Consider the following 144,179-nt stretch of genomic DNA (forward strand, 5'->3'; position numbering starts at 1 on the left):
CTGCATGGCTACATCTGATTGGTGAAAGAGTTAAGGGTAACTCCACTGGCAGCATGATCCATTATTATCTAATGTGTGAAATTAATTATGTAGAAAAAGTAACAAGTCAAATATAGCGGAGTAAAAATAACATTTCTTCTTCACAAATGTACTCAAGTAAAAGTAAAAAGTATGGTGCAATAAAGGTACTTTTAGAAGTACATTTTTTTCAAAAATCAAATCAAATCAAATCAAATCACTTTTATTGTCACATCACATGTGCAGGTACATTGGTACAGCACATGTGAGTGAAATTCTTGTGTGCGAGCTTCACAAGCAACAGAGTTGTGCAAAATACAATAATGTAAACAAGCAAAATACAAGAATGGCTACATCTGAAACTAATAAATATATGTACAATATATAATAGTATATGCATTTCTGGATGTGTATACTAAATATTTTTCTACGTGTGTGTGTGTGTGTACACATATTTTACAAATTAAATAGAGTAAACAATAAATAAAATATATAAAATAAAATATACAGAGTTGAATATGTGCAAAACAGTGGCATTACTGTACAGTATGGAGTGCATAATGTTAAAGTTCCAGTAGTGAAGCTGAGGTGTCTATGACGTGTTCAGCAGTCTGATGGCCTGATGGAAGAAGCTGTCTCTCAGTCTGCTGGTACGGGACCGGATGCTGCAGAACCTCCTTCCTGATGGGAGTAGTCTGAACAGTTTATGGCTGGGGTGACTGGAGTCCTTGATGATCCTCCCCGCTTTCCTCAGGCACCGCTTCCTGTAGATGTCTTGGAGGGAGGGAAGCTCACCTCCAATTATCCGTTCAGAGCACCGCACTACTCGCTGGAGAGCTTTGCAGTTGTAGGCGGTGCTGTTGCCATACCAGGTGGTGATGCATCCAGTGAGGATGCTCTCAATGGCACAGTGATAGAAGGTCCTGAGGATGCGGGGGCTCATGCCGAATCTTTTCAATCTCCTGAGAAAGAAGAGGCGCTGTTGCGCCTTCTTCACTGTTTTGTTTGTGTGTACTGACCGCGTAAGATCCTCAGCCAGGTGTACGCCAAGGAACCGGAAGCTGCTCACTCTCTCCACAGCAGCGCCGTTGATGGTGATGGGGGTGTGTACTTCTCTGCACCTCCGGAAGTCCACTATCAACTCCTTTGTCTTTGCGACGTTGAGGGTGAGATGGTTGTCTTGACACCAGTGGGTCAGGGCGCTGACCTCCTCCCTGTAAGCTGTCTCATCACTGTTGGTGATAAGACCCACCACTGTAGTGTCGTCCGCAAACTTCACAATGATGTTGGAGTTGTTAGTGGCTGTGCAGTCGTAGGTGTAGAGTGAGTATAGGAGAGGGCTCAGTACACACCCCTGTGGAGCACCAGTGTTCAGTGTGACGGGGGATGAGGTGATGCTGCCCAGTCTGACCACTTGGCGTCTGTCAGACAGGAAGCTAAGGATCCAGCTGCAGAGGGAGCTACTCAGTCCTAGATCCTGCAGTTTCCAGTCCAGCTTCGAGGGAACGATGGTATTGAATGCTGAGCTGTAATCTACAAACAGCATCCTCACATAGGTGTCTCTCTTCTCCAGGTGTGACAGGGCAGTGTGTAGTGTCAGGGCTATGGCATCATCAGTGGACCTGTTGTGGCGGTATGCAAACTGTAGAGGGTCCAGTGAGTCGGGTAGTGCAGAGCAGATGAAGTCCCTGACCAGCTTCTCGAAGCATTTGCTTACGATGGGGGTCAGGGCTACAGGTCGCCAGTCGTTCAATGAGGAGATGGTGGAGGATTTGGGTACAGGGACGATGGTGGCCATTTTGAAGCAGGCTGGGACTACAGACAGAGAGAGGGAAAGGTTGAAGATGTGCGTGAACACTCCAGCCAGCTGAGCCGCGCATGACCTGAGGACGCGGCCGGGAATCCCGTCCGGACCAGTAGCTTTGCGTGCGTTCACCTTCCTGAAGCACTTCCGCACATCCTCCTCAGACACAGTGTGCGCACTGACGTCATCCGCGGTGCGCACACTGTCCGGTCTCATGGTGTTCGCTGTGTCGAATCTAGCGTAGAATACGTTTAGATCCTCACACAGACAGGCCGTGGTCTGCGGTGTGCTGGTTTTCCCTCTAAAGTCTGTGATCGTGTTTAGTCCCTGCCACATACTCCGAGGGTTGTCAAACTGTTGCTCCACCCTGTCCCTGTACTCACGTTTGGCTGCTTTGATCGTCTTCCGGAGTTGGTAATGTGCGTGTTTGTAGTCCGATGTGTTCGCGGAGGCAAAGGCGGTGCTCCGTGCCGCGCGAACATCTCCGTTAATCCAGGGTTTTTGATTTGGGAAGGATTTAACTGTTCTGGATGGGACGACATCTTCCACGCATTTCCTGATAAATCCGCAGACTGAGTCTGTGTATTCATCAATGTCCCTAGCAGCCACGTGAAACATTTCCCAGTCCGCGTGATCAAAACAGTCCCGCAGCGCAGACTCCGATTGGTCCGTCCAACAGTGCACCGCCCTCCGGGTTGGAGCTTCCTGTTTCAGCTTCTGCCTGTAGGCGGGCAGGAGCAGGATGGAGCGGTGATCTGATTGGCCGAATGGGGCGCGGGGGAGGGCTTTGTACGCATCCCGGAAAGAGGTGTAGCAGTGGTCGAGTAGCCGATCTCCACGAGTGTTAAAGTGGATGTGTTGGTGGAGTTTGGGTGAGACTTTCTTCAGGTTTCCCTTATTAAAGTCTCCGGCTGTGATAAACGCTGCCTCTGGGTGTGCGGTTTCCTCGCTGCTGATCGCGCTGTACAGTTCCCTGAGTGCACGGTCAGTGTCGGCTTGTGGGGGAATGTAAACAGCCGTAATAATCACTGCTGTAAATTCCCTCGGTAGCCAGAATGGCCGGCACTTAATCATCAGGTACTCCAGGTCCGGTGAGCAGAAGGATTTGACCGGGTGCACGTTCGCATAATCACACCAGCTGTTGTTGATCATGAAACACACACCACCGCCTCTGCTTTTCCCAGTAAGATCCTGTGACCTGTCCGCGCGATGCACGGAGAACCCCGGTAGTTGTATTGCGGAGTCCGGTACCTTGTCCGATAGCCAGGTTTCTGTGAGGCAGATCACGCATTAACATTACATTAACGTACAGCGTTAATGTAACTCATTACTACCGACCTCTGAAGAGGAGTGGTCAGAATCCCTGCTGCACTACACTGCCTAAAGAATTGAAAGGAAGTGATTTACAGCAATAGTACAACAATTTCACTGCCAGTAGTGCAGGAGCAGAAAATAGATGAGTTTTTGTGTCAGCTACTGGCCGAACCACATTCTGCTTGTCCCCAGCCTCCATCAATAGTTCTGCTGGAAGTGGGAGTTGAAGATCTTAGAGAGTGGGGCCTCTGTCAGACATTCCCATTACACCATCATAATATGTTTAGGTTTGCCAGGTCTGTCAGGTGTCATTCCCACCACCTGATTCAACTCACCATCAGGTGGTGATCAGCTGACAGCTCAGCTCAGCTCTTCAATCAAGCGTGCAGAACATATTGCCACAGATCTGATGACATGATTACAAAATTGAGTGGGTGCATGGGTTCTCTCCGGGTACTCTGGCTTCCTCTCACATAGATATGAAGTTAATGGGATTAGGTTAATTGGTGACTCTAAATTGCCTATAGGTAGGAATGTGATTGTGAATGGTTGTCTGCGTCTATGTGTTAGCCCTGCAACAGTATGGCGACCTATCCAGGGTGTACCCTGCCTCTTGCCCTAAGACAGCTGGAATAGGCTCCAGCCCCCCTGTGATGCTGAAAACGATAAGCAGAAGAGAATGGATGAATGCTTTTTTTTAAGTGCTCAAATTGTTTGTGAGATTAAGGGGAGAGGCAGGGAGTTTGTAGTCTTTTTCAAAATGCCAACCATAAAATAGTCTTTGGAGCATAAATAGTTAAATATTTTCCTCTCATTACTTTCAGGGAGAAACTGGCTGAATAACCTGAGGCCAATGTTGGATGACAGATTCTGTATCAACAATGGAGGTAAAATATATGCAACTCAAATATTGTTCTTTGGAGATACTGTGTTTGCAATAATATGTTTTCATTTTTTTTCTCTTTTTATCATCATTTGTAAAAAAGGAAAACAGTGATGAAGATTTAGTTGTTGAGCTATACTGTGAGGAAGTAAATGACCCTCCATCTGCACCATGTTCTACCTGCTGGGATGACTGTCAGCAGATTATTACAGGAGGTAAAAGTCAGCTTTATACTTTTTACTGCTACAGCAGAAAAACACAATATGATGTGAAGTCTGTACGTAAGCACATTATTAATATTATCAATATTACTATCATTATGCCCACAGTTACTTGTCATCATGTGAAGACAAAAGTGTTTTACATCAGCAGTGAGTTAGTGTCTCAGCATTTGGACAGTCCTGTTGGTGACAGTGAGAACTACACAGTGATTACATGCAGAGAGGAAGAAACTGAGCAAGAGTCGACAGACATGGACAGCTCAGAGCCCGACTACCTGAAACCAGAAGAAGAAAAGTCCAGCCAGACTCCTGAAGACATGAAGGATGAAATCGAAAGTCAGTCCTTAGTTACCTCAACACACACAGGTAAACGTTAACACCAATTACAAAAATGATGGCATACTGGTTAAGTTGAAAATAAAAACAGAATGTAATAACTTTTAAATCTCACATCCTCAGTGAAACACCTGCAAACCTTATTGAAAAAACTGGGCTTGAAGCAGAACTACACAAAGAAGCTATCACTCAGGAGAATACTTGGGATTAATAAGAAGACCACCACTGATGAATCTGCGAAGTGCAAATCAGACCTTCCATGGTATTTTCTAAAGAAACTAATGATGTTTAATGTCACTGCTAGGAATGTGAAATGTACATCAGAGTGTGATTCAACCAGTGATGATACATCAGGAACTAAAAAGTTAAATCTTAAAAATATGGTCAGCAGTCCAAACACAGATAACATGGTGAACCCGCTCGACATAATCACTGCTCTCTTTCTGTGTTCTGATGGTTTTCTACAGCAGGAAATGGCACTAAAAATGTCCATGTGTCAGTTCTCTGTCCCTCTGCTGCTTCCTAATTGTGACACAGGACAGTGCACACTCATGCTGTGGGCCATGAGAGACATTGTTAAAAAGTACAGACCTCAGTCTCTTTCACAGTCAAAGGGCTTCATTGAAGAAAGAATCGTTCTCTCTGAACTTCCAATGGTCTCTTTTGTCAGACTGGGTGAGTGCTCCTTGTCCAAGTCAGAGATTCTCAATAAGCTTCTGAGCAATTCTCAGCAGTACCACGACACCTTTGTTCACCACAACATGGAGTGTGGTGACAGTCCAAGAAGAATTTCCAACGGACTGACTGAAATTACTTGGTATCTTCCTTGTGGAAACACAAACATTGACATTTTCAGTCAGCCAGTGGCTGTAGCTAACCTTCGTGGGGACATTGCTTCATTTGAAACACAATACTCCTTTTTGTGTCAGACATCTGCAGCAGTTTTTGTCTTCTTTGACCATTTGGATTCTGAGTCTGAGTCTGTGATCAATCTGCTTAAAAGCCAAAACCACAAAGCACAGATCTTCTTGGTCGGCAACTATGAGAGCAAGCGCTTCAATTTAGATGCTTTGGAAAAAGTAGCAACTGAGTTGGATCTAACTGAAAACAACATCATTATTAAGACAAAGCAAAAAAATGATGCAGACTTTGTAAAAGATTTAAGGAAAACAGTCAGTAATGTGGTTGAGAAATCAGAGCTGAAGATGAAAATAGAGGAGATGGTGGATGTTGCTCATGAACTGGGAATCCTGGTTGATGAAGACTCTCCAGAGTGCCAGACTGCAAAGAAAAATGCAAAAACCATCACTGAAGAAATTCAAGACATCCATAAATACAAAGAAGATGAGCTTCCCCGACAAGGACAAATATGGAAAACACTGACCTTGTTAGAGAAGGAAGAGTTTCGACTTCGAAATGTTGGGTCTAAAAATGTAGAAGATTACAAAAGTGATCTTCAGAAACAGAAATATGAACTGCGGCAAAAGCAGAACTCTTATGAGATGTCGACAGCTATGACAAACTTCATCACAGGGATATCAAGGTCAGGAACAGAGAGGTTTTATTTCCTGAAATGGATGCGAATGAACCTCGATAATGTGTCTCGTATAAAACTGTCTGAACTCCGAGAGAAATATAAAGAAAAATGCAAGAAATCTGAGAACAAAGAGGAGATCAAAGAAATTGACAGACAAATTTCTATCAGCTCACTGGGGATTGAACACTTCTTCCGTGAAATGGGTCAGATCTATGAAGCTTCACTGTCCCTTCCAAAAACAGACCCATCACGTCAACAATTGCAGCATCTGCCCAAACTGTGTGCAGAGTTGTTGCTTGATGGATTTCCTCTTGAGCTTGTAGATGGAGATGCATCCAACATCCCCCTCAGATGGGTGAGTGATGTTCTATCTCAGCTCAGTGACCTGGTGTCTCCAAAGAAAAAAGGAAATAAGAGAAAGATACGAGTAGTCACAGTTCTTGGAGTTCAGAGCACAGGAAAGTCCACTCTCCTTAACACCATGTTTGGAGTGCAGTTTGCAGTCAGCAGTGGTCGATGTACTCGAGGTGCCTTTATGTTGCTCATCAAAATCAATGAAGACATGAAAAACGTCCTAAAATGTGACTTCTTGGTGATCATTGACACTGAGGGCTTAAAGTCACCAGAACTTGCACAACTGGACAACAGCTATGAACACGACAATGAGCTTGCAACACTTGTTGTTGGGCTAAGTGATGTCACCATAGTCAACATTGCAATGGAGAATTTAATTGAAATGAAAGACATCCTACAAATAGTTGTGCACGCTTTTCTCAGGATGAAGGAGGTGGGCAAAAAGCCTAAATGTCAGTTTGTTCACCAGAATGTGTCGGATGTTTCAGCCCATGATAAGAACTTACGAGACAGGAAACTGCTCCTGGATCAGTTAAATGAGATGACTCAGGCAGCAGCCAAAATGGAAAAGAAAGAGGGGAACAAGAGCTTCACTGATGTGATGGAGTACAGTCCAGACACTGGGAACTGGTACATTCCTGGACTGTGGAATGGAAACCCACCAATGGCACCAGTCAGTGCAGGATACAGTGAGGCTGTATATGAGCTCAAGAAAAACATCATCCAACTACTGGGAAACTGTGAGTCATCTTCTAATAATATCATGGAGTTTAAAGAGTGGGTGAAAAGCCTGTGGAATGCAGTAAAGCATGAAAACTTCATCTTCAGCTTCAGAAACAGCCTCGTAGCTGATGCATACATGAAGCTCTGCACAGAGTTCAACAAATGGGAGTGGGAGTTCAGAAAAGAAATGTACACCTGGGTAAGAGATGCAGAAACAAAAATGTACAATTTTGGTACCATTGCAGCAAAATCTGAAACATCTGACATGAGAGAATTTCTCGAATTTTTGAAAAGTGAAGCCTCCACAGTGCTGTCTGCATGGGAGACAAAGATTCTGAACAATCTGACACAATATTTCAAGCAAACAGAGGGTCATGTGTATCTGGTTGAAGGATACAAAGAGGAATTCTCAAACAGTGCAAAGGTCCTTCGTCGTGAAATAGAAAATGCTGTAATGTATCAGCTTGAAGCAGCAGCAGAAAACAGACAGGGAATGATAAAAATTGATAAAATCAAAGACAATCATACAACTGAGATTCAAAAAGCAGTGTGTGCATTAATTGAAAGATGTCGAAAGAAAAAAGTCCAAATGACAGACACTGAGTTGGACAAAAAGTTTGAAAACATGTGGAGGGAAACATTACAAAAACTTTCTCTCTCTGAACAAAAAACCTCAAATGTCACAGACAACGTGTCCCGCTGTCTCAGAGAAAATCTGAAACACAGGGGGAGCCGTGCAAACGAGTTATTAATTGAAAAGAGTCTGCAAGATTGTGGAAAACAGTCTTTCAAAATTACAGCTGAAGGATGGTTCAAGAAATTTAAAACAGGATTGATACAGTTCTTCACCGGTCAGAATCACATAATGGCTGCTCAAGAGCTTGCTGACAGCATCATAGATATCTGCACAGACTTTGTGACTGAACAAGTGAGAAGAAAAAACAATTACCATGACACTTACATCCAGGAGATCCTCCACATGATTGATGAGAAGCTGCAAAACAATAAAGATGTCAAGATAAACACTGAGTTTGAAGTTTCTCTAAAACAGCACATCTGTGGATTTGCAGCCAGAAGGTTTCAGAAAATGCACAAAGATTTCATAGAAGAAAACGATCCGTACAGATGTCTGATTAAAAACAAGGAAAAGTTTTGTGATGATTTCAAAGATGTGTTTCATGAACGAGACCAGTGTCAGAAGAAGGCAGAAGAATTCACAAATCGATGTTTGAAGCCTGCTGTTGAAGACTTCATTAATCGCTCCCTGGGTCTTAATATCATTGATGAAATGAGGAAACTCGAGCAGTTCAGCACAAGAATGTCTTTACAGTATTCAGTTTTACTGGATTTGCTTTACAAGGAGGATTTTCAAAACTTTCTGAGCTATATTTGTTCATATGAGAAGTATGTAAAGACATGGATACTCAAACAAATAAAGAAGCACTTCTCAAATGAGTCGACAGTTTTTGAGTTTGAGGACCGACATCTGCAGTCATGTATTGACAGCATAAATTCTGCCATCAACAAGGCCAAAACCAGAGAGCGTGATGACTTGAAAGCTTTCGTTGAAGATATTTGGAAAGAACTTGGTGATAAACTGGTCATTTCCCAGGATGCTCTTGGTGCTTTCATGATACTGAACAATGCGGACAAGGAACAGTTTGCTGACTGTCTCACGGCATCTGTGAGTGACATGACAGAAACTCTCAGAAACAAGTTTAAAAAATCTACCTTTGAAATTAAACTACAACATCTCCATGTGAATCCTCAGAATGAGCTTTTCAACAAATTGATTGGTTGTGGCCAACAGTGTCCATTCTGCAAAGCTCCCTGTGATGCAGGAGGAAAAGCCCATACTGAGCACTTTGTTTCACTGCATAGACCAAAGGGTCTGGGCAGATACAGCTGGGAGCGGTCAGAAAAACTTGTCACTGAAACATGCTCAACCGACATAATCAGTAAAAAAAGATTTCGTTGCAGTGATACAAACAATGAATGGCATCCTTATAAGGATTACAAGAAAATCTATGAAGACTGGAATATTCAACCAGATGTGAGCCTTGAAGCTTCAGACTACTGGAAATATGTAATGAAAGAATACAACAGCAGCTTTGCCAAAAAATATGAAGTAGAACCTGCCGACATTCCAGAAGCTTGGTATGACATCGACAAAGGTCAGGCAGAAAAAAGTGTCAAAGAATCATTTTACAGGAAGTAACTACTTGTAATCATCTTCATTTCGTTAGAAAAATAATCCTCATAAGAATTACAAGGAAATTTTCAGCCAGACATTCCAAAATCTTGGCGTAACATCAACAAAGATGAGTCTCAGAGAAGCATTTCACATCAAATAACTACATGTAATCCTTCTCATTTTATTCTGGTGTACAGAAGAACATATCACTGATATTTTGTTTGTGATACTAAAGAAAACTCTTCAATATTTTAGGAGGCAACATAAAGATCCTGTTAGTAAACAGTGCATTCATTCTCTTTCGCTTATCCAATTCTGGGTAATGTAGGTGGAGATACAACTTATCCCAGCTGCCATAGAGTGAGAGGCGGGGTACACCCTGGACAGATCGCGAGTCTGTCGTAGGGCTAACTTAGAGAGACAGACAACCATTTACACTCACATTCACACCTATGGTCAATTTAGAATCATCAGTTAACATAACCCCACTAACTGCATGACTTTGGACTGTGGGAGGAAGGCGGAGTACCAGGACAGATTCCATGCAAACTCCAGACAAAAAGGCCCCGTTTAGATGTAAAGTAAAATAATAAAATTACTGATCACCTTCACATAAGTTTGTATTTAGCATATTTAATGAAAAAATAATCAAATCTCAAAAATGTAAAGAATTTTGTGTGTGTTTTTTTGGTAAACCATATATATACCATATAAGGTTCGAATCCACTGAATGCCTACCCTGAAGTACCCCTGAGCAAGGTACCGTCCCTACACACTGCTCCCCGGGCGCCTGATTAGTGGCTGCCCACTGCTTCACTGAGTGAATGGGTTAAATGCAGAGAGAGTAATTTACCCATGGGGATCAATAAAGTATACATTATTATTATTATTATTATTATTATTAAACCAAATAGATATGATATGTGAACTTTTATTGATTCATTTTCTTTCTTGTCAAATACTCACATTTTTTGTTATGGATGAATAGTTTTCTTTCTTCCTCTTTTTTTTATATAGGAAAGTAATTAAGAAATACACAGACTCAGTATACAATTTGTTTCTGTGAGAAATCTGGTGTCAAATATTTACATGTTCAATGTATTAAAAGATCATCTGAGTAAAAGTTGTTTTGTGTCAAGTCAATTGAGTATGAGAATTTCAAATTTGCTTTTCCTTCTTTGACATGCCTGATTTTACATGTACTTTTTAAGTGACTTATACTATCATTCATTTTCTATCTGGTGTGATTTATGAATCAAATTATTTTAATTCCCTAATTCCAGTGGCTAGGGTCAAACTTTTAAGGTTGCTCAGCTCCCAATCACATTATCATGGTTACAGTCCCACTAATGCGATATGCTGCTTACAAACAAATTCAACCCTTTTCACCTTTGTAAACCTTAATTCAGTTGGATAAACAGTAGAAATGTTGTTAAAAGCAACCCAATTAGTTGGATGAGTTATTGTCTAGACCTAGTGTCTAAGAATAATCACAGATTTGGTTTATGGTTATCAAAGTTATCAATTATGTTGATCAATAAATTAAAGAACTATTTGTTGTAAAGGCGATAAGAAGAGTAACATGTACAATATTGTTTCAGTCTCTTAACCACATAGATGTAAGCCACCCCCCCCCCCCCAAAAAAAAAGAAAAAAAAAATTCAATACATGCATAAAAATTACATTCCCACTCCAAATACCTGGACAAAAAGCAAACTGATCAAAGAGCTGTTTGTAAATTACAGTTTTTAAATTGATACAAATCCTCCTTTTATTGTGCAGGCTCAACACAGTATCGGGTACACCAGTTCCAAAAGTGCAGAAATTAATGTCAGTGTGGTGGCAGTCATTCTTTTTAAACAATGTTTACATTGCAGTGAATCCTGTTAAATGCTTCCACTCGTATCAATGCATATATTCTATGGACTTCTTTAAGCTTTTTTAAAGACGTTACCTCTGTGTGAGTGCATTGTCATAAACACGTCATGACATTAGCATGATGACACCACAAACACTGGACATTGAAATCTGTTTTCATTCTAACCCATTCTGTCCCGTATAGACAAGTTGGGAAAATATAACAGTAGAAGACTAATTACTATTGCTACTGTTCTTTACTTCTTTTTAGGGATGCTATGATGAACTTTAGGGGTGCTTGAGTGCCCCAACAAAGGAGTTTAAACTTGCCAATGCAGTTTGTAAATGATCAAGTAATCAAAAGTTATTTCTTACGTCTTCTAACTACAAATCAAGAATGTCAAAAATACTAAAGAATCTAATCTGGCCCTCTGGATGACTTTATAAGTATGAAAATTGTAATTTTTGTGTTGGTTATAACATTACTACATGGCAGTATAAAGATATTCTGAAACATAGTGAAAGTTTTTGTGGAGAACAAGGGAACAACACGATTGTTACAACAACTGTACATGTGAAAGTTTTCTGAATTAATACAGTCACCAAATGTGGAAACATCTTGTTATTACACAAATGTTTCTTGATGTCTCATTCTTTTTATGATCTCTTTCATAAATCATTACAAATGAGGAAAATTATTTCAAAAAACATCATTCTTATTTTCCAGCAATTGTGAATGTTTGGAATATTTGCATGTCTTTTTTCTTAAAGAAACACAAGGTTTTGCCATATTGGCCATATCAGTTATTATGCAGTCATTTAACCAGTCTGGATTGCTTGAGACCAAACTTGGCTATGTGTGGCCCATGACCCTAGTCTAAATGAATATCCATGTTTAGTGGACTGCTTCTATGCTGGCTGTCACTGATGCGCCAACTTTGGGAGCAAAAGTAACTGCAACATATCTTGATCCTAGCGATTCTAGGATCAGAGCTTTTGGGGGTGCTGAGCACTCAGAGAGCTGCCCAGCCAGGCAAGATAAACTTTACTCGTCACAATGAGACTTCTTCCCTGTCTCTGTCAGTCCCTGCATCCCTAAATGTCTCCAGTTGTTCCAAGTTCCCTCTGACTGTCTCCTTGGTGCATTTAGACCCCTGTTCCTGCCTGTCCTCATCGTCTGTTGTCTTCGTCTCCATTATCAGTCATCATAATTTTACCATCTCTGTGCAAGTCTGCAAATTTCTTTATAAAATCGTAAGATTCTTAAATTCATCAAGTCTCTCTGTGCCTGGGTCCTCATCACAAAACAGGACACCACTGTTTTGTACATTTTAACATAATTTAATCCCCACATTTGTGAAAGAAAAGCAAAACACTGTTTTGAAAAGTCTGTAACAAAACCATCAAATCTGATCAATGTTATTTAAATGCTGCAAAAGAAGAATGGATTGGAACAAAAAAAAAAAAAATACACATCCTAACCTTAATTACTAGGGGAGAATAATGAATGATGCTCATAGTGAGTAAGAAGTAACCTGAGTGCATTCTTTGGACAGAGATTAACTTTTAATGTGTATGTATAATACAATACAGATATATAAAAATACACTCCAAAAATAGAGTCCTTGAAATGTACAAATGTACAAAATATTGATTAAAAAAAATTATAAAAATGGAGGCAACTTTGCCTATGGTACAATGTATGAAAAGATCTTTATTGACGATACTACCATGGCTCTGCAGATTTTTTTCTTTTATTTTAACCTGTGTCGCCTCACCTTGAAGTTGGCAAATCACTTTTGCTGGTCAACTCTCTGAAGCGGTTAAACAGTCTGTTTTGCCTGTCACTGTTCCCTGTCTGTTCTTACCTGGTTCTTCCTGAACTTGTACTTTCTCCTCACGTTCCCCTCTTTCCTCTCTCCCTCTTTGGACTGACAATCATACACAAATAGATTGTATTCAATTAGATGAAAAAAAATTACATTAATATGAAAAAAAAAATACTATTAAGATCACTAATAAAAAAGTCCTTTCTCAGGGTGTTTTCACCACAAGGCAAATAACCAAACCACATGTAAATCTAATAAAAGATATAAATATTGAAACACTGATCCAATATTATCCTTTATTGACGGATCATTTCTTCTTACACTTTTACCTGAATGTGGCTCCTGGGTTTAATATCGGCACAAATGACAATAACCAGATTCTCTCATTCCATTTCAAACAGGACAGTGGTAACAACACTAAGCTACGGACAATTTTAGGTTTTAGATTTTAAATAGGCTGTATAACTTTCAATGGGAGCAACAGGACGGTCAAATGTCGCTGAAGTTACTACAGAGTAGGACGGATTGTAGGGTAGCAAACATCATTGGAAAACATGTTTTCAACACTGCAGGTTACCTGGTGTAATGTTTTTCAGCTAAAAAGAAACATGGTCTGACTCCTCCCTAACTATACGAAGAGTAACTGAAGGTTAAATGCAGCTAATGTGTCCTGTTTTAAGCCAGGCACTCACACCTCTGCTCCGCTGCGTCTTAGCCACCATTGCTCTGGCAGAAAGGGTGCTGGAGCCAGAGTAGGGGAGAGGCGAGCTGGAACAAACCATTTTGGTGGTGGTGGTGGTGGTTCTCTATACTTTTATTGTTAAAATGTTATGTCTCAACTTATGTACTGTATGCTTTTTATATTTTAGTAGTGTGTCACACAAACAGCAAATATTATCAAAAACAGCAAGAAATCTTTGGGGGTACTTTGATTCAGCAGCGATTTACAGCAGGGGCTAAAATCGCCCCTGCTGTATATATTGTTTTTTTGTTTTTTTACCTTTATGCTTTGTGTGAACAACTAAAGTAGGTAAGTAAGTACGTAAAGTTATTATTATATTATTATTATTATATTATCAGTGTTGGGAAGGTTACTTTTAAAATGTATTCCACTACAGATTACAGAATACATGTCCTAAAATGTATTCTGTAACGTTTTCCGTTACGTTACTCAATGAGAGTGAGAGAGGCTTACTGGGCTTAAGCCCGGGTTGGTTTTTCAGAAGCCCGGGGTCTTTTGGAGTGTAATTTTTTCATAGTTAGATGCCTGGCTGACAACTGTATAAAACAAAAAGTACACACAATATTTGAAGCATTTAGTGCACACTGTGCGAATTTACAACTGTGCGTAAATCCCCCCTAATATTGGTATGATCCGAGCTCAGGCACTAAGCAGCGCAGGGGCAGCTGCTGCCTACGAGTGAGCTGTTGGAGAAACTGAGCCAGGCAGACAGAGGAGAACTGAAGTTTGACCAGGTACCAAAGCAAATCATTCGTACTGTACAAATAATGTAAATATGACGGTGTATCACGAAAGATTGATATCAAACTGATCACTTGACCCATATTACGTTACTTGCTCTTCAAGTGAATCAACAAATGGCAAAATGAAAAGCCGAACAACAACAACGCTGTTTCTTTAGAGAGTCTTAGCTTACATGTGTGTTTATTTCATATTTTCAGTTGTTTCCCTCCACGGCTAAATAAATCGGTTTCAGTAATGCACTGATATACAAGAATGGACATAAGGGGCTTCTTTCAAAGAAAAAACTCTGGTAGTATTTTATATATTATGCTTTGTATGTTGTTCAGTATATTTCTATGCAAAACAAGAGGAACTTCAACACACAGCAGTATATTCACAGTTTAAACCAGATATTTACATACACTTTATGGAAAACACAAGAACATTTTTTTTACTGTAGAACATCAATTTAGAGTAAACTTGTTTTGTTTTGGATAAATAAATATTGAAATATCTTTTGAATTAGTTAAATGTCAGAATAAAGAGAGACAGAGCTTTTTTTTTTTATCACTTTCATCAAATTTAGGAGTACATATACACTAAGTTTATTGTTAATTAATAAGAAAACTCCAGACGATTCCATTCTGAGCTGAAGAAGCTTCTGATAGGTTAGTAGAGTCCATGTGAGTAAACTGGTGGCACAGCTGTGGATGCATATAAGGCAAAACACAGAGCCTGTTTCTGTGACATGGGAAAATCAAGAGATGTCAACCAAAACACCAGGAAAAGAATTGTGGAGCTCCATAAATGTGGCTCAAGTTTGAATACAATTTGGTGCCATTTACAATTAAGAAATACAGACAATTTCTCTCTTTACTCTTAAAGTTAACAAATGTTTTTTTATATTTATCAATCTAAAAAAATAAACATTTAGTCTGATTTGATGTTACAATTAAAAAAGTGTTTTGATCTGAAGAGTTTTTAAATATCTGGTTTCAACTGTATATTTGATGATTGTCAGCACAAAGAGGGAGAGAGAGGAACAAGAGCAGGTGAGACACACATGTTAGTCAAATGGTTGTTTACCAAAAGTATCACCGTATCATAGGTCCTCATGTATCTCGTACCTAGTGTTTCTTTTTAGGTTTGTTATTTTTCAAATTCTACATTTATTAAGTTATGCAGGCTTGTTTGCACAACAAGGCTAAATAATTATATAAACTTTTCTCAATCTAAATAGTGGACTTTGGTAGAATTAAATAAATAAGTGTAGTGCAGGGCCCTATTTCAGGAAGCCGGTTTAGTGCAAACTCTGAGTAAGTATACCCTGAGTTAACGAAAACTCTGGGTTTTCAGTTTCACAAAGCGAGTTTAGATTAATTCTGAGTGAGTTACTATGACGACACACTCCGTGAAGCTAACCTGCCCCCTAGCAGGTTTACTTCAACTAACCCTGACTTTCTCCGCCTCTGTGTCGGAAACCTGACTGTAGGAAGTGTCAGACATGGCGTGTTCCTTCCTTGAAGAGCCAGTAGATGTTGAAGCCCAAATTCTCCACAGAGCTCTCCGCCGGGAGAGAGTGATCAGAGCGCGTTTGGACATTTTATCATTTCCTGATGATTTTCTGTGTGAACGTCACCGTTTTTCAGCACAATCTATAATTTATTTGAATAACATCCTCAGGCCTAATATTGCTCATGTGACACATCGTGGACATTCTCTCAGTTCTGTACATATTATTTGTATTGCACTTCGTTTTTTTGCAAATGGGAGCTTTCTGTATAATATTGGTGACGCTGAGCACGTTTCCAAGGCTACCGTCTGTCGGGCAGTCAGGAATGTTACAGTTGCACTGAAACGTCTCCTGCACTCGTTCGTGGTCATAGACCCACAAGATTTATCAAAGAGGGATTCCACAAAATTGCAGGTATCAGGATGAACGAAACTTAATACATGATGTGGTGATACTTGAACTACTACTTAAATTTTACATTTATTTCCAGGGTTCCCAGGCGTGATTGGCTGTACAGATGGCACTCACATTCCAATCATTGCTCCTTCAGTAAATGAAGGAGACTATGTGAACAGGAAGTCTTTCCACAGCATTAATGTACAGGTACATAGTTCCCTGTAGCATTTCAAACTAACAAATTATTTCATTATAGTAATGGATGCTAATTTGTGTTCTCTGCACTGAGAAGATCATATGTGATGCTGCCAACATTGTCACAAATGTGGAAGCCAAGTGGCCAGGCTCTGTTCATGACTCACGAATTTTTTTGTGAATGTACACTGAGCACCATATTTGGACATGGTGAGTTGAAAATACTTTAAAATATATAAAGACCAATTGCTTCAGGGACATTTGAACTGAAGTGTATCCTTCTGTCTTAGGAGAGTTCACTGGCTACTTGCTTGGTGATAGGGGGTATCCATGTTTACCCTATTTGCTTACCCCTTACCCTGACCCTGAACCGGGCCCACAGCAGCGATATAATCTGGCTCATTGCAGGACAAGAGCCAGAGTTGAAATGACTATTGGAATGCTCAAAGCCCGGTTCCAGTGCCTTCAAAGACTCAGGGTCACCCCAGAAAGGGCATGTGACATTATTGTGGCATGTGTGATTCTTCACAACATTGCCACAATTAGAGGAGAACACTGTCCTTCTGAACCAAACATCAGCAGTGATCCAAACCATGAACATCCTGACCCTCCCACAGACATACAAGATGGAAGAGCAGTCAAAGACACCATATGTCACAATCATTTCTTTTGACCCATCACCTCAACATGTTGAAAGAAGAATAAACAGATTTTTTGTTCAACTGGCTTTATTGGTCGCCTGTATTTCCTGTACACAAAGTATTAATAAGTATATTATTATGTTGTTCAAACACTGAAATAATTCGTCCATCTCTGACCACTTCACCCACCCTTAACTGATGTTCCAGCAGTAAAATCTCAATCTTGGTCTTTTGGATCTGCTGCTTGAAGTGTTCCATTTCCAAGTCACATTTTTTTATTTTCTTGATCAAATAGGTCTTGTACAGCTGCTTTACAGGGAGCTATTAAAACACAGAAAATAGCATTGACATTCATAGTACATGCCTACTTAGGTTGGTTGTAAATCAGTGCTGAACATCTTACTGAGGAAAGGTTTGTTGGAGAAGTGGCTGGACCCTCTTCCTCTTCATTTCCATCATCACTCTGTTAGAGACATAGAAAGTCCATGGTTTTATTATAGTACCACATTTTATTCAATTGTTATATTTTCCATTAAAAGATGTAAACCTCATAAAGTGTCTCTGTTGCTTCCTCCTCTGTAACAGTTGTCAATGTTTCTTCATTATTTTCCTGCAGTAAAGAAATAAACAACATTGCTGTTCTACTGTAAACTCATATAATCTGTGGAGTATTACTCACAACTGCATGTTGGTCTGGCTCAACAGGAGGCTGCACCAGATGCAGTACACCATCACCATCAACTGATAGAATATGAGGTTTATACAGGTCACTTATAACTTACAAGGGACCAAATGGCAATTAACAAACATATAGCACTCAGTTTACACTTCATTGTCATTATGCTCTCAAAGACAACCAAGACTGAGGGAAGGCAAAATCAGTAGGAAAATAACTTCACTACAAAATAATTCATTATGGTGAAGAGTTTATCAAATGAATGAGCAGCACTGCAAAGGTGACTGTGAAGAAAGGATGTATGCACATCATGTATTATTTTGAATTTACCTCTTATGTAGGCACTTGTGTCTTGCGGGGTTATTGACTCAGAGGATGTCCCCGCAGAGATGCCTTCGGCCACAGGGCGCCCACTGTTTTGGCTGAGGGCAACTGCTCAGCCTCTGTGAGTGGTGGTGGTGGTGGAGGACCCCCACCTGTTTTTCGGGCCTCCGCTTTTTTTCTGTTGGCTATAACGGGTCACATTTAAGCATACAGAGTAAGCAAATATGTACTTGTAATGCTCAGATAATTTCAATAAGTGCTTACAGAAAGAAAATTAATGTAGCCTCTAACTGCAATTGATTTACATGGGACAAACAGACCAAGCACTGTGGCTCATAATACAATTGTACCTTACCTGTTTGGACTATATTTTTATATTTCATTTTTACTTGCTGCCAGGAACGTTTGGGGCCTGTTGGGTTGCACCTGCGCTCACATCACAAAATGAAATGTATAAAATATAAAATAAAATATAATAAAATAACGTGTTAAATGGGTGGAAATCCCTAGATCAATGTTTAAATTAACACTCACGCATTGACTCTATGTTTTGCCATGCATGCTCCCTTTGTTTTGCAGCTGAGGCTGTGTTACTTTTTTTCCGTAAAATTTGCATGTTATCGGCATATGCTGCCATCAGAATTTCAGCCTCAAGTGCTGTAAAATACATTGACCGCGCCTTCTTTCCCTCCATCTCCATGGTGACTCGCTTAATCTGTGCTCCACTAATCAGGGCTTTATGTATCCTCGTGCGCGCACTTAACTTGGGGTTAAAGCAACTCCGCGTTGACTGAACTAATTGTTATCAGCCTTTCTGAAACCGAATATTCCGAGTTGGACAGTTCGGGGTTACTCAACCCTGAGTATCGTTTTTCACTCTGAGTTTTCTAAACTGGCTTCCTGAAATAGGGCCCAGGTCTATGATGACGAGGAACAGGACACCGTGGAACACAGGGTAACGCAGCCTGACACAGGGTAACGCAGCCTGACACAGGGTAACGCAGACAAACTGGCAACAGGCAGGAGAACACACAGGGCTTAAATACACACACCAGTAATCAGGGGATGAGAGACAGGAGGGGAACACAGCTGGGAGGAATCAGAGCTGACGGGACAGGGGAAATGTAAACTGAACACACTCACATCAGGCAGAGACCTTCACAATAAAACAGGAAACTCAGACACGGGGAACCAAACAAGACACAGAACTAAACAGACAGCTTCACAAACAGACAGGGTGACACCATAGACAGACAGAGACGTAGACTCAAAGGCAGACCGAATATAACACATAGAACTCAAACAAGAATAATCATCATCATCATCATAAACTAGAAAATGATAATAAACTAAAAGCGCTGGGTCACCGACCCAGGACCATGACAAATATAAAGGACCGAGCTTGGAGGAAGACATGTGAAGAGATCGGGCAACCTGGTAAGTTCATTCATTTCTCTTTTGAAAGTTTTCACTGACCCGGGGAAGCCGCACAAAAGCTAGCAAGCCACCGCTATTTTCCCACTGATGTACAAATACCGTTCTGCTCTTATGGATGTTGTCATATAGGAATATATTTTATTGTTTATTAATAAACAGCACACAGTGGTCCCGCCGTTCATCTGTCACTACCTCACTTTTTTGCAGTATTTTATTGCACAGTACAACTGTCAACAATGCACACTGCATTCTGCAGCCTGATTGACAGATCTCCTCCGTGTCGTGTCTCCTGCGCTTGCCAAATTTGTCATGTTTGGTTTTGATAACCATCACGTCCAATAGAAAAAACAGCACAAAAACACCCATAACTATGAGCCTCATTCGGAAATAAGACACCTGCACCGCGAGGGAAAAAGGCGCACGAAAGTGGCAGGCAGACAAAGACAAAACGCTGCATAATAATACTTTTGCGTTTTGCAATCTACAATGGTTTGCGCTTTGAGAATCAACTTGTGAGAACTGTGACTAATGTTCATGTGTGTGTGAAAAAAAAGTGTATAAAGTGCGTGGCAAGGGGCTAGTTATTCTGAGAACCCCTGCTGCAGTAAATGAGGGACTACTGTATATACTTTCTCTATGACTATTGTTTTCAACCTGTTAACATTTAATGTTGTCTTGACAGAGTCAACAGATTTTGCATCAGAGCATCCCCCGTTGCTTCTCCTGCTGCTGCACCCTCAGGTATGTACAGCAAGCACTGATAGCTTTTTACTCGGTTGGATTCCCTTGTGATTCCCTTTGCTAAATATCTACAACCAATCTGATTACATCAGTTTTTTTTTCAGTGTTGACCCAGCATTTTCAGTTCTTTTATTCCTTTGTATTATGGTTTGTATTCTGATCCTTTTGTCATGCTTTGTTTATTAGTATTATTCTATGTTTCAGTTATTCTTTGTGAGGGATTAGTTCTTAAGTTGTGTCTCTCGTTAAGTGTAAGTTCAGTTCAGTGTCAAGTCTGTGTCTGTTTCTTGTTTCCCGTTTTATTGTGAAAGGTTGTGCCTCATCTCAGTGGTCGTATCCAAATTCATGGGCTGCATCCTCCTGAGGACCCGGCCTTCGCGGTCTACGTGGGCCGGGTCCTCAGAAGATCGGGTAGGCCGGAAGTAAACGGCCGTGAAATTGGACGGTCTAGCCTTCTGATTAGCGTCACCGCTGTCTCGGTGGAGTTTAATAAACTCAGCCGTCTGCTCCTTGCTACGGTGGCTGGGAAGTGCAAATTGCAACAAATTAAAAAACCGCAACAAATTACAAAAAGCCCACAACAAATTACAAAAAGCCCACAACAAATTACAAAAACCCCACAACAAAATACAAAAACCCCACAACAAAATACAAAAAGCCCACAACAAATTACAAAAAGCCCACAACAAAATACAAAAAGCCCACAACAAATTACAAAAAGCCCACAACAAATTACAAAAAGCCCACAACAAAATACAAAAAGCCCACAACAAATTACAAAAACCCACAACAAATTAAAATAAACCCGCAACAAATTAAAAATCCTTGACGGAAAGGGATTGTCTGAAATACCGGAAGTGACACAACGATTAGGCTTACTCCATATTTGTAGCTCAGAAAAGTGATTCGGGATGTAAACAAACGTCGAGAAACGCACTCCTCACAGCGCTTCCTCATTACCCTGACCGTGCTCGCTGCACTAAAAATAGATGGAAAATGTTTTGTCCGTTTTGTGGCGTTAGCTTCTGCCTCTTCACCCCTTTTTGTGCTTCCTGTGGACGGTCTCTGGAGCTTTTGCGGGACACAGACCAGGCCGAAGGATCAGACTCCCCAGGGACATCAAAACATACAAAAAATTCTGAACAAAGTAATTTTGATATATTACTCACTTTTTTTCTCTTCAGTCTATACTATTTCAGTTAAATAGCACGTTTATTTACCATTTTGGCTTTTGTTTCTTTTTATGTTTCCTTATACTGTATTCTCGTCTACGTTTAGTAATGGAGAGTGCTTATAACCCCGTTTTGATGTTAAACGTTTTTCATTCAACCAGAACAAACATGTCCGTCATACAAGCAGTTCATGGAGTACAAAAAATCAAAATCCAAAGAGCGTCAAGCCTTCAACTGTGGAGCAAAATTAAAACTCAAGCAACAGAGTAAACCTGTCAAGGTAAGCCATCACAGGTAAATTTATAAACGAGGATTTGGCAATTATTCTTAAAGTGATCTTGCTTTTATTATTTGTTTCTAGATCAATATAGGAATAATGGTGAAACAACAAACGGACTTAAAACCGCTAAGAGGGAAAACACTGCCCTTATTTATTAGCCCCGAAATTACAGCCCCTGACCTCCTGAAGCAGGCTGTAGAAAAAATGATAACATTCAACAAGGACTTGGTGGAGGGACCATATGTCCTTTTGTATCCCGACAGCACAGAGGTGATAAATGTGCCTGGGACAGAAAGGCCATTCCGACTGGCAGACTACAAAGATGAAATAGGAAAGAACTACAACAGGATTTCTCTTTTCATTTGCCCAGAGAGCCACTTCAAACAAGGTTTGTTAATTTTATATTTTGATGTATTTACATATACAACAACTAATAATGTGTTTATTTTCTCAGCTCTGATTGCAGAGGATGGTACCTCAGACTCAGACCCTGAGATTGTGATTACATCAAGAAGCACAGCTGAGTTCAACCAGGCAGACACATTGGTGTGTACCTTTTCCCCCCTCCACCATGCCAGAGGCCTGTGAGTGGCCCAGGCTGAGTGCTCTATTTTTTTCTCTATAATGATCATAATTCTGTAACATCCATGGGTGGATTATTTTCATTGTGTGATTGTATGTTCTTTAAAAAAATTATTATTATTATTTTGATGAACTAAATGCAATACGAAGTTGTTGAAAGCTTTGAAAAGTGCATATTTTTCATCTTAGGTTTTCAAACCACAAGACCAGAGTACCCCTAATGGTAAACATGCAGAGAAGGAGTAAGTTATTTCAGAGCTTGTTCTGCTATATATTAGAGTTGGGCAATACAATATGTCACAATATTTCTTTGTTTTATTTCAGGGAATATTGATATACATCACAATATAAACAGCTAGATTTGTACATATTAAATGTGCCGTTGCTCATAAGTAAGATGTGAAATCCTCAGAAGCTTGTTTTGATTTAAATATTTATTTCCTGTCATACGTTCAGACAGACAGATGTATTACCATATTACATTCCTTTCAGATAACTAAAAAAAGGTACATGTTAAAAACTAGATAAAAAGTCAGGGATAAAGATTTCCAGTTTCAAAAGACAACAAACACCATATCACTCAATTGCTTGGTCAATTACATTTAAAAACCAAAAAGAATGATTCTAAAAATAAATCTTAGTTTACAGTAAGTTTTACAGGAGAACAGACATAAAATTGACAGTTTTTGTCAATATCATATGAATAAGCTAAGAAATTGTCACGGCTGGCGGGGTGAGCCGTGTGGTGTGGGGGAAAAGGAGGACCCAAAATGCGGCAGTGACTGATGATTCGAGTGTTTATTTACAAGTGGTGGAGTGGCAAAAACAGGCAGTGAGGCATGACAAAACAACTGCAGAAACCTAAACTGGGAGAACTAAATGACAAACCTGTGACCATGCAAAAGGGGTGCGGGGCAGAGAGACAGGAACGGAACACCATAGAACGCAGACGAGCCGACAACGAACACAGACCGACACCCACTATATACACACACACATACACAAGGTAATCGGGTAATCGCACACAGGAGGGAAGAACAGCTGATCTGAATACACATGATGACTGGAGGACACAAGCTGAACACAATAACAGACACAGACCGTCAGAATAGAACAGGAAATCCAGAACACGAGCCTTCAAAGTAAAGCAGGAAACACACAGACTGATTTACAACACAACACGGGGACATGAACATAGCACCAAGGACAGACACAGGTAGGGCTGAATATACACCAAACTTCAGGTTCAACCCTAAACTAATACAAAATCAGAATAAACACAAAACGCTGGGTCAACGACCCAGGACCATGACAGAAATAAAAGCAAATTCTCCTAATCTCTCCTTGTATATTTATTTTAATGGTTTGTTTAGATGTAAATGGTGCCCAAACATCTCCACGGGTGGTGTTGCTACTTCACTGTGCTGCAGGTAACAAGTCACCCTAACTGGACATGATGCTGTTCCCATAGCAATTGGTTGCTGCACAACTTGATAAGGATTGACTATTCTTATGTCAATGAAAAAAAAGAGGGATTAGAGGAATAAGCAGCATGTAAAATGGATGGATAGCTCTATTGCAATAGTCTCATATTTCCATTGAGAAAAAAGTATAGTGCAATACATATTGTTGTTATTTTATTGCCCCGCCCTAATACAAATATTTATTGGTTTCATAGCATTTTTATAATGTTGGTATCATAAAAAATATTAAACTGTATGAGCTTCTTATCTGGACATTTTAATTCCAATTCTGTTTCAGACATGCTCCAGGACCTTCATCTACCATACAGCCATGTCAGGTATTTGGGCAATTTATGTCAGCATGAGGTTTTTTGCTATTGTTGAAATAATACAATGCTATGTATGTTTATGTACAGTATGCAATCTTTGTTGTTCTTGTTTTTCAGATTGTAATATCTGATACAGAGGATCTTGATCACCAAAACGAAACAAATCCAGTCATGAGTCCCTATAGGTAAATAAAATTGTGTCTTATACGTAATTTTAAACCTGTAACTACAGTACACGTTTGGGTTTGTGAAATGGGTAAAGATAGTTATAGGGTCAACACAAGTTTTTCTAATGTTGGAATTATAATTTCTCAACAGTAAATATGCAGACCTGTGTGCCCCCTGCATTGAGGACGAGGATGAAGAGCTGGTTGAAGTTGCTTCACTGATGGATTCCAAAACACTGTAAAATATCAAATAATACTTCAAATAACAACGCTAAATTGTATAGTCTTGCATTCTGTCTTTCATTTTTGTGATTACAGGGAAGACGTTAACATTACTCTACCTGACATCATTGCAAACTTATCCAGTGCTATTCATCATGGAAGTGTCAGCAGATTCAACATCTCAAGAGCAAATGTCTGGGATGGAGCAGTCAGGGGTTTCAGGCGGTTGTCATACTCTGAAACCAATGACATGTTGGTTAAATTTACTGATGATGCTGGCATTCTAGAAGAAGGACTTGATGCAGGTGGCCCAAAACGAGAGTTTTTGAGTCTGCTAATGAAACACATGAAAGATCGTCCCATTTTTGATGGACCAGAAGGACATCGATTCCTCGTCTACAATGCAAAGGGTATGCAATGATCAGATCTTTGATAAACTTAATTTAAAAACATTTTTGGGACTTGTAAATCAATTTGTTTTTAATTATTATCAGAAGCAACTCATTTTTTTTTTGGATTATTTCAACACAGCATTAGTATGTCTATCTGGTCGATTGATCTGACATCGATCGGCTCTGATCGATTGATAGAGAGAGGTGTGTGTGTGTGAGAGAGTTTATCATTTACTGTATTCATTCACAGCTGTAAGAGAGGATGACTACTACCTAGCAGGAAAGATGATAGCTGTGTCAGTTGTGCATGGTGGTCCAGGGCCCCATTTCCTGTCAGAAGAGCTGGTACATTATCTTGCAGGCCAGACTTCAGTAAAAGCAACAGTTGCCTCAGTCACAGATGACGACATAGGGAAAGCTTTACAAGAGGTGAGGACAGCGCAGGATTTGAATGCAGGATAGAACTATAGTTTCTTCATCTGTATGAAATTAAAATCTTCTTTCTTTGTGTAGGGAAAAAAACAGGAATGAAAATCAGACACGTAAGCTTACATTGTGTATGTCCATTTTTATGGGTTTTTCAGATCGACAGTGCTGGTTCAGTGGATGTCCTGCGTGACTGTGTCATAAAACACAGTACTATGCTACAGGTGGCTGGTTGTCTAAGGCATGTTTCCACAGTTGAGGAAAAGAAAGACATTGTGTCTGACTATCTCCGGTGGTATATAATTGCTCGAAACTCATCTGTAATTGACAGGTAAGACTATTATAGAAGAGACTATGCACAACACCGTCATAACAATAATTCTATAATTTCCAACTGAAATGTTTTACATTCTCCAAGGTTTCCAAAGTTCAAAGTGTGTCCATAGTTTATGCATGTATTATGAACTGGTAAATGACACAAAGTTCTCCTCATTCTTTAGATTTAAAGAGGGTCTTTCAGCACTTAATTTCCTGAGTGCGCTCCAGCAACACCCTACTTTGCTTTCCCCGGTCCTGTGTCACATGGAAAAGAAACTCACAGCTCTTGAACTTGAGAGACTTTTCAAACCTGACTTCAGCCCATCTGGAAGTAACAGGAGACATCTGGAAAGTCAAACTGTGGGCTACTGGTCAGACTATCTGCTGGACTGTGAAGGTTTATACCAGTATTTCTTTTAGTACTCATTACAAGACAATGTGTTGAATTCACATATACATATATAATTTTTTAATTTTTTTTTTATTCTTTGCAGAATCACAAACTGCTGTGTCGGTGGGCGATGTTCTGATGTTTGCAACTGGGCTAACATCACTGCCACCTTCTGGATTAGATCCACTACCAAGCCTACAGTTCCTGGATGACTCTTTATTCCCGATGGCAAATACATGCTTAAACTTATTGAAACTACCCATGACAACCTCATATTCTGTGTTTAAATCCAACATGGATTTTGGAATTCAAAACTCCCCAGGATTTGGATGTTTCTAGGATGTCTGGCCTTGTATTTCAAACCTGCTGTTGATTTGTTTCTCAAGTTTTTAAGTCAAGATTTTTTTTAAATATGTTATGAATAGGAGAAGGTGGGACATACTAGTAGTACCGCACAAATCCATTTTGGTTTACCAGGTGTAATTTTATTAGATAACCCAGTCACTTACAGCTGCTTCTTCTTGGCATTACATTGTAAATTCTGTAGGTTTTTTTGATACAGGACTTATCCAGAAATCAGTTATGTATTTGAGCGTTTTTTTTTTATTCTAAAATGTAGGTACATATGTTCAAAGGAGATTGAAAATACAATGGCTTGACTTGATTTGTTCAAAGGTTTGACAGTGCCGCTAAAAGTAAAGGCATTTAAAAGTGCACCGTGTTCTACTCTTAAAAGTTGTAATAAACCCACAATACAGTGCAAGATTTGATTTTATTATTTATCGAAATGTTCAGGACTGTATCTCAACTTCCATCAGCTAAACAAGCATCACAATTTGCAAGACATTGCAGTAAGAATGTGCTTTTACAAACACTAACTTAAACTTTTGGCATCTTCAGCCAACTCATGTAGCCTAGTCCAAAAATACAGCATATGCTATAGGTTTTGGTAAAAAACCAAAAAAAAAAAAAGTTGGTTTTTTTTGGGTTTTTTTTTTAGAAATTTGCAATTTCTAATAACTTCATGTAGAGTTCAGTGGCAGACTCCCAGCAGACTGGCTTTTGAAAATGATTTTGCTCCATTACAAAATCCAGATACTCCTGTATGTTTGAGTCCCCACATACAACTACTGACAACCTAGACTCAGGAAAAGTGTCCAGTTCAGATTGTTGAATCAGGAATCCACAGTCCCTGGAGCCGTATCTGTGGTCAATGGAAGACAATTGCATTAATATAGGTTTACACAAAGTAATTATTTGATCATTATTATTCATTACCTGTGGGGTAGGTAGTACAGTTCATTTGGCACGCCTCCTGGACATGAAGCTGTTCTTGAAGGACGAATCCGATGAGTGTTCCACAACTTCACACATTCATCAAGATCCTTCTGAACAATGTCAGTGAAGCAAAATCTCAAAAGTTAAAAAAAAAATTGTTTAGAAATAGTTTAGTTAGTTTACATGGCATCGTTTCACAACATGTCATCGCATGGCACTTTACAGTTCATTTTAACTGAATCATATATAGACTCCAGTCAGTTTAAATGTTTTCTATTGAAAGGGATTGCATACAGGCAAAAATCGAAAACATTTGAGTAATGTGCAAAAGTTCATTTATTTTAGTAATTCAAATTAAATGTGAAATTACCAATATTGACTCATTACATACAAAGTGAGGCATTTCAAGTATTTGTTATAATGTTAATAATTAAGACGTAGAACTTATGAAAAACATGTTCTATTTGTTTGGGTCCTTTTTGCATAAATTACTGCCTCCATGCAGCGTGGTATGGATGCTATCAGTCTGTGGATCTGTTGAGGTGTTATGGAAGACCAGGATGCTTCAGTAGCAGCCTTGCGGTCTTAGCCACTACACTATGTGACACCCCTTTCATCCACACTTACATTGGACAAAACTTTCTATTAATGTGCTTTGATAGTCTCTGGGAACAGCCAACGTCTTTTAAGGTGTTCTTTATGGAGGGTGTCAATTATGTGTTTTTTTCCCCACAGCTGTCAGGACAGCAGTCATGTCCATCCTGTGAGTCGTCCTAAATTAGAAAGACCATTTAGAGGCTCAGGAACCCTTTGCAGATGATTTGAATTAATTAGCTCATAGTAGAGTGGCACTTTAAGTCTAAAATATTTAACCTTTTCACAATATTCTGGTTTTGATGTTGGGTTTTCTTAAGTTCAAAATCATAATCATCATAATTACTAAATGGGCTAAAAATGTCTAGTTTGGCAAATAATGAGTATTTAATATCGGTTTTACTTTTTAAGTTGAATTACTGAAATAATAATAATAATAATAATAATAATAATAATAATAATAATGGATTGCATTTATATAGCACTTTGAGGCCCTCAAAGCACTTTACAATTCCAGTATTCATTCACTCTCACATTCATACACTGGTGGAGGCAGCCACAGCTGCCCTGGGGCAGACTGACTATAAATCAACTTTTGCACAACATTCCAATTTGTTACACCTTTAAATATCAGGCAAACTTAAATGTTATATTTACCTTCCTTTTCGATATATGGACCACCAGGACTCAATTCGCTGGTTATTCGTTGATGAACCAAACATGTGACTGGACTCTCCGCTGAAGTGGTCATCATGATGGTGACGTAGTGCGCACTGAACTGCAGCCATAATGCCGTTTTCTGTCCCACAGTCAGTTCTCAGTCTCATCGGTACAACACCAAGGCTCCCAACACATGACAAGTAATAGTAAGCTATGACCACTGGATTATTATTGGTTGGTCCACATTCTAGCCACAAAACCTTGCGTGAAAATCCATCAATGCACCCTGAAATGGCCAAACCGAATGGTTTGAGCTTGTCATAACCATCAGCATGCCACATGTAGTTGGGTCCCAGCGAATGATAGGTTCTCCTAATGAATCTTCTGCGTGTTCTCATCTGGCATGCATGAGGATTAAGCTCCCGGAGTATTTTCATCACATCATCCCTCTTCACTTTAAGATGATGCTTTTGTTTAAGTACCTGCCACATTGTTCGATACCCAAACAATCGCCCAGGTCCTTGAAGCTCCGCTCTGATTGCGTTAATGATTGTTGTTCTGGAGTGAAAATGTTTTCTTCGGTAAAGTCCAGCATTATTGAGTTTACTTTTAAGACTTCTTAAACTCATCTTTACACCATGCAAAGTTAACATCATGTCCATGATAACACTATATGAGTGACCTTCGTTGAAATATTTAATGCAGCACTGTAGCTTGTCTGATCCTTCGGCCTGGTCTGTGTCCCGCAAAAGCTCCAGAGACCGTCCACAGGAAGCACAAAAAGGGGTGAAGAGGCAGAAGCTAACGCCACAAAACGGACAAAACATTTTCCATCTATTTTTAGTGCAGCGAGCACGGTCAGGGTAATGAGGAAGCGCTGTGAGGAGTGCGTTTCTCGACGTTTGTTTACATCCCGAATCACTTTTCTGAGCTACAAATATGGAGTAAGCCTAATCGTTGTGTCACTTCCGGTATTTCAGACAATCCCTTTCCGTCAAGGATTTTTAATTTGTTGTGGGCTTTTTGTATTTTGTTGTGGGCTTTTTGTATTTTGTTGTGGGCTTTTTGTAATTTGTTGCGGTTTTTAATTTGTTGCGATTTGCACTTCCCAGCCACCGTACCTTGCTGTCTAAAATATAACAGGACACTGGAGTAAACTCTCGGCCATCTCACACTTCTGTTTAATCAGTTTTCTGTTTGACTTTTAGTCAGCTGTGTAAAAACCAAGGAGGAACCCACCCGGGGGATTAATAACGTTTTATTTTATCTAATCTAATAACTTCAATCTCAGCCAAACCGATTTACTCACGAACAAACAAAACACTGAAAAAAGCCCAACAATAACCTTTTTAGGTTGTCTAAGTGACTTATATATTACGTTTGTCACGGCCGGGCGGGTTACACACAGTAATTCGGCGTGCCCGTGTGGCGTGCTGGCTAGACCCAAGCGCGGCGAAGGCTAGCGGTGGGTTTGGAGCAGACACGCAGTTATTCTAGTAACGATCAGTGCACGAAGCGTGGCTTCGGAACGGTCGTTACCGACAGAGAGCGAGCGGAGCCGGGAAGAGAAAAAGGATTGAAGGGATAATCACTCACGGTTGCTGAATCAGGCGGAGACTGACGTCGGCAGAGTTTCGGAGCTCCTGACACGAAGAGAATGATGTCTGAGCGGCGAACAGGTGGGTGGCGTCTCTCTTTTAACCCCGGCCCCGTGATCAGCTGATCACAGCTGATCACCGGCTGACAACGTTTAACCCGAGCAGCGAAAGTCCGCGGTGATCTGAAAATGATGTGCCGGGAGTAGTGCCATTCTCGGCCGCATCAGTAACCCTCGAGCTCCCGGCTAGCGATCGAGCTGGTGGGTAGCAGACGTCTCCGAAAACGTCGAAGCACTTTAGCAAAGATGCGATATCTTGATAAACCGAGCAGATATTTGATGTTTACACAGTTACTTTCTCGCCTGAAAATATGTTAAAAGTTTATTTTGTGACCCAGAAAGATTAATAAGAGTAATTTTAAAACTTAGTAGCGGCCGCCATTAGCCGGAAACTGGAGCTTGGCTGGGCCGCGCTATGAATTCTGGGATATGGTGGGCCACGAAGGACACACCCGACCCATCCTTCAAATTCGGAAAAAGGAGCACGCATTTGTCGGCTGCATTCGGAGGGGTCTACGAATTTGGACAGCCTTCGGCGCGTCGCTGTGACGTAATCGGTCTACAAATGCGGCCTCAGGAGAATGCAGCCCATGAATTTGGACACGACAAGTGTGTCTAGCTTTGCTCCCCGTGTCTCTAGTCCAAACCCTCCCAGCTGTGTCTCCCTCCTGTTTTCCATTCCCTGATTACTCCCCTGTGTATATAAGCCCTGTGATTTCCTGTGTTCCCTGTCGTGTCGTACCCTCAACTAGCTGCGTGTTCTGCTTCCGTGGGTCTGGTGTTTAGTCACCTGCTCCAGTTTAGTATTTGTTTTCCAGTGTTTCAGTCCTCAGTTCCTCTGTTCAGACTTTTGTTCTTTTGGTGAGTTTAGTTAGTACGAGGTTTTCCCCAGCAATAAAGCTGCGCTTTAAGTTTCACTTCCGTGTCTGAGTTCTGCATTTTGGGTCCACCACTCCTGCTTGCCTGCCTGCCTGCCTGCCACACAGCCAACCATGACACTCGAGGCCAGAAACAATGTTCTTATTTTTCTCCTCTTTCTCCCTGAGGCTCTTCCACTTTAAGCAGGGTCCTTTTTATTCCTGTCTCTCAGTAAATACTTATATTTTATATATTTATGTTTAATGTTTTTCTGTTTGTAAATTTTAATATTATTTGAAAGAAAGTTTTATAATTACTGTCTCAGTTCTACTACACAGCAAATGTTGGCACACGACTTGACACATGTAGAATTTATTTCATATTATACTAATGACAAAATATACTAATACAGTGGGATGCAAAAGTTTGGGCAACCTTGTTAATAGACATTATTTTCCTGTATAAATCGTTGGTTGTTACAATAAAAAATGTCAGTTAAATATATCATATAGGAGACACACACAGTGATATTTGAGAAGTGTCAAGAAGTTTACTGGATTTACAGAAAGTGTGCATAAATTTTGGCACCACAAAAAAAGAAATGAAATAAATATTTAGTGTATATCAATGTGTGTGTCTCCTATATGATATATGGGGTGCCTTTGTCTGGACGTGCTTCCCATCCAGAGCTGCACAGCACAGAGGAAAGTTCCAGCGCTCCTGGAATCCCTCTGTGATGGACCGCCAGTCTCCAGGTGAAGGCACAGCCATGAAGTCGTCCACTAGACAGTCCCAGATGGCCGTCGCTACCTGGGGGGTGATCTGACACACCGTGGACACACCGACTCTGAAACTGAACGCGATGGTCCTGAAGGAGTCCCCGGTGGCAAGGAACCTGGAGAAAATTGTTCAAAATTAGTATTATGTGTACTGCAGTTACAAAATACATTATTCAAATTCCAAAATACTTTTGTGATGTCAGATTTAAATCAAAAAACATAATTTTGAAATTATAAGGATCATTACATGATATATGTTAGATATAATATTAAACAGTTGTGTTTTGTTTGAACTTTAACATATAATTTGATTGGTAGCAACTTTTACCCATACCCTCCTGACTACCAGGAAAAAAAATGTTGTCCAATCAAAAAACTTTTAATCCCTCAATGTTTGTAAGGTAATTAGAAGACTGAAATAATTTTTTGGGGAAAAAAAGTTTACATTTTTTAGATATCACATGTCCACTGCAGAGGACATTGGAAGGCCAAACATGTAAAAATGAACTTTGATGGCAAACATTTGCTTCAACTCTTCACCAAGGAGAAGTTTGAACTCAAGGAACTGTAGTGGTTTCTTCCCCCAAAACTGCAAGTCACTGCTATACTGAAGCCACGAGTTGGTGATTGCCAGTTTAAAAAGTAGAAAACTGCACATACTGTCAATTTCTGAGTGTGAGGGACCATCCTGTAGAAACTCAACATTCAGCAACAAGGTCCATGTCACCTATATTGGTAGTGTACTCAGCAATTGCCAGTGGACTTGGCACATGGACAAACCTTTTGTTTTTCTTAGACCATCTTGTGCGTCTGTCCTGAGGTTGATTGCCATAGGCAGAGGATGCCATGACAACTGTCCAACCACTTAATGACAGCAAGTTCAGGTCTGAGTACCATCCCTGATGCTCCCCCTTCTTTCTTCTTCAAGGGCTTATTCCCTATGATCTTCTTCATCAGACAACTCAAGATCTGAGTTTCCCTCATCAAACTGCAATAAATTTCTTTCTGCTTCTAAAAAGGACTCCTTTTCTGGTCATTTAAAAAAACAGAACAAAATGGAGGAAATGACTAGAAATGTCCACTATGGAGGTCATTTTTTAAACACTTCAATACTATACTAAAATGAAGTTAGAATTAAGCATACTATGTTTTAATGTGTTATTAAGAGACTTATTTAAAATATGTTAACAACATTTATAGCTAAACATTGCTCAATAAGAAGTTTTATGCACTTACTTTTCTTCTTCCCATAAAATGTGCTTGCAGCGATGGCCGCCATGTTCCTTAATGAAAAAACTAAAGTTCCCAAAGCTCCACCCCTTAGGGGAAGCCCTAAATGTCCTCTGTAGATACCAAAAGGAGGCAATTCTGTAGTATGCAGTGCATGGGAGATATTCAGGTTTAGAAAGGTGCTCTACAGAGGACAAATTTGCATTGCTGGTAGTCAGGAGGCTACAGTGAGCCAATCACTCATAATTCCTAGACATGTCAATCAGGTAGGAATGAAGTAAGACATTAATAAAAATAAAGAGTTGTATGTTGACATGTGGTCTTATCACAGGTTAATTTTTGAAAAATTAACCTGTGATAAGACAGCTTATCAAGATAGAATATGCTATATAGAACCATATAACTAAAGATGAACCAAACTGTTCACAGTTTTATCTAACTCTCAGTTTTAAGAAAGGCTGGTTATAGAGTCTGACAGCTGCAGGGATTATATACAAATATTCCATATACCAGAATTAAACCAGGTCTAAAAAAAAAAAAAAAAAGGAGTGAGTATCAATACAAAGATTAACCCACAGTTTGATATCAGCAAACACTGAGAGCATACACTGATATGACACCACAGCCATGCTATCATTGCAAACACTGATAACAGCATAAATTGAATCAGGACTTGATGAGACCTTTTGAGTATCACTAGAAATATTATAAACAGTCGTCTCCATACCACAGTTTGCGTTCAGTAAACACCAACGGCATTCATTGATAGCATAGCACATCCATGTTAGCAGTCTATAAATGACAGTTTGGCATATATTAGCACAGGTATCAATAAAGGACAACCGTATTAAACACTTTTACTAACCGCAGGCAGATGGACAGGCGCTCTGCAGGTGGGATTGAGCGCCTTTAGTTGGTGTCTAGGCGGGCGATGCTTGGACCAACGCGGGACAGCAGGTCCTCAAACTGGGCGAAGAAAAGACGGTGGTATTGCTGAAAGCGGCCGTCATCCAGGCGCAGCTCCTGGAGCAAATGGTGAAACTCACCAAACTGCTCACGCCTTTCGGTGGACCTGATGGACCCAGGTACGGCGAGGACGTCCTTAACGCCACTGCTCTGCTCTCCACAGTAAATAGAGAAGGGAGACTCTCTTCAAGCGCTAGCTCGACAGCTGCCATCTTGCAAAGATGCCGTCTGGCACAACTTCCTCCCACATTCCTCCCACATTTCCGGTTCACGCGCGTCAGATTGATTTGTGTTGGACACGCGTCGAGGTGCGAATGTGCACACGTCAAATTAGGGGTGTCTATCAGCAGAGTGAAGCTGACCCCCCACCCACTTGAAACGTAAAGGCAAATAGGCGGAGCGGTTAGTGCTACGTTTGTGCAGATTTGTGAAGGTAAAATTAGCGTTTGTGCTGCTACGGTTTTTGAGATATTAAACATTATTTTATAGGTCATTCAAAGGTCACCATCCCCCCAGACTGCTCCAAAACAAACCAAAATGGTCTACTTTTTTAGTGCTACGTTTGTGCAGATTTGTGCAGGTAAAATTAGCGTTTATGCTGCTATGATTTGAGATATCCTGTTATGGTTTACTGCTGAAAAATATCTTTTTCAAATGACCTTTCACTTTGTGTGTTCACTTGTTCAATAAAGTTCTGTTAAAAAAACCCTCTCAGCTAAATTTGTAATGAGTGTATTTTTTTTTAACTTCAATTTCTTTACTTCAATCACTTTTTGTTCATAAAACCACGATGCAAATGCTTGAGTATTTATTTTTTTTTAGAGTGGATTAAAAAAAACTTTATTGAAAACTACATTTGAACATTTTACACTCCCATGAACACTTTTTGAGAAACGAACAAGCTAGCAGTCTTTTGCATCAAATACACTTTTTCTGGCAGAAAAAACTATTATTTGGCATTACTGTGTCTGAAGGATTCTTAGAACAGCGTTCATCTGATTTCTGAACAAGGTAAGCTTACATTTAAAATACTGAGGTTTTAGTTACTGAGTTAATAAGTTTTGAGTTTTACATGATACAGTCACAAAACAAAACAAACAGGTACACTGTTTACTACCATATCCAGAGCTGTCTTCACCAAATCCAAGCTTTCCAGCTGTAAGACAGAAACCTTCAGCAAAAGCATGAAAAAAGATTACTTAAGATCTATAAACTATAATTAAACTGCTCTTAAACGTTCTTTAATGCACCATGTGTGGTGTGAGAGTTCAGCAGTCAAATACTTTTGTACGTAATTAGTAGTAAGACTAATTCATTCAGATGGTATTTTCTTATTAGGTCAGGGCTAAAACTGAACATAGTTATAATGTAAAAGTAATGCTGTTATGCAACACTGTATTGTAAAAGGAATAAGTACAATTTTTACTTTAGCATTTGTCATGTCTGAAAATATTTTGCTTTACAGTATATGCAATTTTTAGTTAAGGTAGGTTAAGGTATTAAAGTTTGGCATTTGTTGTTGATTACAAAGGTTCCATTTAAAGTTGGTGAAAATATTTTTTTAAATTCCAGTATTTTCTTAATGTCATATTGTTTCTAAGCATACCTGTTATTCATCCATCAAATTGATTCAAGCTGCTTAAAGGATTCAGTCCGTTTTGAAGACAGTTATTGATTACTGAGATCATAAATAAACACTGTACAGTTCAGTGCAGTGCTGTGATTATTCAGGCATCCTTTTGTAATGCCAAATTGTCATGTTCTCAGATATAGTATTAATCTTAACACCTGAAAAAATGTCTTGTTACTGCCAGAAATTATGCATTTTTATTTGTATGCATGTATGTTCTCAACCATTAACACTTGTTTTTATTTCTATACCATAGATGACACTGAAGGAATATGTGATACCACAATAGCCAGTGTTCATGGTCTTTACAGTAAGTCACTGATGTATACTGATGCATAGCAAGACTGTATGAGATCTATAAGTTTGTTTTAAAAGTTGAGTCATTCTTGTTACAGGGCAGCTTATACGGTTATGAGATTTAGCCATGTTATTGGCATTGGCAAGAACAGGTTTCTTGTAAACTTTTTCCAATAAAATGTTACTGTACACAGTACATTTGTATTGTTGTTTTGAATATGTTCATCAAGCTCCTTATCTATTTGAACATGCCAGAATTCAAGAGACTGCCACACATGAGCTCAGTAACATGGAAGAATAGCATTTATTTTTAATTTCAAACATTTCATAAAGATACACAAATATAAATGTAAATCATGTTGCATTTAATGGGACAATAACTTGGTTACACTTGCAGGAACTGTTTTGTTGCATTGTTGCTGGGATACTAAAAATAAAAGTCAAAATATTTTTGGCATGTTTCTTATAATTTTAGGATTCATATTATGAAGGAGCCTTGTTTACAACAGCTAACACTGAATCAGTATAGCAATGATTCATGGTCATTTTACATGAAAACCAGCTAAAATATCTTACAACTAACAGAAGTGAAATACAATAATAATTAGGTGATGGATCTTCATATGGGTAAATGATTATAATAGCTTTGCTTTAATATAATTGCACTAAAAGCTCCCCAAAAGGCATAACGACTTTAAATATTAATAATGATACGTTTATAGAAACATGCATTCTGCCATTGAAAAGGCCAAAACCAGAGAGCGTGATGACTTCAAGGCTTTTGTTGAAGACATTTGTAAAGAACTTGGTGATAAACTGGTCATTTCCCAGGATGCTCTTGGTGCTTTCATGATACTGAACAATGCTGACAAGGAACAGTTTGCTGGCTGTCTCACAACATCTGTGAGTGACTTAGAAAAAGCTCTTAGAAATGAGTCTAAAGTTTCTACCTTTGAAATGAAACTGCAACATCTCTGTGTAGAGCCTCAGGATGAGCTTTTTAGCCAGCTGATTGGTTGTGGCAAACAGTGTCCATTCTGCAAAGCTCCCTGTGATGCAGGAGGAAAAGCCCATACTGAGCACTTTGTTTCACTGCACAGGCCACAGGGTCTGGGTACATACAGATACTTGGCAACAGGTATACTTCTCACTGAGTTATGCTCGTCCAATGTGAAAAGTGACATAACATTTAGCTGCAGTGAAACAAAACATGAACCACACCCTTATAAGGATTACAAGGACATTTTTAAAGACTGGAAAATTCAACCAGACGAGAGCCTGGAGGCATCAGACTACTGGAGATATGTTATGAGAAAATACAACAGTAGATTTGCCAAAGAATATCAAGCAGTACCTGCTGTCATTCCAGAAGCTTGGAAAAAAATAAAGAAAGAACAGGCAGAAAAAAGTCTCAAAGAATCATTTTACATCAAGTAACTTTCCAATTCAGGGTTGTGGGGATGACTAGAACCTCACAGGAGAAAATAGCACAGATATAGTATTTGTAGTGTGTGTGTGTGTGTGTGTGTGTGTGTGTGTGTGTGTGTGTTGGGGGTTCATTGATGGCACTATAGTAGATACTGGGAAAATGCATGTAAACATTGAATAATAATTTTCTTTAAATTATTAAATAGATGTGATATGTGATATATACATATATGTTTATTGATTGATTAAATTTTTTTGTCAGATATTCACAATTTTGTTTCGAATGACTTAAATAGAAAAGGAAATTTAAAAAAAAGACTCAATATATAATTTTTACTTCTGTGAGGATTATGGTTCAACTATTTAATTGTTTCGTGTTTAGATCATGTTAGTATAAACATTTTCTTTAATCCTTTGAGTAAGTGACTTTGTTTTGCAGAATTTAGAATGAGCTTTTCTTTTACTGACATATCTGATCTTACACAAACTTTTTAAAGGACTTACGGGATTCATTTTCTATCTGATGAGCGCAACAAATTGAGTTATGTCTATTTGTCACAGTTTTTGAGTCTTTGCCATTGTAAAGTGTTAAGTAACGAGACACATGATCTCAGTCATGTGTATGTGTTGTTTTGATTTGTATGAGTTTTAATGTGTTGGCGTTAAATAAACTAAATCCATCCCCAAATATATGACAACGAAGCTTCCAATGTGTGTGTCCACATACATCTGGACTAGTAAACACTGGTCACAGTTCAGGTCAGAACCTTCTGTTACACACCGGCCCAAGCATCTCTTTAGAGAGATGCTGGATCTAGGTCTCCACCCGGGATAGGGCATCGGCCACAATATTATCGGCCCCTCGGAGATGATGGATGTCAATGTTAAAATCCTGCAGTAACAAAGACCAACGCATGAGACGCTGGTTGTTATTCATCATGCGAGAAAGGAAAACCAAGGGGTTGTGGTCCGTATACACAACGGTTGGGGCGGGGCTGGAACTGACATACACCTCAAAATGTTGGAGGGCCAAGAGTAACGCTAAAGTTTCCTTCTCGATGGTACTATAATTCATCTGATGTTTATTGAATTTTCTCGAGAAGTAACACACTGGGTGATCAATACCCTGGTCATCCTCCTGCAGAAGTACAGCACCCGCACCATGCGCACTGGCATCCACCTCTAACTTGAACACACGAGTGAAGTCAGGGGCACCTAACACTGGGGCACTGCATAACAGGGCTTTGGCTGAGTCAAAGGCATCCTGACAATCAGAGTTCCACAAAAACAGGCGCGACGGACTTGTCAGCGCTGTCAGGGCAATAACCACGGTGGCGAAATTTTTGCAGAACCCTCGATAGTAGCCACACATTCCCAAAAAACGGCGAAGCTGACGCCGCGTAGTTGGTACAGGGAAATCCAAAACGGCCTGGACTTTGGCCATGAGAGGGCGTACCTGCCCCTGTCCCACCTGCTTCCCCAGGTAGGTAACCACAGCTTTGCCAAACTCGCATTTGGCAAGATTGACTGTCAAACAGGCACCCTTCAACCGGGCAAAAACCTCCCGTAGCGTCTCCATGTGCTCTAACCAGGTCAGCGAGTAAACCACAATATCATCTAAGTAGACCTCGCATCCGTGAACACCCAGTAGCACCGTGTTCATCAGTCTTTGAAACGTGGCGGGAGCATTTCTCAACCCAAACGGCATCACCGTGTATTGCAGGAAACGGTCTGGTGTCACAAAAGCTGAAATTTCCACCACCCGTTGTGACAGGGGCACCTGCCAAAAACCTTTCAAAAGATCTAGCTTGGTGACAAATTTGGCTGAACCCACCCTATCAACACAGTCATCCATACGGGGGAGCGGAAAAGAGTCTGGTTTAGTGATGGCATTTACTTTGCGATAATCATTACAAAAACGTGGGGTTTGATCAGATTTAGGCACCAAGAGGGTAGGAGAGCTCCATGGACTGAAGCTGGGCACCGCAAAACCATTCTCCAACAGGTATTCCACCTCCTTTTTCATGATCGCCCGCTTTCCGGGATTGACCCGATAGGCGTGCTGCTTAATGGGCCGGTGGTCGCCAACATCGATATCATGCTCAAGCATAGTGGTTTGAGTCGGCTTGTCACTAAAGAGCACAACATGACCACAGATCAGATTGTAAATGTCCTGCCTGTGGGGCTCATCCAAATAAAGCAAATGAGCCTCAAGGTCCTCCAAGATCTTAGAATTCTCCAAGCTGGGTCCCTGGTGTTCACGCAACCCATCCACCTCCGGTTGGTAGGAGGGTGAACCCACCGTCACCATAGGTGAAACCAAGTTAGTCTGACTCTGGTTCCGGTCCACATATTTCTTGAGCATATTAACATGACAAACCCGGGACTTCTTCCGCCTATCCGGGGTTTTAATCAGGTAATCTGTGTCACTAACTTGGCGCTCGATCTCATAAGGACCACTAAAACGAGCTTGAAGACATGAACCCACAACGGGTAGGAAAACTAAAACACGCCCACCAGGCAAAAAGGTGCGCTTGAGGGTCTTCCTATCATACCTCTCTTTCATCTTCTCCTGAGCACCGGAAAGCGACCTGCGCGCTAACTCACATGCAGCGTGCAGCCTCTCCCTAAACAAACTTACATAATCAAGCACATTGTGCACGGGCCGCGGCTGGTCGGGCTGCGCGAGCCACCCCTCCTGGAGCAGACGTAGGGGTCCACGCACGGTGTGCCCAAAAACCAACTCCGCCGGGCTAAAACCCAGGGACTCTTGTGTGGTCTCTCGAATGGCAAACAGCAATAACGGCAGGCCCACATCCCATTCGGAATCAGTTTCAAAGCAGTACTTCCGCAACATGGCCTTCAGGGTCTGATGGAATCGCTCCAATGCCCCCTGCGTTTTTGGGTGATAAGCACTAGACACCCGGTGCTTAACCGACAACTCAGTCATCACCTGAGCAAAAACCCCCGACAGGAAATTTGAGCCCTGATCGGTCTGAATGTACTTCGGTAACCCAAATGTAGAAAAGAACTGCACTAAGGCTTTCACCACGGCCTTAGCCCTAAGCGATCGCAGGGGAATAGCTTCTGGAAACCGTGTGGCCGCACACATTATGGTAAGTACATACTGGTAACCTGCCTTAGTTTTCGGTAACGGCCCTACACAGTCCACAATAACATGCTCGAAGGGCTCCCTTATTGCAGGAATTGGATGTAACGGGGCGGGTGGAATGACCTGATTGGGCTTACCCGACACCTGGCACACATGACAGGACTGACAATAACACGCCACATCAGACTTAAGCCCCGGCCAAAAAAAATAACGAAGCACTCGGCCATATGTTTTTTTAATCCCCTTGTGGCCTGACAGATGATGCTCATGGGCCAGACTCAAAACCTGGGGTCGGTACTCCGTCGGCACCACCACCTGAGTGACCACCTCACCCCCCAACCCACCCACCGGAGCCCAATTGCATAACAGAACCCCGTGGTCAACTTCATAAGATGCAGGACCAGGCAACGCCCCTGGCTGCAGGGCAGCAGCTCGACAGGCAGACAACGTATCATCAGCCTGTTGAGCCGCAATGAGCTGCTCCCTGTTTACCGCCAGGCACAAATCCTCCGACACCACACTAAAAACCTTCGCCGTCTCACCATCTACCCCCGGAACAGAACTATCATGCGGCTCAGAGCCGTCCGGAAACATTTCGGATATGTCCACCACACCACCCAAGCGACGAGCTTGAGCACGAGTAACCACACATGCCGGAAAAACTGTGGAGTCGCCCAGCTCCAACGGGAATTGGCATAACCGATCCGAAGTAGGACACTCAGTAACTTCCGGAGTAGCCAGAAACACTTTTCCCCTGGCCAAGTCATTTCCCAAAATAAGATCAATGCCTTCAAATGGCAGCTGATCTTGAACCCCCACCCGCACAGCGCCCGATACGAAGGACGAGGTCAAAGTAACCGTATGGAGTGGCATGCGTAAAATACTCATCTTGATTCCCCACACCAGCAAATCAGAACCACAGTACGACTGCTGAGAAAAAGGCACGACTCCCCGCCGCGCCACAGAATGCTTCGCCCCCGTACCCCTCAAGATGGTGATCGGAACCCGGTCCCCCGCATCACCAGACAACGATAAAAACCCCGTCGAAACAAATGGTCGAAACACCTCATCTATCCCCCGCGGAACGAACCCAACCGGCATTAAGCTAGGGCGGGGTACCGCAGAACAACACTGCACGGCCCCCCCCAAAATGTTGGTCCGCGTCACCTCCTTCGCCCTCAGCACGGGACAAGAAGCAACGAGATGACCGAACTCATGACAAACATCGGCGGTCCCCAGCGGCCACCGTAGGGCTACGCCGCGAGAGCGGGGGAGAACGCCCCCCCCCCCACCTCAGGCAAAACTCTAGAACCCCGACGTAACGGAGGGGAAAAACCCCTCTTGTGCGTCAAAGCAAACTCATCTGCCAGAACCGCCGCTTTCGCGAGGGAAACGACCTTTTGTTCGTTCAAATAAACAACCACCCGCTCTGGCAGAAACCAGAGCCAGAACCAACCACACAAACAACCCCCAAAAACACAAAAAACAACCCCACACACCCACACGAACCCCACCACACACAAACGACCCCGAAATCCCTCAAACGGACGAGCCCCCATTTATGTTACACACCGGCCCAAGGCCGGGGTGCAACACAACAAAAAGATAAACCCTATACATAATAACGACAAAATAAATCACACCGCGGCAGATTGACGAGGATTAGTTAATTTATTGACTGAACAGGTAGCGAGCTTCAGGGTGGGCAATGCCAAAACAACAAACAGAACACACTAGAAAGAAAAACAGAGCTAACTTACCTCCCACGATTCAAAACAAAACACAATTCTCTAACCTGTCTCCCTACCCGAAACAGGAGAAAAGAGGGGAATAAAAGAAAACGGCTTCCCACCCCTACAGCTACCAGGCCCAGGTACAACCCTTTCTCAACATTTATATTGCAGCCCCGTGCAGTCACACGCCACGACGGTCCCCAGACACACAGCTCACGGGAAACCAGGAAGTCTTCTCGCCGGTCCAGTCCAACCCCTTTTGTAGCTGGCCTCGTTCCTTCCTCCACCAATGGGCGGCCTCCACCTGGAAACTTGCATAACAAGCATCACTGAATACAAATACAAACAATAACAACACCGTACCGCAACAAATGACCCGGGTCATAACACCTTCCCTTACAGACTGATCGACACTAAAACTGAATGGTAAAATACCCCCAGCAACAAATTCCTGTACTATAGAGGGCCAGATGTGACAAAATGAAATAATTAAATATGCCATTAATTAATTATATAAATGTTTCAATAATTAATTAAATGCTAATTTATTTCATTTAAAACATTGAATAAATCATTTACTTGTTTTCAATTTTATTTATTAAATTCATTATGTAGTTAATTCATTATTGAGACATTTATGAATTATTTAATTATGTATTTATTTAATTCATTTTGGAACTTCAGCACTAACTGGCTCTCTTTCCTCATTCAAATGCTGCAGCATGGTGTATGTGCCATTCCACCTCCTACAGGAGCTTTAGATGTGGTCTGCCCATCTGCTGCTGCATTTGGCAGAGCTTCTTTGCTGTTGTGCTAGACCAGAAATAGCTTACTATCTTCTGAGCCTTACCTCTGAGCTCCTCAAGTCCAGGTGTGTTATCAATTGATTTTCCGACAATTAGCTTCAAAGTATGTGCAATGGACTTTGTGTGGCACACTTTCAATATTTTCCAACATGAAATCATGTTTGGTGCTGCATCTGTGACAAAGCATCTGACCTTATTTTGGATGCCCCACTCCTCCATCAAAGCCTTCTTCACCTCAGCAATATTTTCTGCTGTATGTGTCTTAGGAAAATGTCCCACTCCTAGCAACACTGTGGACAGTGTATCCTGTTCATTAACAAAATGACAGGTCACAGCCAAGAACCCATCCATATGAATGGATGTCCACATGTCACTGGTGAGACTAACAGCTGTAGCCTTCTCCAGTTCTCTCTTCGCCTTCTTCTTTTCCTCCCTGAACTTTTCCACCACCATTTCCTTTAGAGCTTTTCTGGTGGCTGTTGTGTAGGCTGTGTCCAAGACACCAACAAAGTCTCTGAAAGCAGCATCCGCAATTATGGAAAAAGGGTTGCAAGTCCTTCACAATCATGTTCACCAAAGCAGCATCGACCAGTTGCTGTCTGGTCTGAGTGGGCTCTATGTTCATGCTCCCTTCAATAGAAGAAAACTTTTGAATAGGAGTATAAAAATGTGCTTAAGTGTCTTGTGCAAGTTGATTAGTCTTTTATGCCGTTATTCCCTGCTAGTTCTTTTTTTTTTATTATTCATGTTTTGGATGGACAGAAACATATAAGCATATACAACAGGAGTAATAATATTGTTAGTTCTCTGTCCATTTCTCAGTATCAACAAACAAATAAGAGCTAACAATAGCTAAAGAAAACCAAAAGAAAAAATGTCTTCCTGACATTTCCAGCAGGTGTCAGTGTCAGCAAGCTTCAACCTGACTAGCTTACTGGGAGTCCAGTAATTTCTGTGAAGCAACTTGTATTGGATAAACTGAGATTGTGCTTCACGTGAACAAACATACCATGATGAAACCAGCTTCTTTCCCTTGGATCCAGATTAAATTCCGCAAATGATTTCATGCCAGTCTGTCCAAATAAATCCACCACCTGGTTGATACCTGCCCTAGCCCAAGCCTCCCACCTGAATGGTTTCCGGCGGAGCTCATGGGCACGTCACTGCAACTCCCCCTGGCTTCTGCTCCACGGCTGCTGAGTGACCCCTCATCTGGGACTCTCCTCAGCTCTTTCTGGGACAGTGGCGCGGCTGCCCCTCTGTTGGTCTTCCTTGGTTTCCTGTGTTCTGGGGGCCTCTGGATGTCTGGAGCCTGGCTCTCCTCCATACATGCTTCATGCCCTGGAGGACGGGGCTGTGGCCCCCCCACACCCTCTAGCAGATCATTGCATGAAGGAACCTTTTAAAAACAAGCGCGCTTATGCTCACAGGTGTACACACGGGTGATCACACACACAAACTACACCCTTTTTGGCTCCTACCACAAAGCACACTGTGTTCTGTTGATCTTACGTGCTGCACAATAATGTTTAATAGTTAGTATTTACTGTTATATTCCCATATATCATCATGATGTTGTTTATTCTATTGCTCTCATTTTCTTTGCTTGTTTTCTTTTTTCTTTCTCAACAGGTGATGCAGGTGATCGATATATGTATTTTTTTTCTCTGCTTATTCTGTTGGTTTTTGTTTTTTGCCCTTTATCCCCGTCCCTCTTCTCAGCTGTTTTTCTTTCCCTCTTTCTTCAATAAAAGGTGAATCAAATAGACCATTACGTCAAGGCTGGGATGGTCCATTTGGTAAAGTAAATCTGTTGGGCATCTTTCTTCACCTTTAGATAATAATTCTAATGGCAAAAGAGCCAAACGGGACAGGCAAAAAAAAAAAAAAACCCCAAACAAACAAACAAACAAACAAAAAAACACTCCACAAATCCTGTGAATGATTCATTTCCTCATAAACCATCCAGTCTTTGAGTGATGATGTATGAACCCTGCTTCTGGGTCCAAACTACTCTGCGTTTATTGAGGCTGTTGTGTTTTTAACATATTTTAATTAGAAGTGTGAATTTAAAGCATTTAAAAAAGTGCATTTAAGCTCAACTTTTGTCAATGCACAATTTACTGGCATACTGACTGCAGGATTGATCGGAGGCAAATTTCATTTCAAAAGACTACCCAAAGGAGGACTTGATAAAAGCGTGGTTTTATGCAAACAAAAATCTGCATACCACCGAAGCACTTCAACCTTATGCTACCATCTAAATGCAAAAGATGTTGCAGCGAGCACAGAAACTGTGGGAGCTGTTAGAGCTAGCAGTCCGAGTACCAACAAAAGGTGTCGGCAGCCCAAACTTGATGAAATGACTGGCTTCAGGACCACAATTAGTAAGTCAACATCAGACAAACTGACAAATGGACTGCAGAGCACTATCAGTGGTAGAAGAAGAAGGTTATTAGAAATGTGATAGTCAGGTGATTCATCTTTCCAACTGCCATGTCGAAAGACTATTTCAAGTAAAATTCAACAGCTTTATGACACTAAAAAGCAAGCCAAATTGGATGCATTACAGAAAATCCTGCTAATATGGAGGAACAAACAAACAGGAGCAAACAAGACTGGAGCAACAGAAAGATCCACTCATACAGAATGTTTCCACTCGGTGAAATTCAACGATGAATATAGTTTCTTGCCTACTAAAGAATCAAGAGGCTTTTTTTTTGCTGCTTTAGATAAACAGAAGCACAAACTAGTCATTTTTACTCCATCAGAGCTGATAAAACTCCAAAAGCTGGTGACTGTAGTTGAGCCATGCAGGTAAATAAAACAATTTTTTAACATGTTGTTACTGTTTCTTCAAAAAGCTCTATAGTTGACGGTTATTGTGGAGATTAATAATTACTTTCTTGAACTGTCTACTACAGGTTTGTGACTGAGCTTCTTGGAGGTGAGACATATGTCTCATCTTCAGTGGTTTTTGTTATATCTTCACTCCGGGTTACCAGTATAACAATGATACTCGGACCACGACATAACTTGAGGTTTTTATTATAACGGCATGCTTAACATGGAGCTAGCCCGAGCAACAGCCTAAAGCATCTATTCCCATAATGCATCTGGGCATGCCCGCTACGGATCCTGTTATAACCCAAAATACACAACAGTTTTACCTCCTTTCTGCCACCTGCATCACACCATGGAGGTCAAATAATCATTTTACATCAAGTAACTTTCCAATTCAGGGTTTGGGGATGACTGGAACCTTACATGAGAAAATATTACAGATATTGTTTTGTGGAGGTCAAAGGTCAGAGCTATTCTTAGTACACAGAGACGTAACCAGTTTGGCTTTCAATAAAACAAAAAAAAAAGTGCTGATTACCTTCAACGTGTTTGTGGGTGGGGGTGGGGCGGATAGACACTGGAAGATGCATGTAAACATTGAATTATTATTTACTTTAATTATTGACTTTTATTGATTGATTGATTTTTTCTATATATTCACATTTTCTTTGAATGGGTTAAATAGAAAAGGAAATTAAAAATGTCTCTTGGATAATATTTTTTTTTTTGTTTCTGTGGGGATTATGATGTCAAATATTTAATTGTTTTGTGTTTTAGATCATCTTACTATAAATACCTTCTTTATTCCTTTGACTATGTGATTTTGTTTCGCAGAATTTAGAATGAGCTTTACTTTTATTGACATATCTGATCTTACACAGTTTTTAAAGGACTTATAGGATTCATTTTCCATCTGGTGAGATCCACAAATTGAGTCAATTACATTTAGGCACTTAGTTCTAATCCTAAATGACCTCAGTTATGTCTGCTCGTCACAGTTTTTTGAGTTTTGAGTCTTTGCCATTGTAAAGTGTTAAGTGACATGTGACAGTGATGTGTATGTGTTGTTTTAATTTGTCTTAATATAGATGACAATGAATCTTCAAATGTGTGTCCACATACATCTCTTTCCCACACAGACAGATCAACACTAAAACTGAATGGTAAAATACCCCAACAACCAATTCATGACCTATCCGATTGTTAAGTGATGACGTGACGAATCCTACTTCCGTGCCTAAAGTAGTCTGCGTATAATATGGCTTTTGTGTTGTTAACATGTTTAATGTTTTGTATTTTCTTCTATTTAATCTCAAAAAGCTCCTAAAACAGTCAGTGATCACTGTTTACCTCCCTCGGCTTTTATTACCGCTAATCATTTATTTAAGCTCAGTTTTTAAAACCTTAGGATGTAACTACAGCCCAGCCCATGCAGCAGTATATGAATGACTAACCTTGTATTGTGGATGGATTATCTCAGTTGTTGTCCTGGCTGAAGTTTGGTCCTTTTACAGCATCCTGCCATGCGATTACATTTGTTCCTGACCACCGAGAACACTCACGTTAACTTTTATCAAGTGGAAAAAAAGTTAGCTTGTTTATATTATGCTAACATAGCTGTGTCGCTAGCAGTCACGTAGCACATCATTATATACCAGCTAGCCAAACTTCAGTAACCCTACAAACGTCACTGCTGTTTAGTTTTCTGTCTTCATTTATGTTGGAAGTGATAGCAGAGCTGTACGTTTTCATTTGTTTCCAAAACCCCGCAGTCAGGACATGCTATATTGTATTTAGATAGACTAGCGAGCTAACTCCCTGCTAACTTCTAACTCCGTTAAATGTCATAAATTCCATTTTCATGGATGCCTGGATGTTAAACTCAATTGTTACACCTGGTAGAGCAGAACGCTGATCATTTTATTAAAGATGAAAGACTTTAGACAGTTTTTCAACTCTCAGTAATGCCATAGTGATCGTTTGATATATGGACCTGCAGCGGAGTTTAGGTCCAGACACGGCTAGTGACGTCAGACTGAACCACCAGGATGGAGGGTCAGAAATGACAAATTTGAATAATTAAATACGCAATTAAATAATAACTAAATGTTTCATTAATTAATTAAAGTTGGAATTAGATATATATTTCATTACATATTATTTAATTTAAAGCATTTAATAAATTATTGATTGATTGATTTCCAAGTTTAATTAATTACACATTTAATTAATGAAACACATTTATTTAATTAATTATTGATACATTTAATTAATTATCTAATGATGTATTTATTTAATTTATTTTGGCACTGTCTAATGTTATCTGTCAGCCTCATCCATCAAACCCAGGGGGCGGGGTCAATGCTGGCATTACAGCTTGTCTAACATCTTTTTTTTTGTTTTATTTTACCCCAATTAATAAATGGAAGATGTCAAGTAAACATAATGCTATTCAAAAATATTTATGTTTACTATGAACCACCAGTAGCTATAAGTAGAAAAATGTTCACGCCCCCCACACACCCATATTTTGCTCCATTGCGGTTTATTTCACACCTCAAACATTTGGTAAACAATTAAGCAAATACAAGTAATCTGCAATAAATTATTGGTAGTAATAAAATAAACTACTAACTCTTTTACGCTACGTCCACACCTACACGGGTATGTTTGAAAACGCAGCATTTGGGCCTTTTATCCACAGGTAAACGGCCGAAAACGGAGATTCTTTCAAAACTCCTTTTTTGCGTTTACGTGTGGACGAAGAATACAGAGTTCGTCACGCAACGTCAAAGGTATGTGCCTTTTTTCACGTCATGCTGTGCGCCACGTTATTGTTTATATGAGATGAATTGCAGAATGGCAGATAGAGACAAAATACTGTTAATCTGACTACCTGCAGGTTTTACACGCAGTTACTGTCCCTTCATTTAGAAAGGCAGAGCACGGTGTGATTATTTTATGTGTAGTTGTTTTTTTTCCTGTGTAATAATATTCAACATTGCTATCAATACATTTTTCAAAAAATGCCTCTCTGTGCAAAATGGGTTCAAAAACATAAACAACTGTTGGATGCTGTTTGTCTGTGATTTGAACCGGGGAAACAAATCACGGCAGGATCAGCCTGATATTATTTGTATCCCACAGTAAGTTTACTGCATAAAGGGCTAACGCAGAGAAAACCTATTCTGCAGGGGAGACCTACCTTGGCACTTGTGCAGGTGAAGCCAAAGGGAAGATATGCTTCACCATATTTTCTAGTTTTTGGCTTGGAAGGAAGTTGGTTTGGAAACATATTTGGTGATGCTTCGTCTCCTGCTTTGCGTTTGTGTGGGCGCCCCATCAAAAACCTGTCCATTATGCTAGCAGTGTCCAAGTGTATGGGTTCATTGAGTGCAGCACGGATAAGATCTTAGAAAGGCTTACGGCTGCTGTGAATACTCAGAATAAGATCTCTGGGTGCAGACTGGATTACATCTCGGAAGGGCTGGCTCGGAATAACATCTCTGGGCGCAAATTGGATGACATCTCGGGGAGGCACACTGTCGTGAGTTCTCAGAATCGGCTCTTTGGGCACAAGAATGACAACATCACAGAACGCAAGTATGGCGAAGCTCGCGGCTCTCCAACGGGAGATTGAGAGACCAGTGTTGGACTGTAGAACTGCTTGGAAATTCATATGAGCTGTTCGCACTAAAGTAAAAAGCACCATCACTTGTGCGGATACCCTTTCGGCGCCAGCTGCAAGGCTGGAGCTGAACAACAACACCCTGATAATGGACTGTGTTTAGACTGCTCTTCCCATTCTATGCAAGGCCACCTGGGTTGGCTGGAAGACTGTTTACTTAGCCTAGCAGGGCGAAAGACACTGTCTCAGCTGAACTCTGGACACATACACACACACGCACACAGACATATATACATATGCAGACATACACTCATCCCCCCCCCCCGACCCCCAAAATGCCCTTATTCCCTTCCGATGCTGACGGTGGATCAAGGAGACCAGCGCACAGGCTGCAGGCCCGGATGCACTGTCTAAATTGGCTGTCTCTCACCCTTTACCCACCCCTGTTGCTTGTCATGTGTTTCTTTTGTATATTAAGAGTTTTTTTCATGTGCTATGTGCAGAGGTGTTTTTTTTTTCTGTTCTCAAACTGATCTCCCTGTTGGAGCTCAGTCTGAGGGGAGTTATTTTTTTCTCCTTATCTTTCCTCATGTGGTGCATTTTCCATTGTTATACCTCTCCGACCTGTCTTCCTCATGTGATGTTTTGTGTAATGTATGTATGTTCGGAGGGTAAGATGGCGCCGCCATTGCGTGCAATAGGTCGGCAGCCTTATGAAATTTCCCCTTGTGGGACTAATAAAGGTATATCAAATCAAATCAAATCAAGCGTTCTTTTTTTTTTCATACCGCGCCCCCCTTGCAATGACTCTGCGCCCTCCCTAAGGGGCGGGCCCCACACTTTGGGAACCTCTGAGCTATAGCAACATTAACTCACATGTAGAAAGGAGATATTTAAAATCTAAACAGCAATGTTTTAGCTGTAATTTAAGCGTAGTGAGCAAATTAATACTGCTAAATTGCTATTTTTAATTGTGCAGCTGTAAATTTAGCCACCGTAAAGTAAGTATTGAAAATAAAGTACAAAGCAGTAAATAGTGGTTACGTGAATGTAAAATATAAATCATCAGATCTATGAACCATACTTTTTTTTAATTTTTTTTGCCTGTCCCATTTGATACTTTAGCAATCAGAATTGTTGTCTGAAGGCCAGGAAAGATGCCCACAGATTAATTTTTTCAAGTGGAGAAAATATGGCAATGCCATATTGGTCCACTTGATTGATCTATATTATTAATGTTTATTTATTTTGTTTTATCTTAAGGTATTACAAATTGGACCGTCAATTAAACAGAAAGAAAGAAAGAAAGGGAGAAAGAAAAACAGGGAGGAAGGTGGGACAGTGAGAGTAGACTGAGAAAATTGGATCACCTGTTAAAAGAACAAAAAAGAAAACAAACAACAAGAGAATGCAGAGATCAAAGCAACAACCTAGATACATGTAAGTAACAGTAAATACTGAATATTGAATTTTATTGAGCAAGACCGACAGCAGATGATATGCTTTAAGGTAGCAGCCAAGGTAGATATTTTGTGTCTGTGAGCACCTGTATGTACACTTGTGTGCGTGAGCCACTTGAGTTCAAAAGGTTTATCCATGTAATGATCTGCTAGAGGGTGTGGGGAGCTATAGCCCTGCTCCCCAGAGGATGAAGTAGACATGGAGGAGACCCAGGCCCGGACATCGACAGGCCTCCCAGAGCGTGAAAGCCCAAGGAAGACCATCGGAGAGGCAACTGCGCCACTTTCCCGGGAAGAGTTGAGGAGAGCCCCAGCTGAGGAGCAGCCACGGTGCAGAAACCACAAGGGGCTGTGGTGACAAGCCCGCAGGCCCTGTCAGCAGCCAGTCGTCCCAGAGCGGACTGAGCCCTGGTCCCAAAGGCCTGAGATCCGAGGGACCCCATCTGGCCATGGGCGCCAGGGCTGCCGCCGGGAGTGAGCTGGGTACATACCTGTGTGCCCAACCCGAACGCCGAGAACCACCAACGCACTAACGACTGAGGGCATCAGCCACCGGCAGGAAGTGTGGTGGGTGGAGACAGGCCTCCACACCTGGGGGGCCTGAGAGGCGGAGATGGAGACTCGACCTGACATATAGACAAACACAAACTGGCACACACAGACACAAGCATACATTCCCACCCTCATGCACACAAATACAAATACTCAGCACTCACCCAACCTAGAGACAGAACAGATATGAACACTATACACCCATTCACACATCCCAAACATACTCTATACTCCCACAGGGGGGCAATCAACCCCAGTCCCACGAGATGCTACACATGGGGTGGAGGGAAGCAGACCACCCTTGGCCTGACAGCCGCAGAGAGGCCCAGCATCCCACACCCCAGCCAGACTGCCAACTCCACCCAGTCCCCTGCCCCGATGGTGTACAGAGAACGGGGGTGTGAAGACCACATCCTCACTCCGCCTGCTCATATGTCATGTTGCTGCATGCTGTTCTAAAGTGCATTTAAACCATGGGAGGGGCATGGTGTTTCCTGCCAGAAAGCAGCGCGGCCCCTCCCAAAAACCCTCAATGTCTACATGCATTTAAAATTGAGAGGTGGACACCGGTCCCAGAGGTTAAATTGGATATACAAACCGTACTCTCGATGCCGTATATCATGCCCACTCCCAAAGCCCTATAGAGATTGAAAATGTGATGTCATTCAGGGGTAAAACTGCAAAGGATTCTGGGAACCCATGGCAAGAGGTACTAGCGCACCCAGGCTTTCAATTGAAATCAGTTACACAGCGATAAAAAGAAACACAACAAATGGCAAGAAGCTGTTGTATTATTAACTGCAATAGCCGGTCGCCTGACAGCCACGGGAAGCCGACGGGTAAAGAGAATTGTTGTTATCGGATTACGTCGTTGAAGAGAAATTGTTCGAGCCATGTTTCCGAAGTAACAAAGAGGCGACGGATGGCCTGAATTGCAGCCATTCAAAGACCAAATATAACTTCCCAGTCTGCTCCAAGCATTCCCACAAAGGTCAGTGTTTTGTAGTAGTTAATACATCATTCTTCATAACATAATTGGTGATATAGGTTACAAGCAAGTCTGGCGCTGAACAGAAATTGTCGCGCTATTCTCCTTTATTTATTGTGCATAAATAGTGAATTATCCTGACAGAATATTGCGTTTCGCTTCTGTTATTACCATGGTACATTGACAAAAACATACTTTTATTCACAGGATAAAAGAGGTTTTTTGTATCACTAATTGCCCAGTACGATTACAGCATACAATATTATTGTCACTGCTACATTTCTGTAATGCTACCAGAAATTATTTCCACTACTAACGAATTAATGTTAACGAATCTGTATTTATGAAGACGATTTGTGAGGTAAACTTATCTTTGTTTGTACGATGGTCTTTAGTTCTGCACGGTGCATTTCAAGGTCCTGTACCCATTCGTCGGTAAACTGTACCGGGCTTGTGTATGTGTATGTACTCACTCCAAGAACCGTATAATTATAAATATTAGCGTGGTGAAAGTTGGGCAGCACGCTGTTGTGTTTACATACACTGCTAAGATGGTGAAGGGTTGCTTACAAGGGGGACTGAATATGAACATATACTCAGTTACCAGTAGGGGGCTCTGTGACTAAGAATGATGGAAGGAGAGAAGAAGTGAAGTGTATGGTGAGATGTAAAATGGCGAACTACTGCTGAATATATACGTTCCATTACAAACCAAGCCGTCTCCGTTCTTCTGTCGAAACACCACAAATTGGCGACGAGGATGAGTGCATCAGTTCCGAGTCCACCGTCTTTCCTTCCACATGTGGGTGAGCCGCCACTGACCGAAGTCGTCAGTCAGTGAAGTGAGAGAAGTAGTGGTTCCAGAATTGGCAGTACTGTGCGTGCAAGATGCTAAAATGATGGCAGCTATTCAAGATAAGCTTACCTGCACTGTCGACATTGAAACTGTACAAGGTGGCTCTAAGACAGTAGAGCTGATAGTAGACACTGGAGCTTCTGTGTCTATTCTGCCAGAAACTATCTACAGACAGTATTTTGCAGACTGTTCACTGGTGCGACCTAAAGTCAAACTAGTTACTTATGCTAAAGATGAGTTGGCTGTGATGTGTTGTCTGTGTTACAGGCCTTCGATGGGGTCTGTTTTAAAACTGTTTTTTTAACAGAAAAGCAGAGACAGGAGACATCAGTTGCGTTCGGTCTGCAGGCTCTTCCTCGTCTCATTTATTAACAGAATTTAACAACGTCCTTTTCTTTTCATTTAGACACACAGATTTCTCTTTTAACAACACAAACATTCAATTAGGTCCATAGCTCAAACCCTTTTGGTTACCTTGCACTCTCGCAAGAATAAACTTACAAAATAATCATTGTATATGAACGTCCTTATTTACAATAAATCTGTAATCAATTTTGCTGCATTTCAGCATCAAAAACATTTCTGTGCAGCACCACTAACACTGTAATTAACCCGCTTATGTCACCTTTATACTTTTCTTATACTTTAACAGATTCAAACAATATATTACATTTGTAACCAATAAACAAAAATATTCTTCCATTGCTCACAAACAGTTCACAATCATCCACAAACAGTATACATCAGACTATTTACATTTGACACATAAGAACTGGGTAGGTCCTAATCAACTGTAACTTCCAATAATGCCAGGATAAAAGAAGTGTCTAAGAGCTCCATTTGTCACAAAATAAAACGGGTAATAAGACCAGCTGCCTATTTAGACTACGAGTGAAATGGCGGCTGCCATTACAAATGGCGGTATAGTTAGCTTTCTCTCAATCGGTGAAAACACACTCTCTCACAACATTTGCGGTCTTTAAACTAAGACAGAAAAAGGTTTCTTGCCTTTAAATGTACATTGCAGTGAACAAACTTGAACCACTAACCTGTTTTTTTAACAGAAAAGCAGAGACAGGAGACATCAGTTGCGTTCGGTCTGCAGGCTCTTCCTCGTCTGAGGCAGAGACGCGTTGCAACGGCCTATCGCACTCACCACTATCTCCCCCTTGTGGCAATGCCACGCAATTACATTGTCCATAACGCTAAATGAAAAGTGCAATACCACCATAAAATCAGGTCTTTTACATCAAAAACAATCCACAAAAAAATTACAATTGTGACCATACACTTGTGGGCGTCACACACCCCCCAACAAAAAGAAAATGGCTCCTGACATTTAACCTCTTACCCTCTAAAACTCATTATACTCATTATTCAAACAGCTCAAATCACATCCCCTTCCCACATACCCACATTCCTTGTATACTACTAACATGTATAGATTGGACAGTTATAATACAGAGGGAAGGTGCCTGGGTGTGCACAGTGAGATGTTGGAATGCGATATGGCACTAGGGGGAAGTAAGGTAACAGGGGATATGGTGGCATGGTGTAGTGTGTTGTGTTTGGTGACTCGTGCACTTCAGCACAACTGACTGATGGATGCACCCGGAGAGAGGGCTGGCCAAGGGTGTCATATGTGAAATGTGTAACAGGCCGTCGTTCTCTAGTAGACCTTCTTAGAACTGATTCATTAGTCGGCGGGGTCCCGTTAGGTGTATACTGTGCCCTTTCTGAAAGCGGCAGTCCAACTTCTCCTTCGTCAACTGTGAAAGGCACTTCAGTGACTCCTGATTCCCGTACCCTCTCATGTTCCTCCTCTCCCATGTCATTGTCAAGTTCAGTGCTTTGGTGTCCACCATCCTGTTCCATTCCTGGTTCCCTCAATTCATCAGTTGCTTCTGTTGGTTGAGGTGCTCCACAGTTGACCACTCTGCTGAACTCAGCTGTTCCTCTTGAGGGTCCAACAGTATGGTTACAGGTATGTAGAGCATCCTCTTTGTTCCCACTCCTCAAATCATACCTCAACTCATAATACATTGAACTCTCATCCTCCTCGGAGCTTGTGTCAGAGTGGGGTTGAAACTCGGTCTCTCCTTGAGCTGGTTTTGGTTTCTTTTTCTTGACAGCGGATGGCCCGTCCCCCTTATTTACAGCAGGCAAGTCCACAGGAAGCTCATTGACAAGATGCAATAGATTGCGATGCAGAACACGCACTTTCTTCCCCTTTGCCTCTGAGGTCACTCTGTACACTGGGCTGTCATTGATCTGTTCCTTCACCACATAGATGGTGTTCTCCCAGTAGGACCTTAACTTGCCAGGACCACCCCTCTCAGTCAGGTTCCGCACTAGTACTCTGTCTCCAGGTTGGAGTACCACTCCTTTCAAGTGCTGGTCATAGTGTTTCTTTCCACGATCACTTGACTTTTGGCTGTTTCCAGATGCAATCCTGTAAGCCTCAGTCATTCGTTCTTTCCATTTCTCAGCATAACCTCTTGCAGTTTGTGGCTCTCCATCAGTAACCAACTTGAACAGGAGGTCTACTGGCATTCGTGGATGTCGACCAAAAAGCAGAAAGAATGGTGAGTAACCCGTTGCTTCATGGCGCGTGCAATTGTACGCATGAACCATCTGTGGGAGATACTCTATCCATCTTTCTTTTTTTTCTTCACCCAGGGTCCTCAGCATCTGCAAGATGGTACGATTAAAGCGTTCAGCTGGGTTGCCCTGAGGATGGTACAGAGTTGTTCGAGAGTGCCCCACATTGCTCAACTGTTGTAGAGTCCGGAAAAGCTCGTTCTCGAACTCCCGCCTCTGATCATGGTGCAGCCTTAAAGGGTAGCCAAATCTGGGGATATAATCACTGAAAATCCTTTCAGCTGCAGTTTTGCCACTCTTGTTGCGGGTTGGATAGGCCTGGGCATACCTAGTAAAGTGGTCTACCACAACTAGGATATACTGATATCCGCCCCTGCTTGGCTCTAAGTGGAGGTAATCGACTGAAACCAATTCCATTGGTGAGCTTGTGGTAATGCTGGACATGGGAGCTCGGACATGTGTCACAGGTTTCTTCTGTTTGATGCACGGACACTGCCGGGTGACATAGGCTTCGATGTCTTGCCTCATGTATGGCCAGTAGAACCGTTGCCTCGCCAGGCTAAGAACTCTTTCTACCCCGACATGCCCCATGTCATCATGCAGATGTTTCAGGACCAGGGATTTGAAGCTAGCTGGTAAGACTAGTTGGCGCTTTTCTGCAGTCTTACGATACAGAACTCCGTCTTCTAAGCTCAGCTTTGTCCACTCATGCATCATTTTCCTTGCCGGACCTCTCACATTCCGTCTCATGTCATCTGTCAGCTTTTGATCTGAGTCTTTCATTTTCATGATCTCACCTATCGCAGGATCTGCTCTTTGAGCCCTTTGTAGTTCATCCAAATTGATGGGCGTGACCATTTCTTGGATTACTGGTTCAAGCTGGTCACCTTGCGCTAAAACCAGAGCAGCGATCCATGCGACATCTCCATGCTTGCCTGCTCCACATCCCTCCCAAGTAGCGGCAACAGCTTCTTTGGAGAGCTCTTTTGTACATTCAGTGACGTATCTGTCAATGTCAAGGGGACTCCTCGACAGGGTGTCTGCGTCAACATTTACTTTGCCAGGTCTGTACCTTGTATCAAACCTGAAATCTGATAGCTCTCCCACCCATCTGAACCCAACCGCATTCAACTTGGCGGTACTCATGACATAAGTTAAGGGATTGTTGTCTGTGTAGATGGTAAAATACGGGGCATAGAACAAGTAATCCCTGAACTTCTCGCAGACAGCCCACTTGAGGGCGAGAAACTCAAGCTTGCCCGAGTGGAGTCTGTAATTCTTTTCAGCCGGTGTCAGTGTCCGGGAGCCGTATCCAATCACTCTTAGCTTCCCACTCTGATGTTGGTAGAGAACGGCCCCAAGTCCTTTATCAGATGCGTCTGTATGAAGGACGAAGGGAAGCTCAAAATCCGGGTAGGCAAGTACAGGGGGGTTTACCAACATATCAATCAACTTACACAGGGCACCCTGGTGCTTCTCTGCCCACTCAACTGGTGTTTTGGATGGTAACTGTGCGCCTTTCCCCTTCTGTCCTGTAACCTTCCCCAGAGGATGCTCCTCTTTGGTTTTCTTGGGTTGCAAAAGCTCATAGATGGGTTTTGCTATTCTCGAGAAATCCTGGATATATGAGCGATAGTAGCTCAGGAACCCAGCGATCCTCCTCACATCTCCCACTGTGGCAGGTGTCTCCTTTTTCAGGGCGTACACTGCCTCGAGATCTCTTGGATCAATGCGTACTCCTTCAGCTGACACTAAGCGCCCAACATACCTCACTTCTCTTTTAAATAGGTCACATTTTGTCGGCCGGAGTTTGACCCCGTAGTTCTGCAGGGCTCTCAAGACTTTCCTCAGCCCTTCCACATGTTCCTCAAAAGTCTTGGCGTAGCACAAGATGTCATCCAAGTATGGGATGCAGCATTCATCCTGAAGGGGAGCCAGCATTTCTTCCATACTGCGTTGGAATGCAGCAGGTGCGTTGGTAAGACCGAAGGGAATTCGCACCCATTCATAAAGGCCCCAGGGGGTGATGAATGCAGTCAGATGGCGGGATCCTTCTGCTATAAAGCCCTGGTGATAGGCTTTTCCCTGGTCCAAAATGGAGAACCAGTTGTACCCTCCCAAGGTGTCAATGAGGTCCTGGATTCTTGGTAATGGGTGGCGATCAGGTACTGTGCGCTGGTTCAGGAGACGGTAGTCGATACAGAGCCTTAGGGAGCCATCCTTTTTCCGCACACAAACTATTGGCGCAGAGTAAGGGGATCTAGACTTTACAATCCATCCTCTTGCTAAGAGGTCCTCAATATACTCTTTAACCTCCTTATAGAGGGGTTTTGGAATTGAGGTGTACGATTTCTGAATTGGGGTTGTGTCTTTGAGTGTTATTGTCATTTCCAAGCTGGGAATGCACCCCATGTCATTCTCATCACGTGCAAAAGCCCCTGACTCTTCCCTTAACATTTTCTTGGCCACAGATTGTTGGTCTTCAGTCAGGTGGCTAACATCAACAGGTGGATCCCATTCCTGTGTTGCTTGATCTTCACCGCACTGCTGGGGTATTTGACATACATCAGAGTCGACATCTTGAGTCACTTTGGGCTCATTGAGGTTTGGTAAGTCAGTTTGTACGACTCCTGCTATTGGTTCAATGGTTCCAAGGGCTGCTCTGCCGGTGAGGGTCACATCATGCTTAGTGTGGTTGCCAATAGGTACTTTGACATATGGGACTCTGGCATCACAAACTGTGAGGAGGCTGTTGCCAACATCAAGCTGTTGCAGTTGTGGGTTGCTCTCAGTTGGTTCAAAGAGCACGAGGGGGTTGGACATGTCAACTGTAGAGGAGACTTTACACTTAACATACTTAACTTGACCAGCTGGGATTACTACATCATGCAGGCCCACTTTTAGGACACTCTGGCTGACCACGTTATCACTGGTAAGCTTGGTCTGGATGAAGTTGACCAGTGCCGTCGCTGTGTCATCCTGGAGGTTCATCGCGCTGCACAGGAGGCTCACAATGGTGGGTATGAGGTTTGTACTAGCATTTGGCCCCAGTATCAGCTGTTCAATTACATTGAAACCAATCAGGGGGCAGTCCATGGGCACACTGCTTACTAAAAAGGGGACTTGTACAGTCAAGTTTGGGTCACTATTCTCTGGGAGACTCACCATCACGCCCACCCAGCCGTCGTAGGGTAATGGCTGGCCATTAACACCAAGCACACTAAGAGCCTTATCTCCAATAAGTTCTGTCAGTGGCCGGAGTTTGTGGTCAGAGAGGTAGGTTTTTGCCCACTGGCGATCAATGAGACTCACTTGTGCACCTGTGTCCAATAAACAGTCCACTGCAAAGCTATGAATGTAACACTTGATTTTACATTTTTTTCCAACAAGCTGTGCCACTCTCTCACTTGCCCCTGTGTCTGCATTTTTCGTTGGAAGGGTCGCCCAACTACTGACATGAGCAAACTCTTCTGAGCACATACCTCGTGATTTTGGGTCTGGCTGTCCACTGGTTCTGGGCGTGTGTGTATCAGCAGGAGGCCAACTAGAGCTTCTGGGTTGGCTTCGTTTGAGACATCCCACTGCCCTGTGACCTGTCTCCCCACAGATAAAACAATGAGTGCATGAAGTAGCCCCACTTTCAATACACTTGGGACAGCCATACTGTTTTGCAGTTTGTCTGGGCTTCTGCTTTGGGTGTGCACACTGACAAGTGGGTTCATGAGCCTGACTGGCTGTGAGAGACTCAACCACTTTGGTCAGGGTTTCCACCTTCGCAGCCAGCTCTTCTATGACTTTATTCTTACTCTTAGATTTACAGTCAGTCATTTCAGTGTCTTTAGCAGGTTCAAGTTGAGCAGTATGAGCATGTGTTACCTTTTGTCGAGTGGAATATCCCAGTCTTCGCTGTTGCTCACTCTCTTCGCTTGACACTTTGTTCACTTGCCTTATCAAGGCTTCATCTGACACACTGTAGTCTGATAGTAGTGGCTTGAGTTCATTACGAATGTCACTATATTTTGGTAGAAGACCTTGATGAATGGTGCTTAGAAATATATTTTGGATCGTACGTGTCTCATACGCAACGTCCATGTTATCCTGCCTGGATGCAAACATGACTTTCTACTTCAGTCCAATCATCCTGTAGAGGAACTGTTGTGGAGTTTCATGGTCATGTTGCTTAGTGCTCAACAATTCCTGAAATAACTCACTCCCACTCTTCTCACTCAGGTGTGAACGTAGTAAGCTTTTGAGTTCAATGAGGGTCAAGTCATCTTTACTGATCAACATGTCCTTAAACTGTCCAGGCTTGATAATATGGAGCACACCTTGAATGATCTCTCCCTCTGTGTGCTTCACCTTGAGCCCCTCCTCAATCTGCTTACACAGTCCATGGTAGCTAATGTCAGATGCAATGTCCCCAACCTGACCACCATGTACTTTAAACTCTCTGCGTTGCAAAAATGTCAGGTCTCTTAGGGAAACCATGTGATCAGGCTTAGATTGTCGCATGTCTGTGGTGGAGCGGCTGGTTGTCACGCTCTCAGCTCGAGGCTGGAGTGACTGTGTAATAGTGGGGGTGGGTGTGTCTTGTGTTGCAGATGTCACTTGTAAATCTGCTAACTATTTACCAAGTGCCTCGTAGTTAGCCTTTAGCATTTCATACTCTGTTATTTGTGGATTAACAGAGTCAAGAGGCAATATAGCTGAGGTAAGTACATCACTCTGTTCAGGGTGCTTAAGTGTTGTGAGAGTAACAACATTTTCCTCTGAGACTACAGGGTGAGATACTTCAGCAGTACGACTATCAATGAGATGAATAATAGCATCTTTCAACAACAGTAGGTGTGAAAACCCCTGATCCTCTAAGTCAAGCAATGTCTTACAGCGTAGATAAGCACAAACATAATCAAAACAACTTTCCTCATCACCACGTCTTACACTTGCGGGGTCCACATCAGGTACTGGTGTGATGTTTGTAGCAATCTGGAAGAGCTCCTCTGCTGTCAGTGCATAAAGACTCTTTCTGATCTGCCAAGCCAGTTCTTTTCTTTCACTGTCCTCCATTCTGTGTCTTTTGGCTAGCAACTCCTCACAGTGCAGTCAGCTCAAACATGCAGCCCGTCACCTCTCCAGCAGGGGTTCCCCTCCTCGACACAGGTCCCGCTGCTGCCTCAGTTGCACGTCTGCTGTTCCAACACGCCTGCCCTGTGATGGCTGTCTCTGGTTCGTTGATTAAAGGATCAGCAGTCACCCACGTAGCATGCTGATCCCCGTACGGGCCACCAAAATTATGTTACAGGCCTTCGATGGGGTCTGTTTTAAAACTGTTTTTTTAACAGAAAAGCAGAGACAGGAGACATCAGTTGCGTTCGGTCTGCAGGCTCTTCCTCGTCTCATTTATTAACAGAATTTAACAACGTCCTTTTCTTTTCATTTAGACACACAGATTTCTCTTTTAACAACACAAACATTCAATTAGGTCCATAGCTCAAACCCTTTTGGTTACCTTGCACTCTCGCAAGAATAAACTTACAAAATAATCATTGTATATGAACGTCCTTATTTACAATAAATCTGTAATCAATTTTGCTGCATTTCAGCATCAAAAACATTTCTGTGCAGCACCACTAACACTGTAATTAACCCGCTTATGTCACCTATATACTTTTCTTATACTTTAACAGATTCAAACAATATATTACATTTGTAACCAATAAACAAAAATATTCTTCCATTGCTCACAAACAGTTCACAATCATCCACAAACAGTATACATCAGACTATTTACATTTGACACATAAGAACTGGGTAGGTCCTAATCAACTGTAACTTCCAATAATGCCAGGATAAAAGAAGTGTCTAAGAGCTCCATTTGTCACAAAATAAAACGGGTAATAAGACCAGCTGCCTATTTAGACTACGAGTGAAATGGCGGCTGCCATTACAAATGGCGGTATAGTTAGCTTTCTCTCAATCGGTGAAAACACACTCTCTCACAACATTTGCGGTCTTTAAACTAAGACAGAAAAAGGTTTCTTGCCTTTAAATGTACATTGCAGTGAACAAACTTGAACCACTAACCTGTTTTTTTAACAGAAAAGCAGAGACAGGAGACATCAGTTGCGTTCGGTCTGCAGGCTCTTCCTCGTCTGAGGCAGAGACGCGTTGCAACGGCCTATCGCACTCACCACTATCTCCCCCTTGTGGCAATGCTACGCAATTACATTGTCCATAACGCTAAATGAAAAGTGCAATACCACCATAAAATCAGGTCTTTTACATCAAAAACAATCCACAAAAAAATTACAATTGTGACCATACACTTGTGGGCGTCACATCTGCCTGCATCAGTTGCACTGCATGCACAGAATGAAAAAGTTCCTGCTTCCTTCTACATTGTCAAAGCTGGTTCCCCGCTATTAGGCCTCGACCTCATTAGAGCACTGAACGTCTGCATCGTCGGAGGCAAAGTGGACCGCATTCAGGATGAAACTGCAGATGATCCAGATTCGTCTAACCAGAAGTCTGCTGTGTACAATGTTGATCCTATTCCACCAGCTCAACTTGGATGTGTTAAAGGGTTCATCCATAAAGTACAGGTAAACAACAATGTGCGGCCTGTACGCCAAAAGCTGAGACGCCTGCCATTAAGTGTACGTACAGAGGTGTCAGCAGAACTCTCTCGCTTACTCAAAGCTGGCATAATTGAAAGGATCGATGCAGCTGAGTGGGTGAGTCCTTTGGTCGTGGCCAGAAAGCGAAAAAAGGAGTTGAGACTGTGTGTTGACCTTCGTGAACCCAATAAGAGCATTATTGCTGACTGCCATCCTCTTCCTCATATGGAGGATCTGTTTTCTGACTTGGCAGGTGCCACTCACTACAGCCAGATTGACCTCAGCTCAGCATACCACCAATTACCTTTGCATCCGGAGAGCCGCAAGCTGACTGCTTTCATCACTCATGAGGGACTGTTCCAGTTCACACATGTCCCATTTGGCCTAGCATCAGCACCTTCGGCGTTCCAGAAAATGATGCAAACGGTCCTGAAAGATCTGCCTGGTGTTCGCAACTACTTGGATGACATCATCGTCTATGGAACATCAAAGGAGGTGCATGATACATGCCTGCAAGATGTTCTCCAACGTCTCAGAGATGTCGGCCTGCAGATTAATGCTGGGAAAAGTTCCTTCTGCCAGTCACACATCACATTCCTGGGCCATGTAATCTCAAAGGAAGGCCTACGTCCAAGCCAACATCACCTTACTGCTATTGCCGAGGCTCCTGCTCCAAAGGATATGGCTGCATTGCGCTCGTTCCTGGGTTTGTCATCCTGGTTCAGTAAATTTATTCCAGATTATGCTACACTGGTGGAACCACTGCGACAGTTGCTGAAAACAGACATGAAAGTTGAACTCCAGTGGAACGAGGCAGCGCGTGAGAGCTTCAGTGACCTGAAAAAACTCCTTCTGGAAAGTCCCGCGCTTGCCGTCTATGACCCTGACTTACCTGCTTTTATCACCACAGACGCATCAGACTATGGGCTAGGCGCTGTGTTGACACAGTTGCATCCAGATCAAGTGGAGCGGGTTGTGGCGTTCGCCTCCCAAACACTGTCTCCTGCTGAAAGGAAGTACTCCACCACAGAAAAGGAGGCGTTAGCCTGTGTCTGGGCGGTGGAAAGGTGGCGTACATATGTATGGGGCCGCAGATTCACGCTTCGTACTGACCACCAAGCTCTTACTACCCTTCTCAGCACCAAAGGTATGAACAGAGCGGGCATGAGAATCGCACGATGGTCTGCAAGGCTGATGTGTTTTCAGTATGATGTGCAGTACCGTCCTGGTGTTCAGAATGTCATCGCAGACTGCCTCTCACGGGTTCCCCTGACGTACTCCAGCACTGACATTGATGCTGAAAAAGACCTTCTCTTGGAGATAGCTGAAGTTTCTCCTCTCTTGACAGCGACACCATTGACGGATTTTAAAGCTGAATGTGAGGACTGCCCTGACCTTTCTCTGCTGCGACAGGTTATCCGCTCAGGCTGGCCTAAGGTGAAAAGGTCTCTCCCACCTGAGATACAGCCGTATTTCCTGGTGCGACATGAACTTGCTGTGGAATCACTGTTGGTTTTCCGGGGGACACGTCTGGTGGTCCCAAGGTCCCTGCAGGAAAAGGTGATATGTCTCGCACACGAAGGTCACCAGGGCATAGTTCGCACAAAGCAGCGGCTCAGAGAGCTTTACTGGTGGCCATGCATGGATACTCAAGTCCATGCGATTCTGTCATCGTGCTCAGTCTGTCAATTGTGTGACAAAACGGCCAAAACTGCTCCTACTCCCTTACAGCCGGTTCAGTTTCCAGATGGTCCCTTTCAGCATGTGGCCGTTGACATTGTTGGACCTTTTGACCGCGGGTCGCAGGACTGCAGGTTTGCCATCACACTGTTGGGTGCTAATGTTAAGTTCCATACTGCTAGTTCTGAGGTCCAAGTATAATAGAGGATTGATTTACTGTGATTTATTTGTGAGTTTTGTGACTTAAGGTTGTTAAGTTACTACAGTAACCGTAACGGTACAAGTATTCATTATAAAGGACGATTTAGGCACCATAACAAGATTGTATGTTAAGATCACGGGTATAGTTCAAACAGTAATGTTATAAGTGAAATAGGTATTGAAAATGCTGTCTGGTTGCAAAGTTTACTACTGATAATGTTCTGTGCAAATAGTAATGTTGCCATGCTAAGTAAGTAATACTGAGGTAGTAGAATTTTGTGAGAATGAGGAGAGATTTTGTGTTTACATACACTGCTAAGATGGTGAAGGGTTGCTTACAAGGGGGACTGAATATGAACATATACTCAGTTACCAGTAGGGGGCTCTGTGACTAAGAATGATGGAAGGAGAGAAGAAGTGAAGTGTATGGTGAGATGTAAAATGGCGAACTACTGCTGAATATATACGTTCCATTACAAACCAAGCCGTCTCCGTTCTTCTGTCGAAACACCACACACGCTAACGTCTTTTGTTCACTCTGTGTGCTGTAAGGGTCTAACCCTTTCACTCCTTTGATTTTTTCCTCATATCTTTTCTTTGCCTTTTCGTCGAGTCTGTCTTTGTATGGACCGGCATTGTTCTCCTTCGTTTTGTACATTACTTTTTTGAGCGGCAAAGAAAAACCAAGAAGGTATTGGAACGGGAGAATGAACGTTTTGCGGTGCTGCAAATGCTTGCATTTGATGCGGTACTTGGATTGTTTTACCACAGGTTCCCGGCATGCAATGTGCGAAAGTCTGTCAATCTCTATATGTATGTGTTATGACACTATGAGTAATGTGGATGTCTAGATTGCGGAATAAAATTGAGGCACAGATGACCAGAAGAGGACTGAGGAGGAATGCCTCCCCTGCACCTCAGTGACACACCTGTACCCCAAGGCCCTGCATGTGTGGTTGTGATGGAGCAGGAAGAGGGAGGCAGTTGGGAATGGAGAGGGAAGGAATGGGGGTGGGGCACTGGGCCCAGTGCCCTGGGTCCAGCTCCCCCCCCTGACCCCAGTAGGCACCCCCTCTCCCAGGAATCCACCAAGGCTGGGGGACTCTGGCCCATCTGGACAGGGGCCCACAGCAGCAGCACCGCTAAGCCCAGCAGAGCCCGGGGGGGGGGGGCACCCAACCCCACCGCAGAGGAATCTACACCCACCCCAACATCCAATCAGGTACCAGACTACATAAGACAATAGACACCCAGGTTGAGTTCATTCTCCACCTTTCCTGTACCTCTCCCCTACGTGCAGAGTGGATTCCTGGAAAGCAGAGACCTCCTGCAAGGATGTGACATCTTACCCACCAGTTGAAGAGGCCCCCATTTCCACCGGTGCACTAGAATCCCCCTGCGCCAGGGCTGGGCCCCTGTGCATCCACCCACCCACCAACAACCCCAGCGACACACCAACCAGGACCCGAGCCCCCAGGGGCCAGCCAGAGCCCCAGCCCGGAAGTGGAGCACCCCCAGAAACCCAAGCCCGCTCAGGAACACCCAGGGGCAGCTTGGCTACCAGGCCAGTGACCCACATCCACCAGCACAAACCCTCCCCCAGCCCGCCACACGTGTACTTAGGGCTCTTGTGGCAGCCATGTATCCCAGAATGCATTTCAAAACACAAGCGACAATGGTGGTGGTGGTGTCTACACTGTAAGTAAAGTTTTAAAAGTGTTATCAAAAAGATACTTCTTAAGAACACAAGTTAATAAATGTACAATTACTAAGAGTTGTGTTTTTTTTATTTGTCTACCGTCATTTTTGATTTCCTCTGCCTTTAGAATTAATAATGGATTGGATTTATATAGCGCTTTTCAAGGCACCCAAAGCGCTTTACAATTCCATTGTTCATTCACTCTCACATTCACACACTGGAATTGCAAGTATCCAGGCTCAGGAGAGGGAGTCAGTGGGAAGCCCACTGCTGTGCTTGGCCTGGTTTGCCCTCATGCATGAGGTGATAGGACAGATGCTTTCAATTAGGCCTCCTGTCCTAATCTGTCCTAAGGACACTCCAGGGCCAAGCGCAGCAGTGGGTGACCAAAACGAAAGCGATGAGGGAGTCAGCCACCCACAACAGGGAGACAGAGGTGAAGAGACAGCTGATGAGCTGCAAGACCTCATCAGAGAGGACACGAGGCAGCAAAGAGAGGCTGAGGAGGGGAGAGCGCAGGAGAGCAGAGGATGGACAGACTAATTTCAATTGCTGAAAGATTAGTTCCAAAATAAGCTATGCATTAAAATATGTATTTATTTGAATATATTTGTTACATTGTGTGGCGGTGGCAAGGCAATGTGAAGGGGCCAAATGGAAAAAAACAACCACACGAGCCTTCGATTGTTTTCAAAGCTTTGAATATATTCTCTCTTTTTCTCTCAACATGTTTTAAGAGTATTCAAATTTGATTAAGACATGAGTATGGCCTTTTTATTAAAAAACAAACAAACAAAAGGAAAAGAAAATCCTGCATTATTAGGTGGGAAAACCGAATGAAAGTAATAGTATAGTATAGTGCAGCTAATACACTGAAATATAATTGGTAACCTTTTTAATATGCCAGTACTGTGGTTATGCAAAATGCACATTTGTAGAGTGCAATCACAGTCTCAACAACAAAGCAATAAAACTTTAAATAGAAAAATACTTCTTTAGAGACATAAAACAAAGTGTTATAAACCTCCTTAGCGCCTTATGTCAGTTATGAGTAGTTCAGGAGGAACATTCCTTAAGTGACATTCAAGATCCCACCTAGAAGCCAGAAATGTAGTGAGATTGTCCTTCATTTTCTCTATAGATTCACAGTTATCTGACTAAAAACACAATCAAAATCAACTAAAACACAAGTGATGATGGGGGAAAAAAAATAAATAAATAAAATAAAATCACCCCTTTTACTTTGGATGTGGCTTTTAGATAATGAAGTATGAAACAGAGTCTGCAAAGATTTCTTTATTCTATTCTCTCTTTTTTAAAAAAAAAAAAAACTTATCCAGACTTGGAAACATGATAAACTGAATTACTTGCTTTAACAGGCACTTGAGGGCTGTGTAGGAATCCTGGACATTATTCTGCTGCCAAAAGATCATTTTTAAGACTCAGCACTTTGGGCTTCAACTTCCCACCCTCCAGACCCATCAAAACTTTCTGAATAAAGTCAAAAATGTTGGCCAAACATTTTGGGTAGCTTAGGTGCAGGGCGTCGGTCAGTCCAATATTACTAGAAATGCATCAGCCAGGGTGGTGAAAATAATGATCATGTTACCCTCGACCAAAACTGCAGTCTTCTCAGGGCAGAAGAATGTTGCATCGCTGGAATTGGCTCTGATCAGGAGGAGTCCAAGTGGCACTTCACTAATATCTGGTCTATCAGAATGCATCATCTACAGAAAACAAAATTACTACATGTTAGTGCATTCCTATTTCTCTTAGTTTCATCTATACAAGTCACATTTCTGGATTATTACTAGCTCAGAAATCAATTGTTTGAACAACAAAAAAGCCACAACACACCAAGATTTGAGAAAACAAACTGACAAAAATAGTACTTTTAGTAAAGCAAAGTCATACCTCTTCGTAGCAATAACAACAGAAAGTCAATAGGAGTTATATATTCTTTTCATTTGTACAGTGATGTATAGTTGGGCTAGGAACATTATAGAAGGTCTACACACATTAAAAACATGTAGTGTTTCCATTATGTGACATGGACACTGTTGTAGACAGATCCAAGCATCGAGATGCTTCTCAAACTGTCAAAGTGTCATAATGTTTTGAGAAATCTAAACAAGGATGCTACTAAGATATTGTTCACAACTTTGTCCAAAACTTACATCCCATGTTTTGATGAAGGTAGAGGTGTCTTCGTACAAATAGGCAGAGAGGGCATGAAGCACACCACCACTTTGGGCATGGATATCAGCTTGTTCCTACATCACAAGAAAATTTTAATTTTATTTTAAATTTGTCACGGACCCGGTTCTGGGGACTCGGGGTCCGTGAACAGTGTGGACCATTATTATTATTGTTATTATTATTGTTATTATTGTATTGGATGTATGTTTGCTGCACTGTGCTCTTGTGTTCCATGCTGGTGTGTGGGTGTGGGTGTCTGCGGGTGTGGCTGAAGGATGAAGGACAGCCACCTGCAGGCCTGATGGGCGTGGCCCTGCTGGCTGCCAGTCACGCCTAGGTTCTCACACACCTGCTTCTGATCAGGCTCGTCGGGGGAGCTACTTAACAGAGCGATGGAGTTTCCTCCGGCGCAGGATCGTTGAGTTAGACTCCATGTCAGTGTTTAAAGCACTGTTCAGTGTATGCCTGCTGGGGTTGGTGCCATAACGGAGATTTCGGAGATTTAATGTGTGGTGTACATTTACCTCACTGTAAATAAACCCACTGCTCATTCCACTAAGTCCAGCGTTTGGGTCCTTTCTCCTGCTTCACCATCTGCAGTTGTAGCGCTGCCGTCATCTCATCCGCCTGCAGTCACCCCTCAGCCATCTTCTTCACCGGCTGCTACGTCGCCACCCGAACTTGCCCTGCCCGAGCGGGAGCTCGGCGAGCCGGAGCAGGGGCTCGGCGAGCGGGAGGAGCCTGCGCTGCCAGCCGTGGAGCCGCTCAGCGAGCTGGTGCAGGAGCCACTCAGCGAGCCACCAGCTGAGGAGCCAGAGCAGCTCAGCGAGCCGGAGCTCGGAGAGCGGGAGGAGCCCGCGCCGCCAGCTGAGGAGCCTGGCGAGCCGGAGGAGCCCGCGCCGCCAGCTGAGGAGCCCGGCGAACCGGAGGAGCCCGCGCCGCCAGCTGAGGAGCCCGCGCCACCAGCTGAGGAGCCCGGCGAGCGGGAGGAGCTCGCGCTGCCCGAGCAGGAGCTCAGCGAGCCACCAGCTGAGGAGTTCAACCAACCGGAGGGACCGGCGTTGCCAGCGAAAGACCTCGGCAAGCGGGAGGAGCCCGTGCTGCCAGCGGAAGACCTCGGCGAGCCGGAGGGACCCGCTCAGCCGAAGCCGGAGGTCAGTGAGCCGGAGGGACCTCCACGTCTAGCGCGCCCTCCACGCCACCCACGTCCAGTGCGTCCACGTCAGCGACCAGCGCGTCATAGGCCAATGTGCCACACCTCGCTGTTGCTCACCGGAGCAGTGCCGCCGCCACTGGACCCGTGGCAGGGCGCCGGAGGAGCAGCGCCGCCGCCACCGGACCCGTGGCAGGTCACCAGAACCGTTCCACCACTGCTGCCGGACCCGTGGCCGCCCGCCGGAGCTGCTGCGTTTCCATCAAGGGGTTAGAGGTAGGCCACCTGAACTGTTTTGCCGCCACTGCCTAAGTCACAGCAGGTTCCGCTTGTTTTGCCGTCCTGCGGGTCGGCCGCCAGAACTGTTTGCTGCCACTGGACCGGGGAATTGGACTGTTGAACTGTGTTTTTCTTTTGTTGCTTTGTGGTGGCTGTTTAGCGGAGAGGTTTTGGGGCCCTCCGTCCTGGACCTGAAGGATGAAGGACAGCCACCTGCAGGCCTGATGGGCGTGGCCCTGCCGGCTGCCAGTCATGCCTAGGTTCTCACACACCTGCTTCTGATCAGGCTCGTCGGGGGAGCTACTTAACAGAGCGATGGAGCTTCCTCCGGCGCAGGATCGTTGAGTTAGACTCCATGGCTGTGTACCAATTCAGGGTCTGCACACTTGAAGTACGCATTTTAGGTGCGGTTACGTCACCGCCACGCGACGACGGCTGTCCCAATTCGAAGTGTACTTCAAATGCACACTCCAAATGCACCGTCGATTTCCCCAAATATCAAGCGTGGTCTGGTGCACGCTTCGTAGTCCCATATATCCCACAATTCATAGCACGGCGGTGGGTGTGGATAATTTTGCCGCAAAATACAGCAGAAGGGAGCGGCCGAAGAGGTTTTTTTTTTTTTTCAAAACTTTATTGAAATTATAAAGCGAACACTCAGTCATTCCAGTTCAGTTTGTACAGTAGACATACAAGGCAAATAAGAGTAACAATATACAGTATACAATGAAATAAGAAGGATAAATAAATAAAGGATAGATAAGAAATAAAAGGGGGGAATGTGACAGACTTCATAACAACTTTGTACTTGAAAGTTGTGACAGCTCATTCGTTAAACATTTCTGAATGAATTTCAATCAATGATAAACCTTTTATATTGGAAGTTAATTTAAGAGAGTTTAAGTAATATTCAATTTCAATCAAAAACAAATTAAATGATGGGGTTGAGTTTTGAAATTGACATTTATGTATGTGGAATTTCCCTAATAAGATGGAGCAGCCGAAGAGTGAACTGTCAAAAGTACTGAATATGAAAGTCAGTGTATCTATCTGTCTATCTGTGATTGTTCCGCACAGAAATGAAGCGCAACAATCATGTTTTACAGTCCCGTGGTCTCAGCCCCAGATACTCAACTAATCAAAGTGATGTCATGACAAAAATGAATGACCAACAAAACATTTTTCTCCTTCATTTCTGTCAAACAATGCTGTATGTAACGTGTCTCGCGGTTAGTATCATGGCTAGGCAAACTGAACAGCGCGACGAAGCGTATACCGTCCCATTTCACAAGCCTCTCATTTCCGCACCTCGTGTACTTATAGTACGCACCGTACATAGTACGCGTAGTGCGCGTACTTCAAGCGTGCAGACCCTGAATTAGTCCCAGCCTCTGCTGCAACTAATAATGTGTTATACTAAATATGAGCTTATTAGCATAATTCATGCAAAACACTTTGGGGCCAAGCCGACATGGATAAAACGACGCATGCATGTAATTCTTAAATGCCTGCTAGAGTTGTATATTTATGACGATAAAAACCCATATTACAACCGAGAACTATAGTTTCAGAAAAAATAAAACTTACCACAAAAGCGCTCCTGAAGATGCTGCAAAGGCGGTAAATGCAGCTAGCCAAGTGCAGAGCGTTAGCTGTTCCAGTTCAAAAGTCCGTAACATACCATAGCATGTCCTTCTTTATCCAGCGTCAAAGGCAATGCCGCAAAAAACTTCTTGACAAATGTTTTTATTTCTGTTCGGATATTAACGTTCCACAAGTTTCTTTCGGAGTAATGAGCGGGCATTTCGCACTCAAAGCGAGGAATCCAAGATGGTTGCCAGCACTTCATAAAGAAACAGGTGGCGCACGTACATACGTAGGCACGTAAGTGACGTCAGTGTTAAAACTCAAATTATTTGAGGGCAATGCCAGAAACGAATCAATATATTCAAGTACTGATAACTTGAAAAAACAAACTTGTTCAAACTACTCAAAAAAATAAAGGTGTATGAACTTATAACAGGTTTTTAAGTAGTTGGAACTCATTTCATTTATCAAACTATTACTATTTGGTCTTACAGTGTATACAGTGAAACATTGCAGTTATTTTGACACACCTCACAAATATCTAATTACAAAACAACCCCCAGCTAAACAATATCCCAACTAACTAAATCAAATCAAACTGAAAATTCAACCCACTCCCCCCTCAGCTCTCATCAGATGGTTCAACCCACTATCAGTGGGTGATTGGAAAACTCCTTTCAGGTGAACATCATTAGGCCATAATCGTGTGTGCACTCCATGACTAAGGCCTTCAGGAAGTTGACTTCAAGGGAGAGAGAGAGAGAGAGGTTAATGGACTTCAAAACAAAAGCATAACAAAATCAAAACTTCCTATTAGACACCATGAGTGTATACATCATTTAGTCAGGGAGATGCTCCCCAGCACCCTCACATTTTGTCACGCGAGACAAAAAGTCAGCCACCTTATTATGCCTTCCCGGTCGATATTGGATGATAAACCGGTATGGTTGTAGAGACAGGAACCAGCGTGTAATCCGGCTGTGTGTGTCCTTCATCCGCTCCAACCACTGAAACGCCTTATGATCTGTCTCCAAGACAAACTTTCTCACGAGCAGGTAATACTTCAGCGTGTCAATAGCCCACTTCATGGCCAAACACTCAAACTCTACTTCTGAATACAGGGTCTCCCTTGGAAAGAGCTTTCTGCTAATAAAGGCCATTGGTCTCTGGTTCTCTCCCACGCCCTGCAACAGGACAGCTCCAATTCCTCGATTAGAAGCATCAGTTTGTACCGTAAAAGGCAAGTGAAAGTTGGGACTCTGAAGCACAGGTTCATAACACAGAGAAGGCCTTCAAAGATTTGAAGGCCTTCTCTTGCTCCTCTCCCCTCACCAGTTTAGATTTTACTGTACTGGTGAGATCTGACAAGGGTGCTGCCCTCTCTGAAAAGTTTGGAATGAAGCGTTGGTACCAGCTCAATAGTCCAAGGAAAAGACTTTACCTGTTTGTGGGTGTGAGGTCTCTCCCTCATCCGGATGGCCTCCACTTTATCCTTGACTGGCTTGATTTCACCATTTCCAATGTTGTAACCCAGATACTCAAGCTCCTGATTTGCCAGGGTATACTTTTTGGGGTGTACTGTCAGGCCAGCTTCCTTGATTCTTCCAAACACCGCCTCCAAGTTAGTCAGATGTTCCTCCCACGAAGAACTGTGAATGAAAATGTCATCCAGGTAGGCCGCAGCAAATTTTTCCATACCTGCCAACACTTTATTCATTAACCTTTGGAAGGTCGCAGGCGCTCCATGCAGGCCAAACAGCATCCTGTTCTGAAGGCAGTTAAAGGCTTTGCAGCATCCGACAATGGCACCTGCCAATATCCTTTACATAGATCTAACGTAGTGAGGAACTTTGCTTGTCCCACACGATCGATCAGATCTTCCAGCCTGGGTAGAGGAAAAGCATCAAATTCAGACTGTGCATTGCAGAATGTGCACCTCTCTCCTCGGCTTCACCCAGGATTCTTGCAGAACATCCAAAATTCGAACCACGACACAGGTGAGACTGTGTCGTGGTTCGAATTTTGAGGAAGAGACATACGACTGAAAGTCCATAGTGGGTCAACACAAATTATTTTATTAAAACACACAGCACATTACGCACAGTACAGTGCGGGAAAGTGGACTTCGACTTCCCTGCTCGTTGCAGAAAGCTTTATAGCCATTATGACGTCAGAAGAATTCCCCAGAACTCATCTTCCCAGCACAACAACACTTTCCCAGACTTACACCAGATGTTTCCACTCATCAGTATCTGGGAATCTAACCAATAGTGTGTTCATGAGTGTGTATTTTGTAAAATTGTGGGATCAGGCTAAAGAGGGTTCACCGTCCTTATGTGACCCGCTTCAGCTGAGCCTTCTGGAGGTCCAGCTATTCTGGTGGTTTCTAACTGATCTATCTAAATGTTAATTCAAATGATACATGATAATATTTTGCTGATAAACTGATACAGACTAATGAAGTAATGATGAAATAATGACAGTGCATGTAAATGATATCACAGTGAGATTAAAATAACATATTTTTCTTGACACCTGCCTGCCATAAAGGAGCTCAAAAGGTGAAAAGCCAGTTGAGGCTTGAGGCACCTCCCTATAAGCAAACAGCAAATAGAGAAGCCACTTGTCCCAGTTTTTGGCATTAGCTGAGATGAACTTCTTCAACATTGCTTTCAGAGTTCGATTGTATCTCTCCACCAAGCCATCTGTTTGGGGATGGTAAGGGGTGGTCTGGATACTTCTAATACCTAAAAGCTTATAAACCTGCCTCAGGGTATGTGAAAGGAAGTTTGTTCCCTGATCTGTCAAAATCTCAGACGGAATACCCACTCGGGAAAAAAGCTGCAAAAGGGCATAAGCTATCGGTTTAGCTGTAATATTCCTAAGGGGAAAAGCTTCTGGGTATCTGGTACTGTAATCACAAACCACCAATATATAGCGATTACCTGGCTGGGTTCACTCTAGCGGCCCCACTATATCCATTGCTATACGACTAAATGGAACCTCAATAACAGGTAAAGGCTATAAAGGAAACTGGGACTTTTTTATCCTCGGCCGGTTGACAGATTGAGCAAGACTGGCAAAACTCCCCAACCTCTCTGTTCATACCTGGCCAAAAGAACCTGCTGGCTATTCGGTCCCTTGTTTTCTGCGTTCCCAGATGCCCCGCCCAGGGAATACTATGCCCTAGTCTCAAAACTTGCTCCCGCCACTGCTGGGGGACTACTAACTTCCCTTTGTCATCCCTGCTGCCTTTGTAGTACAACACTTGTCCTTTGAGGTATTAATCCTCTTCTATCAACTGACTGGGCTGCACTTCTGCTGCCTGTTTAAAAGGGCCTTCCAATGTCACATCCTGTTTCTGCAGCTCTGAATAGTCTTCTTGGACAGTTTCTCCACTACCTGGAACTGGCAGCTCAACAATATTTTTAACCGTCCCCGTCATTTTTTCTATTCTTCTTTGTCTTTTGCTTTTCCTAGCTTTAATGGCAACTTCTGGCAACACCTCCGCAAAAAATGGCAATTCCGAGAAAATGTCAGATGGCTTGCTCTGGTCCTCCGCCCCATTTTGATTCTCATAATGTGCTCACTAATTAGCTTCGGGACTGCACTGACACCACTCTCAGCCTTTGGCACCTGCTCATTGCATTGTTCCTTCTGCTTTTGTCCCTGTGACCTTGTGACAATATTTACAGGTTTACAAGTTTGTACCAGCTCCTGCAGAATAGGCATATCCTGACCTAAAATTACAGGAAATGACAAGCTTTCCACCACCCCAACTGAGATATGGTCCTTCTGCCCAGAAACTTCTAGATAAACTACTGTTACGGGGTAGGCCTTACAATCACCATGTACACATGAAATATTAAGGACAGGCTTATCCACAGGCTTAACTCTTGCTGGACTAGTGTTGGGTGTATCAATGTTTGCACACTACCAGTGTCCAGAAGGGCTTGGGCTTTCCTACCATTTATTTTCACAGTGGTGGTTTGCTGCTTCCCTTCCCAAACTTTATTCTCACAGGGCCTTGGAAGGGTACACACACATATGCTGCCCTAGCCTTTTTGACAGGACACTCTGGCTTAATGTGACCCTCCCCCCACAATAGAAACAAACAGGTTTAGTGGTTAACTTTGTTTTTTGCAAACCCATCTCCCGACTTCAAAGGCTCTAACTCCTTAGGACCACCCCAACCCCAGATGACTTACCATGTGAAGTGAAAGACTTGGCCGAAGCCCCAAATCGAAAGCTTCTAGCTCCTCGCCTTGCTGCTTGAAATGTTTCCACCATCTGAGCAGCTTCCTGCGCTGACTTTGGACCCCTTTCTTTCACGCACACCTGGAGTTCTGGAGTCAACGAGCGATAAAACTGTTCAAGGATAATGGCGTCTCCAACCTGCTCCTTGGTTTTCTTTTCTGGTTGGATCCATTTGCCATACAGGTCTTTCAGACGATTGCAAAACTCTTTCGGACTTTCGCCGGGCCGGATGTCAGGGTCTCGGAACCGCTGTCGGTACACCTCTTCATTAATGTCATACTTTGAAAAAATTGCTTCCTTAACCTTTTGGTAATCCCCAGTGTCCTCTGCTGCCATGGCCACATAAGCTGCTCGAGCTCTTCCTGACTGGTAAGGAACCAGCCTCACCGATCACTCCACTTCAGGCCACTGATACGCCACCGCCAGCCTCTCAAAGGTTATCAAGTACTGCTCAATGTCATCGCCCACCTCCAGTTTTGGTATCACTGCTTTCCCCCAGCTCCGACCTTCTTGGTCTCTCGCACACTCGGCAGGATCACCATTTCCTCTCTTAATTGCTGCTGGGGCGGGGACGGCTCTTGGGGCTGGTCCGCTGCACTTTGTTGCTGCTCCAACTCATCTCGAAGGTTATTCATTTGGATCTGCATCTGGCGCCAGCTTTATTGATTCTTTCTCCCACCTGTCACTCATGTCCCGCTGGAAGCGTACACACTCTTGCAGCAGCCCCGCAATAGAAACCAAATCTGTAGTCTCAGGATGCAGCTGCTCCTCCTGAGGCTTCGAGATCAGGGGCACTCCCCCTACAGCGCCCTCCTCCAGAGAGTCCTCTGCCACCTCCATCTTCTGAGCTCTGGCTTGTGCTTTCGGACCCATATTGCAGCTATTAATATGGTCCGCCTCCACTAACGAAGCGTCACACATTGTTATATGTGTTGCATTAGTTTAAAAGTTTTATGTTATGAATAAATTGATTACAACAAACAGTAATTGTCACTGAACTCATTTTATTTACAACTATTTTAAACATGTATGAACATAATGCTTTATTTGATGACAATAAAGTAAATAACAATAACAACTAAACAAGAATATTTCTAATACACCAACAGTATTTAAAGATCAAAAAACAATATTTACAATTGTTCACACAGGATTAACCTGCGTGACCTGTTCCTGGACCATTTCTTTTACAACTGTAATAGATTACAGGAAGTCTCTGGCAGTGTTGCTGGATCTGGATACTAGCCACTAGAAACATTTTATACAGCATTTTTTTGGCATAAATAAAGGTGAAAATTTTTATTATTTTCACTCTGATATATATAGATGTATTGTATATATGATAGACAAATGTTGTTCTTTTAAGATATGTTAGCATTACTGAATATGCCTGAAAGCTTACTTATAAGCATAAAAAGAAACTCTACAAGCTGTGATAACAGTATGTTTTTGATAAAACGAAGAGTAGACTGATCTAATAAATATTCCTTCATTACAGGGGTGGGCAACTCCAGGCCTCGAGGGTCGGTGTCCTGCAGGTTTTAAATGTGTCCTTGATCCAACACAGCTGATTTAAATGGCTAAATTACCTCCTCAACATGTGTTGAAGTTCTCCAGAGGCCTGGTAATGAACTAATCATTTGATTCAAGTGTGTTGACCCAGGGTGAGATCTAAAACCTGCAGGACACCGGCCCTCAAGAGAAAATCATACCATATCATAACTGCTTTAAATCATACAGAATAGATATCAGAGCCTTAAACAGGCTGACTTCTGCTAAATGGGTCAAACTGGGCAGAAACACATAAATCCTTATAAAATGTGATGCAACACTATAGACCAACTTACCTCAAAATATACACAGCATATAAATATTTACAGCAATATGATGCAACAAACACAGCAGAACTACCAATCCAAAATACTCCAATGCTTAATATAACTGAAAAATAAATGGACATTTATTTTCATGTACATTCTGCTGCTGATACATACATACTTTAAGTTTCTGAATATAAAAATTTTAGTCCCACCCAGACTATCAAGATGAATTTAAATGTATGCTAGCTTTGCACATGCAACACATGCCTGATAACTGTTCTGTCCTGAGCTTTTGTTTCCTATTGCACCTAACTTGACCACACCGCCAGTTTCCACGCTAAAGGAGGGTAATTACATATGTCTGATGTGGAAGAAGCTTAAAAAAGTGGGAGAGGTAAGCCCTGACTGGGGTAACAAAATCATGAATGTCCCTTTATAGGCAAATTCCTCAAAAAAACATTTTTTCCGTATCTGCACAATGGTCCAGTTGGAAATGCCAGTAACAGGCAGGAGTGGGACCAAAATTGCAGGACTGCAGGAGGAAATAACCTTAAAACCAGTTTATGGCTGAGCTTTAACCAAATACTAACTAAAGCAAGTGAGGAGCAAATAATCAATCTTCTATTCCTCATGGGAAAGACATAACAAGGAGGAACACAGCCATGAAGGAGAATGTGACAAAGAGCAAGATAAGACTGAGACAATATATAATCATACACAGGATAACAAGAGGATGGAAACAGGTAGAGATAACTAACCTAATGACTAAGGAGGATGTTAAGCTGGAAACAAAACATAGGGAAGAACAGATACCAAGATCTGCAGAAAGCATTTGTGCAGTAAATCACCTGATGCAGTTTGCTCTCACAAACTCTACAGGAAGTTCCATGAAGTGTTGATCTAACGGTATAAAAAGGGCGAGGCCAGAATCCGCCCTGCTCTACACTGGCTCAGATATGGAAAGAAAGTGATTTATCTACAGTAACAGGACAGCAGTCTTACTGAAAATAACCACAGGAAAGCATTTAAACAGACACTATTAACAGATTTACATGTAAATACATATTGAAAGGCACTAAAAACCTTCACAAAAACATCAAATGTAAAGATGCTGAGTGAAAATGAAAGTGTTCATCTAACCGTATCAAAGGGGTTTTCCTGTTATATGTAGTAGGAAACAGGAAAACAATCTCACTGCCAGTTGAACAGAAGCAGAAAAAAATTGTGAAATGACATTTTCAAACAATAAAAGCTAAACTGAAACAAGAAATCCAATCTGCAAAGTAAACGAAACTAAAGAGAATTAAAAGCAATAGTTGCTTTTTCTGTCTCTTCAAATGTTAGACAATTTTAAAGGATGATAACTGTAAAAGGGAATTTGTCCACCTAAGAGAGCACAAAGTCTGTGTGTGTGTGTGTGTGTGGCTGTATGTGTGTAGGATATAAAAAGTTATTATTCTCACATTCGCCCTTGTTTATATTTTTATTTACAATTTTCAAGATTATCTAGCTGTTATACACTAGATATAACATTCCTTCAACCATATACTTTGTAACAAACTGTCTTTAATCTGCAGAAAACAGTTTTGCACTAAACGGTTTTTACAGTTTTGTCCAAATAACAAAAGGTTCCTCAGCATCCTCCAGCAAATGTCTCCATTCCTCCAGTGTCATAATTACATTCTGTGGTAGAGACAACAGGAGAAAAAGACACAAGGATACATTAAATCTCTTTGCTTTGAGAGCATGGCACCAACTCCTGAATCAGAGGGATCCACCTCCAAAAGGAACTGTTTTAACAGGACCTCAACAAGTGCAGTGGATACTTTAGTTCTTAGTGTATATATATATATATATATATATATATATATATATATATATATATATATATTTTTTTTATTTATTTATTTATTTATTTATTTATTTATTTATTTTACAAGAATAGGACCAATTTCAATTTGTTAGTCCACTGGATGGCCACTGGTTGGGCTTTAGCATAGCAAAAAAGCTGCTCCATATTTGTAGTTTTATTAAACTTACCCATTTTAAATTTCCAGTATAACCAAGAAAAAAGGTGGTTACCACAAGTGCAAATGTCCTGGTAAGCCAACACATTAATATGTATAAACTGTCTCTAAGTACATTAAAACTATCACACAAAAATGGGTTTATGAACCTTAATTGCAGTTGCTGACACAGTCCTAGACCAAGCGTAAGGAAAACATAGTAGCATTTCTTCCAAATTATTGTAGAGCACACAGTTTAGAGACACTTCAACCTCTATACACCACAAAAACTAAACACCTCAAAAGCTAAAACCTTAACCTTCCCCTAAGAAGAAAGTAGGTTAGGCCACACAGAAACAGTAATTGTAGTCTTACTGCACACTGTTTAAACTACACCTTTGAAGCACATTACACAGTTGAGCAGCAGTATTTTTGTGTTTGCATGTGTTGCAAATTATTTTTATCTGTAAGGCTAATACCTCATAATTAGCATCACATATGTGTGTTTTATACTTTGCTACATACAGTGTACTGTGAGTATGTTTTGAAGGGGGGCTCTTACTCTGATACTAACAGACATAAACAGAGAGAAGCATTCTTGTCTGTGGAAGTTAGCCAAGGCCATTGTGGCGGGACGTGGCCTGCGGTGCCGTGCAGGGAAGGCGGACGCACCTGCACGGCATCCGCAATCACCCCCGCCGACTTAAATAGGGCACTGGGTCCTGTGGTGTTGGCGGTGGTAATGTTGAGCTGGCAGCAGGAGAGAGCTGCAGCTCTGTGTGTGTTTGCATATAAATAAAGAATGCCGCAAAGCATGAACATGCACACGGGTCTGCTGTGGGTTTGTTACAGCCATAAATCAGGCGTTAGGAGATAGTATGCACTATCCCCCCCCCTCCCTTCTAACTCTACAGGCCTGACAGGAAGACAAGAGGTGGTTTTCATGGTAACAGGAGCATCTCCACATAAAGACATACCAACAAAGCATCAGAAGAAGAAACATGAGCCAAAGTGCTGGATCTCAGTCAAATAAGGAGAACTGTGGCTCTTCTCCAACTTTTGACCAATCTCCTTAAATCCTGTTTATCACCGATAATTATTTGCTGCCTGGTGTGGTGCTGTTTGTTTGTTTGTGTCTCCTGAGTGAGCAGAGAGACACGGCAGCCTTTTGTCTCTGAACCAGAGACGAGGTCCATGGTGCCATGTAAAAAAATTAGAAATTCTAACCATTTTGATAATAAATTGTGAAAACCTATAACTGGAGCTATTTGCCTTCTCTCTTACAAAAAAACCCCTACACATATTTGTGTGGAACATAAAGTTATAGTAGTTCTTTATTGAAGAGGCAGTTAGAATCCCCTGAAAGTAAGTGAGGCACTAAACCACTTTACAAGAAGTCACATGATCCAGGTTGAAATGAAAGTGTTCATCTAACCATATAAAGGGGGTGTTCAGAATCCCCTCTGCACTACACTGCGCTACAGGAAGTGACTTATCTGCAGAAACAGGAAAACAATCTTACTGCTAGTAGTGCAGAAGCAGAAAAGGTTAGACAGACAGATCTCTTCTGTAACGGTAGGTTGTTTAATGCTTTTTTTTTCATTCTTTGTGGCCGTACAGTCTGATTTATGGGTTATGATTACACTTTAATGTTTTCACAGATAAAAACAATACATAGTTATCTGATGTAGTTATAGTTATAGTTATCAGCACAGTTTAACACACTGTGGTGATAAAATTACAACAGGTGCATTTTTGGATTGCTGTAGACTGATAACAGGTCACAAAGTTTGGTATAGTGTGCCAGATATTATAATGTGGTTATCACTGTCTAGATCAGGCGTACATACATGAACCTTCAACATCAAAAGTGCCATTTCAGACCCTCTGACCGAACACTGGAAGAAAAAGACCTACATGTGCATGTGTGTGTCTGTGGTTTGTGTGGTGCAGATGGGAGTAAGAAATGATGCAATTCAGAAAGGACAATACATTTACTTAATACAAGAATAATAAGATGTCTTAATAAGGAGAAGAGCTTTTTTACTTTTTAAGAGCTGTTCAACGAACATTTTGAAAAGCAGAGCTGAGGTGTTACGTGCAGGCCTACTTTTGAATAAAAATTCATACAATATGATCCACAAGCTTAAACTGAGCTTTTCAAATGTGTACAATGATTTATGTGAAACCGTTGAGGACTCAGGCATGCTTCACTATACAAAAAAATACCAAGCAATCCGACCACATGTAATTTAAAAAGTTTCAGCTTCATGAATCTGACCATTTGGACTTTCAATCACCTTTCTGTTTGTACAAATGTCTAAAAATACCTGTGACATCTCTCCCGCACACTCACAAAACCTTAAATACATATGGACAAATCGCCTGACATGTATAGATCATGTGGCATGGCCAAGTGCAGTCAGTTTCGAGGCATATTTAATGCTTCCACCTTCTGCGTTCAACTCTCAGTGTGAAACAAATGCATACAAAGCATTGCTTGTGGATCATATCGTATCTGTATTCGAACCTCACGAGATATATTTCTATATGTCCATATTGAAAGCATAGTTTTTCATTTTCAAGTAAGAGTTGGGCTCGGTAGATTTATTTCCAGATCCACGGCTCAGAACAACAGCTTTAAAAACTAGGTTGTTAAAAAGTATTTTTAATTTTTTTTTCACATCTAGTTTTTAAGTTTAGTTTTATTTGAATATAATAACCTTTGTATGTGTTTTCATTTTTTTTTGCTTAAACAGTTCTACCCTGTTTCATGGCTTCAGCATTCACTTTTTGAAAAAATTTCTTTAACTGCAGAAAATATTTGTGCACTAAATCATCTGAGGCAAATTATTGTAAAAGCTGTACAAGAAATCACATAAACCTGAGTAAAATTCAAAGTAGAGCAGGGCGATATGAACAAAAATATTTATCACGATATACATTTGAAAATTTGCGATAACGATATAACTGACACAATAAGTGCAAATAAAAAACCCCATCAATTTATTTTCACTTAAACAAGCAGCTGTTTTTTATGGGCATTAAAGTTATGTAACTAACAGTGCAAATGCAAATTCCTTGCTGACAGTTTAACCAAAAGGCATTTCCAGTGGAAATTGGCCGACATATCCTCAGCATAACCGTGTATAATCCACAAAACTTAAAAAGAGGTTATACACACACAATACGGTACTATTATGTTGAAGCGCAGTACATATCACTCTGCAAGGCTCCTGCCTACGATAGCCGTAATGCTCCGACGATCCATCAAGTGGTGCGGCTTCGTAGCTTAGCAAAGTCGTACTGAAACATTTGACAGATTTTCGAGCGCCGTGTACCACATACCCATATGGAAAAGATATATATAAATCTTATAAAGTTTTTATCTGTCTTGTATGAAACTTGTATGAAAAGCATACAAGAGTGAAAACACATATAAGATCCCTTGAAAAATTATATAATGAGACTTGCATGTTTTGTATACTTACTAAAAAAATATATGAAAGTAATGAGAAAGTGGCCACTTTCATGAGTAAATCATATATGTTTTTACTATTTCTTTTCCATATGGGTAAAATCGTTTCGAGGTCAGTAAACACAACCAGAATTCATACATAAGGCACAAGGTATAAGGGGCACTGTTGATTTTCAGAAAAATCAAAGGATTAATTTTAAGTGTGCCGTGTTTTCCAAAAAACACGGTAATAACGACGGCCTGCTAGCATGCTCTACCAAAAATAGTGCTTTGTTGTGTATCTGACGGACGAAAGCTAAACCAGTTCCACATCACTGAAGTTGCAGCATTTTTACAAACCAATTCTGGTTCATCTGTTTCATTTAACGATCTACTTTCGCCCTTCTCATTCGCCGTCGCCACCATGCTTTTTTCGCCATGTGCGTATGAAAACAAAGGCACTGCGCATGCGCGTTTTACGCATATTCTATCGCGCTATTTCAATTTCTCATTGTTGCCCAACATTATACCGGTATTACCATGAATGGTATAATATGGCTCAGCCCTAATTCAAAGTATTCATCTAACAGTTTGTACAGTACCTAAGGTCCACTAGGATGCCTTACAGAATGAAAGGAAATGAGGCACTAAACACCTTTACAAAAGGTCACATGATTTTGAGCGAACACGAAAGTGTTCATCTAACATTACAAGAGGAGCAGAGGTGGGTCGAGTATCCAAAAATTGTACTCAAGTAAGAGTAGCATTACTTTGAAATATTATTACTCAAGTAAAAGTGAAAAGTAGTCATCCAAAAAATTACTGAAGTAAGAGTAAAAAACATAGTTGGTGAAAAGACTACTCAGGTACTGAGTAACTGGTTGTAATGTCTGATTTACTTTTTACTTTTTAAAAAAATAAATGCTTATCAGACAAGCAAAAATAAATAAATACACAAATTTTAGCAATCTCAAATAGAACAGAAAAACATTATAAAACAATATAAACTAGGGCTGCCACAAACGATTATTTTGATAGTCGACTAGTCACCGATTATTTTTGCGATTAGTCGACTACTCAGATCATCATCCATTGAACGTAAAAGTACAGCTTATTGCACCAGCAGCATCTGCTCTTATATAACTATCATTAGCTTACAGCTTTAAGGTATGTGCTAACTGAAAATAAAGACAAGATGATAGTTTATTTAATTTTAATTAAATGTGCAGATTGTTTCGGTGGAGTTTAATAAACTCAGCCCCGGCTAGCTATCGAGCTAGTGGGTAACAGACGTCTCCGAAAACGTCGGAGCGCTTTTGAAAATATGCGGTGTCTTGATAAACTGAGCCGATATTTGAGGTTTACACAGCCACATTCTCGCCTGAAAATATGTTAAACGTTTATTTTGTGACCCAGAAAGAATAATAAGAGTAATATTAAAACTAACTAGCTGCCGCCATTGTTGGAAACTGATCTGGGCCACGCTATGAATTCTGGGACACAGCTGCTTCTTCTTCTTCGGGGTTTAACGGCAGCTGGCATCCTTGTACATGCAGTGCTGCCATCTTCTGTTTCAGTCCGTTATTACACTCTTAAATCCTGCTACTTATTCCTGCGTCTTTTGGGATCTTACAAAGCTTCAAACGACGCATCGACTATTAAATCAGTCGTCGACGATTTTGATAGTGGACGTAATCGTGACTAGTCGACTAATCGTGGCAGCCCTAATATAAACAATATAAAACACTTCTAATTTCCAGATTTCAGTTTTTCACAACATAAAGCTTTTTTAACTAATACAGTTAAATTCTAAAAATAACCCGTGATAGGTGAAATCAATGAAGTAGCCAACTTTACTTATAATTATAATTATTATAGATGTTTTACGGCTGTAAATAGATGTTTTAAGCCTCAGTATACACTTTATGCACTTTTCTCAGACAGGCATGAACACAGTTCAAACCTTCGTTGAGTATTATGGAATGAAACCAAAGGCACCCACGGTTGCCTTTGACGGTGCAAAACGTTTCATCGACATTGTTGTGTTTGTTGGGGAGAAAACTTACAAATATACAGTGCAGGCTTCATAGTCACACTGCTAGCAATTGAGATTTATGTAAATTTGACCAGCTGAACGCATTCTGTATTCTACAGAAGACACGGAGCACGAGATTGATTGACAATGGTCTACAGCCAATCAGGACGCAGAACACAATGCGCTGTGCAAAAACCCCCAAAAACCCCTTGAAAAATTGCACACAAAAAATCCACGACAGCGAGGCCGCAAAAGGTTAATCGCGTTATTGTGAGGGACCACTGTACCTACAGTAAATCAGCTCTTCAACTAAGCGTGCAGAACATATGGCCACAGATCCGATGACATGATTACAAATTTGGAACTTCAACATTATGCACTACATACTGTACAGTAATGCCACTGTTTTGCACATGTCTCAACTCTTTATATTTTTATATATTTTATTTATTGTTTACTCTATTTAATTTGTAAAATATGTGTACACACACACACACACACACACACGTAGGAAAATATTTAGTATACACATCCAGAAATGCATATACTATTATATATTGTACATATATTTATTCGTTTCAGATGTAGCCATTCTTGTATTCTGCTTGTTTACATTATTGTATTCTGCACAACTCTGTTGCTTGTGAAGCTCACACACAAGAATTTCACTCACATGTGCTGTACCAATGTACCTGCACATGTGATGTGACAATAAAAGTGATTTGATTTGATTTGATTTGAAATTGAGTGGGTGCATGGGTTCTCTCCGGGTACTCTGGATTTCTCTCACATTGTTAATGGGATTAGGTTAACTGGTGACTCTAAATTGCCTACAGGTAGGAATGTGATTGTGAATGGTTGTCTGCGTCTATGTGTTAGCCCTGCAACAGACTGGCGACCTATCCAGGGTGTACCCTGCCTCTTGTCCTAAGACAGCTGGAATAGGCTCCAGCCCCCCTGTGATGCTGAAAACGATAAGCAGAAGAGAATGGATGAATGTTTTTTTTAAAGTGCTCAAATTGTTTGTGAGATTAAGGGGAGAGGCAGGGAGTTTGTAGTCTTTTTCAAAATGGCAACCATAAAATAGTCTTTGGAGCATAAATAGTTAAATATTTTCCTCTCATTACTTTCAGGGAGAAACTGGCTGAATAACCTGAGGCCAATGTTGGATGACAGATTCTGTATCAACAATGGAGGTAAAATATATGCAACTCAAATATTGTTCTTTGGAGATACTGTGTTTGCAATAATTTATTTTCATTTTTTTTTCTCTTTTTATCATCATTTGTAAAAAAGGAAAACAGTGATGAAGATTTATTTATGGAAATATAATGTGAGGAAGTAAATGACCCTCCATCAGCACCATGTTCTACCTGCTGGGATTACTGTCAGCAGATTATTACAGGAGGTAAAAGTCAGCTTTTTGCTTTTTACTCCTAAAGCAGAAAGACACGATATGATGTGAGGTCTGTAAATAAAACCATTAATATATTAATAATATCAATATTACTATTATTATCCCCACAGTTACTTGTTGTCATGTGACGACAACAGCGTTTACATTCAGCAGTGAGTCAGTGTCTCAGCATTTGGACAGTCCTGTTGGTGAAAGTGAGAACTACACAGTGATTACATGCAGAGAGGAAGAAACTGAGCAAGAGTCAACAGACATGAAGAAATCAGAGCCTGAAACACTCAAACCAGAGGTACAAAAGTCCACTCAGGCTCCTGAAGACATGAAGGATGAAAACAAAAGTCAGTCTATTGTTACTGCTACACACACAGGTAAACATTAACACCAATTACAAAAAAAGATGGCATACTGGTTAAGTTGTAAATAAAAACATTTAAATCTCACATCCACAGTGCAACACCTGGTGAGCTTATTAGAAGAACTGGGATTGAACCAGTACTACGCAAAGAAGCTATCACTCAGCAGAATACTTGGGATTAATAAGAAGACCACCACTGATGAACCTGCCAAGTGTAAATCAGACCTACCATGGTATTTTCTAAAGAAACTAATGATGTTTAATGTTACTGCTAGGAATGTGAAATGTACCTCAGTGCTTGAATCAAACAGTGATGATAAATCAGGAAGTAAAAAGTTCAGTCTTAAAAGTCTGGTCTGCAGTCCAAACAAAGAGGACATGGTGAACCCGCTCGACGTAATCACTGCTCTCTTTCTGTGTTCTGATGGTTTTGTACAGCAGGAAATGGCACTAAAAATGTCCATGTGTCAGTTCTCTGTCCCTCTGCTGCTTCCTAATTGTGACACAGGACAGTGCACACTCATGCTGTGGGCCATGAGAGACATTGTTAAAAAGTACAGACCTCAGTCTCTTTCACAGTCAAAGGGCTTCATTGAAGAAAGAATCGTTCTTTCTGAACTTCCAATGGTCTCTTTTGTCAGACTGGGTGAGTGCTCCTTGTCCAAGTCAAAGTTTCTCAATGAGCTTCTGAGTAATTCTCAGCAGTACCACGACACCTTTGTTCACCACAACATGGAGTGTGGTGACAGTCCAAGAAGAATTTCCAACGGACTGACTGAAATTACTTGGTATCTTCCTGGTGGAAACACAAACATTGACATTTTCAGTCAGCCAGTGGCTGTAGCTAACCTTCGTGGGGACATTGCTTCATTTGAAACACAATACTCCTTTTTGTGTCAGACATCTGCAGCAGTTTTTGTCTTCTTTGATCATTTGGATTCTGAGTCTGACTCTGTGATCAGTCTACTTAAAAGCCAAAACCACAAAGCACAGATCTTCTTGGTGGGTAACTTTGAGAGCAAGCGCTTCAATTTAGATGCTTTGGAAAAAGTAGCAACTGCATTGGATCTGACTGAAAATAACATCATTATTAAGACAAAGGAGAAAAATGATGCACACTTTGTAAAAGATTTGAGGAAAACAGTCAGTAATGTGGTTGAGAAATCAGAGCTGAAGATGAAAATAGAGAAGATGGTGGATGTTGCCCATGAACTGGGAATCCTGGTTGATGAAGATTTTTCAGAGTGCCAGACTGCAAAGAAAAATGCAAAAACCATCACCGCAGGAATTCAAGACATCCATAAATATAAAGAAGATCAGCTTCCCCGACAAGGACAAATATGGAAAACACTGACATGCTTAGAGAAGGAAGAGTTTCGACTTCGACATGTTGGGTCTAAAAATGTAGAAGATTACAAAAGTGATCTTCAGAAACAGAAAGAAGAACTGCGGAAAAAGCAAAACTCTTATGAGATGTCGACAGCTATGACAAACTTCATCACAGGGATATCAAGGTCAGGAACAGAGAGGTTTTATTTCCTGAAATGGATGAGAATGAGCCTCGATAATGTGTCTCGTATAAAACTGTGTGAACTCAGGGAGAAATATAAAGAAAAATGCAAGAAATCTGAGAACAAAGAGGAGATCAAAGAAATTGACAGACAAATTTCCAACAGCTCACTGGGGATTGAACACTTCTTCCGTGAAATGGGTCAGATCTATGAAGCTTCACTGTCTCTCCCCAAAACAGACACATCACGTCAACAATTGCAGCATCTGCCCAAACTGTGTGCAGAGTTGTTGCTTGATGGATTTCCTCTTGAGCTTGTAGATGGAGATGCATCCAACATCCCTCTCAGATGGGTGAGTGATGTTCTCTCTCAGCTCAATGACCTGGTGTCTGCAAAGAATAAAGGAAAGAAGAGGAAGATACGAGTAGTCACAGTTCTTGGAGTTCAGAGCACAGGAAAGTCCACTCTCCTTAACACCATGTTTGGAGTACAGTTTGCAGTCAGCAGTGGTCGATGTACTCGAGGTGCCTTTATGTTGCTCATCAAAATCAATGAAGACATGAAAAACGTCCTAAACTGTGACTTCTTGGTGATCATTGACACTGAGGGCTTAAAGTCACCAGAACTTGCACAACTGGACAACAGCTATGAGCACGACAATGAACTTGCAACACTTGTTGTGGGGCTGAGTGATGTGACCATAGTCAACATTGCAATGGAGAATTTAATTGAAATGAAGGATATCCTACAAATAGTTGTGCACGCTTTTCTCAGGATGAAGGAGGTGGGCAAAAAGCCTAAATGTCAGTTTGTTCACCAGAATGTGTCGGATGTTTCAGCCCATGATAAGAACTTACGAGACAGGAAACTGCTCCTGGATCAGTTGAATGAGATGACTCAGGCAGCAGCCAAAATGGAAAAGAAAGAGGGGAACAAGAGCTTCACTGATGTGATGGAGTACAGTCCAGACACTGGGAACTGGTACATTCCTGGACTCTGGAATGGAAACCCACCAATGGCACCAGTTAATGCAGGATACAGTGAGGCTGTATATGAGCTCAAGAAAAACATCATCCAACTACTGAGAAACTGTAAGTCATCTTCTAATAATATCATGGAGTTTAAAGAGTGGGTGAAAAGTCTGTGGAATGCAGTAAAGCATGAAAACTTCATCTTCAGCTTCAGAAACAGCCTCGTAGCTGATGCATACATGAAGCTCTGCACACAATTCAACATTTGGGAGTGGGAGTTCAGAAAAGAAATGTACACCTGGGTAAGAAATGCAGAAACTAAAATTCACAATTTTGGTACCATTGCAGCAAAATCTGAAACATCTGACATGAGAGAATTTCTCAGATCTTTGAAAAGTGAAGCCTCCACAGTGCTGTCTGCATGGGAGACAAAGATTCTGGACAATGTGACACAATATTTCGAGCAAACAGAGGGTCATGTGTATCTGGTTGAAGGATACAAAGAGGAGTTCTCAAACAGTGCAAAGGTCCTTCGTCGTGAAATAGAAACTGGTGCAATGTATCAGCTTGAAGCAGCAGCAGGAATCAGACAGGGAATGACAGAAATTGATAAAATCAAAGACAATCATACGAAAGAGATCGAAAAAGCAGTGTGTGCATTAATTGATAAATGTCAGGAAAAAAACATCCAAATGACAGACACAGAGTTGGACAAAGAGTTTGAGAAGATGTGGAAGGAAACTTTAGAAAAACTGTCTTTCTCTGAACAAAAAACCTCGAATGTCACAGACAGAGTGTCCTATTGTCTGAGAGAAAATCTGAAACACAGGGGGGGGCGTGCAAATGAGTTATTAAGTGAAAAGAGTCTGAAAAGTTGTGGAAACGAGTCATTCAAATATACAGCTGAAGGATGGTTCAACAAATTTAAACACACAGCAAACAAGTTACTTGCCCGTCAGGATCACATAAAAGATCTGGCTGACAGCATCATAGCAGCTTGTACTGACCTTGTGAATGAACAAGTGAAAAGAAGAAACGATTACCATGACACTTACATCCAGGAGATCCTCCGCATGACTGATGAGAAGCTAAAAAACAATCAAGATGTCAAGATAAATACTGAGTTTGAAGTTTCTCTAAAACAGCACATCTGTGGATTTGCAGCCAGAGAGTTTCAGAAAATGCACGAAGATTTCATAGAAGAAAATGATCCGTACAGATGTCTGATTAAAAACAAGGAAAAATTTCATGAGGACTTCAAAGATGTGTTTCATGAACGAGACCAGTGTCAGAAGAAGGCAAAAGAATTCACAAATCGATGTTTGAAGCCTGCTGTTGAAGACTTCATTAATCGCTCCCTGGGTCCTGATATCATTGATGAAATGAGGAAACTCAAGCAGTTCAGCACAAGAATGTCCTTCCAGTATTCAATTTTACTGGATTTACTCTCCAAGGAGGATTTTCAAAATTATGTGAGCTACATTCGCTCATATGAGAAGTATGTAAAGACATGGATACTCGAACAAATAAAGAAGCACTTCTCAAATGAGTCGACAGTTTTTGAGTTTGAGGACCGACATCTGCAGTCATGTATTGACAGCATAAATTCTGCCATTGAAAAGGCAAAAACCAGAAAGAGTGATGACTTCAAGGCTTTTGTTAAAGATATTTGCAAAGAACTTGGTGATAAACTGGTCATTTCCCAGGATGCTCTTGGTGCTTTCATGATACTGAACAATGCTGACAAGGAACAGTTTGCTGACTGTCTCACGGCCTCTGTGAATGACATGCCAGAAACTCTCAGAAAGAAGTTCAAAAAATCTACCTTTGAAATGAAACTACAACATCTCCATGTGAATCCACAGAATGAGCTTTTCAACAAATTGATTGGTTGTGGCAAACAGTGTCCATTCTGCAAAGCTCCCTGTGATGCAGGAGGAAAAGCCCATACTGAGCACTTTGTTTCACTGCATAGGCCGGAGGGATTGGGTAGATACAGGTGGGAGCGGACAGAGCGACTTGTCACTGACATATGCTCATCCTCAGTGATCAGTGACAACAGATTTCGTTGCAGTCATACAAACAATGAATGGCACCCTTATAAGAAATACAAGAAAATTTATAAGGACTGGGATATTCAGCCAGATAAGAGTCTCGAAGCATCAGACTACTGGAAATATGTAATGAAAAAATACAACAGGGAGTTTGCTGAAGAATATGAAGCAGAATGTGCTAACATCCCATTATTTTGGTATCTAATCAATAAAGATCAGGCAGAAAAAAGTCTTGATGAGGCATACAAGTAACTACTCGTATTGCTCCTCATTTCCTTCTGCTGTACAGAAGATATCGTAGATGTGGTTTTTGTAATATTAATGAAAATGTCTCAATATCTTCTGAGCCAAAAGTAAAATACTCTCAGTACACAGAAAATTTACCAGTGTGGAACTCTTCCCCTGAGTTCAATTTAACTGAATTAATGAAAAATAATCTGATATCAAATATATGTTTTGTATGTGTTGTTTTTCTTCTCTTTTTTTTTTGGTAATTGATATATTCACATTTCTATTAGGGATAAGTCAGTTTTCGTCTTTTTTTCAATAACAAAGTTAAAAACAAAAAAAGAGACTCAGACTTTATAAATAATTTGTGTTTCTTTGAGGAGTCTTATGTTGAATCTTTACACTTACACAAATAGAAAACAGTGGATCAAACTGTGTGTTATCTACAAAAAATAAATTGTAGTCTGTAATTCAATCCACCATCCCTCAGAGCCCACTTCAGTCTCACCATCTTTTCACAGCATGGTTCCCTGTGTACGATAGGTTTATACACAGGGAGAAGGTAGACCAGGTGGTGAATTGATCCTGATGAGCTATATGCCTTTTTTGTGTAAGCACAGAGTATATTCAGTGCTTTAATGTCTCTGGTTGGGTGTGTTATCAAAATGAGACTTTCTATTGTGTTTTATAAATTGCAGTGACATCAGATCAATAAATCTGGGGGAAAAAATAACATGTGTTTTTCTTGACATCTCGTATGTTTCATCATCTGTTTTATAAATTAGTTTCTTATTAAATAAGGAAAATTATGTGAAAATTCATCCTCCCTGTTCTCTAACAAAGGAAGTGGGGTAAACGGTGTCTTTCATGGGTTTGAGCTTTTCACAAAATTTTGGATATAGTCCATGTGACTGTCTCTGGAAGCAGCTTACATATTTTTAGTCTTAAAAAAAAGAGAGTTTTTACGTTATACTATTATCTGTTATTATGTAGTGTTTTTACGAGTCTGAATAATGCAACTTTTTAAAATAATCATATTTCATTATGTAACACCTGCTTAGTATAGTTAGGCTAGGCTTATAGACTAGATTTGAGAGGAGTAAAATTAATTTGAGAGAATTGAATGTTGAACAGCTGGCAGGTTTATTACAATGTTACAATGGTGCAATAAACCAATGTAAACAACAAAGAAAATTAACAGAGAAGATTAACTGAGAAAAGTGCTTTTTTGAAAATTAAAGCAAACATAAAATAAAATAAAATAAAATGAGTAGTCTCTTCAGACCTGACTCCTGATGAAGCGGATATTGTGAGTTTAATAGTTCCTCCAAAAACAATCCGTATGGAGTAATGGGCTTTGTTCTTGCTTATCTGAAATCCTGTGGTTTAAAGTAATTCAGTATGTAGATCTACTCCTGCATCCAGAACAGCTGGCCACACTGCTTTTGGATTCGCCAAGTTTTATTTTTTTTTTCTTCTTTTTTTTTTTTTTGGCCTGTCCCATTTGGTTCTTTAGCCATCAGAATTGTTGTCTGAAGACCAACAAGGATACCCAATGGATTTACTTTGCCAAATGGATCATCGTGGCATTTTTTGTTGCTTTAATTAATTTATTATTAACAATACTATAAAATTGTGCACAAAAGGAATTACTAACGTAAAAAAAAGTGGTTTTATTTATATATGTTTATATATAAATATAAAACACATTTCTAGCATGAACTGAACTTCCAAAGCAGAGCTACTAGATCACTTAAATTACACAATTGAAAGCATATGTGTGTTGTTTGTGTATTTATACACAGGCACTCATATATATTCAAATAATTTAAAAAAAAGTTCATTTACCTGTTATTACCACACACCAAATCCGGTCGTTGGTACTTGCTGGCTTGTGTAGCCACAAGATAACAAAAGCTCCACACTGCGCCCAGCATCCTGGAGCACTTCTGTTGTCTTTTGTACGTGTTTTGAATTTTTATGTGCTTCTGAGTTTTTACGTGTTTTGGAGTTTGTACGTGCTTCAGGGTTTGTATGTGCTTCAGAGTTTGTACGTGTTTTGGAGTTTGTCTGTAGGGGCCACCGTAAATATACTTTTATTTATTCACTCCACAAAAAATGTAATAAATAAATCATATAATACAAAAATCAACTATTCACATTTCAACTTTTAACTATTTAAATTTTCAGCTTTTTCCTTTTATAAATTTAAAGTGAAACAACACAAAACACTGCAAACCACAACACAATTAAATATAAATTATAATATGAAAACAAAAAGAACATGCATATTCTCTGTCATATGGGCCCGCATGAATAAACTTTCTGAATCCTTTATCATCTGCAACTGAAAATAGTTGTGGATGATTACTATACCTTTCTAATGTGACGTTGTTGTCCCTGGCTCTCTTTCTCTGTCTCTCCCTCTGGCTCTGTTCCTGTGCTACTGCGAGTGTAACTACCGCCCCTCCCCCCTCTGCCCAGCATAAAGCACAAGGCTCAGGTGCGAAGTGAAGCGGAAAAAAGGGCGAGAGAGAGGTTGAGAGAAAGAAAAGAGAAAAAAAAAACAAAAAAACAAAAACACGTCACGGCTCGCGATAAGGAGCCGGCTCGCGTCGTTCACTTCAAAGAGTCGGATCTAAGAGCCATTTCGTTCGCAAACGACCCATCACTAATTAATAGAACTACGTTTTACTAGCGGACCGAAAGTGTTACTGACGGGAATCTACAGCGTCTTGAGCTGAATTAAGACTTCAGAAGTCATTCGTCATGTCGAATGACCAGCGGATAAACTCTCAGGTTGGTAATAAATGTATTACATGTATAAGAACAAGCGTCATGTTAACAAATGATAGCCGTAAGGTAACTTTTATGCTTATTGTAGCTGTTAGCTCAAAACGCTAATTTAGCGTAGTTTGCCCTGAATTCAGCTTTGACAAACAAATATGATCGACTGTTTCTAGTAGAAACAGTAGAATTATTATGGTAGTTAATCACATATCATATCACTTCAAACAGAGGTGATCCAGTAATGCTGCACTAATGAATTAGACTAACTATTCACTTTAGCTAAAGTTATTAAATCCTTTAACGAGGATCCATTGGAGGGCAAGTCTGGTGCCAGCAGCCGCGGTAATTCCAGCTCCAATAGCGTATCTTAAAGTTGCTGCAGTTAAGTTAGCTAAAGAGTTGGGATGCTGTGTAAGACATAAATAATAGGGGTGCAACGATACTCGTATCGATATTGAACCGTTCGATACAGTGCTTTCGGTTCGGTACGCATATGTATCGAACAATACAAAATACATTTTTAATTTATTTTATCAACTTTCCTTCTGACGATGCTGTCTGTGTTGAGCGCTCAGTGGATCTGCGCTCGACAGTGCAGCCTAGGCGGAGTAGTCGAACGCAGATTCACTGAGCGCAGGGCAAGCTAGCGAGACAGAAGTTAAGCTCTCCTTGCAACATGGCAAATTGAACCTCCCCACCCTCATTCAGATCTGGCGTTTGGAACTATTTTGGTTTTCATGTGACGTATGACCCTGAAGGTAAGCGCATCATGGACTAAAGTAAAATAGTATGTTGGATGTGCCACGCAATGCTCAATTACATGGGTGGGAGCTAGTGTGTTAGCGCAGTTAGCTCGTGTTGGCCGTCCAGCCTCATGCACGGGCGATCCGCGGTAGCTCGTTAACTGAGATTTGCCGTGTTGTGGCATTAAGGTCATTTCAACGAGATTTACGCTGACAGCACTAGTGGGAACACAGCAAATATGACTGCACATTTACACCGACATCATCCTAGTGCAAAGACAAGTGGAAGCAGAAAACAACAAGCAGCATGCTACAAACTTTACCCGAGTCATTTAGACAGCCGTTAGCACATGATTCTCCTTATGGGGACCTGATATGTTTAATATGCTGCTGAGAATATAGCCCAGAAGAAGCGTATAGTATAGCTTTTATTTTGGAAAGAGCCATTTCTCTGTAATAAACTCTTTTCCAAAGATGAGTGATTCCTCAATCAGATACAGGGCTCGCAAAATTTTCCAGTCGGGCTACCAAAATCTATCTCTGCCCTGCCCGTCGGCCTATCGTAGGAAGGAAAAATATATGTCAATGCTTTTGCATTCTTTCGGAAATGTAGCTGGCTAATTATGTCATTGGCATCGGTGAGCCACTGTCAATATGTGACATATTGAAATCGCGTTTGAATTTGCGCTTGTTTTTTGCTTTCACTTTGCAATCGCGCACTGTGTATAGAGAGCAACAGCACTGATTGGTGAGTGATGATAATTTGCGCACAAATTCCTCTGACATCGTTTTATCAATCTTTAGCTTACTATGCAAACATGACAAGTGAAATCTCCCGCAGCAAGCTTAAACATGTGAGAGGTTGATCGCGCAGAGAATCGCTGAGCGTTATGTGAGTGCGTGTGTAAAAGCAGCAGGATATATATTGTAGCGGGTCAGGGCTGTTCGGGGTTCTGTTTGTACAGTTATGTTTTGTTTATGTTGCCATAGTGACGGGTGACGCCCTCTCGCTGCGACGGTGTGTCCTTCTGGGGTCAGAGGGCGCCCTGTGTGTTGTTGTTGTTGTTGCTGTGCTGTTGCCGCGCTGAGCAGTTAGCTAGCGGCAGTGTTCTTCTGCAGATGTCAATAAACGGCTGTGCTCCCTGGCTAGCTCACGGGAAGCAAGACCAAACGATACCTCCGTCTCCTCCTTGTCTGAGCTCGCCACATTGGTGTCAGAAGTGGGATGATGGTGGCACCCCATGTTCTGACCCGAGTGACTTTTCCCCCGCCGGTCGTGACCGGCCGGTGCGCCAAAAGAAGGCACCTGGACATTTGCAGGACTTTGTGTGGCGTAATGGGGTCGTCGGGGACGACTGACCCCTTAGGTGGGGGCTATGTAGCGGGTCAGGGCTGTTCGGGGTTCTGTTTGTACAGTTTTGTTTTGTTTATGTTGCCATAGTGACGGGTGACGCCCTCTCACTGCGACGGTGTGGTGTTGTTGTTGTTGCTGTGCTGTTGCCGCGCTGAGCAGTTAGCTAGCGGCAGTGTTCTTCTGCAGATGTCAATAAACGGCTGTGCTCCCTGGCTAGCTCACGGGAAGCAAGACCAAACGATACCTCCGTCTCCTCCTTGTCTGAGCTCGCCACAATATTTTAGTTCTGCTGAGCCAAATAAGACAGGTCAGGGTGAAGAAGTGACAGCCAAAGAAAAGCTTACCACAAAACGGAAAAGTTATGACAAATCAGACTATAAGGCAAAAAGAAAGCGCAGCTTTATGGTTTCATGGATAAAATAATTTCTGTGGCTGCAATATCACAAGCGAAATAACCAGGGCTGCACATAAGTGGTCCGCAGGTGCGCATTCGCTGTCAAAATAAAAAACGGGCACAAGATAAGAAGTTGCAACGCGTGTTTACATACATAAGATTTTCAGGAGGAGGACAGACATTTGTTTAGAACTCTTAAAGATGTCGAAGAAGCAAGCTCCTTTAAGCAATTACTGTGATGTTCCTCCACCTCCAAAGAAATGTCAGAAGGAGTCCGAACCACAAAAGAAGCATGTATTCTCGGAAAAGTAGTTGCAGGAGGTGAGCTGGCTTCAAACAAATGATGAACGCACAGAGATGTGGTGCGGAATGTGTCGTGAAAATTTAATAAATGACAAATTAAAAAGGCATGAACATTTTTTTTCGAACCGTGACACCAAAGTATCGAACCGAACCGAACCGTGAATTTTGTGTATTGTTGCACCCCTAATAAATAAAGCTAAAATACAAAGGTTTGGACATCGTTTTGCATGTTTCTCTACTGTAGGGGTCTCTGCAAGCATACAGAGCTCTGACAGGGTAGAAGTTGACAACTTTGGAATTCTACTAGAAACAGTCGATCATATTTGTTTGTCAAAGCTGAATCCAGGGCAAACTACGCTAAATTAGCATTTTGAGTTAACAGCTACAATAAGCATAAAAGTTACCGTACAGCTATCATTTGTTAACATGGCGCTTGTTCTTATGAAATTGAATTGTAGAACTGAAACTGAATGGTGAGAAGTGAATCTGAAATTATTCGAGAGCTAAATTTATAAAGGATAAAATGCGGGTTCAAAGAAAATTAATTCATTTTCAAAATATAAAATTCAATTTCAATTTAGTGATAATCATTTTCAAACCAATAAATTGAATTTCAAATTAGGATAATTCATATTCAGTTTTTAAAAGCATTTATTCAAGTTACAATTCAGATTCAATCCGAGCAATTCAAATTCAAATTTAACTTATTTCTGCCCATACTGAAAGCTTAATTTGGCCATTACTAGCAAAAACAAAATAAGACTCTAAATCTAATGGGTGTATTAAAAAATAATTTATATTTCACCAAAGATCCATCCTGCAGTGTTATTTTGCTTTGTCAGTATTGGTTATGTATATGTGTTTATTTATATATGTTTATTTTCTGTATTTATATTTTGGGAGCTTTTATTTTGTTTGTGTGACCTTTGACTTCCCACGAAGTCACTTCCTGTAGCTGCGTGGCCTAGAGGCATCGCTGAGGAGAGGTTAGCGTACGCTAGTATTCTCAGTTACAGAGCGAATAAACACAGTTAAAGTAACTAAAAGTAATTCAAACACTGCTCGTTCCCTTTGTGCATTTTGTCTCACAGTTCTGTTCGATGTTTTAGTGTGAATTATTGTTTCTCTGCCAAGTAGGGTTGCCAACCGTCCCTTAAAAAACGGAATCGTCCCGTATTTAGAAACAAAAGTACACGTCCCGTATTGAGCTAATAAGGGACGCACTTTGTCCCGTAATACAGTGAGAATCAAAAGTAGTCTATAATTTTTAATGGAATTAACACTTTGTTTGAAAACATAATTCCCAGCCCCTCTCCTGCTTTGTGACCAATGAGCTGACAGCACACTTATGACAATTCGAGTATGACAATTCAGATTACCGCTTATGTCATTGGTCGAGGAAAGGTCGCTTACGGAGAAAATACCGGAAGACAACAGATGATCACAACAAGAAGCATGGCCAACAGGGAAACAAACGCCGACACTGCGGTGCAAGTCTCGGACGTCAGTACACCTAAAGCTGGGCAGACACTGTGCGATTTTTGGCCCATTTTGAGCCGATTTTTGAGTCGTGCGACCGTTTTGGCGATCGGCCCGATTTTGGCCTTCATCGATTGACACCTCACGACCAGCTCCCGATCATCAATCGCTTGGTCGCGATTTCAAACAGCATAAAGCTGGGCAAATACTGTGCGATTTTTTTTCGGTCGCGTTATTCAGACCGAATAGGCCGGATGACCGTCCACGAGCCGGGCGGGAGGCGGGGGAACAGACAGCGGGCACAACGGACTGCAACACACCGGCTTGATCTGAGAGACGTGAAACGTCGGGTGGACGCGCCAGGAGGCCGGGAGCCTGAGACGGACCGCCGAGGGGCCGACGACAGCAGCGATCTCGTAGGGGCCAACATAGCGGGGAGCCAGCTTCCGAGAAAGCGACCGCAAGGGAATGTCCTTAGCACAAAGCCACACCCGTTGTCCAGGCCGATAAGCCGGGGCGACAGAGCGGCGACGATCCGCATAGTCCCGTTGCCGGTCGACAGTTGCAAGGAGAGCCCGGCGGACCCTCTGCCACACCCGCCGGCAGCGTCGAGGGTGGTGCTGGACTGAAGGAACAGCCAAATCCGTCTCATCTTCCGGGAACAACGGTGGCTGATAACCCAGCGAGGCTTCAAAGGGTGACAAACTTGTCGCCAAAGACGTGAGAGAATTATGGGCGTATTCCACCCAAGGCAACTGAGACGACCAGGCAGCCGGGTTCTGTGATGAGACGCAGCGAAGAGCGGATTCCAACTCCTGGTTCAAACGTTCAGTCTGGCCATTGGTCTGCGGATGGAAACCAGAACTCAAGTTGGCCTTGGCACCCAGGGCTGTACAGAAGGCCCTCCACACTCGGGAGACAAACTGAGGCCCCCTATCAGACACAATTTCCGAGGGTATGCCATGAAGTCGGAATACATGGTCCGTAAGGATCTGGGTGGTCTCAGCAGCCGTTGGCAGCTTGTCTAGGGCTACGAAATGAGCCGCTTTGGAAAACCGATCGACTATGGACAGAACCACCGTCTTCCCCGAAGAAGCCGGGAGGCCGGTAACAAAATCAAAGGCGATATGAGACCAAGGCCTATGCGGGGTACTCAGCGGTCGGAGTAAGCCAGACGGGGGGCGATTGGAGGACTTATTACGGGCACAAACGGAACAGGCAGCCACATAAGCTTCACATCCTTGTCCATGGAATGCCACCAGAAATACCTCTTCAACAGAGCCGTGGTCCTACTCACTCCCGGGTGGCAAGTAAACCGGGCTGTATGGACCCAATGGATTACAGCCGACCGGGCGGCAGAGGGTACAAAACGCCGACCGGGTGGGCCAGTTCCCGGATCGGTGTCTTCTCGTAGTCCTTGGCGTATGGCCTCCTCCACATCCCAGGTGAGGGAGCCAATTCTGCAGGTGGAAGGGAGAATGAGCTCAGGGTCCCGGGAGTCCAAGTCCGAGGAGTACTGGCGAGACAGAGCATCGGGTTCAAGATTCCTGGAACCCGGGCGATAGGAAATGTCAAAATTAAATCGGGCAAAGAAAAGGGACCACCGAGCCTGGCGGGAGTTCAGTCTTTTAGCCGATCTGAGATAAGTCAGATTCTTGTGATCTGTCCAGATGATAAACGGATGTTCCGTCCCCTCCAGCCAGTGGCGCCACTCCTCCAAAGCCAACTTAATGGCCAGGAGCTCCCTATCCCCAACGTCATAATTCCGTTCGGCAGGAGAAAGGCGCCGAGAAAAGTAGGCGCAGGGTTGGAGCTTGCCACGAGGACCAGAACGCTGAGACAGCACAGCCCCCACCCCCACGCTCGAAGCATCAACCTCCACCACGAACTGCTTACTTGTGTCAGGATGGACCAAAACAGGAGCCGAAGTAAAAAGCCGTTTGAGCGTGGCGAAGGCCGAGTGAGCCTCGGGAGACCAAACGAAGGGGACCCGGGAGGAAGTAAGGCGGGTGAGAGGCGCAGCCACCCGGCCGTAGTCCCTGACAAAGCGCCTGTAGAAATTCGCGAAGCCAAGGAACTGCTGCAGCTGTCTGCGTGAATCAGGAACGGGCCACTCCACTACTGCCTTAACCTTTACAGGGTCCGTCTTCACCTGCCCTTCCGCCAGTAGGTAGCCCAGAAATGAGATAGACGAGACATGAAAGTCACACTTCTCGGCCTTCACATAAAGGCGGTTCTCCAACAGTCGCTGCAGCACACTCCGGACATGCACCTGATGCTCTTCGAGGGATCGAGAAAAGATCAAAATATCATCCAGGTAAACAAACACGAAAACATTCAGGAAATCCCGGAGCACGTCATTCACTAGTGCCTGGAAGACTGCAGGGGCATTGGTGAGGCCAAACGGCATTACCAGGTATTCAAAATGCCCCAGAGGAGTGTTAAAAGCAGTCTTCCACTCGTCACCCTCCCTTATGCGGACAAGGTGGTATGCGTTCCTCAAGTCCAGCTTAGAGAAGACAGTGGCCCCGTGGAGGGGTTCGAAAGCCGAATTGATCAAAGGCAGGGGATACCTGTTCCTAATCGTGATCGCATTAAGGCCTCTGTAATCGATGCACGGCCGGAGCGATGTATCCTTTTTAGAAACAAAAAAGAAACCAGCGGCCACCGGTGAGGAAGAAGGACGAATGAGACCGGCCGCCAGCGAGTCCCGGATGTACTCCTCCATAGCCCCCCTCTCCGGACGGGACAGGTTATAGAGACGGCTGGAGGGCAGAGGGGCACCGGGGAGGAGATCAATGGCACAATCATAAGGTCGATGAGGAGGCAGCGACTGAGCCCTGTCCTTACTGAACACCTCTCGTAGATCATGATATTCAGGAGGGACAGAGGTAAGGTCAGGGGGGGAGACAACCAATGGAGGAGAAACAGAAGCCCCCGAGGGCAAGGCTGACTTTAAACAGTTGGCGAGACAAAACAGACTCCAACTCGCTACTCTCTTCCCTGTCCAGTCAATGTGTGGATTGTGCTTCTGCAACCACGGAAAACCAAGGATCACTGGCACGTCAAGGGAAGAGGTGGTAAAAAGAGTTATGTCCTCCTGATGGTTACCTGACGTGACTAACTTGACAGGCGCGGTCCGGTGAGTGATCATCGCGAATACCTCATTATTCAAAGCGGCGGCCGGGATCGGAGGCTCGAGCTGAATGAGGGGCAAATTCAACGATTTAGCAACCGCAGCGTCTATCAAATTTTGGTCCGACCCGGAGTCAACGAGAGCACGAAAAGAATGAGCCTTAGTACCGGACATCAACGAAACCGAAAGCAAAAAACGGGGTTTATCACTCTTAAAAACACTGCCCACCCGTAACCCCGGACTTACCGGCGGGCCACGCCTTTTGGCCCGACCGGGCAAACAGCGAGGCGATGGCCGCTTCCTCCGCAGTAGAAGCACTCTCCGGCTCGGAAACGTCGCTCCCGCTCCTCAGGAGTGAGCCGAGCGCGGCCGATCTGCATAGGCTCAGGGGAAGGAGAGCGAGGACGGACGGATGATGTCACCGGAAGTGACGGGGGTAACGCCGAAACGGCCGCGGGTCGAAACAGAGACGGAGAGGGCTTGGACCGCCTCTCAGCGTCTCTTTCCCTCAGTCGACTATCGATCCTGAGAGCAGGAGAGGCGAGCGCTTCGAACGTGGCCGGCTCGTCGTGCACAGCCAGCTGATCCTTCATCTGTTCGGAAAGGGACGCTAGGAAAATACCCCGCAGCGCGGCGTCCGGCCAACCCGCTTCTACAGCAGCGGTGCGGAACTCAATCGCGTATTCCGCAACGCTGCGTTTCCCCTGACGGAGTCCCAACAGCCTCTTAGCTGCAGTACCCTCAGAGATCGGGTGAGCGAACGTAGCCTTGAATTCCTTGAGGAAGTCCTCATAGGAACACGAGGCAATCGGGTGAGAAAACAAAAATGCCTCAGCCCACGCAAGCGCCTTACCCCTAAGCAACCCAACAAAATGGGAAATCTTAGCAGCATCATTAGGAAACGCGTGTGGCGTGCGATTGACGAACAATGACCACTGAAACAGGAAACCCCCACACTGCCCCAGCTCTCCGTGAAAAGGCTCCGGTGGAAGGGAAGAGATGCCCCGATAAGCCGATTCTATCACAGGATGCGCAACGGCGGGTGCAGGCAACGGTCCCGGCTGGCTAGGGAAAACGGGTGGATTAGACTCCCTGAGTTCCGAAAACCGGGTAAGTAACTCTTCCTGTTTTTCACTGATAGCATTACACTGGTCCATTAAGGACGTCAAGGTCTGTTCATGCCGTCCTAACACCGCGCCCTGTTTATTTATGGCGGCGCGAATTGGGTCCGCTGAGTCCATTAGTGGCCAGTTCGTTCTGTCACAAACAAGGATGCGGTGGACTCAAGAGCAGACTCAATTGCTTGAACTATGTATAATTTATTGGAAGGAACAAAAACGTGAACAGGACTAGGTTTAACAGAAACCATTCGCAGAAACTAAGGGAAATCCGTGGGCGGAGAAACAGGCATAGAGCACAGGGAGAACTCGAACGGGAACTTTCTGTAAACACAGGAGAAGGGTGTTACTGAGTGACAAACGAGTAAGGGACAGAGGTATGGAGTGCCAGTGGATAGTCTTGGGCTTACTTGGAGACCCTGGTTATTAGGCGGGGAAAAGGCTGCCGTGGGAGCATTCCAGAGAGGATCGAGAGTGTGGAGAGTCCGGTCCAGATTCCAAGGAGGTGGAGAGTACGGACTGAAGGGCAGGCTGAGGAGAAGTTGAGTATGTGGTCCTCGGGTTCCGAGCAGACGGAAAAACAGGATGGAGACAGAACCAGCACTACTGGTGAGTGCGACGGGTGGTGAATCTGAAGAATGCAGGAGACAGAGAACACATTAACCCATGATCCAGGTATACAGAGTCTGAGCACAGAGGAGGCCAAGTTTACCACAGATGGTAGCAGGACGAACTGGCGAGGAGTGGCAGGCAGTGCTGGCTTAAAAACCCTCTAGGTGGAGCCCCGGAGATTGAAAACAGGTGATGAGCTGGCCAACTCCACCCCAAGGGACGGATGACAGGAACCTGGACCACGCCCGACCAGACACTCCCACAGCATATGACAACCTGTCCTTTTATTAACTGCACAAGTAGTGCTGGTCATAGCTGCTGGCTACCTGGCTGTCATGGGTCTGTAGCTCTGTCCACCGTTTTAGGGAACATATTTAGTTTTAAAGTATTTAGAAACATATTTAGTTTTAAAGTAAGTTTCCGGGCTTTTCCTGCCTTTCTGGAGGGATTATATTTCACTAAAAAACGATCTAATATGCATGTCCACATAATTATGCATTATTATAATTATAATATATTAAAAACACACGCTGTATTTTAAAGAACATACATTAAGAAGCAGATTATATTAGATTTATATTTTAAATAAGACAAAATTTGGATTTTACAGCAGTAAAATGATTGTATCTCTACAGTTTAAACATGTAATAAGCTTTGCCCCTGCACAGAGTGGATAGTGAAACTAATGGAATCATCATAATGACATTATTTCATATTTATTACTTCCCCCTCCTCATTGCTTTATTATTGTAGCTCTAGTAATAAATAATAATGTAAGGATTCTGGATCATCACCATGATGCCCATAGTATATACAGTATTCTGAAGAAGGTCTAAAATGTCACTGTGTGCGTGCATGTGTGTGTTTTATTTAGATGGATTTTTAAAAAAAATATTACTCATGATATAACATTGTCCAGACATGCCTGGTAAGGACATGAGGAGGAAACAGTAGGCGCTGTATGAGGCTACTAAAGGCAGTGCTATAACATTTTTCTGTCATCATTTTATTATAGATTAAGTGCAAGAGTTGTTAGGTGTGGATAATTAGATTATAGTTTATTGCAATAGCAAGTTGTGCCTTGTTCTCACATAGCAAGTGGAGAGTGATATATGAAATGATGGGATGGAAGGAAGAAGAGAAGCAAATCAGAATCAGAATCAGAATACTTTATTGATCCCTGGGGGAAATTATTTTTTGTTACAGTGCTCCATTATAAACCAACATTAAGACAAGACAGACAATACACTAACTAAGAATAGTACAATATATACATATATATACATACATACATACATAAGTCACTCATAAATAAATAGTTGGAAAAGAAACATGTGTAGTTGTAGCAGCAAACAGTGTGTTAAGTGGATGCGTTGTACAGGGAGATGGCCACAGGCAGGAATGATTTCCTGTGTCGTTCAGTGGTGCTTTTCGGTAATCTCAGTCTCTCACTGAACGTGCTCCTGTGACTGACCAGCATGTCATGGAATGGGTGGGAGGTGTTATCCAACATTGTCTTTATCTTGGACAGCATCCGCCTCTCCGACACCACCTTGAGGGAGTCCAGCTCCATCCCCACAACATTGCTGGCCTTACGGATTAGTTTATTAAGTCTGTTGGCATCTGCGACCCTCAGCCTGCTCCCCCAGCATGCAACAGCATAGAGGATCGCACTGGCCACAACAGACTCGTAGAAAATCCTCAGCATTTTTTGGCATATGTTGAAGGACCTCAGTCGCCTCAAAAAATAGAGACGACTCTGGCCCTTCCTGTAAAGTGCTGTGGTGTTTTTAGCCCAGTCCAGTTTATTGTCAATGTGTACTCCAAGGTATTTATAGTCCTCCACAATGTCAACACTGACCCCCTGGATTGAAACAGGGGTCAAGTGTTTCCTGGTCTTCCTGAAGTCCACGATCAGTTCCTTGGTCTTTGCCACGTTGAGCTGCAGATGATTCTGCTCACACCACGTGACAAAGGAGTCGACCACATCCCGGTACTCTGTCTCATCATCCCTGCTGATGCATCCAACCACCGCAGAGTCATCAGAAAACTTCTGAAGATGGCAGGTCTCTGTGCAGTGGCTGAAGTCTGTGGTGTAGAGGGTGAAGAGGAAGGGGGAGAGGACAGTCCCCTGTGGTGCCCCTGTGTTGCTGATCACCTTGTCAGACAGAGTGATTCACAGGCAGAGCCTAAATTAATTCTCATAGTTTTTTGTTGCCTTATGGTTCCAAGCGCTGTCACCAATCTTTGCATTTTGTTATTATCTCATGACACTTGTTTAATCAGCTACCATCTCTCCTGTGGACTTTTTAATGTCTACAGTCTCAGATCAACACAGCCCTGCCCTTCCCATATTAGATTCTTGATGAATGTGTGTTGTTGTTATTCAGCATGGTTCAATGTGCCCCTTTTTAACTTTGAGCACCCGCCCCTTTAAACCTCTCTGCACGGCCCTGCACTATACAGCCCGATGCTCTCATGCGACCTGAGAGCTCACCCTGTGCGTCCATAAAATTAAGATTATAGCAGAAAATCTGTCGCTCGCTCTCTCTCTCTGTCTTTCACTCACACAGACACACCACCATCAACTTTGCTAAATTGCTAATGAAAAACATTGATCAGGCAGCTGTGATTGAGCAGCAGTGTAAATCCAACTATTTTCACGGTTGTTGTGGTCGTGATAATTTTGTGAGGCCACGTCGAAAAGGCTCGGATGAGCTTTCCAAAGTTCTACAAGTTGTGCCTCCATCGCTTGTGGATAGTGCACATGCGGCACTGCTGTGCTGCTCCGTCTTTTTCACCGACGTTTACGTGTTTGCGCGTGAGCAGTGTGAGCGGCTGCGGTGACACCCTCACGACCAAGCGATTGATGATCGGGAGCTGGTCGTGAGGTGTTAATCACTTCTCTTTACCCCACGTATACTACACGACGCACGATGAAGGCCAAAATCGGTCCGATCACCAAAACGGTCGCACGACTCAAAAATCGGCTCAAAATGGGCCTAAAACCACACAGTGTGAGCCCAGCATTAGAGCAGCAATGTTTGTTCCCCTCAGAGAAAGGGAAGAATGGGAAAAGGAAAACACCTGGCTGGAAAAAGTTAATATGGGCATGTGCAGTGAATATCAGCGCTATGTGGCCAGAAGTGTGATAATATAATTTATTTTGTGTAATAAACAACTGCAAGGATAGATGATTACAACAAATAGATGACTAATACATAAAAGTAATACATAGATGAATAATGATGATGAGTTATGATGCGTAATCATGGGAACAAGTGGGTTTACAAACGGGAGCAGCTGATTAGCATTAGAAAAGCGGAAATAATACCTCAACTGAAGCCAATTGTACTAAACGCACTATATGTGCACAGTTACAAGGATGTTTTTCTTTCTATTGTTTTCTATTATTTTAAGTTAAGCAGGACAGAGTTCTTTTAAAGAAAGATTTACTTATATTCTCAAAAGTTAAGCATGACAGGCTTCTGTTTAAGAAAGAGACCTGTTTTACTGTGTTAATGTTGTCATTTTGAGCTAAAAATAAATGGCTAAATGATCATTTGTTTCACATGTGTTCATATCACAAAGAATAGAATATGCATCTACTTAAATCAACTTCAAGTCAAATGGTTAAAAAAATAATTTCACACACAAAAAAAGAGCTAGAAAATTCACCACACTGGGAAGGGTGAAGACAACTGGGTCGCCCGGCCCTGGCCACGAGGTGTCCCTTATTTATTTTTCAGGGAGTTGGCAACCCTACTACCAAGTACAGCACTTTATTGTAACATGCTAGTTAGCCATTCTCAGATGAGAGCATAGGAGCATGCAGGTGGCTTCTCATGTGGTCCGCTATCCTTCTCTCTTCCTTGAAGGTGTTCATGCAGAAGTCCAGTAAAATGAAGTCGTTGTACTGTTTTGTTTTTATTTTAACCAGGTATGTGAGCTCCCTCTTTTATTTTTGTGTCATGTGAACAGCCTGGCTGGGGGGCTCCTTTGCCTCCCTCCTGCTGTGTGCCCAGCCTGGAGGCTGCGGTCTGTGACCGGCTCCCGGTGCAGACGGCTCCCTGTTATAGTGTTTCCTCACTTGGCTCATGCGAGCCCAGCCCAATTTTTACTCTTTAAGTGTGCGCGCGTGTGTATGTGTGTGTGTGTGGGGGGATATATGTGTATTGAGAGTGTGGGGAGTGAGTTGGAGGGTGGGGTGGGCTGCTTTTAACTATGTAAAGCACTTTGTGCTACATTTTTTATGTATGAAAAGTGCTTTATAAATAAAGATTGATTGATTGATTGATTATATCTTTTGTTTGTTTGTGATTCATGTTCACTGTTTCAACTTACTGTTAGATATATGTAACTAAAAAATATGTAAAATTGCCACTGGAAAATGAAGTCTCCCTAAAGTCTAATTTTGTTGATGAGGTAATTGTCACTATATGTTCACGATGCAGTGCGTTTTCATTTGTTATATATGTGTATAAATACATTTTAGTATTTTAGCAGTTTTATTTGTTAATTAGATTTTATTGTGATGTTGCACCTCAGTCGCCTAGAGGCCCCGCTGAGGAGAGGTGTTCATGCAGAAGTCCAGTAAAGTGAAGTTGCTGTACTGTTTTGTTTTTATTTTAAACAGTTCTGGGAGAATAAATCCACCCAGCTGGCAAAGTGAGAGCTGACTCCTCTGGTCATTTGCACAACACAACACAGAGAACTAACGGCAATCAGAGTTTAAGGCCAGACCGGCTACATAAACAGAGGTGCTGGAGGACTGGCCATAACAAACACACAGCAAGTTGAGGGTACGACACGACAGAGAGCACAGGAAAACGCAGGGCTTATATACACAGGGGAGTAATCAGGGAATGAGCAACAGGAGGGAGACACAGCTGGGAGAAATTAGGCTAACGGAAGAGGTAAAACTGAACACACTAGCTGTGTCCCAAAATGTCGGCTGCATCCTCCAGAGGCCGCATTTGAAGGCCGATTACGTCACAGCCAGGCGACGAAGGCTGTCCCAATTCGTCGACTCCTTCAAATGTGGCCGACAAATGCGTCCTTCATTTCCCCGAAATTGAAGGATGGGTCGGGTGTGTCCTTTGTGGCCCACTATACCCCAGAATTCATAGCGCGGCCCAGCCAAACTCCAATTTCCAACAATGGCGGCCGCTACTAAGTTTTAAAATTACTCTTATTAATCTTTCTGGGTGACAAAATAAACTTTTAACATATTTTCAGGCGAGAAAGTAGCTGTGTAAATTACAAATATCTGCTTGGTTTATCAAGACTTCGCATTTTTGCAAAAGTGTGCCGACGTTTTCGGAGATGTCTATTACCCACCAGCTCGATAGCAAGCCGTGGGGTTCAATGGTCACTCCAGCCGGCGAGAGCAGCGGACTCCCGGCTTCATCGTTTTCAGATCCCCGCTCTTTCGCTACTCAGCTTAAACATGATATATAAGTCACTCGGATAACTTAAAAATGTAATTGTTTGCCTTTTTTCGGTGTTTTATTTGTTCCGGAGTAAATCGGTTTGGCTGAGATCAAAGTTATTAGATTATTAGATTATATAAAACTTTATTAATCCATCGGGTGGGTTCCTCCGGGATTTTCACACAGCTGAATAAACGTTAAACAGAAAACTGATTAAACCGAAGCGTGAGACGGTTGACAATTTACGCCAGTGTCCTGTTATATTTTAGATAGCAAGGAGCAGACGGCCAAGTTTATTAAACTCCACCGAGACAGCGGTGACGCAAATCTGAAGGCTAGACTGTCCCAGCCTCGCACTTCTGGCCTTCTCGGTCTTCGAAGGACCCCGCCCACGTAGACCACGAAGACCGGGTCCTCCGAAGGATGCAGCCGACGTTTTGGGACACAGCTATAGACATGAGACATGAACTTTCAAAGTAAAACAGGAAATAAGAAACAATTCACAAAAACGCGAACTTGACACTGAGAGAAACAGGAAGAATATGACACAAAACAGAGACAGTGACTTAAACTAAAGGCCAGAACACCAAATAAAGTAATGAGAAGAAAACCAAGAATAACCCCTAATACAAAATCAAACCAGCACAACTCAAAAACCCAAACAAAGCATATATTTAGAAAAACAAAACAGAAACAGAAAAAGCTGGGTCAAAATTGACCCAGAACCATGATAATTAAAACATCTTCACAAGAAAAAGCAGCTGAATTAAATCTTAAGCACAGTGTGACATGGTTAACTGTATGTGTCTACAGCAGGATTTAATATCCATGAAAAATAAAGGTGGTCTAATGGAAAACTTTGAACATTGAGGCAACCAAGTGATTTCTGAGAAATGTTCATCTGATAGTGTTGCCAACTGTTGAACTTGTCTGTTTGGCTAAACCGGACATGGCAGAAGTTTCCCTCTCTGTAATCAATCCTTTCATTACTAACATGCTAAACAAGTTCTGAAAAGTTTCATACATAGTTTCAAACAGTGGCTTATCAAGTCTAGACGCTGTTAACAAGACATGGATACGCCCATGAGAATGCCTACCCCAAACAGAAACTAATGTAAATGAGTAGGAAAATCATCCTCAGCTTTTTCTCTCCAATTTCAGTCATTTGGTTTTTATAGCTTATGTTTATGAAAGTGCTCAAATTAGTTAAAGGCTTGGCTCTCATTACTTTCAGAGAGAAACATACCAAATAACCCAGAGCAACTGTAGGAGTCAATACCAACAACGGAGGTAAAATATATGAAAAAAAAAATGTCCTCACTACATACTGTGTTTGCAATAATAGATTTTTATGTGTGTTTCTGTTATTCTCTAAGTCCAATCAGGCTCCTGAAGACACGAAGAACAAAAGCAAAAGTCAGTCTGCTGTTAACCCTACACACAAAAAAGTAGGTAAAAATGAACATGAATTCCAAAACAATTAGGATGCTTGGGAAACGATTGGGAGACCCATGGGCTCAGGCAACATGAGAGTATCCGAGTTGGATATTGGATATGTTGTGCGGGATCTTCAGAAATCTCAAGTTCCGGCTCAAGCAGTGCAGCACCCTTGGGCTCATGAGAGAGATCCACAGGCTCAGTGGAAGAGCTGGCTGGTTGTAGTGAGGATGCATTCTGAGGAATCAAATGAGTGGGGAAGCTCTTATCTGAATTTCTTCAAGCGCCCTTTACATAGTTAAATGTGTGAAATTATTGGGGACTGATGCAGTTGAGGGTGTTTGTTAGCAATTTCCCTTATGGTGGAGAGTCCCACTGATAGTATGTTAATATCCTCAGTCATAATTCTTTTTCAAACTCTTTGAGATTCTTAGAAACTCTAATCTCAGTGTCTCATCTAGAATTTGTGTCTAGTGTTGGTGTGATGAAGCCCTGTGAATGTGGCAAACTTTTCTGGTTTATTCTGGCCAACCTTTCCAGACAATTTTCATCAAAAAGCAGGCCACTTGCTTGGTATCTTCCTTGTGGAAACACAAACATTGATATTTTCAGTCAGCCAGTGGCTGTAGCTAACCTTCGTGGAGACATTGCTTCATTTGAAACACAATACTCCTTTTTGTGTCAGACATCGGCAGCAGTTTTTGTCACACACACACACTACTATTAGAAAATACTATTCATGATAAAAATCCATATTTTTCCTGACCATAGTTTTTGAATTATTGAAAATAAAGTTATGAAGTTATGAAATAACAATTGTATTAATATCCTAAGTCATAAATCACATAAATCATTTTTACACAAGGGATTTAATATCCCTCTGTCCGTGTGCTGTTCATTCTGGGCTTTCTGTAAGAGCTTTTGGGCTGGAAATTTGTACGAGTAGTATAAAGGCTCTTGGGGGTCATTGTGTGGTGTTTTTGTATTTGTTGGTTTGTGTTTATTTTGTTTTATTTCACGAGCTAGTTATTAGATGCCACCCAGCCCCTCTCTTTCCAGTGCAGCAAGCAGCAGGTGCACCTCACAAATGGAAGGCGTCCATACTCCCTACAAATGGGCAGTAGAAAACCAATCGGTGCCTATGCAATCCCCAGAATGCACTGGCATGATGTTGAGACAACATGGGTGCAAGCAATGTTCCCTCTAAGTGCAATTGTGCACTGCTGGCACGGTCTCTGCGCACAGAAAATCTGTGTTGTGCACAAAAAAAAATCTAACCTGAATTGAAATAAAATTAAAACTTTAACAATTCTGTTTTGCAGTGTTAGTCAGTAAGTGACTGGCTGCTCCCGTATGGGATTAGAACGATGCCACCTTATCCCATAGTCCAGCCAATCACGCGATTTACATTCGTATATACGCCCCTAATCAACGTCGTTGACAGGCCATGACAGCGTCCTACTCACGGTACCGGCCGGAGTACCGGGAGTAGTTTGGAAAAACAAGAAGACGCAGAGACTGTTCTAGGTTGTCATCCCAAACCAACTCAAAGGTTTATTCATCATACAACAGTTTATATAGAGGAAAAAAAGGTTCGTGTGTCAGCAGGTTCTCAGTTCAAACCGGTACAGACCAAATAAGGAAACGTCTTCCTGCCTTCTGAACAAAGAAGTATCCTTTGTGTAGTTTATCAGTTCAGCTACAATTTATGATCATCCCAGCAAAATACACTCCTAGACATAGAATACAGAGTTCTTTCATTAGTGAATTCTGAAACAAACCACCTGGCCTTTAACAAGCTCTTTTCTAAAAGATAAGGAAGGGAGGATGGGAGTAAGGAAGTGGTCTCGTCTCTGTGGTATTTTCGACCTTGGGGTACCAGCCTGTGAGTCTTACACATCAATTCTTGGGTCAGAGAGAAAGAGAAAAACAACTAGTAAATGGGCCTTATTGAGTAACAGTTCTCCTGTATAATATCACTACAAAACAATATCCTGTAAATGCTAACCGTAGTGCTAAAATTCCCAACAATGTCGACCTATCAAAAAATGATATGGCAACGTGGCATTTAGATGTTTAGGAAAGGGGGAAGTTTTAGGAGTGACAGCGGTGTTTTGAGATGTGAGAGATTTGCGACGTTTAGCCAAATCTTGTGTAGTTAGTGTGTAGTGTAGTCAGTAGTTTTGTTGTGTGTGGCAGAACAATGAGGCAACTGCTGAATGTTACAGGTGTTACAGCAGTGATACAACTCCTGCTGTCAGGCCTGCAGGTATCAGGCTGTTGTTCTCCTTTATTTCATAGTGGACAGAAATTATTTTTTGGAGTGACACAAATAATTTGTGTGGCATCAGATTTGATGGAGCCTTGGCTCCATTTTTAGGTAAACAGCTGCAAAAAACTTTGTTGTTTGCATAACTCAGTTACTTTTTTGAAGAAGTTACTATATAATTCATTGCCCAACATTTGTCATTATATACTGTATTTTGCAGACAGAGAGTAACAGGACTCTCTCCCAGACCACAGACTCATAATACAAGTCAGCTTTATAAAAAACAAAGAAAGAAAGTTGTGTTTTCAAAATTGGAGTTCAAGTTACTTTTACTTCGAATAGTGTTACTACACAGGTCATGAACAAGATTTTTTTTAAATTTTCATTGTAAGTGGGCTAAAGCAGTTAATTAAAAGTAACATGTAAATGCTGTAATTTGATTATTTTAATAAACCATGTAACTTGGATGGTTTCGAATTGTCTAATGTTGCACACAGTGGTCCAACTCCCTGAGCACACAGTGCTCAGGGAGTTGGACCAGAGTTTGTGTTTGCTCAGACACATGAAAAATTAGAGGGAACATTGGGTGCAAGCAACTTTTTTGCCAATGCCCATGATGCCACCCCCACCATGACACTACGGCCCATGTCGCCCATATCAAAAACTGCCACTAACCACCACCACTTTTTTTTTTTTTTTGCACAGTCGAGGAGCCTATCAGGCCACATTTCACTGCATGTTATACCCGTATAACCATGCACGTGACAAATAAAGAATCTTGAATCTAACTACACTGCCTTACAAAATGAAAGTAAGTGAGGCACCTCACCCCTTTACGAGAAATCACAGGATCCTGAGTGAAAATGAAAGTGTTCATTTAACAGTATAAAAGTGGTGGTCAGAATACTGGCTGCACTACACTGTCTGAAGAATTCAAAAGAAGCGACTTGTCTACAGAAACAGGAAAACAATTGTGCTGCCACTAGTGCAGAAGCAGACTAAGTTAGACGACAAATCTCTTCCATTACGGTAGGTTGTTTAATACTTTTATTTCTTTTTCATAGGGATGTTTCTGTTATGTGGATGATAAGGAAGACCAGATGTTAACTAGTGAATTCACCAAGCTGCTTTTTTCAATGCAATAGTCTAGTCTGCAATAAGCAAAAGATTTCTCAAGAAAGGCTTTCATTCTTTGTAGACTTACAGTCTGATTATTGGGTTAAGAAAAAGTATGCTTCGGCACACATTAGTCTAACACACTGTGCTGACTAAATTGCATTATGTGCATTTTGGGGTTGGTATAGAATAATAACAGGTCACAAGTCAGATAAAATTGGATAGAAAACTATCCAAATCAGACAGGATGCATATACAGGGTGGGCCATTTATATGGATACAGGAAGAGGGCCATGTGACCCATCAAACTTATTTGTAATGTCACAAGAAAAACAATGGTGTGCTTGGTTTCAATGTAACTTTATTCTTTCATGAGTTATTTACAAGTTTCTGACCACTTTTAAAATGTGTTCAATGTGCTGCCCATTGTGTTGGATTGTCAATGCAACCCTCTTCTCCCACTCTTCACACACTGATAGCAACACCGCAGGAGAAATGCCAGCACAGGCATCCAGTATCCATAGTTTCAGGTGCTGCACATCTCGTATTTTCACACCATAGACAATTGCCTTCAGATGACCCCAAAGATAAAAGTCTAAGGGGTTCAGATCGGGAGACCTTGGGGGCCATTCAACTGGCCCACGATGACCAATCCACTTTCCAGGAAACTGTTCATCTAGGAATGCTCGGACCTGGCACCATAATGTGGTGGTGCACCATCTTGCTGGAAAAATCTCAGGGAACATGCCAGCTTCAGTGCATAAAGAGGGAAACACATCATCATGAAGCAATTTCAAATATCCAGTGGCCTTAAGGTTTCCATTGATGAAGAATGGACCCACTATCGTTGTACCCCATATACCACACCAAACCATCACTTTTGTTGTTCCAACAGTCTTGGAGGATCCATCCAATGTGGGTTAGTGTCAGACCAATAGCGGTGATTTTGTTTGTTAACTTCACCATTCACATAAAAGTTTGCCTCATCACTGAACAAAATCTTCTGCATGAACTGAGGGTCCTGTTCCAATTTTTGTTTTGCCCATTCTGCAAATTCTGTGCGCCGATCTGGGTCATCCTCGTTGAGATGCTGCAGTAGCTGGAGTTTGTAAGGGTGCCATTTGTGAGTAGCTAATATCCGCCGAAGGGATGTTCGACTAATGCCACTCTCCAGTGACATGCGGAGAGTGCTACGCTGTGGGCTCTTGCTGAATGAAGCTAGGACAGCCACTGATGTTTCTTCATTAGTGACAGTTTTCTTGCGTCCACATTTTGGCAAATCCAACACTGAACCAGTTTCACGAAACTTAGCAAGTAGTTTGATAACTGTAGCATGGGAGATGGGTGGTCTCATAGTGTGTCTTGCATTGAAATCTGCTGCAATGACCCGGTTACTGCGTTCACCAGATATCAACACAATTTCGATCCGCTCCTCACGTGTTAACCTCTTTGACATGTCAATGGCGGTGAACAAAGTGAAACTTGTAAATAACTCATGAAAGAATAACGTTACATTGAAACCTAGCACACCATTGTTTTTCTTGTAACATTACCAATAAGTTTGATGTGTCACATGGCCCTCTTCCTATTGAAAAAAAAAAAGTTGTATCCAAGATGGCCGACTTCTAAATGGCCACCATGGTCACCACCCATCTTGAGTTTGCCCCCTCACATATACTAATGTGCCACAAACAGGACTTTAATATCACCAACCATTCCCATTTTATTATGGTGTATCCATGTAAATGGCCCACCCTGTACTTAATAAGAGAATGATAAGATAAGGAGAAGAGAGTTTTGCTTGAAAGAACTGTTTAACAAACACTTTGAAGAGCAGAGCAGAGCTGTCATGTGCAGGCCTACTTTAAATTAAAACATATGTGAAATGATCCACATCATTTCCAACCAAGCTTTACAAATGTATACAATGATTTCTATGTAACCTTTGAAGACTCACACATGCATGCTTCAATTCCCACACAATTACTAAAGAACACATGTAAAAGCATTTCACGAATGCATACATCCAAACCTGAATAAATATTGATAATTTACGCACAATTTGTTAAGTTCAGCTTTCACAAATCTGATCGTTTTGACTTTCAAAAACTTGTCTGTATGTAAAAATGTCTAAAATAACACATAACATGTCTCTTGCTCACCCACAAAAGCTTAAATACGCTTAAATGCGCCCAATAGATACAGATCTCCAGAAAAAATCTCCAGATCCACAGCTCTGAACCGCATAACAACAGTTTTTTAAAAAGTAGGTTTTGACAATTTTCTTAGTTGAATATTTTTTCACATATAGTTTTAGTTTTTTAGGTTTAGTTTATTTAGTTAAGTGTGTGACCTAAGGTCCACTACACTGCTTTACAGAATGAGAGGAAAGGAGGCACTATACACCTTTACAAGAAATCACATGATCCTGAGTGAAATGGAATGTGTTCATCTAACAGTGTAAGAGGAGTTGTCAGAATCCCTGCTGCACTACACTGCCTGAGGAATTGAAAGGAAGTGACTTATGCACAGCAATAGTACAACAATTTTATTGTCAATAGTGCAGAAGCAGAAAAAAGTTGTTTTATTTACTGGCCGAGCCACATTCTGACAGCTCAGCTCAGCTTTTCAATCAAGCGTGCAGAATATATAGCCACAGATCCGATGATATGATGACAAAATTGATCATCAACCTGTGACCTAGTTTGTCCTGGTGCCAAGTGCACTTATGGACAATGTATGAACATGGTGTTTGTTAATGTTACTTGCCCTGAAGTCTAATAATAGAACATCACTTGGTTGCAGGCAGGCTGTTAACCCCACGCTTTTAAATTCATACTGTATTAAGGGACAAAAATAGTTAAAAACCACAATTCAAAACCCTTATTAACACAAAACAATGGTTTTGTGAACCACATATTTTAGGGCACAGGGCTGCAAACGAGTATGAAAATCATGGTCAGGGTTTTACTCATTTGCCTATGTTATTAAAAGTACTCAAATTGTTTGTGAGATGATTGGGAGAAACGGAGATATTGTTCTCTTGATATGTGTTTGCAATAATGTATTTCAATGTTTTTTCTCTTTTTATCGTCATTTGTAAAAAAGGAAAACAATGATGAAGATTTAGTTGTTGAACTATACTGTGAGGATGACCTCCATCGGCACCATGTTCTACCTGCAGGGATGACTGTCAGCAGATTGTTACAGGAGGTAAAAGTCATCTTTATGCTTTTTATTGCCACAGCAGAAGGACATGACATGATGTGACTTCTGTAAATAAAAACCATTAATATATTAATATTATAAGTATTACTATTATTATCCCTACAGTTACTAGTTGTCAAGACAATACTGTTTAATATCAACAGTGAGTTAGTGTCTCAGCATTTGGACACGCCTGCTGGTGAAAGTGAGAATTACACAGTGATTACATGCAGACAGGAGGAAAAGAGTTGACAGACATGGACAGCTCAGAGCCAGACAACCTGAAACCAGAGGAACAAAAGTCCAGCCAGACTCCTGAAGACATGAAGGATGAAAGCAAAGGTCAGTCCATTGTTACCTACACACAGACACACACACAAGTAAAAGTTAACACCAATTACAAAACCAGATGACATACTGGTTAAGTTGTAAATAAAAGCAGGATGCAATAACTTTTAAATCTCACATCCACAGTGAAACACCTGGAGAACTTATTGGAAGAGCTGGACTTGACGCAGTGCTACACAAAGAAGCTATCACTCAGCAGAATACTTGAGATTGATTTGAAGAACATCACTGATGAACCTGCCAGGCGTAAATCTGACCTTCCATGGTATTTTCTAAAGAAAGTAATGATGCTTAATGTGAAATGTACATCAGAGTGTGAGTCAAACAGTGATGATGAAACAGGGAGTGCATACTTAGATCTTGATAATATGATCAACCATTCAAACACAGAGGACATGGTGAACCCCCTCGACATAATCACTGCTCTCTTTCTGTGTTCTGATGGTTTTCTACAGCAGGAAATGGCACTAAAAATGTCCATGTGTCAGTTCTCTGTCCCTCTGCTGCTTCCTAATTGTGACACAGAACAGTGCACACTCATGCTGTGGGCCATGAGAGACATTGTTAAAAAGTACAGACCTCAGTCTCTTTCACAGTCAAAGGGCTTCATTGAAGAAAGAATTGTTCTCTCTGAACTTCCAATGGTCTCTTTTGTCAGACTGGGTGAGTGCTCCTTGTCCAAGTCAGAGATTCTCAATAAGCTTCTGAGCAATGATCAGCAATACCACAACACCTTTGTTCACCACAACATGGAGTGTGGTGACAGTTCAAGAAGAATTTCCAACGGACTGACTGAAATTACTTGGTATCTTCCTGGTGGAAACACAAACATTGATATTTTCAGTCAGCCAGTGGCTGTAGCCAACCTTCGCGGAGACATTGCTTCATTTGAAACACAATACTCCTTTTTGTGTCAGACATCTGCAGCAGTTTTTGTTTTCTTTGATCATTTGGATTCTGAGTCTGACTCTGTGATCAGTCTACTTAAAAGCCAGAACAAAAAAGCACAGATCTTCTTGGTTGGTAACTGTGAGAGCAAGCGCTTCAATTTGGATACTGTGAAAAACCTGGCAACCAAGTTGTGCTTCAGCAATAACAACATTATTTTTAAGACAAAGCAGAAAAATGAAGCACACTTTGTAAAAGATTTGAGGAAGACAGTCAGAAATGTGATTGAGAAATCAGAGCTGAAGATGAAAATAGAGAAGATGGTGGATGTTGCCCATGAACTGGGAATCCTGGTTGATGAAGATTTTTCAGAGTGCCAGACTGCAAAGAAAAATGCAGACGCCATCACTGCAGGAAATCAAGACATCCATAAATACAAAGAAGATCAGCTTCCCAGACAAGGACAAATATGGAAAAAACTGACCTCGTTACAGAAGGAAGAGTTTCGACTTCGAAATGTTGGGTCTAAAAATATAGAACATTACAAAAGTGATCTTCAGAAACAGAAAACAGAACTGCGGAAAAAGCAAAACTCTTATGAGATGTCGACAGCTATGACAAACTTCATCACAGGGATATCAAGCCCAGGAACAGAGAGGTTTTATTTCCTGAAGTGGATGAGAATGAACCTCGATAATGTGTCTCATGTAAAACTGTCTGAACTCCGAGAGAAATATAAAGAAAAATGCAAGAACTCTGAGAACAAAGAGGAGATCAAAGAAATTGACAGAAAGATTTCCAACAGCTCACTGGGGACTGAACACTTCTTCCGTGAAATGGGTCAGATCTATGAAGCTTCACTGTCTCTTCCAGAAACAGACAGATCACGTCAACAATTGCAGCATCTGCCCAAACTGTGTGCAGAGTTGTTGCTTGATGGATTTCCTCTTGAGCTCGTAGATGGAGATGCATCCAACATCCCTCTCAGATGGGTGAGTGATGTTCTCTCTCAGCTCAGTGACCTGGTGTCTCCAAACAGAAAGATACGAGTAGTCACAGTTCTTGGAGTTCAGAGCACAGGAAAGTCCACCCTCCTTAACACCATGTTTGGAGTACAGTTTGCAGTCAGCAGTGGTCGATGTACTCGAGGTGCCTTTATGTTGCTCATCAAAATCAATGAAGACATGAAAAACGTCCTAAACTGTGACTTCTTGGTGATCATTGACACTGAGGGCTTAAAGTCACCAGAACTTGCACAACTGGACAACAGCTATGAGCACGACAATGAGCTTGCAACACTTGTTGTGGGGCTGAGTGATGTCACCATAGTCAACATTGCAATGGAGAATTCAACAGAAATGAAGGATATCCTACAAATAGTTGTGCACGCTTTTCTCAGGATGAAGGAGGTGGGCAAAAAGCCTAAATGTCAGTTTGTTCACCAGAATGTGTCGGATGTTTCAGCCCATGATAAGAACTTACGAGACAGGAAACTGCTCCTGGATCAGTTGAATGAGATGACTCAGGCAGCAGCCAAAATGGAAAAGAAAGAGGAGAACAAGAACTTCACTGATGTGATGGAGTACAGTCCAGACACTGGGAACTGGTACATTCCTGGACTGTGGAATGGAAACCCACCAATGGCACCAGTTAATGCAGGATACAGTGAGGCTGTATATGAACTCAAGAAAAACATCATCCAACTACTGGGAAACTGTGAGTCATCTGCTAATAATGTCATGGAGTTTAAAGAGTGGGTGAAAAGCCTGTGGAATGCAGTAAAGCATGAAAACTTCATCTTCAGCTTCAGAAACAGCCTCGTAGCTGATGCATACATGAAGCTCTGCACACAGTTCAACAAATGGGAGTGGGAGTTCAGAAAAGAAATGTACACCTGGGTAAAAGATGCAGAAACGATAATTTCAAATTTTGGTACCATTGCAACCATATCTGAAACATCTGACATGAGAGAATTTCTCGGATTTTTGAAAAGTGAAGCCTCCACAGTGCTGTCTGCATGGGAGACAAAGATTCTGGACAATCTGACACAATATTTCAAGCAAACAGAGGGTCATGTGGATCTGGTTGAAGGATACAAAGAGGAATTCTCAAACAGTGCAAAAATCCTTCGTCTTGAAATAGAAAGTGGTGTAAAGTATCAGCTTGAAGCAGCAGCAGAAATCAGACATGGAATGACAGAAATTATTAAAATCAAAGAAAGTCACAGAAAAGAGATTGAAAAAGCAGTGTGTGCATTAATTGATAAATGTCGAAAGAAAAAAGTCAAAATGACAAACAGAGAGTTGGACGAAGAGTTTGAGAAGATGTGGAGGGAAACTTTAGAAAAACTGTCTTTCTCTGAACAAAAAATTGTAAATGTTACAGACAGCGTGTCCCGCTACCTCAGAGAAAATCTGAAACACAGGGGGAGCCGTGCACAACAATTATTAACTGAAAATAATCTGCAAGATTTTGGAAACGAGTCTTTCAAACATACAGCTGAAAGATGGTTAAGCAAATTTAAACACACAACAAACAAAGTTTTTACTGGTCAGGATCACATAAAAGGTCTGTCTGACAGCATCATAGCTGCTTGCAAACACTCTGTGAATAAACAAGTGAAAAAAAAAATCAATTACCATGACAATTACATCCAGGAGATCCTCCGCATGATTGATGAGAAGCTGAAAAACCATCAAGATGTCAAGATAAACATTGAGTTTGAAGTTTCGCTAAAACAGCACATCTGTGGATTTGCAGCCAGAAAGTTTCAGAAAATGCACGAAGATTTCATAGAAGAAAATGATCCGTACAGATGTCTGACTAAAAACAAGGAAAAGTTTCATGAGGACTTCAAAGATGTGTTTCATGAACGAGACCAGTGTCAGAAGAAGGCAGAAGAATTCACAAAACAATGTTTGAAGCCTGCTGTTGAAGACTTTGTTAATCGCTCCCTGGGTCCTGATATCATTGGTGAAATGAGGAAACTCGAGCAGTTCAGCACAAGAATGTCCTTCCAGTATTCAATTTTACTGGATTCGCTCTCCAAGGAGGATTTTCAAAGCTATCTGAGCTACATTCGCTCATATGAGAAGTATGTAAAAACATGGATACTTGAACAGATAAAGAAGCACTTCTCAAATGAGTCGACAGTTTTTGAGTTTGAGGAGCGACATCTGCAGTCATGTATTGACAGCATAAATTCTGCCATCAACAAGGCAAAAACCAGAAAGAGTGATGGCTTCAAGGCTTTTATTAAAGATATTTGTAAAGAACTTGGTGATAAACTGGTCATTTCCCAGGATGCTCTTGGTGCTTTCATGATACTGAACAATGCTGACAAGGAACAGTTTGCTGACTGGCTCACAACATCTGTGAATGACATGACAGAAACTCTCAGAAATGAGTTTAAAGAATCTACATTTGAAAAGAAACTACAACATCTCTGTGTAGAGCCTCAGGATGAGCTTTTCAAGCAGCTGATTGGTTGTGGCAAACAGTGTCCATTCTGTGCAGCTCCCTGTGACGCAGGAGGAAAAGCCCATACTGAGCACTTTGTTTCACTGCACAGGCCACAGGGTCTGGGTGAATACAGGAAATTCTCAACAGGTATACTTCTCACTGACTTATGCTCTTCCAATGTGAAAAGTCACAAAAAATTTTGCTGCATTGAAACACAATATAAACCACACCCTTATAAGAATTACAAGGAAATTCTCAAAGACTGGAAAATTCAACCAGACGAGAGCCTGGAGGCATCAGACTACTGGAAATATGTAATGACAAAATACAACAGTAACTTTGCTCAAGAATATGAAGCAGTACCTGCTGTCATTCCAGAAGCTTGGAAAAAAATAAACAAAGAACAGGCAGAAAAAAGTTTGAAAGAATCATTTTACATCTAGTAACTTTCCAATTCATGGTGCGCGGTTGACTGGAGCCTTACAGGAGAAAATATCACAATAATTGTTTTTGTGATACTGAAGAAAAATTTCTAAATTAAGATATTGTTACTACGCAGAAACATAACTACTGTGGCTTACAATGAAATTTAAAAAACAACCCACAATGCTGGCTGATCACTTTCATCAAGTTCATGAAAAATACTCTAATTCAGCGGTGCCCAACCCCCGGGCCACGGACCGATACTGGTCCGTGAGTCGTTTGGTACCAATCCACAAGAGTTGAGGCTCGGATTTGAAATGTATGGTTTTTCAGGGTTTTTATCATTACTTTTTTCATTGTTTTAATCGTTAACTCTGCTTCCCTGGGCCTTTTCCTGTCTGTTATGAATAAATCTTCTTGGTTTGGTACTGATACTGGTTTTATCTTGTTGTATTCATCCGCGAAACCTTACAGTCAGTGAAAAAATTGTTGGACATTCGCGGCAGTACAATAAAGACTGAGAATATGCATGTAGTCACTGATTAGTTATCTTATTTTAACTTTTAAATACATATGATATGTGACATGTAATTGATTCCTTTTGAGTTTTGTTAAACTTTTGTTTCAAATGACTTAAATTTAAAAAAATCAGTATATAGTTTTTGTTTCTATGAGGATTATTGAGTCAAGTATTTACATGTTTAGTATTTTAAAAGATCATCTGAGTACAAACTGTTTTTTATTCACTTGACTATGTGATTTTGTTTGATTTGCTTTCATAGAAATTATCATAAGCTTTTCTTTCACTGACATGTTTGATCTTCCACCCAGTTTTTAAAGGATTTACAGGATTCATTTTCTTTCTGGTGAGATCCACAATTTGAGTTAATTATATTCAGTCACTCAGTTGTAATCCTAAATGACCTCAGTTATGTCTGTTTGTCACAGTTGTTGAGTCTTTGCCATTGTAAAGTGTTAAGTGATGTGACACAGGATCGCAGTGATGTGTTATTTTGATTTGTATCAGTTTTTATGTGTTGGAGTTAAACAAACTATATTCAGCCCCAAATATATGACCATAATGCTTCAACCGTGTGTGTCCACATACATCTGGACTATTAAACACTGGTCACAGTTCAGGCAAGAACCTTCCCTCACAGGTCGACAAACAACTGAATGGTGAAATACCCCCAGCAACAAATCCATGTCTTCTTTAACAATTCATTGAAAGACGTAAAGTTAGAACAAAAATGTGGTTAAGGAATTGTGAAAGAGTAAAGGAGGTGTACATGAATGGAAAGTACACTGAGATAATCTGGTCACCAGTTTATACTTAATGAGTGTACTCCCTAAAGGAAGTGTATGGACTCATGATGGAATGAGTGATGCATTTTCTCACTGAAAGTCATACAAGCAACATTTTTTTTAAAGTTTTCTCGGATTTGCAAATTTGCAATTGCTGGGTTTTTGAAAATGTTTAACATTGAAAAAAAATCCCTTTGATCCAGACAGTTAGCTATATCATGTATTAACTCAGTAACTAAAACCTCAGTATTTTAAATGTAAGCTTACCTTGTTCAGAAATCAGATTTAACACGCTGTTCTAAGAATCCGTCAGACACAGTAATGCCAAATAATACATTTTTCTGCCAAAAAATGTGTATTTGATGCAAAAAACTGCTAGCTTGTTCGTTTTTCAAAAAGTGTTCATGTGAGTGTAAAAAGTTCAAATGTAGTTTTCAATAAAGTTTTTTTAATCCACTCAAGCATTTGCATCATGGTTTTATGAACAAAAAGTGAATGAAGTAAAAAAAAAAAGACTACACTCATTACAAATTTACAAATTTGATTAAATACAATAAGAAGAGTTTTTAAACAGAACTTTATTGAACAAGTGAACACACAAAGCTAAAAGTCATTTGAAAAAGACATTTTTCAGCAGTAATACAATAACAGAATATCTCAGAAACCATAGCAGCACAAACTCTAATTTTACCTGCACAAATCAGCACAAACGTAGCACTAAAAAAGTAGACCATTTTGGTCTGTTTTGGAGCAGTCTTGGGGGATGGTGACCTTTGAATGACCTATAAAATAAAGTTTAATATCTCAAAAACCGTAGCAGCACAAACGCTCATTTTACCTGCACAAATCAGCACAAACGTAACACTAACCGCTCCACCTATTTGCCTTTACGTTTCAAGTGGGTGGGGGGTCAGTTTCACTCTGCTCTCTGGTAGCAAGAAAATGCACGTGCTCTTCGCGAGCTCGTTCCCGGCTCATAACCAGGGCGCTCTGCCGTCAAGGGCGATCATTGATTAATGGGTAGTCATGTGACTGATGCAAGTCAGATCTTTTTATTTAGCAAAACTGTGATTAATAGTTAAATATTATTGTTAAGTAACACAGACAGGACTCCGCACTCATTTTTTTTTTTTATTACAATTTTTTTTTAATTGCCTGAAGAAAAGGGCACTTTGGGCACCCATCAGGAAAGGGGCAGGTGCTCAGCCCAAGCCCAAGTGTGTAATGAAATGCATATTCACTTCAGTGAATATTTCTCCAAAGAAGACAGGGAGGCTCATTCTAAGCTGTGGCCAATGGTTCAGGAGGCCAGGAAGAAGGGAAAAAGAGCGTTTCTGAAGGAAGGTTACGCACTGATTGATAACAGTCAGGTGGATCCTGTTTGAACATCCTGTGTAACATTGTTCCATTTCAGGTACTGTGACTAGTTTACCAGTTCTACGAATGTTCAGACACCTTAAGGGTTGCTGCAATAAATGCTAATGTTGAATTTTGTTGGGAACACATTAGCTGCTCATTACTGCGCACCACTCTCTTCGTGCACTCTTATTATTTAGCGAATGTTATCCATTTTTTCTTTGAATGTTGGGGGTTTAAAGAACAATGCAAAGCGTAAAGCAACTTTTCTTTTTTGCAAAGAGCAGAAGAGCAACATTATTTTTTAAGAGACTCATTTGGGGGAGGCAGATAAAAATTTCTGGAAACAACAATAGGGAGATTATGTTTTCTTCAGCCATGGGACTTCACATTCAGCTGGAGTGACGATCCTGTTCAACAGGTTTTCGGGAATTGTAATTAGCCACAGTAGCAGTAGCGGTTTTAGATACGGGCGACACGGGCGGTTGCCCGGGGCGGCATCGAGGTGGGGGGCGGCATCACGGGCATCGGCAAAAAAAAAAAAATGCTCCTATTCATGCTGCCCCGACGTCAGCCAGGGAATGGCACAGGTACCGATCGGTTTTCTATCGCCCATTTGCTGGGAGTAAGGGCGCCCTCCGTTTGCGAGGTGCGCCTGCTGCTTGCGGCACAGGGAGGAGAGGGCGGGGCGGCGGGGGAGTCTCTGGCTGGCTGGAGCAGCATCTAATAACCAACTCGCAAAATAAAACAAAATAAAAACAAACCAACAAACACGAAAACACCAGACATCATGATAGAGACTTATAATTTGCACCGATGTTTTTTTTGAAATTCTACACGCGAAAAGTAGCGCAAGAGCCCTCGGTGCGCCTGCTCGCTGCTGAAGTCAAAGTAAACTTTATTGTCATCTCCGCTACATACAGTGCAGTATATAGAGAGACGAGACGACGAGGCTCCAGTTACAGCAGTGCAAGTAAACAAACAATATATATAAGAATCCATCCATCCATCCATCCATCTTCATCCGCTTTATCCGAGGCCGGGTCGCGGGGGCAGCAGCCTAAGCAGAGAGGCCCAGACCTCCCTCTCCCCAGCCACCTCCTCCAGCTTATCTGGGGGAACACCAAGGCGTTCCCAGGCCAGCCGAGAGATATAATCTCTCCAGCGTGTCCTGGGTCTGCCCCGGGGCCTCCTCCCGGTGGGACATGCCCGGAACACCTCACCTAGGAGGCGCCCAGGAGGCATCCTTGTCAGATGCCCGAACCACCTCAGCTGGCTCCTTTCGATGTGGAGCAGCAGCGGCTCTACTCTGAGCCCCTCCCGGATGGCCGAACTTCTCACCCTATCTCTAAGGGAGAGGCCAGCCACCCTTCGGAGGAAGCTCATTTCTGCCGCTTGTATCCGCGATCTCGTTCTTTCAGTCACTACCCACAGCTCGTGGCCATAGGTGAGGGTAGGGACGTAGATCGACCGGTAAATTGAGAGCTTCGCTTTTACACTCAGCTCCCTCTTCACCACGACGGACCGGTGCAGCGTCCGCATTACTGCAGCTGCAGCCCCAATCCGTCTGTCGATCTCCGGCTCCCTTCTCCCATCACTCGCGAACAAGACCCCGAGATACTTGAACTCCTCCACTTGGGGCAGGAACTTATCCCCGTCCCGGAGTGGGCACTCCACCCTTTTCTGGCTGAGAACCATGGCCTCAGATTTGGAGGTGCTGATCCTCATTCCCGCTGCTTCACACTCGGCTGCGAACCGTTCCAGTGCGAGCTGGAGGCCCTCACCCGATGAAGCCAACAGAACCACATCATCCGCAAAAAGCAGAGATGAGATTCTGAGGCCACCAAAGCGAAAGCCCTCCGCCACTTGGCTGCGCCTAGAAATCCTGTTCATAAAAATTATGAACAGAACCGGAGACAAAGGGCAGCCCTGGCGGAGCCCATCACCCACCGGGAACGAGTCCGACTTATTGCCGGCAATGTGAACCAAGCTCTTGCAACGGTTGTATAGGGATCAAATGGCCCGTAGCAATGGGCCAAACACCCCATACTCCCGCAACACCTCCCACAGGACACCCCGAGGGACACGGTCGAATGCCTTCTCCAAGTCCACAAAACACATGTAGACTGGTTGGGCAAACTCCCATGCACCCTCAAGTATCCTCGAGAGGATGAAGAGCTGGTCCAGTGTTCCGCGACCAGGACGAAAACCGCATTGTTCCTCCTGTATCCGAGGTTCGACTAGCGGACAAACTCTCCTTTCCAGCACCCTGGCATAGACTTTCCCCGGGAGGCTGAGGAGTGTGATCCCCCTGTAGTTGGAACACACCCTCCGGTCTCCCTTCTTAAAGATGGGGACCACCATGTGAAGGAGTCAGACTCAAACGTCAAGGAAGGTGGTAGGGAAGCAGACTATGCAGACATTTCAGGTTTCCAAGGTGAGCAATTTATTTACAGTGAACTTAATTTAATGTAACTTAACAAAACTTCCTCCCCAAATAAACTCTATTAACAAAACTCAACATAGCATGGATCTGGTAACACAGCTCACCTCTCCTCTCTCCTGCATCTGGTAGAGACTGGCTTTAAATAGGGCCATCAATTTCCCTCCAATTGCCCAGCCAGTACCACTCACTCAGCTGAGGGATCTAAAACTGTACACAGATTATCTAAAAACACAAAACCTCTACACACTTCTAACACGCACATTTACACAACTAAATGGCAGTATTAACGAAAGGAAAAACATTCAACAAATCCCTTTAAACCTTAACACAAACAAAAGGAAGCATCTCTATTGAAAAAGAAACCCCTTCACTTGGTTTGACCTGCTGATGTCATGTGTGACATCATCAGGATTTTAAAATGAGGAAATGCTAGGTGGGTGTTTCCCCACACCTGACCTTCATGAAGACTGAAAAGACAAACAAAGTAAGTAAGAACAAATGACTTAATCTGTAACATAATAAAGTATAAAGAAACATAACTTAGTATTTGTCTTAATTTGCAGAATGTTTGATTTGCCGGCAACAGAACGCTTACACAAACAAACCCGGGATAGTGAGTGAAGCAATGTTACTTGACTTGAAATAGCAAATCATAGCAAATACATAGAAACAGACTGTGTACAATGTGCAAAAAAAAAGTAAACACATATGGGACAAATGGAGAGCATTACAACTGCTCCTCCACTTTGTCACACACCACCCCCGGTCTGCCAGTCCAGGGGTACTGCCCCTGATCTCCACGCAACATTGTAGAGGCGTGTCAACCAGGACAGCCCTACAATGTCCAGAGCCTTCAGGAACTCGGGGCGGACCTCATCAACACCAGGGGCTCTGCCACCAAGGAGTTGTTTAACTGCCTCAGTGACCTCGCCCCCGGAAACTGCGGGTCATTCCCCTCATCCCCAGACTCTGCTTCCTCCTCGGAAGACGTGTCAGTAGGATTAAGGAGGTCCTTGAAGTATTCCTTCCACCGCCTGACAATTTTCTCAGTCGACGTCAGCAGCGCTCCGCCAGCACTATACACAGTGCAGGTAGAGCACTGTTTTCCCCTCCTGAGACGCCTGACGGTTTGCCAGAATCTCTTCGAGGCAGTCCGAAAGTCTTTTTCCATGGCCTCTCCGAACTCCTCCCACACCCGAGTTTTTGCTTCAGCCACTGCCCGAGCCGCATTCCGCTTGGCCTGTCGATACCTGTCGGCTGCCTCCGGAGTCCCACAGGCTAACCAAGCCCGATAGGACTCCTTCTTCAGCCTGGTGGCTCCCTTCACCTCTGGTGTCCACCATTTGGTTCGGGGATTACCACCACGGCAGGCACCAACCACCTTGCGGCCGCAGCTCAATGCAGCAGCTTCGGCAATGGAGACGCTCAACATGGTCCATTCGGACTCAATGTCCCCAGTCTCCCTCGGAATGCTGTTGAAGCTCTGCCAGAGGTGTGCGTTGAAGATCTCGTGGACTGGGGCCTCTGCTAGACGTTCCCAGCACACCCTCACTATGCGTTTAGGTGCACCGGGTCTGTCCAGCGTCCTCCCCCGCCACCTGATCCAACTCACCACCAGGTGGTGATCAGCTGACAGCTCAGCCCCTCTCTTTACACGAGTGTCCAGAACATATGGTCGCAGGTCTGGTGATACGATTACAAAATCGATCATCGACCTACGGCCTAGAGCGTCCTGGTGCCACGTGCACTTATGGACACTCTTATCTTCAAACAAGGTGCTCGTTATGGCCAAACTGTGATTTGCACAGAAGTCCAATAACAAAGCACCGCTCGGGTTCAGATCAGGGAGGCCGTTCCTCCCAATCACGCCCCTCCAGGTCTCGCTGTCGTTACCCACGTGAGCATTGAAGTCTCCCAGCAGGACAACAGAGTCTCCAGGTGGAGCACCTTCCAGGAATGACTCCTGGATTCAACATCAGAATCAGAATCAGAATCAGAATACTTTATTGATCCCTGGGGGAAATTATTTTTTGTTACAGTGCTCCATTTTAAACCAACATTAAGACAAGACAGACAATACGCTAACTAAGAATAGTACAATATATACATATACATACATACATACATACATACATACATACATACATACATACATACATACATACATACATACATACATACATACATACATACATACATACATACATACATACATACATACATACATACATACATACATAAGTCACTTATAAATAAATATTTGGAAAAGAAAAGAAACATGCAACAAGGAATCCGACAAGGATGCCCTATTTCCCCAAAGCTTTTTATATTGGCAACTCAATTCTTAACACTATTAATCAAAAATTCTAACGACATACAAGGAATATCAATTTTTAAAAAAGAGTTCAAAGTCAGTTTGCAGATGATACATCTATCTTTTTGAAAGATAAATCAATTGTAGATAAAACTTCAAGTATTATCTCAATCTTCTCTAAAGCTTCCGGTTCATCTGTTAATATCAAAAAATGTGAACTCCCGATTCATACAAGCTTGTACTGTTGTACTGTTCCAAATTTTCATTTGTATTACCTGTGTTATCCTCTTTGAAAGTTTGTATTTTGCAATTGCTCAATTAAAAAAAGAAATCTAGGTAGCTAGTGGCCAGCTGTTTGCCACACACAACCTTTTGCAGCTGGCAGGTGGTGGGCAGCCCTCTTCCAAAAAAGCAAAGACTGCTTTCTTTCTTATGGGGAAATGGGTCGTTCACAAGTAAATTTACTAACCTAGAACATATTTAGAAAACAACAAGGGGAATAACTGAGTGTACGCTTAGGGATCACTTTTGAATACATAAACTTATTCCTGGGGCTTTAATTACTGTTGTTTTTCCAGAGCCATTCACATAGATCAGACAGTACCCGCCCACAACATGTGTCTTTTGTTATTACTGCATATTGTTGTAAACACCGACAGTATAAAACATGAATGTTCATTTTCTGGATTGGAAAACTGAAGCCAAAGTGTCTTAAACCTGCATTCTGTCTGAAGACCACCAGATGCTAATTGCTGTAGTTTCAAAAACACTTCAGGTCGTATAAATGTCTATGGAAAAGCCTCTGTAAAAAAACTTTCCTGCTGAGTTTATATAGTCTTAGTCACTCATAAATAATATGGAAAACTCTAATGTTAAGGCATTAAAATGGGATTTCATAAAGGAATGAATTCGCCATAGAGTGTAAATAGACAGATTCTTTATTGATCACGCAAGGGAAATTGCCGTCTTGCAGCAACACCATAAGAAGTAAAAATAAAAATTGTATAATGTTACAATAATGTAATAATGTAACAATGTAATTTAAGGTCCACACAGTAATTGGTCCATACTGAAGGCCTAGTAATGTGAGGTAGCCCAAAATTTCACATACTACAGTGATTAAAAGAAAAATAATACCATAATGAAGTCACACTTTATTTTATTCATTTCTATACAGGCAATCGCGTAAACCAGCCCTGTACGTCTTTCCTGGGTCCCTCGCAGCAACACCCTTCCAAGATGGCAGCCAACGGTAGCAGCACGGGTAGCAAATCCAGCAACAGCGGCGGTGGGAAACAGTCCGGCCCGTCAGCTGAACAGGTACCCTCCCCTCCACCTCAGGCTGCTTCACCGGTGCAGTCGTTGATATTGTTGTCGTTGGGCCGTGTGCGGTGGAGTTACAGCCACCAGTTTGAGTCCCGGATAGCTAAAGCTAACGTTAGCTTCCCATCATCGTCATGGTCTGCTCTCTAACAAGCAGCTGGTGTTAAACATGAACATTTAAGCGTTCATATAATGAGCTGGGGTCAGGTGTGCGCTTCTAGAGCGCGGTTTATGGCTGTTAGACGTATTTAAATGTGTGTAAGGAGATGGTGTGGCTGTGTGAATAGAAGATGCTATTTTTATAACTGAAGACCACCCAGCCCGACTCAATCAACGTGAAGCCACATTACTCAGATATTCATAAAGTACCTGTAACGATGAACTGAGTCTGCCGTAAAAGTCCTGCAGTGTAGCTGCTCTCAACAAAAGTATGTGGAAAGCGATTAATGTGATCAATGCAGTGGTTTCATGTGGTGCTCCTGCAGGCTGTCCATCATGGATCAGTTTGCGTTTGTTGGTGTCAGCTGCCCTCTGCTGTCCCAGCGCAGCACAGAACAGCATAGAGTACGGCAGTGACCATCACAGACTCATGCTGAGCGGATATTAAAATCCCTCAGTCATCTCATAAAATAGTGATGGCTGTGTGTGTTGTTGTAGAGAACTTATGTGTTTTTTAGTGAAGTCTGGTTAATTGTTAATGTGAACAATCCCTGACAGTTTCCACACAGCCCCCACTGGTAGAAACAGGGCTCACTGGTTTTGATCACCAGGAGGTGTTTAAGTTACTCAAAATTAAAATGCCATTATTTTTATGATATAGCCAAAAAATGACTGAAAATGTGTGAATTTCTGTTAAGTGAGGTTACATAGACTTTTACACCTTAACTATGTGTGGATCAGACATGCTTACATGTCCAGTCTCTGCTGGTCCATGATGGTGCTCACTGTGGTTTTGTGTGGCAGGTGGTGGCAACATTTCAGAGGATGCGTCAGGAACAGCGCAGTATGGCTTCTAAAGCTGCAGAGTTGGAGATGGACATCAACGAGCACAGGTCGGTACAAACCTTCTGATCCGCTCTAAACAGTTTACATTTACAAAGAAGTTTCATGCAGCAGTTCAAGAAAGAGAGAACTGAACATGATTTATTGATATACAGAATTCAGTTATGCTATTTGACGACTCCGATGCTACGACAGCAGAATGAAATCCTAGTGGCGATAGACGTTATCTAGGTATCAAGGGTCATGCCTTGACTCTAGGTCCTCGTCAAATTCTAGCTCAGGTTCTAGCTCCAGTGCCCCTCCAGCTCATCGAGGATCTCAGAGCAGAAGTCCAAGATGGTGGAGTTTAATCCATCGGACCATGGCTTGCAACACGCACTGGGAAGCAGCTAAATTATTTTATGGTTTTACTGCGTGCCTTCTCAAATGTGTGCGCACACACGTGAACACAGAAAAAGCAGACAGATGATAGAGAACACACACAGCAAGTGTTTATTAGGAAACGTTTGCATGTTTGCAAACAGTACTGATTGCCAACAGTTCATTGGCACAACCAGAACAGGTGGCTGGTTTGCAGCAGTTACTTTGGTAACTGAGTTTAAGTAACTGATCTTAAAATGGTTAAATATAAAAATAAATAAATGCTTAAATGAGGTGTCAGATATACTTGTATGGGTATTAATATACTTGGTGGAAGACCTGATGGCTGAGTCGTTATTCCTGTTATATTTCTTTTAAGTTCACCTCCCAGAGTGCATGTGTGGTCAGTGCATGGTGAAATAAAGTCTCCGTGGATAAGTCCTCGTAGACACATGGACCCTCACACTCACTGTCTGATGATGAAATTTATGATCCTAGTGGACTTGTGGATGTTAATTGCGACTCATGGCCTGACATTAAAAGCATCTAAATACGTAATAAGCTCTAGGGCAGACCAGGTGGTGCATGTGAATGTAACACTGAATGCATGTTCTTAGCTGCAAATATTTCACAGTCTGGGGAATCACAATGTCAGCTACTAGCTGAGGCATTCCTGTGTTACCTTTTGAGTTGAATAAGTTTTCTTTTTAACATTTCTGTTTTTCTATTCAGCTTAGTAGTAGACACATTGAAGGAGGTGGATCCATCGAGGAAATGCTTTCGTCTAATAGGAGGAGTGTTGGTGGAGAGGACAGTAAAAGAAGTTCTACCTGCCTTGGAAAACAACAAAGAACAGGTGATGGAAGAGGAAATGAGAGCATTTTACAATTTTTCTTTAAACACCGAGTGCTCTGGCGTTTAATAGCGTCCTATATTGTACTCAGACACTTATTTAACTCAAAATTTAATTTTCTTCCTCCTTCTGTCCTCACAGATCTCCAAAATAATCGAGTCCATCAACTCACAGATGCAGACGAAGGGGCGGGAGCTCACAGAGTACAGGGAACGCTACAACATACGTTTGGTGGGAGAGGGCGAAGGAGAGGAAAAGGGCCAGTCAGCCGCTCCCTCCAGGGACAGCGAAGGAGGCGGATCCAAAAGCGGAGCTGGTGTTTTAGTTTCATAGGTAGTGAGCATGGACAGTGACAGCAGGGCCCTTTGATTTCTGCAGTGCTGAACACGTAGATGGAGTCACACAGTTTAGGTGGAAAACAAACTCTTTGCAGGATAACTCTGGATTTGAAGTTTACTGAAATCTCTGCTTAATCTAACGCACTTGTTAATTTGCAGCAGGTGTATTCAGCTTCCTTATGTTCAGTGTGAAAGTTAAAGCTGTCTTATGTTTGCCTTTTTTAATGCTGAAATACTGTGACACCAGTTCACTGACTGAATTCAACCCCCTGAATATTTACCCGCACTCACACAGGAGCAGCTAAAAACATGATTTTGCTGTTTTAAGATTATAGAAAGTGGGTTTTTTTTCACACAAGATACAACTGCTAACGTGTTAGGCCAAAATTAAAGATTAATTTTGAAAACTAAGAACAAATGGGACGCCTAAACATCCAGTAAAATATGTAACAAAGAGATCATTTTGAAAGCTGTGCAAAAATTTGACTTCATGTAGAGTATTAGCTCTGAATGAGGTCAGTTTGTGTTCAGGGGTGATGAACCTGGAAGTGTAACTGTCACACCTTAATAATAAAAACCCACCATAACTGAGGAAATGCCTCCTAGGACCCCATGAGCACTGTCCACACGGTTAATGTGTTGTAAGGCCTTTGTTTTTGTTAATGATGATGAATAAAAAAATGTCACAGTTGTGTTTTCTTGTTGCTCTCAGTTCATCTCATCACTTCCATTAGGAGTGGAGCCAACAAGAGTTTTAAACAAGAGACGAGGTTCAACAGAAGTGCATCATAAATTGTTCTCACACACGAATGGTGAAGGAAAAAGGACTAGTTTAAAGAGTCCCTCTCATAGCATGGTTTGTATATTTGCCTGTATGTGCAGCACCTGCTTTCAAAGGATAAACCTCTATCGTTTATTATAGCTCTATCAAGTCATGACGTTCAGAAATTGAGACATCCTTCAGCATGGTGATCTAAGACTGATTTCAAGATGGGGAAAGTCTTTTGTATGGAGTTTTTATAAAAAGACCTCTGGGGGTTTTCTGGGAGAGTGAAAAGTTTGCCACTCACCAAAGGTTTTGGACACAGTGAAAGGAAGATAACTTTGTTTACTCAAGTACAGAAAATGCCTAAGATGTATCAACAGGAAAATACACGTCAGTTAACGTAAGATATAATACCTTTAAGGTACGTTTTGGTGTCCAAGTTTTGGATTGCTCCTAATTTGTCTGCAAGGCAATTATAAATAACAAACTTAGTGTGGGGAACTGAAAGGACTTTAACTGAAACACCACACTTTAAAGAAAAATGGAAAGGATGTTGATTGTTTACAAAACTAAACCAAAAAATAAAAAATGTCTTTAGTTGTAATTTTTGTAAGTTTAGTTTTGTCAAACATAAAAAGACTGGAGCTTATGTTTAGTTGAGACGAGTATGTGGTAGAGAGCCGTGTGCTTGCGAACTTATTATCTTACCTATGACAAATAACCACCAAAAACAAAACCAACAGCAACAAAAATAACTATAGAATGATAACTAGAATGAACCACACCAAAAACTCTTAGGCAAACAAAATAAACCTTAAAATATCAGATTAACTCTGGAAACTAAAGTAAACTGAGACAGGGGAAAAGAAAAGCTAACAAAAACAATAAAAAATGCGAGATGATATTTTCTCTGGGCGTCTGTGTGCACTGTCATATCTGCACGTATCTATATTTATCTCTCTCTATATATATAGCTACACTTTATAGTATTGATTCTGGGTTTTATATGGGAATGAGGCAGATTGATTGAAGCTCCTTCATTTGTAATTTAAACCTCATGGTCCGTTTGGACTAACGTGAGCAAGTGATACTGAGCAACTGAGATTATTTTTAAACATATGGCGTTACGTAACTGACAAAACACGTGATTCAGGATTAAGTGGGAAAAAGTGAAAAGCTACCGACGAGGATGGGATTCGAACCCACGCGTGCAGAGCACAATGGATTAGCAGTCCATCGCCTTAACCACTCGGCCACCTCGTCTGAATGTCTCTACCGCAACAGCAAATTGTATTCAACGGGAACCTATAAGAATAGTGTCCATATTTATGTGGCTTATTTCTAAAGACTTCGTTCTCACGTAACGTGGCACCGTATTTAGAACATCCACGGGTTCACACATTGGCCTTTAGGACAAATTAAAAACAAGCGCAAACACTTCTCCAGGAGTAAATTCAGCGGCGCCTTTACTTCCGTCATTACGGTTATAACACATCGGTGTGCGCCGCTGTCGCAGCAGCAGCAGCAGACTGCTGACAACTGTGCTGTGCTTTGATGGAGATCACAGAAACTGGATGATCGCTATATTTGTTCTTTTGTGAGTCGTGTGGAAATCTAGGTCAGCGCTGCCAATAACCGGGAAAACATGCGATCGAGTATTTGTTACATTTCCAGCCGAGGAGGCTGCAGTTAGAACTGAGGCGCCAGTGTCGGTGACGCTAGCTGGGACAGAAATAGAGCAGTAAGAGGCATCCAGCTGTGGTTTTCGGACCTCTTTGTGTCCTGCAGCCTGTCTGGGATGCATCTCTCCAAGAAATGTTCCGCCTTCAAAGTAGTGCTGAGCGCCCTGCTGATAGTGGCGCTGCTGCAGCTCATCTACCTGTCCTTCCTGTCCAAGTTTCACGGAAAGCAGCAGCGGTACCGATACTCGGAGCTCTTCGGAGGCTCCGGGGCCAAGAAAAATGCCCACCCGGAGAAAAACTCGCGGAAGGAGCGCCTGAGGTACTCACTGTCCACCGGCGGGATCTTTGACAACAGCGGGCAGTACCGAGTGTACAAGAACTTGATCAAAAGTGACTTCACCACGAATGAGAAGCCGGGATCTGACCCCAGCTCCAACATCCTGGCTCTAGCTACACACACCACTATCAACAACCTGCACTACCTGGAGTCCTTGCTGGAGAGGTGGCAGAACCCCATCTCTGTGGCCATATTCGCTCACGGCCAAGATGTGAAGTTTGCCACAGCTCTGGTGTACGCTCTCAGCTTCTTCTGCCCTCACATTCAAGCCCTGGTGGACTTCCACTTGGTTTGCCTCTCTGGAGAGATGGCCAGCTTCCCGGAGCAGGACCGTGAGCATTTTGCAGGTCTTGAGGACTGTGCCTCAGTGTTCTCCAGACTGGAGACTCACGGGGAGAAGTACAAGAACTATGCTATGAGCGGAAACATCTCCTACCCCAACAACCTTCTTCGTAACATCGCCAGAGGGGGCACGGAGTCCTCCTACATCTTGGTCATTGACATGGACATGCTGCCAAGCGCCGACCTGCATGAGCAGTTCATGGCCATGATCAGCAAGCGTGAGCCAGCGAGTGACGAGGTCTTCGTCCTACCAGCTTTCGAGATCCGCCACGCTAGGAAGATGCCAGCCACCAAGGCAGAGCTGGTTCAGCTCTACCAGGTCGGTGAAGTCCGGCCCTTTTACGAAGAGCTGTGTCCTCGTTGTCAGGCCCCCACCAACTACTCACAGTGGGTAAACGGCCACGTCAGAGAGACGGGAACCCTGGAAGTTGCCTACACGCTCACCTGGGTGGACCCCTGGGAGCCCTTTTATATCGGGCACCGCTCTGTGCCTCTCTACGATGAGAACTTCAAGCAGTATGGCTTCAATCGTATCAGCCAGGTTGGTATGAGAAAGGTGGTCATGATTTCAAGAAGATCTGCCTGTTAGCTGAAGCCCATGAGGTGTTTGAATACAAAACCACAACAATCACTGAACATACAGGAGAGAGCTACCACACACTGTCAGCATCAGTATCGCTCTTAGACTAAAGGAGTAAAGCAGCAGCTTGTTCCAGGTGTTTGGTGGCTGGAACGATCAGCCTTCTAAAATTAAAAGCCCAGGTCCCAGTAAACCAAAGTCAGCAGTATTTATACTTTGCTGTATTTTTAAAAAACTGGAAAGTGGTCGACAACTTTGCCGACCTCTGCATTTAAATCTCTTAATTTGACTGTAAGTTGTGTATATTTTCATTTTAGGAAGAAGTACTTGGTGCACTACTACTCTATACGATCTGCAAACACAGTTTGACACAAGTCTGCAGTTTATTCACTCTTTACTCACATGGAGGCTTTTTCTTCACTTTTTCTATCATCGAGGACTTTCTTTATTATTTCTGTTTGCACTAAAAGATTCAGGTTTTTTTCCAGGTCCAAAACTCTGTAGATGAATTGCTTAAATTAAATTGTAGACTAAATTCAAAAGCAAGTGCACAAATATATGCTACCAGTCATTTTTCTGCCTTTAAAGAAACTTTACACTATCAATAAATATCACTATTGCTCCGACTCCCTCCTGCAGATACATGCAGGTTAATTGGTGATTCAAGCCAATTAACCTGCATCTCTAAGTTCAAGTTTAGAGATTACCCCCTACTGATAATCAATTCTAATAATAGCATCGCCATTGCTGGAGATCCCCCAGACCAACAGTATCTAATGTCTTTGTTTTAAACTTCTGTTAAGCGCCACCGTGGCTGCAGCTGAAAGCATAAAAACTGTCTTTTAAACATTATTTTAATTTAAATACTCTCCCATATCTTAGTGATAGAGCTGTGCTATTGACAAGTCTGTTATCTCACACGCTTATTATTTAAGTTGCTTCTACTTCCTGCCTTCAAATTGGCTGAACTTTATCATTATAGCAGATCATTTAACATAAACACTATAAACAGTTTGGAAAATGAATGGAAGTTACTAAAAGTAACACAAAAGAGTAAAGAGGTCATGGAGATGGACAAGAGATTAGGAGTCATCACAAATGAAGTTTAATGAGTCACAGCAGTGGGAGAGGACGTGACCCAGAGCGGGATGAAATCCCATAAAATCTCTCTTTTTTTTTTTTTATAATCCTGGACTTTTCAGACTAAAACTGGGTCAGCAGCTTTTTTTATGGAGTTTTAAGCTTCCTAAAACTTCAGATGAGGATGTAAATGCAGTAAGAGGTACACATTTTAACACTAAAACACATGATTGTGGACACACCTGTACTGAGGACGAGAAGTCACAGGACGTCTGCCTCTGGTGCATCAGCTTTGACCTCTCACAGGTTCCTCAACTTTAGGAAAGTACTATATTAAAGGTGTGAAGGCTCCTTTAAATTAAATTAATCTGCTCGACACAAATCGTTTTTGGTTGTAGTCTCTTCTAAACCTCATGGCCTTCTTTTTCTAAGCTTCTCCTTTCCCCTGTGGAAATGTCTCCACACCTTTGTCGGTTTCATCGCTCCACGCAGCCTCTCCCTGACACCTCGTACCTGAAGAAGACATTTCATCTCTCCTTCCTCATGTCCGCTCGCTCACCTTTGTTCTCACGCCTTCTGCCCTCGATACCAAAACCGTCTCCTGTGTCATTATCTTCTCTCACCTCCCCCCGTTCGCTCTCATCACTTCCCACCTCCACGTCTGTCTTTTCATGCTGTTGTTTAATCTCCCTCCAGGCCTGTGAGCTCCACGTGGCCGGATACAGGTTCTCCGTGCTGAGCACTGCCTTTGTGGTGCACCGCGGCTTCAAGATCCAGGGGGAGTTCCACGCTAGGAAAGACGAGGAGAACAAACGCAACCGGGTTCTGTTTCGCAACTTCAAAGAGGGCCTGAAGACCAAATATCCGTCCTCCGCCCGGCGCTGCTGAAAAAAAGACGAGGACATCGGCCGCCGATGAAGTCGCTGTCGAGCTGAAACGACGGACGCTTTCTTCTTGTATCCAGATTTAGCTTCCTGTAAAACCCTTTCTGCCCAACTTTCATAGTCAGCACATCAATTTCCTAGTTTCTCTCTGATTTTTCTTTTTTTTTTGTGATGGTGGCACAGTAGGCGTTTATTTCAAATTTTGTGAAAATGAGCATCAGGGAAATGCTGCCTGGGGATTTCTGAGTGTTCGCTTGGATGGGAGAAAAAGAAATGATCATTCAACAGTGAGAAACAGGGCAGAAAATCTGGAGTTCACTGCGATTTCACTCAAATGCACATCCAGAAAGCATTTAGGGTCATTTTAAAGCACATAAGGATCCATGCATCCTATATTTGGAAATCATTTTACACTCGTCCAGATTGAAAAATGGAGCAGAGTCCTAGATTTCACTGCGAGTAACATGAAGTTTAACCTCTTACATTTCAGACATTGTGTTTAAAGTTAACATGCATGGTGGTGTTTGACAGCAGCTGGCAGAAAAATGAATTCGTTGATACATCAGGGACCAACAGTAAGGACCTGCTGCTTAATGTGGAGCTCCTGACCAGCTTATTCTCCTGCAGACTGACGGAGCAGCTTCATTTTTAGGAAGGTGGTGGAGCATCACAAAGGTCTACTGGTCTACAAGGAGACATCAGCAGGAAGGCAGCGGCGTTGTTTTGTAGAGCGATGCTGAAGATGCTTTAATCAGGCTTTCTGTACAGAAACAAGTTCTCCATCTACATATATACAAACACTAGCAGCCCTCTGACTGGAAGAGAAGCTAAAAATGCTACATTTCTTCCTTTTGGGGACTTGAAGGGTCTGATTATTATATTTCCTCCAAGGGCAAAAACACTAGTTTAAAGATAAAGCTGCTCCTTTATTCTGACAAGGTCGTCACAGCAGATGGATCTGCATCTTTTGATTTGACACAGATTTCTGTGGCTAAAAAAACCCTCCTCACACTATTTAACTTCACTTGTTTGGCCTGGTTTCAGACATTTATGTCAGCTATTCAAGAAAAAAAATGATGAAGTAGTCTGATTGTTGCTCTGCAGACCTGCAATCATGGGAGTAAAGCCTGTCTTATAGTGCGCTCTGACCACAAGGTGGCAACAGTCGCTCGAGCGTCCCGGTTGTGGTTTGTTTTCAGCCTGTGGTAAAAACAGCAGAGCGCTCGCACATCAGCGGCGCTGTTTGGTGCTCAGGACGCGAAGCAGCTCCGCAGCACGGCCGTTAGCACATTTGGCTGCGAGTGCTTATCAGACTGAAAGGGTTCATCTCATGAGAACAAAGCTGTGGGAGCCTGTGTACAGAGATTATGCACAACACTAGATTTTTGCATACACTGTGGAGAACTGCTGTATTTATAACACTGGGGATCTGACACTGGCAGCTCTCTACATTTATCAAGAGATTTTTGTTGTTGTTTTTACCTCTTCAGCTGGAGTGTGTGTTGGGAGCAGGCAGCTACAGGCACTAATGTAGCACACATATGAAGCATAATCAAAGTGTGAACCACAAACAGGAGCAGCCTGTGGTGTTAAAGGATTGCTTCTCTTGCTACTATTGGAGTAAAAGACAGCAAATGTTTGATCTTAGGCTTTATTCTGTAACTACGGTACATACAGACAGTATTAACCTCGACTACCACTCTTCTTCTTTGTTTGTAGTGAATGCATATACACTTCAGATATGTTTGACTCACATGTTTAAGTGTTTAATTTAAATGTAATTCTCGATTCGAGACGGACTGACGTGTTTTTTCTTCCTCACTCGTCATGTTTGTGATATATTTATTGTAAAAACTCTTGTTAACAGGAATAGTTTTTTATGACCTCGAGCCACAAAGAATAACCTGTAGCACCAAATTTAAATGGAACATTGTGATTTTTTTTTTAAACCACTATGAAATAATTTATTTAGTGTTTTTGGAGCAGATTCAGTTTGAACACGTTACCTTATGTGATTATGTGGTGCAGTGCTTTTTCCTGGTGCAGTGTTTCTTCTTTATTTGGAAATTTATTGGGTTTTTTTTATTTATTTATTTTTTCTCTATGATGCCTGATTTGTATTGTTGAAATTTCTAATAAACCTGGATTATTTACATTTGACCCGTGACTGTGATTGACTCTAACTCAAGAATAGAGTAAGTTAGTGAAATCACACCTGATTATATCACAAACTCAGAGTATGCAAATGAAAGAATGAGCCAGCTGTGGCTCAGGTGGTAGACCAGGTCGTCTTCTAGTCAGAAGGTCAGTGGCTTGATCCCTGGATCATCCAGCCCACATGGCTTAGGAAAGATACTGAACCCCGAGCTGCCTCCAGTGCATCTGTGTCTGTTTGTTAGAAAGCACTTAATGCGCTGCATGAAGATGTCAAGTGACTGTTATTGTCATTTCAAACATGTACAGTGGTTCAGTACAGAGTGAAACGAGACAACATTCCTGGTGCTACATATGACAGACAAACACAGGACTATGTAAAATGCAATGTGCAAAAAAACAAGACAAGACAGTGTAATGGAAGTGTGCAAAACACTTAATATTGTAATTTCTTCATTTCATATATTGCCCTTAATCCTGTGCAGTCTATTTACCAACATTAGCAAACATACTACACGTAGAAACTTCAGAAATCCTTTGGCCATTCAGTCAGTTTTCAATTCAACAAAAGTCCATCCATCCATCCATCCATCTTCATCCGCTTTATCCGGGGCCGGGTCGCGGGGGCAGCAGCCTAAGCAAAGAGGCCCAGACCACCCTCTCCCCAGCCACCTCCTCCAGCTTATCCGGGGGAATACCAAGGCGTTCCCAGGCCAGCTGAGAGATATAATCTCTCCAGCGTGTCCTGGGTCTGCCCCGGGGCCTCCTCCCGGTGGGACATGCCTGGAACACCTCACCCAGGAGGCGCCCAGGGGGCATCCTTGTCAGATGCCCGAACCACCTCAGCTGGCTCCTTTCGATGTGGAGCAGCAGCTGCTCTACTCTGAGCCCCTCCCGGATGGCCGAACTTCTCACCCTATCTCTAAGGGAGAGGCCAGCCACCCTTCGGAGGAAGCTCATTTCTGCCGCTTGTATCCGCGATCTCGTTCTTTCGGTCACTACCCACAGCTCGTGGCCATAGGTGAGGGTAGGGACGTAGATCGACCGGTAAATTGAGAGCTTCGCTTTTACACTCAGCTCCCTCTTCACCACGACGGACCGGTGCAGCGTCCGCATTACTGCAGCTGCAGCCCCAATCCGTCTGTCGATCTCCGGCTCCCTTCTCCCATCACTCGCGAACAAGACCCCGAGATACTTGAACTCCTCCACTTGGGGCAGGAACTCGTCCCTGACCCGGAGTGGGCACAACAAAAGTCGAGAGGCTTATAAATATTGAAGGTTGTTGATTGATAAAGGGGAGAAATACAAATATAACATCTCCAAGAGGTATTTGGGAAAAATTGGGAAAGGATCTGTGCTAATGGCTCTAATTTATTGAGACTTACGGGTAAGACTGATATCACTTAAAATATCAAATTTTTTCTATTGAACCTACAGTAGGTTCAGACTGGACTTCATTAAATCAAAGGAAATGTAACAGCATCCACATTGTGAACATGCTTAAAATTCAGCTTTACTGGACAAAAATAATAATTATTTAGATGTAACTGAGATGTAGTGAGCCCTGTGACAGACTGGCACCTGTCCACAGAGTGCCCTGCCTCTCGCCTCTAACCCCTGTCTTAGCCCCCCCACCACCCCCCGAGACCCTGACAATTTTTTAAATATTGTAAAGCATTCAGTCAAACTTTATCACGCACTGAAAGATTAGACAACAATCGCAATAATGACTGGATATTAGACTCTTTTTTTTTTTTTTTAAAATGAAAGAATTCAGGAAATGCTCCTTTAATGAGTCGCTTTACAAATCAGGGAAGGTCACTGATATGAAATAATGTATAAAATACTTCAAAATTAAACATGTATATATATTATCATTTATGCATAAGTAAAGTGGGAGGATGAGGAAATGTATTTGTCTTTTATTTTATTAAACTGAAATGCTTATTTGGCATAAAAAATGGGTCCAAATTATTCTGTTATAAGACGAGTAAAGACTCCCTTGGGCTGAATTTTTAAAAATGCATTCACTCACCCTACAAAACTGTAAAATAAATAACTTCACTGTATGTGTTTTTATACCACCATTTTTTATAAATAGTAATTAAATATTATTACATTTTTTTCTTGTATTGTTTGTGTACACGTTTCCAATGAAAAGTAATTTGAAAACAAATTGTAAGTAAGAAAACAAACATCCTCAGTCATGCGAAGGTTCTTTGAACACTTGGAATTGCTCAAATCCAATCAATTAACTTCACCAGAGGGATTTGCAATGACATCTAATGTCAACAGAGTTTCCAGAAACATCATTTGAAAACAACTGCAACACTTCATGTCCAAGTAAAGCGTTTCAAACACAGCAGGCTTCGCCCGTCTGAACACAGAGCGTGCGTGACGTTATGTAAAACCTTTATATGTGTCGCTCAAAGTGAGAAAACTGCGAGTTATCAGGGGAGTATCATTCTCCAAAACACTTGACCTAGTTGACTCTAACCTGTGGTGTAACGGGGTTTAAGATGGGGAGGCTTTAAAGCACCAACAGCATGTGACAGGTGATTACAAGGTGAGCTGGGACAGAATCCAATTAAAAGTTCCTTCTTAGTAATTAAGATCTCTGTTACACTGGAGTTTAATGAGTTCTCTGTATGACTTCTGCTTCATATGGACTGAATTCCCTCTGCAATGACGCCCATGGCCAGTGAGGATCCCAGGAGAGCCTTCATTATATCCTGATAAATAAATAAAAAGAAAGGTGATGAAGAAAATAAAACACGTCAGTATCATTGTGCTCAGCTTCAACCTCGCTCGAGCGTTGATGGTTTAACTGGCCATCTGTTGGTTGATAAAGTGGAGCACGTGT

At 42.1% G+C, this 144,179-nt stretch overlaps 5 protein-coding genes and 2 long non-coding RNA genes across 9 annotated transcripts; all 7 read left to right on the forward strand.

Annotated features, from left to right (window-relative positions):
* Positions 1-4,001: 4,001 nt before the first annotated feature.
* LOC309701701 (up-regulator of cell proliferation-like) lies at positions 4,002-91,856 on the forward strand. 2 transcript variants are annotated; one of them, XM_082525855.1, is made up of 4 exons: positions 4,002-4,023; positions 4,123-4,234; positions 4,349-4,576; positions 87,014-91,856. In XM_082525855.1, exons 1-4 carry the CDS (start codon positions 4,018-4,020, stop codon positions 91,705-91,707), a joined length of 5,040 nt encoding a protein of 1,679 aa, XP_082381981.1. In that variant the 5' UTR covers positions 4,002-4,017; the 3' UTR covers positions 91,708-91,856. The 2 variants fall into 2 exon arrangements, with proteins under 2 accessions (XP_082381981.1, XP_082381982.1); XM_082525856.1 differs by lacking the exons at positions 4,002-4,023; positions 4,123-4,234; positions 4,349-4,576 and adding exons at positions 81,217-81,230; positions 86,726-86,902.
* On the forward strand, positions 21,106-22,080 carry LOC309701707. Its single transcript, XR_014275224.1, has 3 exons — positions 21,106-21,605; positions 21,792-21,910; positions 21,992-22,080. It is a non-coding gene; the product is annotated as an uncharacterized lncRNA (long non-coding RNA).
* Positions 22,115-24,693, forward strand: LOC309698273 (uncharacterized protein; the record flags this gene model as incomplete). The annotated part of the gene is made up of 6 exons (XM_082520606.1): positions 22,115-22,298; positions 22,365-22,456; positions 22,682-22,734; positions 24,254-24,293; positions 24,402-24,469; positions 24,603-24,693. The coding sequence occupies 6 exons, from the start codon at positions 22,115-22,117 to the stop codon at positions 24,691-24,693; spliced, it is 528 nt and encodes a 175-aa protein (XP_082376732.1).
* Positions 25,364-26,567, forward strand: LOC309701706. The gene is made up of 4 exons (XR_014275223.1): positions 25,364-25,494; positions 25,650-25,822; positions 25,992-26,206; positions 26,304-26,567. It is a non-coding gene; the product is annotated as an uncharacterized lncRNA (long non-coding RNA).
* A 21,801-nt stretch (positions 91,857-113,657) lies between the features above and the next one.
* Positions 113,658-123,593, forward strand: LOC309701702 (up-regulator of cell proliferation-like). 2 transcript variants are annotated; one of them, XM_082525858.1, is made up of 4 exons: positions 113,658-113,779; positions 116,975-117,079; positions 117,238-117,415; positions 117,548-123,593. In XM_082525858.1, the coding sequence occupies exons 3-4, from the start codon at positions 117,301-117,303 to the stop codon at positions 122,212-122,214; spliced, it is 4,782 nt and encodes a 1,593-aa protein (XP_082381984.1). In that variant the 5' UTR covers positions 113,658-113,779; positions 116,975-117,079; positions 117,238-117,300; the 3' UTR covers positions 122,215-123,593. The 2 variants fall into 2 exon arrangements, with proteins under 2 accessions (XP_082381984.1, XP_082381983.1); XM_082525857.1 differs by having other exon boundaries at positions 117,307-117,415.
* A 7,220-nt stretch (positions 123,594-130,813) lies between these two features.
* pfdn2 (prefoldin subunit 2) lies at positions 130,814-134,184 on the forward strand. Its single transcript, XM_082525872.1, has 4 exons — positions 130,814-130,935; positions 131,902-131,990; positions 133,033-133,156; positions 133,295-134,184. The coding sequence occupies exons 1-4, from the start codon at positions 130,855-130,857 to the stop codon at positions 133,484-133,486; spliced, it is 486 nt and encodes a 161-aa protein (XP_082381998.1). The 5' UTR covers positions 130,814-130,854; the 3' UTR covers positions 133,487-134,184.
* Positions 134,185-135,415: 1,231 nt separating this feature from the next.
* Positions 135,416-141,322, forward strand: b4gat1 (beta-1,4-glucuronyltransferase 1). Its single transcript, XM_082526465.1, has 2 exons — positions 135,416-137,159; positions 138,975-141,322. Exons 1-2 carry the CDS (start codon positions 136,056-136,058, stop codon positions 139,164-139,166), a joined length of 1,296 nt encoding a protein of 431 aa, XP_082382591.1. The 5' UTR covers positions 135,416-136,055; the 3' UTR covers positions 139,167-141,322.
* The last annotated feature ends 2,857 nt before the right edge of the window (positions 141,323-144,179 follow it).

Source organism: Aulonocara stuartgranti (genome assembly GCF_965226115.1).
Source record: "Aulonocara stuartgranti genome assembly, chromosome: 3".
NCBI classification, from domain to species: Eukaryota; Metazoa; Chordata; class Actinopteri; order Cichliformes; family Cichlidae; genus Aulonocara; species Aulonocara stuartgranti.

Bases quoted from the DNA above. Each gene is read 5' to 3' on its own strand.
- pfdn2 (XM_082525872.1), top strand. From the start codon at position 130,855: ATGGCAGCCAACGGTAGCAGCACGGGTAGCAAATCCAGCAACAGCGGC. The intron at 130,936-131,901 runs GTACCCTCCCCT...TTTGTGTGGCAG, and splicing joins CCGGCCCGTCAGCTGAACAG to GTGGTGGCAACATTTCAGAG. The intron at 131,991-133,032 runs GTCGGTACAAAC...TTTTCTATTCAG, and splicing joins ATGGACATCAACGAGCACAG to CTTAGTAGTAGACACATTGA.
- b4gat1 (XM_082526465.1), top strand. From the start codon at position 136,056: ATGCATCTCTCCAAGAAATGTTCCGCCTTCAAAGTAGTGCTGAGCGCC. The intron at 137,160-138,974 runs GTTGGTATGAGA...ATCTCCCTCCAG, and splicing joins GCTTCAATCGTATCAGCCAG to GCCTGTGAGCTCCACGTGGC.
- LOC309701702 (XM_082525857.1), top strand. From the start codon at position 117,053: ATGACTGTCAGCAGATTGTTACAGGAG. The intron at 117,080-117,306 runs GTAAAAGTCATC...GATTACATGCAG, and splicing joins TCAGCAGATTGTTACAGGAG to ACAGGAGGAAAAGAGTTGAC. The intron at 117,416-117,547 runs GTCAGTCCATTG...TCACATCCACAG, and splicing joins CATGAAGGATGAAAGCAAAG to TGAAACACCTGGAGAACTTA.
- LOC309701701 (XM_082525855.1), top strand. The intron at 4,235-4,348 runs GTAAAAGTCAGC...TTATGCCCACAG, and splicing joins TCAGCAGATTATTACAGGAG to TTACTTGTCATCATGTGAAG. The intron at 4,577-87,013 runs GTCAGTCCTTAG...TCACATCCACAG, and splicing joins CATGAAGGATGAAATCGAAA to TGCAACACCTGGTGAGCTTA.